Source organism: Euphorbia lathyris, chromosome 8 (assembly GCF_963576675.1).
Source record: "Euphorbia lathyris chromosome 8, ddEupLath1.1, whole genome shotgun sequence".
NCBI lineage: Eukaryota > Viridiplantae > Streptophyta > Magnoliopsida > Malpighiales > Euphorbiaceae > Euphorbia > Euphorbia lathyris.
In genome coordinates, this window is record NC_088917.1 from 69,815,824 (window position 1) to 69,960,002 (window position 144,179).

The 144,179-nt window shown below is 37.6% G+C and overlaps 4 protein-coding genes across 14 annotated transcripts; 1 reads left to right on the forward strand and 3 right to left on the reverse strand.

The window, feature by feature from the left end:
* Positions 1-11,889: 11,889 nt before the first annotated feature.
* LOC136202446 (extra-large guanine nucleotide-binding protein 3-like) lies at positions 11,890-36,689 on the reverse strand. Its single transcript, XM_065993069.1, has 9 exons — positions 36,109-36,689; positions 35,883-36,020; positions 28,034-28,138; positions 27,768-27,926; positions 27,102-27,365; positions 21,842-22,019; positions 14,560-14,792; positions 13,002-13,171; positions 11,890-12,923 (listed from the first exon to the last, which is right to left on the reverse strand). The coding sequence occupies exons 1-9, from the start codon at positions 36,541-36,543 to the stop codon at positions 12,338-12,340; spliced, it is 2,268 nt and encodes a 755-aa protein (XP_065849141.1). The 5' UTR covers positions 36,544-36,689; the 3' UTR covers positions 11,890-12,337.
* Positions 36,690-42,185: 5,496 nt separating this feature from the next.
* Positions 42,186-65,478, reverse strand: LOC136201939 (extra-large guanine nucleotide-binding protein 3-like). Of its 3 annotated transcripts, XM_065992330.1 has the most exons (8): positions 64,776-65,478; positions 64,550-64,687; positions 52,317-52,421; positions 52,063-52,206; positions 46,917-47,094; positions 45,014-45,246; positions 43,276-43,445; positions 42,186-43,189 (listed from the first exon to the last, which is right to left on the reverse strand). In XM_065992330.1, the coding sequence occupies exons 1-8, from the start codon at positions 65,208-65,210 to the stop codon at positions 42,604-42,606; spliced, it is 1,989 nt and encodes a 662-aa protein (XP_065848402.1). In that variant the 5' UTR covers positions 65,211-65,478; the 3' UTR covers positions 42,186-42,603. The 3 variants fall into 3 exon arrangements, 2 of the variants coding, with proteins under 2 accessions (XP_065848402.1, XP_065848403.1); XM_065992331.1 differs by lacking the exons at positions 52,063-52,206; positions 52,317-52,421; XR_010674213.1 differs by lacking the exons at positions 42,186-43,189; positions 43,276-43,445; positions 45,014-45,246; ... (1 more) ...; positions 52,063-52,206; positions 64,776-65,478 and adding an exon at positions 52,534-57,331 and having other exon boundaries at positions 52,330-52,421; positions 64,550-64,627.
* Positions 65,479-67,424: 1,946 nt separating this feature from the next.
* LOC136202224 (extra-large guanine nucleotide-binding protein 3-like) lies at positions 67,425-77,229 on the reverse strand. Of its 2 annotated transcripts, XM_065992727.1 has the most exons (9): positions 76,100-77,229; positions 75,871-76,008; positions 73,145-73,249; positions 72,851-73,039; positions 72,088-72,265; positions 70,049-70,281; positions 68,428-68,597; positions 68,272-68,341; positions 68,034-68,176 (listed from the first exon to the last, which is right to left on the reverse strand). In XM_065992727.1, the coding sequence occupies exons 1-9, from the start codon at positions 77,096-77,098 to the stop codon at positions 68,165-68,167; spliced, it is 2,094 nt and encodes a 697-aa protein (XP_065848799.1). In that variant the 5' UTR covers positions 77,099-77,229; the 3' UTR covers positions 68,034-68,164. The 2 variants fall into 2 exon arrangements, with proteins under 2 accessions (XP_065848798.1, XP_065848799.1); XM_065992726.1 differs by having other exon boundaries at positions 67,425-68,341.
* A 53,765-nt stretch (positions 77,230-130,994) lies between these two features.
* LOC136202673 (protein ILITYHIA-like) lies at positions 130,995-135,015 on the forward strand. 8 transcript variants are annotated; one of them, XM_065993437.1, is made up of 11 exons: positions 130,995-131,295; positions 131,395-131,457; positions 131,668-131,786; positions 131,874-131,987; positions 132,896-132,966; positions 133,857-133,963; positions 134,034-134,085; positions 134,172-134,278; positions 134,363-134,422; positions 134,515-134,629; positions 134,769-135,015. In XM_065993437.1, exons 6-11 carry the CDS (start codon positions 133,920-133,922, stop codon positions 134,868-134,870), a joined length of 480 nt encoding a protein of 159 aa, XP_065849509.1. In that variant the 5' UTR covers positions 130,995-131,295; positions 131,395-131,457; positions 131,668-131,786; positions 131,874-131,987; positions 132,896-132,966; positions 133,857-133,919; the 3' UTR covers positions 134,871-135,015. The 8 variants fall into 8 exon arrangements, with proteins under 8 accessions (XP_065849509.1, XP_065849505.1, XP_065849506.1 ...); XM_065993433.1 differs by having other exon boundaries at positions 130,995-131,457; XM_065993434.1 differs by having other exon boundaries at positions 130,995-131,457; positions 131,668-131,987.
* The last annotated feature ends 9,164 nt before the right edge of the window (positions 135,016-144,179 follow it).

Below are 144,179 nucleotides of genomic sequence, written 5' to 3' on the forward strand. Positions count from 1 at the left end.
GCAGTAAATCTGCTCAGGATGATCCAATTTTAGGGTCTTGGCTTGGAAACTCTCCAAAAACCCCTTCAAGAATCCGCCTGTTACAACAATCACGCCCGATCCCGTAAATCACAGACCTAGTGGGTTTGAGGGATATTGAGCCGATATACGGACACATGTTCACTTATTAACATGTGACACATAATATTCCCTGCTCCTAAACTTATGATCGTCTTCTACAGCTCGATCAGAATATAGATAGAGTAAGGTATTTCTCAAGATACAGTACTCCAATCATTCATTAGGTTTATATTACAATTTTGATTTACTGTTGTGATCATCCTTAAATCTTCCTACACATCTGATTTAAACATCGGAACAAGTTAGTTGGATTTCGGGACTCCCATTAACCTTGTTTCTGAAACGGACTTCCAAGATTCAACCGCATCAGAAAATAATAGTTGTAATTTTAAATTACCTTTATTAATTAAAAATATATATAAAAACATGAAAGAATATAGGCTTAATACATCATTTGCTCCCTGAACTTGTCCAAAATGGTTGATTGGCTCCCTGAACTTTCAAAGGGTCTCGATAGCCTCCTAAACTTGCATAAAATGTTCAATTAGCCCCTTGAACTTGCGTAAAATATAATCAATTAATCACTCGGTTGTAAAAAAATAAGTTAAATGCGGAAAATATGTTGCACACATCTTAAAAAGGTAAAACGACTAAGATCGGGGTATGCGATTATAATATTAGAGAAGAAAATGTTTTATAGTTGAATAAGTAAGAAATTCTTTTTTAACATGTTTTAATCTATTGTGAAGTATGTAATAATATTCTAAGACACGTGTAACATATGTTCCGCATTTGACTTACTTTTTTACAACCGAATGATTAATTGATTACATTTTACGCAAGTTCAGGGCGCTAACTGAATATTTTATGCAAGTTCAGGGAGCTATCGAGACACCTTAAAAGTTCAGGAGGGCAATCAACCATTTTGGACAAGTTCAAGAGGCAAATGATGTATTAAGCCAAGAATATAATAATAATTTTAAATATTGAAATTAATACTAATTTAAATTTAGAAATTTACGTGTGTGAATCTTAAAATGATCCATTACTTAATAAGGTAAATCCAACCACTATATTGACCGTAACGTATAATTAGGCTTGTGCAATTTTTCCATTCTAATTAATTTTGATTCCAACCGTGTGCACTCCTTTCAAAAGGAAAGGTTATTTAACACAACTGCATTTCTATATATATAAAATAGATATTTCGTTTATGTCTAAAATTAATAATTTAATATTATATTAAATTTATTAATAAAATATTAAAATATTAGTATGACGAGAGGGCATGAAAGAGAGATTTCTAGGGCGATTTCTGGGGTGACGGGAGGCGCGGCTGGCGGATTGTCGTCGGCGGTGGGGGATCGGGTGGCGGGAAAGGTGTGGGCTGGCGATCCGGATCGTGTTGGGGTGGTTGATGGGGGCGACGGAGTTGCGGCGGGTTTCTCCCGTGATCGCCGAAGGAGCGGGGAAAGGGTAAGGGACCAATCAGTGGATCGGATTCGGCCGGCCAGTAGGGTTGGGGAGGGGCCGGATTTGGGGCTGGGCGATGGTGGTAAAGGTGAGGGGGTGTCGGAGTGGGTTAGGGTTAGGGCAGCGGCGGGGATCGGGGAGATAGGGATTGGGATTTCTGTGCTGGACAGGGGGCTGGGGAGTGCCGCGGGTGAGCCAGCTCGGGAGGGCGCTCTGCGGGCCGGCGATGGTGCGGATGTGGCCCGCGTCCCGGAGCTGTCGGCGCCTGCCCCTTCTTCGCAGCAGGATGTGCTGGCCGCTCTTGGCGAGCTGACGGCTTCTACATTGCTGGCCGCGCCGGCCACTCGGACCCCGCAGGACACGCAAACCAAAGCTGTTTTACAGGCCGTGATTCCTGCACAAACGATGCATTCCGCGGGAAATCCTATTTCGGGTCCTGCGCCCGGGGAATTGAGCATTATGCACCCAGGGCATATTAGGGAGGGGGCTTTGTCCCCAGGCACTAATGCTATCCAGGGCCAGCATAACCAAGTTTTTCAGAAGGATGGGGGAATTTCCTCCTGGAGGGATAAGGTGTTAGGGGTGGTTGAGGAGGAACCTATGATGAAGGAGGATACTATTGAGGATGCTTCTGAGGACTTCCTGTCCGACTCCGATACTGAGGATGGAGAGCCAGAGAACCCGTTGTGTCCTAGGATCCGTCTTTCCTCGGAAGACAAGCGTGTCCTAAGATCTAAGTGGAAATTGGCGTTAATTGTCACTGTACTGGGGAAAAGGATTAGTTTCAATTACTTTGCCCAGAGGATCCAGGCTCAATGGGCAAAGAAAGGAAAGGTTACCATCACAGACCTTGAAAATGACTATTATGTCATCAAATTTACAAGGGCTGAGGATTTCAATGCTGTTGTTAATGGTGGACCTTATATTATATCCAATCATGTTTTGGCACTGAGACCTTGGGTCCCAAATTTTGATCCCCATGATTGCTCTGTAAACAGGATCCTTACTTGGGTTAGGTTCCCAGGCCTACCTCTTGAATACTACAGTGATAGATTCTTGAATAAGATTGGTAGCCTTGTTGGGAAAGTCCACCATGTTGATAAGACTACCGTTGGGGCAGTAAGGGGCAAGTTTGCCAGGGTCTGTATTGACATTGATCTCGCTAAGCCTCTTCTTTCTCAATTCTGTATTTAGAATAAGGTCTTTCATATTGAATATGAAGGTATACACAATATCTGCTATGAATGTGGTATGTTTGGCCATACCTTTGATGGATGTCCTAGGAAGAGGAAGGAGGTGGAGGAGATGGTGCAACCTATCATAGGTGGAGCTGAGAAGAGTCAGGGGGAAGAAAGGAGTTTTGGCCCATGGATGCTTGCCAAGAGGTCAGTGAGAAGGAAGCCACGTGCTAATGCTACTTCAAGTCATTCGCCGGATATCAGTAAAAAGAAGACAACTCTCCAGATTGCTCCTGAGATCAAGGTCAGGCCCCCGGATATCAAGAAGGGGAGTGAGGCTGGTGTGGATTCAGCATCTGGCTCGGGGTCAAGGTTCGGTGTTTTGTCTATGGAGGAAGGACAGGACTCGGATCCTTCCAATGAGCAGATTGATTTAAGCATGCCTAGTCTGGAATCGGCCGAGCCTGCCTCCAGTCTGGGTAACTCTATTAATCCTCTCTTTGTCTCTAATGCTAATGCCAAAGGGAGCTCCCAGTCACTCCTCTCTGCAGGGAAAGGGTTGAGTAATAAGGTTAGTATTCTGAATCCTCTTGTTGATGCTCCTATTGGAAAAGCTATAGGAGTGAATAAGTTAAACATGAAGAAACCCAAAGCGAAACCTAAAAAGAACCTTAATGGGTTGGAATCTTGGGATAAAAGGGGACCTTCTGGTACCTCCTCTAGGCTCTCCGGAGCCCCGAATAAATACTTGATCTAGGGTATGGGCTTGTGTCAGTAGTCTTCCTTTCTGATGGACTTCTTTGTTTGGAATGTTAGAGGTGCGGCGAGCAAGGCAACCCGCATTCATGTTAATGATCTCATTAAACAATTTAACCCTTCCTGCTTTGTTCTTCTGGAGACCAAGGTTAGTGGATCCAAAGCAGATGAGGTGGTTAGAAAGTTTAAGAATTGGAATTGTGTCAGATCGGATGCTACTGGCCGGGCAGGGGGGATTTGGCTCTTTTGGAAGCCAGGTCAAGTTAATATTGATATTGTTAGTATGGACAGTCAATTCATCCATAGTAAGGTGTGTTACCCTGGTAATAAACCTTTCTTTGTTACCTTTGTTTATGCCGATCCTGTTTTGACTAACCGAAGAAGGCTGTGGGAGATCCTTCATTCTATTAGCTCTAACATGGTGGATGCTTGGTTGGTGGCCGGGGATTTTAATGACATAGCCCTTTTGAGTGATCAGAGAGGAGGGGGTAATCATTATGTGAACCGGTGTCTAAATCACAAGCATAGTATGGATCTTTGCGGGCTCTCGGACCTGGGAGCTGCCGGTCACAAGTTTACCTAGAAAAGGAATAGTGTGTTTGTTAGGTTGGATAAGGTGTACGCTAATGTTGTTGCGATCTGTAGGTTTCCTGAGATCAATGTGCTTAATCTTCCTTTCCGTCACTCTGACCATTGCCCTATCCTCATTAAGATGGTCAAAGGTAACCGGCTGAAAGGTAATAGACCTTTTAGGTATCTTGTGGCTTGGGATTCTCACCCCGAGTTTAAGAACTTCGTTAAAAACAATTGGCAACCTCACTCGAATGTCCTCCTTGCTGCTGATGAGTCCAGGAGGAATGTGGCAGGATGGAATAAAAACATCTTTGGCCACATTATCAGAAGGAAAAACAAACTTTTGAGAAGGATGGAAGGCATTCAACGTTGTTTGGAGGTCCGCTTCGACCATAGCCTGAATGGTCACCTAAGATCTCTCCAAAACGAGTTGGAAGCAGTGCTTAGATAGGAAGAGCTTCTTTGGTTCCAGAAATCTAGGAAGGCTTGGATAAAAGACGGGGACCGGAACACCAGGTTTTTCCACCTCTCAACGATCATTAGGAGACAGAGGAATAGGATCGATGCTATCAAAGATGCCAATGGTGATTGGATTTTTGAGGAGGAGGACATTCGTCGCCTTGCCCTTGATTTCTATAAAGACCTGTTTAAAGAGGAAGCGGTGGACTTGGAGAGTGCCCACTCCGGTACTTCCTTTCCTAGGTTGGGGGAGGAGGCTATTAAGGATGCTTTCCATCCTATTGACCTAAAAGAAATTGATCTGGCTTTCTCCAGCATCGGTTCTACTAAGGCTCCTGGGATTGATGGTATCCCCACTAGTTTCTATCATAAACACTGGGACACTGTGAAAGAGGGCATTTACAGCTTTGTGTTAGGTGTTTTTGGTGGGTCTAACGATATCAGGTTGGTTAATAAAACCCTCCTCGTCCTGATTCCTAAGGTGGAAAAGCCTTCTTCCTTTCTTCAGATGAGACCCATCAGTCTTTGCAATGTGTTGTATAAAGCTATTACTAAGATTGTGGCTAATAGAATCCGGAGGATCCTTCCGGATATTATAAGCCAGAATCAAGGGAGCTTTGTTCCTGGCAAACAAATGATGGATAATGTTGTAATTGCCCAGGAGGTAGTCCATTCCATGAAGATTAGGAAAGGTAAGAAAGGGATCGTGGCTCTCAAATTGGATCTGGAGAAAGCTTATGATAGACTAAACTGGAGCTTTCTTCTGGATAGTTTGGAGAAAGCTGGTATCCCGGAGAACTGGAGGAATTTGATTGAGAAGTGCATATCCTCTCCTGTTTTCCAGATTATGATCAATGGAGACATGTCTGAAGAGTTCTCTCCCTCCAGGGGAATTCGACAAGGGGATCCTATGAGCCCCTTCCTTTTTGTTATTGCTATGGAAAGACTGGCTCACCTGATCCAAGAGGCGGTGAGCAAGGGGACTCTGCACCCTGTTTCTATCAACAAACATTGCCCTCCTATTACCCATTTGTTCTTTGCTGATGATGTGATGCTTTTCGTGGAGGGTAATGAAGAGCAAATTAATGTGGTGATGGATATCCTCAATTGCTTTTGTGATGCTTCTGGCCAGAAGATTAACATCCAAAAATCCCGTATGCTTTGTTCTAAGAACATGGACAACGGCTTGTGCAGAAGACTTAGTGAGCTCTCTGGCATCCCCCTGACTCACTCGTTGGGAAAGTATCTTGGGGTCCCTCTTCACAGTGACAGGGTCTCCAAAGCCTCCTTTAAAGATATTTTGGACAAAACTAACGGTTTGTGTGCTAGCTGGAAAGCTAATTCTCTTTCCCTTGCAGGTCGCCTTACTTTAGTCCAATCTGTCAACTGCGCGGCTCCAAACCACATCATGCAAGCCTGTAAGCTCCCTGAGCCGGTTCTTAACGACCTTGATAAGATTAATCGGCGTTTCCTGTGGGGAGAGTCTGGAGATGGGAGAAAGATTCACCTGGTCCCTTGGAAGGATGTCTGCCAGCCTAAAAACAGGGGGGTCTTGGTATAAGGCAAGCTAAGGACAACAATAAAGTCCTTTTAATGAAGATTCTTTGGAGAATGTGGCAATGCCCTTCTTCTCTTTGGGTCCGTCTTCTCTGCGGCAAGTATCGGAAAGACAAAATTTTTGGTGGCCCTAAGGAGAGGGTTGTCAGCTGTTCCTTCCTCTGGAAAGGGCTTAGCGCTGTATTTGCTGAGTTCTGCACGGTGATTGGCCTGGAGGTGGGTAATGGTAAATCCATTAGTTTTTGGTATGACACCTGGATTGGTGATAAACCGCTGATAGAAGTGTGTAGCTCCCCCCCCCCCCCCCCCCCCCCCCCGCATAGTGATATCCGTCGGAAAGTTGCTGATGTGGTGGACTCGGAGGGAGCCTGAATCTGGTCTAAATTTGACACCTTCTTTAGCCTGGAGACCCTCCTTAAAATTAGAGGAGTGAAGATTAGTAATCAATATGTAGATAAGGACAGGCACTGCTGAGCCTTGACTAATAATGGTGCTTATTCTTGTAAGTCGGCCTATGAAGCTTTTACCCCTAATAGGGATGATCCTCCCTCGGAGATTTGGAAGACCATTTGGGCCCTTAAAATCCCTTACCGCATTAGGAGTTTCTTGTGGCTGGGAGTCAAGAACAGGCTGCTCACTAACGCGGATAGGCACAGAAGGCACTTGGCAGAGTCTGGAGCCTGTAGTAGATGCAGAGGACATGTGGAAACCTTGTGCCATGCTCTGAGGGATTGCCCTAAAAGTAAAAAGATTTGGGAGGGGATTCTCCCTCACCACACTCTTCCTTCTTTCATGGCTCATTCTGAGGTTGACTGGTTCTCTGATGGAGCCAGTGGGAAGTTATTGGCCAATATGGAGCACGGTGACATTTTATTCGCTATTATCTGTCACCAAATTTGGAAGTGGAGGAATGAGGAGTTATTTGCTGAGAAGACTGTCCTTATTCCTGACCTACTTGATTACTTCTTGAAAAAGCTCTCTTTGATTACAAAAAGCTTTGAAGGAGATCCCCTTGTTAGACCGTCCCTGGAAAAAGAGGTCCAATTAGTTGGTTGGAGTAAGCCTAGAGAAGGGATAGTGAAGTTGAATACGGATGGCTCCTGCCTTAGCAATGGCAGAATTGCTGCTGGAGGAGTTCTTCGGGATGCAGGTGGCGCTTGGCTGGCTGGGTTTACCCATAACCTGGGGATGGGCTCTTCCTTTTCTGCGGAGCTTTGGGGTATTCTCTCGGGTATAAAGCTTGCCATTCGCCTGGGAGTTAAGAGGCTTTCTGTGGAATCGGATAATTTGGAGGCAATCAACAGGATTTCTGATAGTCGGGCTTTTTGTCTTAATAGCCAGAATCTTATTAAAGCTATTTTGAGGCTTCGTCCTGCCTTTGAGGTTTTAAGTTTCTGCCATATATACAGGGAACAAAACCGGGTGGCGGATCGCTTGGCAGCTGCTGGGCATGGGGGGATGTTAGGTGTTTCTACCCTTTCTGTTCCTCCTACTTTTATTTTGTCTACTCTCCTAGAAGATATGATTGGGGTCAGCCTTCCTAGACTGATCCCAGGTTAGTTTTTTGTCTGTTTGTTTTCCTTTCCTGTTTCTACCAAAAAAAATACTTATATTTTTAGTGCATTACACTATTAGTTACGTGACATTAAATAAATTTCTTGGCTTGAAGAAAGTAAAGTTTCCCAAACTGAAATTATAAAACAAATAATTTACAAAATTTAAAACAAAACGAGTACAAAGTGTGTGAGAGTACGTAGCAGCTAAAAATCAGGAACACATAAACTAACAACGAAAAATAGTTAGGAAAAATAATAATTTATTTGATTAAAATAATAGAGCGTAAAAAGTAAACAGAAAGGGTTAAGGTGCAAAAATACCCCTAACGTTTTGGGTCAGGAGCAATTTTACTCCTAACGTCTAAAATGGTGCAATTTTACCCCTAGCGTTTGTAGACAAAAGCAATTTTACCCTTAACGTTAATAAATTGGGTCAATTTCAGACACAATTATAAAATACAGTATTTTTTACTTTATTTTGCACCAATTGAATATTAATTCGTTCTAAAAAAATGATATCATGTTTTTTTTTTGTAATTTAATAATAAAAGTGGAGATTAATATTTATAAATTCGGTGAATTTTTTTAATTTTTTTATCTAATTCGTACAAAAGACGGTATATTATTTTTTTATTTTTTTTCAGATTCCAACATATGTTTGTGATTTGTTATTGATAAAATAACATATGTGTGAAGTGTAGATGACAAGATTCATGACCGAGAAGACAATTTGATGAATTATTTCTTAAATTGATCCAATTTATCAACGTTAGAGGTAAAATTGCTCTTGGTTTCCAACGTTAGGGGTAAAATTGCTCCTGATCCAAAACGTTACGGGTATTTTTGCACCTTAACCCAAACAGAAATTAAGAAAATTAATTTTCAGTAGATTATTTCAAACTCGATTTTCTCCTTTTCTATTTTTGCGATTTGTAGCATTATAATCATCGAATCGATCTTCTCATTTTTCCAAACTGGATGGAAAAATTAAATAAGAGCTTAATCTATACCAGAATCAATGATCAAGGGTAGAAAAATAACTGGTCACGGGTTTGATCATTAAAATAGGTAGAGTTCAGGAACTTAATTATACTTTTTATCTTTATTAATTAAAATTTTAATGTAATATTAAATTATTAATTTTACACAAACAAAATTTATGTTCTCTGGCTATCATGTGACTAATTTTGTTTCGAAAAAAAAAAAGTTAAGGATAAGGTGCAAAAATTACTTCTGATATTTACAGTCAAGAGCATTTTTACATTTAACGTTTAAAATGGTACAATTTTACCTCCTAACGTTGACTTTAAGAGTAGTTTTGCCAATAACGTTGGCAAATTGAGTCAATTTCAGACATTATTATAAAACACAGATATTATGTTTCTTATTCTATACCAAATGCATATTAGTTGGTTGTAACAAAAAATTATATTTTTTGTGATTTAATAATAGAATTTGATATTAATATTTATAAATTCGGCGAAATATTTTAAAAAATTTATCCAACTCATACAAAAGTCGGTATATTTTTTATTTTGTTTTTAAAAAAATTCACGTCTAATCATATGTTTGTGATCTGCTACTAATAAGTGATAAATTGATGCACGTGTGAAGTGTAAATGATAAGATTCATGACCGAGAAGACAGTTTGATGAATTATTTTTCAAATTGATCCAACTTATCACTGTTAGGGGGTAAAATTGCTCTTAGATGCCAACATTAGAGATAAAATTGCATCATTTTAGACATTATAAGTAAAATTGCTCCTGATTGTAAACGTTAGGAGCATTTTTTTATTTATTAATATATTAAGTTTTTCATAACGAGAAAGTCAACATTTAACATAAAACTCGATTAATTTGACATTATTTAGTTCACATGCGCTTGTAAATTACAGTTTTAACAATTCGAAAACAATCTTTTTAGACATGTATATGTTTACAAATAAATTGTAAAAAGCTTATTTCGAATTTTAAAATATGTTTATAAATAAACTGTAAAAAGCTCATTTCAGACTTTAAAATATATAATTTTATACATAAATAAAATGACTATTTCGGTTATTGAATTTTATGTTTACAACTAACTAATTTGATGGAGTTTAACGTGGTCAAAAATAAAAGATGAATGATTTAACATATTAAAATGAAAAAATAATAAGCTCAATGTATCAAAATTGGAGTCATTAGAGGTTTTAGGATAGTTTTTACTAAAAAAATAATTGACCAGCTAATATTGTTATTAACTTTATTCCTATTATACGGAAATTTCGAAAAGACTGATTTACCATACTTTAACTCAATATTTGATTATTGTATCAGATCTTCTAAATATCAATTATGTCTAGAATGTTTATTGTGTTACAAACATTTACAGAAAAAAAAAACTGCTAAAATATCAAAAATTAAGCCTGTAATATATAAATTAATCATACAAAAAAAAATTGCATAAAATATTTATTACGCAATTAAATGAAGTTACAAACCAGAAAAAATGCTTTCAATTTATCGACGAACTTATTTGGAAAGTTCGAGGTGAAAGTCGGATAATGATCAAATTAATCTCTTCAAATTTTCTGTCAAATGTGGCTAAATTTTTTCTTACTTGGAAAAGTTACGTGCAAAATTTTACCGTTTCATATGGTAGGGTAAATTTGCACTCCCTCGGGACGTTAGCAGCAATTTTAGATTGTATACCAAAAATTTGAAAGCAATTACCAATTTTGAAGTCCATATGCAAAATTTTGTTTTCACTATGTCTCTTCCCTTCTCATTTTCAAGATTTAAAATAGGGTAATTAATTTATTAGTCTCTATATTTTGACAAAACACACTGTTTAGTCTTTGTATTCACAAAAGCACACGGTAAGGTTCCTAACCTTTTTCTCAGTGAACTATTTAGTCATTCCATCTGTTTGAAGATTTTTTTAACGTTTATGAATTCGGAAATGACAAAATTACCTGTTGGATATGGCTCATAATATCAAAGGGGTTTATCACGGAGTGGAAAATACATGTAAAAACTGTATCTCTTTTACACGATCAATAAGAAAACCGCTCATCGCTCCCGGAGACGTAGGCAATTCAAAACTGTCGAACTTCGTTAATAAATCCTTGGGTTCGATATTTACTTGATTAATTCTGTTTTATTTAGCATCGTTCTTCAACATTACCTTTTACTATTTATCAGTAAAAAACAATTCACACCTCTATGTCTTTAATGGAGAAAGGATTGAATCCCTAACCCATAATCGAACCACTCATGCCCACTCTTCCTGTTTGAATTGAAGGTAGAAATCGACTCAAATCTCTCTCGCTTACTCTTCCTGTTAGAATTGAAGGTGGAAATCCTCTTACTCTCAATGGCAAGTTTAATTTCCTCCATATTCTCAAAAGAGTCTAACGGCAGAGACTAAAAAGTTCATCAAGAAAAACGTTAGGGACTAAACAGTTCATTGAGAAAAATGTTAGGGATCTTATCGTGTGTTTTTGAAAATACAGGGACTAAACAGTGTGTTTTGTCAAAATATAGAGACTAATAAATTAATTACCCTTTAAAATAACACGTCTTTAAATTTATATTTTTTAATTTTTTAATTTTAAAATTTATGTATAAAGTGGTCCAAATTTATTATTTCGCCAAAAGTTGGAACCCGGCTGATAGTTGTTATTGTTCATTTTGGATCTAGAGTTGAGCTTTAGTCATTTTCTTGTGTTTCAATATATTGAACCTACAACTCTTGTATCTTTACAAGGGTTTTAAGAAGGAATCTAAGGAAGTGATTTTCATTTTTGAAACATGTTTGTTAATAACCATGCTCCCCATGAGTAGAGTCATGCATTATTTGGTTATAACCCCATTACCAAACCAATTCAATTCGATTTTCGATTTTTTTTTTTTTTCTTTACATTTTGGTTCACTGTCAAGTATATAGTTTTATGAGTATTTTTGTATTCGATTAAAATCAAACCAAATCGAATATTTCAATTTTACATATTAACATATCGTTCAATTCAGTGTCGGTATCGATTATTTTAATAAGTTCAGTTTTTCAAATTGGTTTTTTGAACCGATGCATAATTTCAAAATAAGAAATTTTTATGGAATGAATGCTTAGACTTTACTAATTTGAATGCAGAAATTAACCATTTGATGACCAAATCCAGCATATAAAATCAAGAGTTTTCAGCTAATTTATTTTTAATTAATTATACATCATTATCAGATATATAACTAAAAAGTTGCAATTTCAAACAATTTATATACAACTCTACAAACTATAAAAACAGTTAGGATGAGTGATTTCTAACAATACAAAACATCTCCCAAAAATTTACATAATAAATTGATTACAAAAGCTGGTTTTATTCTTGGTGTACACACTATGCTCTATACAGATGGATAATTTACCTAAATCTCCAACATTCAAAGCTTTTTTTTTTCTTTAAAAGGAAAATTGAAAAACAAAAAAATCCCTCCAAATTAGATTAAGCATATTTAAATATCATCCCAAAATCCTAGCCACCAAACAAGATTAGATGCACCAAATTCCAACAAGTTTTCATTATCATGTTAGTATAAACTCCACTAAATCCCCAGTAACCAGACGAGATTCTTGTCGAACCTCCACAACCCGAAAAGCATTAGGAGGAGAATTATCATTCTTGACTTACATATATATGGGGTGTGTTAGATATAAATATAAATTGAGCCTTTAACTATTAGCTTAAACTCTTATTTCAATTGGTTCCATGACAGAACTCGCTTCTGTACTGTAAAATGAACCTTCAGAGATTCCATAAACATTACCATCCTTTTCTTCATCCCACTTAAGAACCTCCCTTATGTACTTGAATGCCTCATCGACGGAGGCACGTTCCCGTGCTCTGGCCTGCCACACAAACAACTTCTCGCCGGTAATTGAAGAGTATAAATCCTTGAACTTTTTTGCAACATAGTAGTAAGCTTGGTGAGCCAGGGTTTCATTGTTGTGGTCAGCTTTTAAAGGGCTAAAATCTCTAAACCACTCACAAGTGGATAGATGAACTCGGTTGATCTTGTCTTCGAATGCGTCGTATTTATTCAGCAAAAGCACAAAAGGAGTGTCCCTAAAACACGGGTGCCTGACTAAGCTCTCAAACAGGTCCCTGCAAGCCAGCATTTTATTAGTAAGAAAACCTGGCCCAGAGGCCCATACCTGATCATAGTCGCTCAGTGCAACGCAGAAGATTATTGCTCTCACATCTTCAAACAATTGCAACCATTTGCAACCCTCATGCAATCCTTTGGAACTTATCCGGATTAGTTGGTATCTGGGCATATAATAAAGTTCCATTATGAAAGAGCTGAACTGCAAGTAAAAATCGAATGAAAAGAACAAAGATCTTTACTTGGTAAAGGAAGGTTGACGGTCGAAGTCTTCATTGTATATTTCAGACATGGGGCTTCTGTCATCAAAACAGAAATCCATGAAAGTGAGCCCATTGCTCTGGGTGACCCCTTCAGCATATAATATGTCCCTTTCCGAAGGTTCATACTCATTGCTTGATATTTCAACAGCCTGCGTTAAAGGAAAAACAATAAACATCAGCATATGCACGCTTGACTATTGAATGGATAATTCTACAATTTAACCCAAAGAAAAAATAAAATGCCACTTCAACAAGTTTCTGCCATTAATCTGTAATGTAAGAGGGTTTGCATTTCGAGCTAATTTATATACTTAAGAAAAAGGATAAAAATAGAATACCAAAAATGAAAATAACTGTTCTAAATAATTCAAAACTAATCGAAATAAGGGTGGTTTTCTATTAGCCCCCTAACTTTAGGTCAAAATTACTATTCCATCCTTGCATCAAAAGAATGAATTAGTTAATTCTAATTGTTTGATTTCATCAACTTAATAGACCTCCTTACATCCATCAAAAGGATCTCTCATAACTATCGTATGAGTTTCACATGTGGTTTCCCTGCTCCCTCATGACTTCTGTCCATGCCTTCTGTACAACATTATAGCATAAAGGTTATCTCAGTGCCAAAGATGACCACAAAAATACCAACTTGTCTACGAGGCATCTCTGAGTTTGTCCTAGACGTCACAAGGATTAAAGGAAAAAAATCATTTTCTGAGACATCCATGGTCATTAAGTCTTCATGCCACTCTTTTCTAACAATGAGAAGAACTCGTCAGAAGAAATCTACCCTTTTCTTGTTTTACTAGAGTTTCTCTTCAAAGAAATTGTCCTTTCAAAAAGCTAGAAGAGGAATTAAATTGAGAAAATAAATCTTCATGCTATGGTATCATCTGCTTTTGGAACTAGGGTTTCTATGGATGGCATCCACCATATGGAAAAAAGGAATTAAGATCTCGTTCCATGAAAAGGTGTTATAATACTGCAACAAAGGTTTAGGTCTTTTAGCTAAAGTTTAAGGATTTATTCTATTTAATGTTTTCAAATTATTTAGGAAGTTACATTATTTAAAGAGTTCAAGTGGAAGTTATATTGTTTAGGAAGGAGTCTTATTATTTAAGTTATGAGCTCTTCTAAACAAAAATTCCTTGTGTAACTGGAATCCTATTCAATAAAATTAATAATGAATTCTCAGTCAAACAAAGAATTGAGGGAGTTTGGGTGATCTCTTATAAATCACCCTTGAGTTGAGCTTCAAAGAACAGAAAAACAAGGGAAATCAAGGATGTTGTTGCAAGAAAAAAAAAAAAAACCTTTGGCTTGGAGAGTTAAACTTTACAGGAAAGCGAAAAATATAATATCTAACACACAATCAGTAGATACAGACTTCGAAATTCCGTAAGTATGACAAATGTGACTGCAAATAAAATTTATATTCAAGGAAGGTAGCTCTTAGAAAAACAAGAACCAAATAGGTAGGGTAATAATAATTGCTTTGTTTTAAACAATGATAAAAGTAAAGAGCCTTGAGGCATACCTGATCTAGAAAATACTTGGCAACATCAGGAAGATTCAATTCCTCCCTTCTCTTGTACGTTTCCTGAATAGCGTCATCCTTCCAGACCTCATCAACTATAGGAGCATACTCTCTTGTTGCAGGAGGGAAAAAGTTATCCAAGTCTCCAGAAACCATGATATCAAGTAACCAGTCAGAAAAATGCTTCAACTTCTGGTTTATGGAGTAGATACACCGCTGACTTGCTTCAACTCCTGTTTGCCCAAGAATTAATCAATCCAACCACTTAACAGCTTCCTCTCTCTCTCTCTCTCTCCCTCTCTCCCTCTCATATATGCCTATAGACTCACAGACACGTGTGCTAATCTATTTACATTTTTAAGATGAAATGCCCTTTTCAAAGGAGAAAGTCCAATTATAGCACATATGGAAAAACAAACTCTGAAATAAAAAATAGTACAGAACTAATTAGAGAATTTTCTTTCAATTATTATGGCAGAGTAATATATTTACAAATGAAACTTAGCAACTCCAGCTTTACTGATTGATTCCAAAGAAATCTAGAGCAGACATCAACTGAATATCAGATAATATACAACAACAACAACAACAAAGCCTTAGTCCCGAAATGATTCGGGGTCGGCTAACATGAACCATCATATAAAACCGTGAAAATCAAGTCGTGTCAGCGACACAGATTCGCTCCCTCCACTCCGTCCTATCCACTACCATATTTTCCTCAATTCCCAATAAACTCATATCACTCTCGATCACCCTCCTCCAAGTTTGCTTAGGTCTTCCCCTACCCCTCACCACTACATCCCTTTGCCACTCTTCGGTTCTCCTAACCGGCGCATCAAGCGCTCTACGTCTCACATGGCCAAACCACCTTAGTCGGTTTTCTCTCATTTTATTCTCAATAGATGTGACCCCTACTTTTGTCCTAATTATTTCATTACGCACCCGGTCCTTTCTCGTGTGACCACACATCCATCTCAACGTAATATATTTCAAGTAAAATTTCACAATTAGAATGAAGCGGAGTTAGCATGAACGACGTCATATATACTTGGGAAGAGATCTCAAACAAAAGATGATCATCAAGCAGCTGCTGTTCTCAAAATTTACTGAGTCAGTTTGCCGCTTTCATATGGTCTTGCCAAACCTACTATTTAGTGAAAAAGTCTCTTGTTTGATGCCAAATTTCATTTGGTATAATAAAAATGAAGAAAAAATAAATTCTATAAGAAGTTGATTCTTCTTTACAAAATGATTCCGGTTGTGAAGATTCTTCCCCACTCTAGATGAGTTTTTTGTTACTCTTGTTCTTTCTTGTGAGTTCAGAAATAAGGGACATGAAGCTGAATGCATGGAGGAGTCTCACTATAAAACTAGATATATATATATATATATATATATATATATATATATATATATATATATGTGGAATGAAACTCCATCAGTTCTTTTGCGGTTGTCACAGGGATACATGCCTCAACCATGAACTAGTATGACTTTTTTTGTTTCTCCTCTCTCCACCATGACTAGCTACTTCCTGTACTCTTTTTCCAATTGTAGTTTCTCCTTTCTTTTCTTCTTTTTAATTTCTATTCTAGGGCCTATTGATCTTCTTTCTCATTTCTTTCCTTTTCTAAAACAGCAGCAGCTAGCTATGCTGCCGTTGAATTATTGTCAGATTAGGTGGATTTGTGCAGCTTGTTTTCTTTTTTAAACAGAAAATAGATATTCTTGAGTAGATCTATATGAGTTGTATGCTTGGCATGCATCAAATTTTACACCTAGTTAAGATGATCAAGTATCATGTTTCTTCCCCTTTATAATTTTCTAACTTCAAATAGTATATACTCTTAGCATAAATTGTATGATGATAATCAGAACAGAGGCCGGTTGTAGCATTACCTGAAGTAAGTCTATGTCTAATCAAGCTAGGATAAAAGTATGTGTAAAGTGTATCTACTCATATCAAATAATACAAATGATTTTGTTGTGCGGAATTAATGAAAGATAAAATAATAAACAATCGAAAAACACAGATTTACGTGGTTCACCAACGTTGTGTTGGCTAGTCCACGGGCAGAAGGAGAATAGTATTATTAGGAGGCGAAAATCAGATTACCTGATTAGGTGCATATAATGGGGTATTTATAATACCCAATCTAACCTAATCCCACTAGGAACCCATGATCCCAATCCCACTAGGAACCCATGATCCCAATCCCACTAGGAATCCGAAACCCAATACTACTCCGAATAGGAAACAGGATATACTGATTCAAGGCATTACGACAAATCTCCACCTTGACTTGAATTCTCCTGAAAACATAACAGATGCACCCATGACAATGCCAGATGAACAGACTTCTCCCTCTGCCTCAGAATCGCCCCCACAGGGCAACTAATAATCTCTGACGTTTAGCAAGTCCAAACAGTGTTGAAACTTGCTGTGTGGAACAGGCTTGGTAAACATGTCAGCTGGATTGTCAGCAGTGCCTACCTTCTTCACCTTGACCCTCTTCTCACTTCTCAGAAAATGATACCTGACATCTATATGCTTGGTCCTCTCGTGATGAACCTGATCCTTGGCTAAACAGGTTGCACTCAAGTTGTCACAATACACTGTAGCCTGATCATGATGTAGACCAAGATCACTGACCAGTCCTTTAAGCCAAATCCCCTCCTTAGCAGCTTCAGTCAGTACCATATACTCTGCTTCCGTAGGCTGCAAAGTAGCTTTCCAACTGACAACTGAACCGCCAAGAGTGAAAACATAACCAGTCATAGATCTTCTACTGTCAACATCTCCAGCATAATCAGAGTCTGAAAAACCTGTCACCAAACACTCTGTATCACCTCCATAAATGAGACCAACGTCAGATGTACCTTTTAGGTACCGAAAGATCCTCTTCACAGCTTGCCAATGCTCCTTGCCAGGTTCACCCATAAACCTGCTCACGACACTAACAGACTGTGCAAGATCAGGTCTAGTGCAGACCATTGCATACATCAAGCTTCCTACTGCACTAGCATAGGGAACTCGAGACATGTACTCCTTCTCTTCAGCAGACATAGGTGCAAAAGCAATAGACAGATGTGCACTTGCAGCACTAGGAGTATCTATGGGCTTTGCGGTAGACATGCCAAATCTTGACAAAATCTTCTGAATATAGCCCTTATGTGACAGAAAAAGTTTCCTTTTGCTTCTATCCCTGTAAATCTCTATTCCCAGAATTTTCCGAGCTGCACCCAAATCCTTCATCTCGAACTCTGCGCTGAGAAGACCCTTCAACTTCTGAATGTCGTGCTTCTTTCTTTGCAGCTATCAACATGTCATCTACATATAACACCAGATAGATAAATGACTCATCTTCTAGTTTATTGTAATAGACACAACAATAATATGGGCTCCTGGTGTAGCCCAGCTGCATCATGTAGCTGTCAAACCTTTTATACCACTGCCTAGGAGACTGCTTAAGTCCATACAAGGACTTCTTCAACTTGTAAACATAATTCTCCTTCCCAGGAATCTGGAAACCATCTGGTTGGGTCATGTAGATATCTTCCTCCAAATCTCCATGCAGAAAGGCTGTCTTTACATCAAGTTGCTCAAGCTCCAAATCCTGATGTGTAACTATAGCTAGCAACACTCTAATAGAGGTGTGTCTGACTACTGGTGAGAATATCTCATTATAATCCACTCCCTCTCTTTGATTGAAACCTCTAGCAACAACTCTAGCCTTATACTTGATTCCCTCTGCAGGTGATATCCCTTCCTTCATCTTGAGAACCCACTTGCAAGTAATAATCTTTCTCCCTGGAGGCGGTATGACTAAATCCCATGTTAGATTCTTATGAAGGGATTCCATCTCATCTCCCATAGCAGCAAGCCATTTCTCAGAATCGGTGCCTGAAACAGCTTCTTGGTAAGTTGATGGTTCATGAGTGTCCACCTCTTCAGCAACCTATAGTGCATAGCCTACCATGTCCTCATACCTCTTAGGTGGCCTAACTCCAACCCTCCTTGGTCGATCTTGAGCTAAGCTACGATGTGTAGCTTCAGATGGTTGAGAAGCTGATGGTGTAGACTCTGGTAGCTCTATTTCTGCATCTAACTCTTGTTCCTTCAAGTCACTCTCACTCTGTATGACCTGAAACTCCACCTGTTTATCAATGCTATCAGTTTCTGTTGCAGCTGTAGGCTTCACAATGGGTCTAAGCACAGATTTTTCGTCAAAGACTACATTTCTGCTCAAAATGACCCTTTTCTCTGATGGAGACCAGATCCTGAAGCCTTTAACTCCATCTCCATAGCCTACGAACACTCCCTTCTTGGCTCTTGCTTACCCTCATTAACATGATAGTAAACTGTGCACCCAAAAGCTTTCAAATTTGAGTAATCAGCAACCTTTCCTGACCACATTTCTGTAGGCGTCTTGAGCTGTATGCTGGTGTGTGGTCCGCGGTTAATCAGATAACATGCTGTGTTCGCCGCTTCAGCTCAGAATCTTCTATCTAACCAGCGTTAGAGAGCATGCACCTCACCCTCTCCAGTAATGTCTGGTTCATTCGTTCAGCTACACCATTCTGTTGCGGTGTATTCATGACTGTGTGATGCCGAGCAATCTCTTCATCCTTACAGAACTGATCAAACTGACGAGCAGAATTCCAGACCATTATCAGTTCGCAGCCTCTTTATCTTCTTTCCTGTTTGGTTTTCCACCAATGCTTTCCACTGCTTGAAATTCTTGAAAGCTTCACTTTTATGCTTCATGATGATGACCCAAGTCATCCTTGAATAATCATCAATCAGAGACATAAAATATCTGTGACCTCCCAAAGACTCAACTCGAGATGGACCCCAACAGTCAGAGTGGATGTAATCAAGTGTGTCTTTTGTTATGTGAATAGCTTTGGGAAACTTGCTGCGATGTAGTTTCCCAAAGACACAGTGTTCAAAAAGCTCCAGACTTTTGACCTTATGACCATCAAGAAGATCATCATTTGATAGAATTTGCATCCCTCTTTCGCCCATATGACCAAGTCTCATATGCCATATCTTTGTCATATCCTCCTGGTCAATCTCAGACGATGCAGCATTAGCTGAACTTGTAACAGTGGAACCTTGCAGGAAATACAAAGTACCATGCTTCACACCTTTCAGAATCACATCAGAACCTTTACAGACATGTAGAACTCCATCTTTTCCTGACCAGCTGAGACCCCTGCTGTCTAACAGACTCAGAGATATCAGATTCTTCGTCATCAGCGGAACATGTCTGACTTCGTTCAACGTGCAAAACTTACCATCATGTGTCCTTAACTTGATCGAGCCTATTCCAACTGCTTTGCAGACATGACTATTAGCCATTGAAATGCTACCTCCATCTACCAGCTTATAAGTTGAAAACCACTCTCTCCTTAGACAAATATGATAAGATGCTCCTGAATCAAGAACCCACACATCAGAGTGATGAGTGTGTGTCCATCAGCAACAAGAGCAATATCGTTTTCATAGCTGCTGTCGCCATTTGCTACAGCAGCAGAACCTGGTTGATTTTCTGATTTCTTATTCTTTGGACAACCAGTTTTCCAATGTCCTTTCTCCTTACAGTAATTACAGGTGTCGTCTGGCTTGGGACCCTTTGAGAACGGCTTCTTAGACTTCTTCTTTCCACCGTTTCCCTTTCCCTTACTGCCGCTGGCAAACAGTCCAGAGGCCTGATTATCTGCACCTGTATTGCTCGCCTTATGGCGCAACTCCCTGCTATGAAGAGATGACCGAACTTCTTCCAGAGTCACAGAATCTTTACCAACAATAAATGATTGAACAAAATTCTCATATGAAAGCGGTAAAGACACCTACAGGATCAAAGCAGCATCTTCATCTTCAATTTTCACATCAATATTACATAATTCTAGTAATAATGTGTTCAATTGATCTAAATGATCCCTGAGTTGCGTACCTTCCTGCATTCGCAGGCCAAACAGACGTCGTTTCAGAAGAAGTTTGTTCGTTAGAGATTTCGTCATGTATAAGCTCTCTAACTTCATCCACAGACCGACAGCAGTCTCTTCGTCTGAGACCTCAGTGATGACGTCATCTGCGAGGCACAACATAATTGTTGGATATGCCTTTTCTTCCAGAATCGTCATCTCAGCAGTGACTTCTCCCGTTGCCTTCTTCAACAGCGTCCACAGACCTTGTTGTTTTAACAAAGCCCGCATCTTGATCTGCCATAGACTGAAACTATTTCTCCCAGTAAACTTTTCGATTTTCACGTTCATCGCAGACATCTTTCTCTCCAGAAAACAAAACCCGATCGGAAACCGAAAGCTCTGATACCAGTTTGTCGTGCGGAATTAATGAAAGATAAAATAATAAACAATCGAAAAACACAGATTTACGTGGTTCACCAACGTTGTGTTGGCTAGTCCACGGGAAGAAGGAGAATAGTATTATTAGAAGGCGAAAATCAGATTACCTGATTAGGTTTACATAATAGGGTATTTATAATACCCAATCTAACCTAATCCCACTAGGAACCCATGATCCCCATCCCACTAGGAACCCATGATCCCAATCCAACTAGGAATCCGAAACCCAATACTACTCCAAATAGGAAACAAGATATACTGATTCAAGGCATTACGACAGATTTGATATGTAACTTTCGTGAGAAAGTTCTAAAGAGAGGAACTTAAAGCAACATATTGATCGAGGGAGCTAGAACAACAAAACTGTGTAGCCTATGTATCTGAAGGAATTCAAGAATTCACTAAAAAGAAGTATTAAAAGCCTCAGCTATTACGCAGCACAATCATGTTCCTTGTTTTGACGATGTAGATGCTTATGGAATTGATGAATAAAAAAAAAAAAAAAAGGGCGGCCCGGTCGCATTACGCGTCCCCGCTGAGCGAGGGTCCGGGGAGGGGTCCCACCACAAGGGTGTATTGGGGGCAAGCCTTCCCTTGCCAATTTAATTGACAAGAGGCCGCTCCTAAGACTCGAACCCGTGACCTCAGGTCACACGGCAACAACGTTTTACCGTTGCGCCAAGGCTCGCCCTCGAATTGATGAATAAATAAAATAAAATAAAAGAAGAAGATTAAGGGACATGTATTTTATATAGTTGTTTCGGTATCTTCAATTTTATTTTGGTTATTATAAATTGTACCACTGAGAGGAAAATTACTGTATTCTCCATTCTCTATTTCTCTTTCTTATTCAAAAATTATTTTCCAAAACCAAAAGAAAAAAGCTGAAATAAACTAGTAGTTCTCACACCTGAAACAGATGCTTCATCATTCATGGAAGCAGTTTCATTTTCCATCAAAGTTTCCTCTTCAAAGCTCTCCCGTCCTTCAAGTAATATACTTAGGTATTTGCACAAATTACTTTGAATCATAATCTTCATGTTCTGCAAGTCTTCTGAAGTGAATCTATTCCCATACAGAAATTTTGCCTGATCCATTGAAAGAAATATATCAATAAATATGATAGAAACAATTCCAAACAGAGAGAAATAACAAAAGAGGGTATGAAATAAAGAAAATACTGAGATGAGCTTTATTAAATCGATTAAGGAAGGAGGAAGAACAACCAGGAAGGAGAACCTTCCCTCTCTCAATGAGAGCCCTGCAGAAGCAGAATACAAATACAACATTGCCTACCTTCTCATATCAAACTAACCTCTATATAACAGCTCACTCTTCCCTAGGAATAACTAACCTTTTCCCTATGTACCCCTGGGAGTAACTAACTTGCCAGCTAACTAATTGGGCCCCTTGGCCATCTGTTTGTTTCTGCGGACATATACCCTTAGCTCCTTAGGCCCATTTGTGTTGTCTTGAAGGTTTGCATCATTGTTAGAATTATCTCTATCATTACCTCTTCCCCTTAAAAAGGAGTCTTGTCCTCAAGACTTAGGTGAGGGAATTTGCTGAATAAAATAAACTAGTCCTCCCAAGTAGCGTCATCATCACCTTAGATGGCCACTGAACCAAAGAAACAGAATCTCCCTATTGTTGAATAATGCGGGAAGCTAGTACCTTATCCGGAACTAGAGTAAAGGAAGAATCCAATTCGAACTAAGGGGGTAGAGTAGAAGAGCGTGAAAGTTTACCAATCGCCTTTTCAGAAAAGAAACATGGAAGACGTTGTGGATTTTGGAGGAGGCGAGTAACGGCAGACGGTAAGCGACAGTCCCAATCCGCGCCTCAATCAAATAAGGCCCATATTGTTGTCGATGGGGTTTGAGTTTCAAGAGCCTCGTCACGATCAAGCAAATCCCTAGCCACTGCCTCCACTTGAATTTCCTTTGGAACATACTGAAGCACACAAGGAGGTTTTCTACCATAAACTGTTTCAAAAGGAGAAGTACCTGTGGATACATGAAAAGAAGTGTTGAAGCAAAACTCAGCCCATGGAAGCCACTAATACCAGAAACGGGGATGATGTGATGGAAAGCAACAAAGATAAGATTCAAGGCAGCCATTGACCACTTCGGTTTGCCCATCCGTTTCAGGATGATATGAGGAACTATACTTCAATTGTGTGCCTTGTAATTTAAATATCTCCTGCCAAAATTTGCTCATAAAGATCGGATCCCTGTCATTGATAATCGATTTTGGGAAACCATGAAGGCGAACGAATTCTCGCACAAACAATTCAGCAATCAAACAAGCCGTATAAGAGTGTTTCAAGGCAATGAAATGACTTAATTTGGACAAGCGATCAACTATCACCATGACTGAATCATAACCCTTGGATTTTGGGAGACCGACAATGAAATCCATGGATATATATTCCCCACAGCTTGTGGAATGGAGAGGGGTTGCAACAGTCCCCCAGGAGAAAGAGTAGAGGACTTGTACTATTGGCAGGTTGAGCATTGTTTCACGTAGTCCTTGATGCATTGGACCATCCCACGCCAATAGAAATGAGATACTATTTGGCGGTAAGTGTGGTAGTAACCTGAGTGCCTACCAGAAACTAATCATGAAACTCCGATAGAATGGCAGGAATCCATTTGGAAGAAGAAGATATAACTAAAATTCCCTTACGATACAACACTCCTTTTTCACCTTATATCGAGGTCGAGAAAAAGGATCAAGATGTAAAGCATCCAGTATTGTCATGACATGGGCATACCGCTTCACCTCCTTGATCAACTGCTTACCATCAGACCAATTGGGAGGAGAAATCATTGCATGCAACGAAGGAACTTTCGGCTGCCCCGTTCTGTTTCCCTAGCTTATAATGAACCTTGAAGGTATGGCCCATAAGTTTAGCGAGCCAATTCTGTTGATCCATTGTAGTAATTTGTTGTTGCAGGAGGTGTCTGAGACTTTTCTGATCGAAGAAAAACAAAAAACTTCCTTCCCAATAGATAAGGCCGCTAATGTTGCATTGCAAGGGCTAAGGCCATTAATTCCTTTTCATAGGCACATTTTGCTAAATTAGCAACAAATATAGCTTTGCTGTAACAAGCAATTGGTCGCCCTTCCAGCATCAAAACAGCCCCTAGTCCTCATCCGAAGTCATCACACTCAATACAAAAAGATTTAGAGAAATCAGTTAAGGCTAGTATTGTACTTAACTGGGATTTTAGAGTAGAAAAAGCCTTATGAGGCTTAGGATTCCATGAAAAATTGTTCTTCTGTCAATGGCTTAGCAATTCAACCGTACCCCTCGATGAACTTGCGGTACTAACTGGTAAGTCCCAAAAACCCTTTAACCCCCTTAACATTCTGTGGCTGAGGCCAATTTTGCACTACTTCAACTTTGGATGTGTCAACTCGAACGCCAAATTTTGTAAAGCATGCCCCAAGTAGTCAATTGAAGTTCGACCGGAACAACATTTTTTTCGATTCACCTTGAACTTATTGTCTGCCAAGATTTGCGAAACCATAGATAAATGTGAATATGATCAGACCAAGTTTTTGCTGTGGACCAAGATGTCATCGAAAAATATGGTTCATCATGCTTTGAAATATGGATGGAGCATTAGTGAGCCCGAAGGGCATGACTAAGAATTAGTAGTGGCCCTCATGAGTACGAAAGGCTGTTTTAGACTCGTCTCCTTCGCGCATCCAAATTTGATGGAAACCAAATGTCAAATCCAGTTTAAAAAAATATTTTGCGCCATTTAATTCGTGCAACAGCTCGTCTACCAAGGTCCACGGGGATGGGAAACTTATCCGCAACTGTGACTTTATTTAGGGCCCTAAAATCAATAAAAAAAGACGCCAGGAGTCGTCCTTTTTCACCAAAAGGACTGGACTAGAGTAAATACTCTGATTATGCCTCTGAATCTCTTCTTTTTGTATGTGCGGATATCGGTATGCCCTCGCACTAACTGTGTCATGTCCCGAAAGGAGATTAATTGAACGATCGTGTGATCTTCGTAGAGGCAGCCATGTTAGAGGCTCAAAGACAACAGAGAATTGTTGAAGCAATTGGTCTAGCTCAATCACTTGAGATTGGGACAACAGTCTCTGCATCGAGTTTAGATTCAAGAGCTATTGTATCCCCCACACATTAGCTTCAAGGTGTCACCTTCCAACCAGTGGTGAAGAGTTGATAGTTCATTCTGAGCCCCCCTAATTCCATATAACTCAACTTGCTGCCCAGCAAACTGAAATTTCATCCACTGTTTTTCCCAATTGTGAATCACCTCCCCAACTGTACTCAACAAGCCATACCAAGAACCATATCCAACAGGCCCAAATGGAGCACCACTCCAACTTAAACTGTCATTCCCCAAACTGAATATCAATAGGAGAACAATACTCCTGGACAGAGATTTTATACCCATCTCCGAATTTAATTTTAATCGGCGAAATAGAGTTCACCTCAAGGCCGTAAGAACGAACCAATTTACTAGAGATAAAATTGTGGTCGGCACCCGAATCAACCAACAAGACGATCCGAATCCCACGTAAGGCCCCCTACAATTTCAGTGTCTGGGGTGGTGGTGTAATGTCGCTGCTCATAGGCGAAAGCTCAATGGAATTACATTCCCCTTCTTGCAGTGGTTCGTTTTGAATGGTTCCGCTACTGGGATCGACTCGAACTTCCTCGGCTTCTAGATGGAAATCATTTTCCTCCACCATTAAACATAACTCTCCCACGTTGCACCAATGTTGTGGATTGTAAGGCAACACACATTTAAAACAAAGTCTATTTCTCTTACACTCCTCAAATTCCTTCAAGGAAAGATGTCTAATTCCTATGTTTCGATTAGGGTTTGCTAGATTAGATTGGGGGATGTTTGGTGCAAGTAAAGCACAAATTGGAGGAGCGTTAATTGGTTGGATTCGATGCCCATATCACTGTCTTTGCGGGCAGGTTTACCCGAATCTTTAGGATGTGGAGTCTGCCTCCAAGTATAAGAGGTCATGTGAGCAGCACCCATGTGATTCCCTATCTCCTTCATTCCAGATTTCACACCTAGAGGTGTAAATGTTCTTTCAGCGTTTCTAGCAAGTTCCATGCTACCTCACAAGTTTGTGGTTTAAAAAAACCTACCCAACCCCTGATTTTCTCACTCAATCCACCAACAAAAAAACCCACAAACAGTTCCAAGTCCTCAATATAAGAGTCCACCATACCTGTTCGGAACATCACCCACAGCTCCTCGTAAGGATTCTGGCACCGGTTACCGGAAAATCGATGGACGAGCTTAACTTTGAATTGTTCCCAGGAAATTGTTGGGTCGACTCAGAGGATACGCGCGAACCAAGTGACAACGGCACCTTACACATACGGGCTAAGGCAACCTTCATACGGGCTTGTGTTTGGTGAACCTCAAAATACATCTCGGCCTTGGTGATCCATTCTCGAGTCAGGACCCGTGAATTCCGGCAGCTTCACCTTGCGCAAGACTATCATTCCTCTCCATTGAAATGATTAAGTCGAATAAAACCATCTAACTTGGGATGTTAGGAATCACTGTGCTCGGTATTTTGCAGCGACGAAATCTGGTGAATGGTTGGTTCTTCATGAGATTGTTTATTTGGTCGATTTTTGTTGTTTGCTTCCAGTCGATCTACCTTAACAACCACTTTCGCAAGTTAGAGAGATTGTTGAATAGACCCACGACATTTTTCAACCCTCCCACTTCTTCGTCTTGCTCTGTAACTCGAGTTTGCAGATCTATCTATGACTGCAATCTCGTTTGAAGCTGCGGATCGTTCCCCATTGTCAGCAACAGAGAATGAGAGAAATTATTCCCACCGACGGCGCCAAATGATAGACGGCGCCAAATGATAGAAACAATTCTAAACAGAGAGAAATAACAAAAGAGAACGAAATACTGAGATGGGCTTTATTAAATCGATTAAGGAACGAGGAAGAACAACCAGGAAGGAGAACCTTCCCTCTCTCAATGAGAGCCCTGCATAAGCAGAATACAAATGCAAAAATGCCTACCTTCTTATATCAAACTAACCTCTATATAACAACTCACTCTTCCCTATGAATAACTAACCTTTTCCCTATGTACCCTGGGAATAACTAACTTGCCAGCTAGCTAATTGGGTACCTTGGCTATCTGTTTATTTCTGCGGACATATACCCTTAGCTCCCTAGGCCCATTTGTGTTGTCTTGAAGGATTGCATCATTGCTAGCATTATCTCTATCAAAATGACTCTGCCATGCTAAAAGATTGAAGGTATCAGCAAACTGTCTCCAACTAATATAACCCATCTGTTTGTTTCTGCGGACATATACCCTTAGCTCCCTAGGCCCATTTGTGTTGTCTTGAAGGATTGCATCATTGTTAGCATTATCTCTATCAAAATGACTCTGCCATGCTAAAAGATTGAAGGTATCAGCGAACTGTCTCCAAACTAATATAACAATTAAAAGTATAAACATTTGTTAACGAATACTTGACAGTATCAATTGATTGTCCTATACACAGCAGCTATCACATACGGAGATAAATTACTATGAAAAATTTAATTTTACCAACAGCCAACCTATGTGGCTCTCATTAATAACTTGGTAAATTACACATGACCCAAAGTTTGCAACAAGGTAACAGGATCCAAAAGCAAAAAACGAAATATGCACATTGCAAAGAACACCAAAAGATCATCTTACGTATTCCAAAACACTAGCAGGCAAACAAAATAATAAATTGCTCTAAAATTTACTACGTTAGTGGAAGAAAATCAAGTTCAAAACTATGAAACATGAGCCCACCTGCTTGAAGATCGTACTGGTTCCAGATCCTTCCAACCCTAATAACAGAAGTTTCTGGACCCTTCCTCCCTCAAAGGTAGTTGGATCTTCATTTGGGCCTAAAGGATTAGTAGATGGTACAGGCAGCGAATATAACCAACCAATGAAACGAGTAGACACCTGCCTACCAAAAATTAAATGTCAACTGAATTAAATTCAAACAAATTGGTTTAATCTAAGATTTCAATACAGTTAAATGCAAATATTATTCACAGATTACAAGAAACCTTTCCCCATATGTTCCCTTTTATATTCCGTTGGCCTTCCTCTGCATAAGAGCCATCATCATACACCCAAAAATGTGTATCCCGGGGGCACTGCACCTTGGCCAGCTGAAATGAATGCCAATGAGAACAAATATAAAGTTGAGTGTTCCTAAACCCATCAGCCCAACCAGATTATCACGATCAAATGATGCAACCACCACATTAAAAACAAAGTTATCCAACCCTTTTTGCAAGTAGAACAACAAAGACCAAAATGAATGAAATTTACAAAGCCTTAAATTTTAGCCAACATGTCAATCGCTTTATGCATTAAAAATAGAAAAATTAAGTGCCAAACTGTGCCCTTAGAGGCTGCGAAATAATTTAAAAGACGTACAGGCCTTCGTTCGAGTTCATATTATGTCTTCTTAATTGTATCTTACTTTTCTTAATTCATACTGTCCTCATTCTCAAGGAGGAAATAAGCTCTAATAAACTACTCTTGATCCCAATCTAGTTACAGTCAGCATGGTACTAGAAGAGAAAATGACAAATATTGAAAAAAAAAAAAGCAAGCTTCAAGCACATCTAGTTTAAAATTTCAATGCATTTGTAGAAATGTCAGCAATTGCATCTCTCCCCCTCTCTCTTCAAGGTGATCTATGACTCAATATGATGAAATGATAAGCTTTCAAATTAAAGCTTTTGCTCTATGAGATTAACAATTAAAGCAAAACCACCTCACAGAATTAAGAACCTGCTCAAAAATTGTATGAAAGAAAAATGCATCTGAAATTTATTACTGAATATCTTCTGCCTAAGCAACTGTATAAGAGGCGTGATCTAGTTCCTGGCATAGTTCTAAGCAATTCAGTGGTTACTTCAAAGGCTCAATTCAGTTATTCGGTGTTTCAGCATTCAACTCCTAATGACCAGAAGATACACAATTGTAATAATGTTGATGGTGCTGGTGATAATTATAATTATGATAACAATCATCATCAAAGCTGTTGATGGTGCCAATATCGCCTAATCACAATCCTTCTTGACTTTGGAGTTGACTACCAGGCAATAGTTTGATTTTCCTTGTTCTAAGTATATGGATCGACTACCAATATTACTCATATACTCCTCCAAAAGGTCAGTGCATAACACTTCCAATTTTCAAAATGCCAAAATAAAAGAGCCTTAGCGATTATTTGACAAAGAAAACCTACAAAGGCTATAACAAATTACAAAAATTCATTCTTCACTAGAAAACAATAGACAAATGAGTTGTATAATCCTTAGAATAGGGGAACACCTTTGGATTAAACTCCAGATGAAACAATATAAGTACTTCGAGCTATATTCAGTGTGGACTAAGATGGAGCATAGTATAAAGGAAGCAGCGAAGAAAGTTCTAGGGGAATCCAAAGGTAGCATGCCACCGGGTAAGGACACATCTTGGTGGAGGAGCGAAGAAGTACGACAAGCAATAAAGAGTAAGTGAGAATACTATAAATATTGGGGAAATGCAGGAGTTATGAGAACTACGAAAAGTATAAAGAGGCTAAAAGGGAAGCAAAGAACGTCATACGAGATGCCAGAGCAAAGGTGAATCGGGATCTGTATACAAGATTGGATACGAATGAAGGGGAAAGAGACATATATAGAATTGTCCATATGAGAGATAGGAAAACGCGAGTTCTCGGAAAAGTTAAATGTGTGAAGGATGTGGACCAAAGAGTCATGGTTGGAGATAAGGATATCAAGGAATGATGGAGGTCATATTTTGATGACTTGTTTAATGGAGATCGCGGACAAGATGTTGGAGATATAAGTATCCCTCACGATATGATAAATCGTGACTGCATGCGGAGAATTAAAAAAGGTGAAGTCAAAATGGCATTAAAAAAGATGAGATTGAAGAAAGCAGGAGGACCTGATGGAATGGTTGACGACTTTCTTCAACAAGATTTGGAGAAGCAATAAGATGCTATCGGAATGGAGGAAAAGTACCCTAATCCCTTTGTATAAGAACAAAGGTGATGTCCAAGATTGTGACAACTATCGAGGAATCAAACTAATGAGTCACACTATGAAACTTTGGGAGCGAGTGATCGAACAAAGGCTAAGGAAGAGGGTGAAGATCTCGGAAAACCAATTTGGGTTTATGCCGGACTATGGAGGTCATTCATCTAATGAGACAATTAATGGAGCACTATCAAAATAAGAAGAAAGATTTGCTTATGGTTTTCATGGGCTTGGAGAAGGCATATGATAGGGTACCAAGGGACTTTGGTGGGCCTTAATAAGGAAAGACATTTCGCGGAAATATATTGACATCATAAAGGACATGTATGAGGGAGCGTGCACGAGTGTACGTACCAGTGTTGGGAAGACTGAAGAGCTCCCTAATACGATTGGAGTGCATCAAGGTTCCACACTTGGCCTTTTTCTTTTTGCTGTCGTTATGGATGAATTAACGAGTTCACTTCAAGACGGTATATCATGGTGCATGTTGTTTGCAGATGATATTATGTTGGTTGATGAGAAGAAAGAAGGCATGAAGAGGAAGTTGGAATTCTAGAGACATACTTTGGAATCTAGAGGCTTTAAGTTGAGCCAAAGTAAGACGAAATATTTGGAGTGTAAGTTTACCTGCGACAGAAGTAGGGAGGTAGGGACGATCACCATGGATGGGACGGTTGTCCAGGGCTCGGATTGCTTCCGTTATTTAGGGTATATTATTCAAACGGATGGAGATGTTGCTCATAGGATTAAATCTGGTTGGTCGAACTAGAAGAGTGCTATGGGTTTCCTTTGCGATCCCGACATGCCTAATAGATTGAAGGGAAAATTTTACCGCACGGTAATTATATGGTACGGAATGTTGGGCAGTGAAACACTGTCACATTCATAACATGTCGGTGGCGGAGATGCGTACGTTGCGATGGATGTGTGGTCATATGAGAAAGGATCGGGTGAGTAATGAAATAATTAGGACAAAAGTAGGGGTTACATCTATTGAGAATAAAATGAGGGAAAACCGACTAAGGTGGTTTGGCCATGTAAGACGAAGAGCGCTTGATGCGCTGGTTAGAAGGATTGAAAAGTGGAAAAGGGATGCAATGGTGAGGGATATGGGAAGGTCTAAGAAAACTTGGAAGAGGGTGATTGAGAGTGATATGAGTTTATTGGGGATTGAGGAAAATATGGTAGTGGATAGGACGGAGTGGAGAGAGAATTTATGTCGCTTACACGACTTGACTTCACGGTTTCGTATGATAGTTCACCCTGAATCATTTCGAGATTAAGGCTTTGTTGTTGTTGTTGTTGTTGTTATAGTCCTTTTCCAATTTTCATTTCTTTCACCCATATACTGGTGTGCCACATATTATCTCCTCAATCAATTAATACTGGAGTTCCCCGATTTGACCCTATTATTTAATTTAGGCTTAATACCTTCCCAGCCTCCTCAAGTTGTTCCAATACTGCAACTGACCCCGAACTTAGACTTGTGACAACTAACCCCCTTAACTTGTTTAATTGGAATAAATAACTCCTCGAATAGGATAATATTTGTGATTTCGGGAGTTTTTTTTTTTTTTGCCCTTTAGTTAATGTATCACTAGATTAGTTAGATATAACAACCGATATTTTGGAAATCTTTTATTTCTAATGCAATATTATGTTGAATGTTTTTTTGGGTTCAGGAGTTATTTGTTCCAAATAAGCGACTTGAGGAGTTATTTGTTCCAAATAAGCAAGTTGAGGGGGTTAGTTGTCACAAGTCTAAGTTCGGGGGGTCAGTTGTAGAAGGGACTCACAGACCTCTGTCCAAAAGCAGAAGGTCCTCAAAACAAACAAACTACCAGCTACTTTAACCACAGTACATGCCCCTTATTTAATAGTCTCACTACAAACACTCTCGTACTGACCTAACCAATACTAACTGATATCGGAATATCTTCTAATTATGGACAATGAGCTTCTGATCACATGAGAATGAAGAAAACCGTCAGACAGGGGCCGGAGACTAGCAAACCCTTTCTGATGCCTAAATTAGTATGTAAAATATGTAATCTAGGAAGGATTTAGTAAAGTAATTGTTAAGAGAACTGTGTACCTGCCTTCTATATTTCCGTGTTATTTATAGATGTTAGAGTTTGTACCTTTGTACACGTGTCAACTTCTTATTGGTCCGGAACCTATCTTTCCGCAATATAGCTAGTTGAGCGTGATGTCTGGAATCCGAAACTTCCTCCTTCTGCTTAATTCCAAAAAGACCCTTTGTAGCTTTTTAGGCAGGCCCAATATATAAAGTTATGAAATAGTGGACCTGGGCTTGTATGTCTAGGCCCATTCTCATATTTCATACCATATCAGGAGCCCCCCAAGGCCTTTGATAACGTCTTTTAAGACTTTTTCGGATACTGGAATGTCATCATTATTACTTCTAATAATGATGTCATCAGCTAAGTCCCTTCACCTGACGTGCCGTTTTTCTTTTCGGATCATTTATTATTCATTTTGTTAATGAATACTTTTTAAACCAAAAGAAAGACGCTTCATAAATCATAGGCGAATTCTGCTTCCTTCCTCTCTTACCACTTTTCTAGCAAGAAACCTGTAAGTTCCTCATACCTTTTACCTCTTCATCTTCATCTTCAATTCTTTCTTCCTTATGGCTCCTAAAGCCACGACTAAGAAAATTCGCCAAGCCAAAGTTCAAAATCCCCCTTTGGAGGATGAAAAGGTTGTTAAGAAACCTAAGAAGGTAAACCCTATGATCCCGAACCAAACATCTTCACTAAATGAGGATGACTTGATAGAACTTAAAGAACAGTATGATTGGTTGGAGACAATGACAGTCTCCCTTCTCCAACCGAACGAAAGGGCTCATAATACCCCTTTCGAGCTCAAATTAGGCGTCTTTACCCAATATTTGGAATGGGAAATGAGCTTTCCCCTCCAAGGCAGCATTGTTTCGGTTCTTCAAGAATTCAACATCTGCCCCTGTTAAATTACCCCCAATGCCTAGCTAGAACTATTGAGTTTCAACGAAGTGTGCACAGACCTTCATATTGACTTTACGGGCCCCTTGTTTCGGCACTATTGGCGTCCGACAAAGAAGGATGATGAAGACATGATTTACTGGACCAAATGTACCGGACGAAAGCCCTTCATAAAAGAAAAAATCCAAAGCCATAAGGATTTTACACCGAAGTGGTTTTGGATTGAACCAAATGGTGTCAACCCAAATAATCCTTATGCCCTAGGTGGCTTTCCCTTTCCCACCAAATGGAACGCCGACCCAAAATCTTCTGATACCTGAAGCCGAAACGAGCTTTGGCCCCGATTGAAGAGGTTGCACGAACCAGAATTGATGCTTACCATCATAAATGGGAATATAAAGACATGCTTGAAGTTCTCCAAACCTTAGGCCGAATCTGCTTCTATTCCCGAAAGCATGGCATTATATATCCAGGAACTGACTTATTTGCCGAATCCGAAGGTGATTTCTTCGTTTCAATTTTAATTTACTTTTGATTTTCCTTACTTTGCAGGTAATCTGACCATGTCTATTCATGCTGCCATCATAGCTTGCTTGAAAGAGATGAAAAGGGAGCACGAAGCTGCCCTCAAAAATCAAGAACCAAATTCCGCGCATCGCCCCATGGTGATTGACGAAGATGGGACATCCCGAACTCCCGCTACTCAAAAACCGAAACCAACTAACACAACCTTACAAACCTCAACATCTATTACACCTCCAAGTCCAGCTCCACGAGGTGAGTATTCTCAAGAAGCTTTTCTTACTCCTCCCCCCGTAATTGGGGTGCGAATGACCACTCCACCCTCTTTGGGTGCCTTCGGAGCTACTCCAGTCATTCCAGAAACAAAGTCATCCACGAGGTTCAAGCTATTGACTTGAGCTCTTCTTCTAACGTATATGCTTCCTTACCAACTCCGAATGAAGTTGCTGGAGAAACCACTCGTTCGGCCCCTCAAGGGAACGAAGGTGCCTCCACCTCCAAAAAACCAACTGCTGAGGGAAGCAATCTTTCCCTATCAAACACAGATTCTGATATATCGGATACTGAAAGATTGCTTCGATTTGAACAATTTACAGAGAGAGAAATGGAGCAAAGTAAGAGTCTGAAGCAAGTGGTGGTGCCTCTTCCCTCCAACTGTGCTATTACCATAAAACGTCTGAATAGAGGAATTACCATATCTTCCGGAGAGCCAATTGCAAAAGGAAGGTTGAAAAAGAAGAGAGGACAAAGGAGAAGGTAGATGGACGAAGCCAACTTCCTCACGGAGTGAATCCCAGAACCGTCTATCAGGTGATAGACTCTGTTAGCCTAAATGTATCCCCTCAAATTTCCAGTGATTCCAATGCATAGCCATAAAGGCAAACTTATGACGGTAGTGATAGAACATTTTCTAAAAATATTAGCACAGCCGAAAAGTTCTGGACGAGTCTATACATTATGAAAAGTATCTCAAAGTAGTCAACTAACTCAAACTAAAACTGCCTCTTTCCTTTCTTCTCTTCTTTTTCTAACTATTTTGTGTGATTTTGCAAGCCTTCTCTTTTGTGGATCTACGTTAAGGAGGAAGAAGGAAGTTCCTTCTTCCTCCTCTCGCCGGGTTAGATTTACTGTATTGTTTTTTATTGTATTTTTTTAGTTTGTGTGTATATATTTTGTTAGATTTCTTTATTCGTTTGAATTGTATCTACTCTCTATTATTCTGTTTATACCTTTTTCGGATTTAGCAAGAGCGGAAACGATTTACTTTATACGTGGATCAATATATCTGCGTGGTTGCAACAGAAGAAAGGACTCGGATCCAAATATTCGGAAGGGCCTAAATAATGAAGATTTGATTGCAGTTGCTTTTCTGCGGACTATGATTTCAATGAAGTATATGTGTTATTGTTTTTGTGTATGTTTTATAGTACCTTTAATGGATTTTATTGCTCTTTGTAGTCGTTTTCGTCCCATTGTGGATTTTGTAAGGTTTTTTACCTTTTTCGTTTCTTGTTGTACTTGTTCTTTTCGTATCTAATGAAGATAGAGACATTTTCATCAAAAAAAAAAAACATTATTTTCCAATTTCTCCAAATAGTTAAAGGCATGTTTAAATGTAAAAATACGATAAGAAATTCTCTTGTATGCCAAACAAGAGAATGGAGTTAAATTCAATAATACAGTTTACTTTGATCTCCACTACATCAAATGCATGGCCCTAAATACAAACTTAAAAAGGGAGGATTACAGAAATAATTTCTAAAACTATTAGCAAAGCCGAAAAGTTTCGAAAGAGGCTATCATCTATCACTAAAAGCATCTCCATATAGTCAACTACAATGATTTTACAAAATTTCTGAATTGTTAAGATCTCTAGTTTCAGACTTAACTATATGAAGAACGACATTCCTTCATCAATTGAACTTCATGCTCAGTATTCAGAAGGAAGAATATCAACATATATGCTTATTTGGATAACGGATATTCTCCTCTAAGCAGTAATGCTTTCTAGAAATAAACATATCGCAGCAGCCTAATTTTGGTTAGCCAAAAAAGTACAGGCACTAAACTTTTTTATTTTTTTTGGTCTAGACCAAAGGTATCCTTCACAGAACCATGATCGGGCCTTAGTCACAGCTAAGGCTCCTCAGTCTTCTCTGTGAATGTATTTAGGGGCGAATGTATTTAGGGGAATCGAACATGATATCACTTCCCACAAACTCAGTGTGAGCTACAACCAGTAGGTTGTCACTAAACTTAATTGACAGACAAAATTCTTTTTAATTTTGGATGATCATTGACAGGCAAATTTGGCTAAGTGATAAGAATGGAAAAAGCGATTAAAATACCTTCAAGATTCGGAGCTCAATCTTGGTGATTTCTCGGCCATTTATGTGAACATTTGTGTTCCCATTGCTTGCATCCACTCGTAGCTTACCACCAATATTTAGGTCGGGGCTAATTATCCTATCAGGCTTCTCTCCCTCCTGAAATTTACACAAAAAATAAGTATAACAAAGAAGAAAGTCATTTCTGTATCAATTAAACACTTTTTTTCATTTATTTTGTTTTCACCTTTCCCCATAGTCCTGAATCCTTATCATACCAATGCTTTCCAGGCTTCAAATTCTGAGGGGGGATACCACACCCTAAAACATCAGCTAATTCCTCTTGCATGAGTAACCTCCCATTCACGATCAGTTGCCCGGGTCTCAGCTGATTGGCAGCGCAGTCTTTCTCCGCCTTCATAATCTGTTTAATCTCCAAAGGACTGCAAACTTTTGCCAAAATCCTCGAACACTTGCCCAAAGTAGACCTCTTGGATTCATCTATGGAAAACCTAATGCAACTGAGACACTTCCTCCCTTCAGGCATCGATCCCATTGCCTTAAGCAAGCAATTGCTAGAGTACCTCGCATCACAAACCAAACACGCCTCTCTCTCCTTAATCCTACTCTTTTTTCCACATCTACTGCAAACTCTTTTCTCCTTATATCCCCTTGGAACCATCGAAGATACTGGACCTACAGCATCATTAGGAGCACTCGACTGTGCCGATGAATATCCATCATCCTCTGTTTCCGAACCCCTAGGACTGGGACTATTGAATTTCCCTACATTAACATGCTTTCCTTCATTTTCCCCAATCGCCTTTTCATTACTTCAATCAGCGTCAACACTCGTGGATTCTTTAAGAATCAAACTGACACTACCGTTAGGGATGCCAATTGCTACCGTAGCCGCCAGTCGGACCGTAGGTATATTATCAGTAGTACACCCGGCAAAGTGACACACGACCCGATGACATGACACGAACACGACATGCTTTTTTTAGTGTTAGTGTTTAGGGTTTTATTGACACGACACGAAAATTGACACGACACGAAATGACACGTTAATTTTCGTGTCATTTTCGTGTCAACCCGAAAATACGAAACTGACATGGATATTGAAAATTATTATTATATTCTCTCGTGTTTTTTATATCACTTTATTAATACAGATAATAAAATTATAATTATTAATGGCAAATATTGATTTGAATTTCCTAAATTGTTATAAACACATTACATGACCCTCTAACATGATATTATCGAACTTTTCGATAATTATTGTTAACATACTAATCTAAAAATGATATAAAATGTTTAAAAACAGTATCATATCTTCTTATATTTTTTAAGAGTTATTATTAATATATATGCATAACAAAATTACATGTAACCCGAAAATACGACACGAAATCGACACTAACCCAAACAGGTTAACACGACTTTGACACGAAAGTTTTTGGGTTGGGTTTGGGTTTACTCTTTTTTGACACGAACCCGAAATGACACGACACGAACACGACTCGAACACGATAATTGCCAGGTCTAATCAGTAGTAACTTTTTTTTTATAAAATAAACGTTCTGGTTTAGACCATTTAAAAAACAAAAAAGGGTTAACACATATATTGCCCTATATTATCAGGGATAAATAAATATTTCCTTACATCAAATAAATCTATAAATATATCCTCATATATTTTAAATAACAGCAAAAATATCATATTCTAATAAAATAGTGAGATGACACTAACACTGCAACCTAATTTTATAAGAAGCTGTGCACCTTCCATACAAAATGTGACAGTTGTATATCACTTAATCCACGTTTCAGCCCCTTCCTTCTTCATTTTTATCCACATCTTTCACCGGTCTTCTCCAGCCGCTTTTCTCCGTCTCATCTCCGACGTTGTTCCTTGCGGCCGACCTCAAAATTGTAGCACCAAAGCTTGGAGAAATTTCTTTCATATATATAATTTACTTGAGCTGTCTAGATTTCTGAAAACTTTTCTAGTATTGCGATTCCTATTCAGTATAGGATTATGAAAGCGAAAAGCTTTCTATTTGACTCAAACTTACTTTTATTTAAACAAGTTACCCACTGATTTCTCCTATAAATTATTGACTCTTGATCTAGCTTGAGAGAGTTTGAATCTCTTCAATCTCTTTTTGTCGTTTAGACATAGCAAGACAGATATGTCCTTTTTTTGTTTATCATTGATGATCAGATTCTGAACTTATGAATTGAATTGATAATCTGATCGAAGTTCTTCGTTTTTGTTCTTTGTTGTTGACTGTTTATTAGTTGTCAGTATCAATTATTTTAATAAATTCAGTTTTTCAAATTGGTTTTTTTGAACCGATGCACACTCCTTATTGTCACGACTGTTAAGGAGTTATTTTAGATATTAATTAGGAGTTAATTGTCTTATTATTTGCTTGTTATTGCTTATTTAGTAGTTATTTCCTATTAGGAGTTTGTTACACAACAACTGTAAAATAGCACATCTGTGTGCTATGGTAACTGCTGCCACGTCAGCATAGCTTTTCCTATTTAGTCTCTTTCTTGGGAACTTATCGATTATGATATGAAAATTAATGAAACCTTACTTTCTCTTCCTTATTCATCTCTTCTCTAAACCCAGCGATTCCTTCTTCTAATCTCGGTTCTTCTCTTTTCTTCTATCCTTCTCTTCCCTATTTCAATTCTGCCCTAATTACTACTACCAGGAATCCCTAACCGTTACATTGGTATCAGAGACCGTCTTTTCTCCGGCCATGGAAGATTTTGAACAGCAAATGGAACGTTACTGCAGGGAGACGAGCGAGCGACAACAAAGGTTTGACGAACAATGGGAACTACTTCGCAAGAAGCAACAAGAAAATTATGAACAAATCTGTAAATCCTTCTCAAACTTGATTCAATCGATTCAAGAATTTGAAGGAGTTTCAGATCCTTCTTCAGTTGCACCCCAAGTGTTTGATGAAAAGTCTGAGCAGAAATTGTCATCAGTTGCACCCCAAGTGTTTGATGAAAAGTCTGAACAGAAATTGGAGCTGACAGATTTCAAATTACACGGAGAAACTATAGAGATCGTTTAGCAGAAACAGACTTCTACTATGGAGAAGGTAAACCTAGAAAATATTGACTCTTGTTTCATTAAGAGGTTGAAACTTGAATATCAGTTTGAATCAAGGTCATACCCATCCATAGATCTTTTTAAGCAAGTTACCTTTCAGGACATCCCTCTCAATGATGTTATTAAGGCTCCTAAGCCCAATCCTACATTTCGATCTCCCTTTGCTCCAAAGCAATGGCCCCAAGCTCACCTTTCACATACCAAAACCTGTGTCAGAGTCAACCTAACACCTATAACAACTCAGAAACCTAACCCAACATCCAGATCTTCATTAACTACTTCATCTTGTACCCAAAATGCTCCAAATAAACTGGATATTTTGCCTGAAACAAATCTGCTGCCAATGTTCAGCCAGAAAACACTGAACAATTTGCCTTTTGGTACAAATGGTAGGAACTCATCTGTTGGCCAAGCTATTGGGTCACCCTTCTCTTATAATCATGCTGTTATTATTGGTTCTTCCTTGTCAAGGAGTACCACCCCTAATCCTCAACTTGTTACTAAGGCTCTAAGTCCTTGCCTTACTTCCATTAGACAAAGGAGACCTTTTGCATCTAAAAAGGGAGGCGTTAATGATTCAAGATCATTCATTGGTGTTCTCTTCGGGGTTAGGAGAAAGGAATTCTGGTTTCTTTCTACTGTTGACACAGTCTTGAAGGAGTTCATTCCAAGGCTCTCACATGATGCAAGTGCCTTTAGCTTTCAAGGTTGGGATGATTCCTATGATACTAGCACCCATGAAGGGCTTCTAAAGTGGAGGTATGCTAATATGAACTCAATTGACTTTCTATTTGAGATGGGTATTGATGATTGTCATTTATTGTATCCGTTTGAAAGAGGGAAAAAGAAGTTGATGGAAAACTTTAAAGGATTAATTGTAGCATCAAATAAAACAAATATGCAGGGTAAAGGATTTGGTTTAGATGTTTTTCGGGTTAATGTTACTAGTGCCCCAAGCACTTTCAGTCATGGTTCTGCACCAGATTATTGTGATGCTTTGGGTGAAGTATACAAATGGGATGAGGTCATATATGATAACTCTTTTAAGGTTGAGGATGACAAGAATGCCAATTATTTATACACTAGACTTGATGTGCTTCTCCCTAAGCCATTAGAATCTAATGCAGTTTTAGAATCTAATCTTTATGTTGATGGGAGGCTTTCGTGCTTGGTAGAGAATAAGCCTTTTGGAGAATCTATTGAAGAAATTGCATATCATGTGGCCGCTTTAACATCCAGGAATGAAGTCTACACATGGGGAACGGGTGCCAATGGGAGATTAGGCCATGGACACATCGAGGACCGGAAAGCACCAATTCTAGTTGAAGGATTAAAGGACTGATGTGTGAAGTTTATTGCTTGTGGTGCAAACTATAGGCAAGCATCTGGGTTCACTCGAAATAGGCATAATTACTATAATTGTGGACTTCTGCGTTACCTTTCATGCAGTTCAAGAAAAACAACTCGAGCTGCCTTAGCTCCTAAAAATGTGAACGTAACTCTTGGAGTGGACAATCAGTGGGTCAATGGAGGACAAGTTGAGATTAATAATGATAGATGGCATGAAATTGGAGTTTTATCTCCAAATCAATTGCAAATGGAAGAACTGAATGCGGGTGCAGTGAGTAACCTTTCTGTTTCAATAAGATCAGTAACAAATGCTAGGGTGGGTGACATTGTTACTCATTATAGTAGAAAGGCAGAAAACTCGCTATCTGGATATAAGGAAGCCATTCCTCCTAGGGTGTTATGTAGCTTGTTTCCTTCTATACTCATGGTTTACATCCAAGGTCCACCTGCAGGTGTTGATTTAATGGTTGAGGGAGTTCAAATTTTCCTAGTAGACCAAGAGGCGAGGTTCAACCATCGGACTCGAAAGTGTGATGTAACCATTAAATTTTCTGGTGTTGATTCTGGTTTGCTTGTTAAAGTACAACAAACAACAAACGGTTTCCCATTTGGTTCATGCATGAGTAGAACTGACATAGATAATGAAGAAATTGAAGCATTTGTTGGTGCCTTGGCAATAGACAAGAGGGCAACTATGCAAGGATTAGTGAGTCTTCCTCTTTGTGTTGACAGTGATGATGAGAAAAACGGAAGTGCGAGAGGTTTCCGATTGAGCTACTCATCCTATGGAAGTGCAAACAATAGTGATGGCTTGGATAAGGCTGATGATGAAACATACGTTGCCATTGGCGCAAGCTATTCTATGTCCAGAGCCTTGTTGACGAATAAAGCACAAACTGTTTTGTTGCAAATACTAAGGAGCACTAAAGATAAGCTTAAGGATGTAGCAATCTCAACAGTTGACAATTTCCAAGATCGAGAGAAGGAAACCATTCTGGTTGTGGTTCATGTAGTATTGGAGCTTAATGTGACAACAATGGGCAATCCTGTGAAGTTTCAGTGTGTGTGGCAAGTTCAGTTCACTGCTTTCATACATTCTTGGGGACAAGAATGCTCTAAAGGGGAGGCTATTGTCACGACTATTAAGGAGTTATTTTAGATATTAATTAGGAGTTAGTTGTCTTATTATTTGCTTGTTATTGCTTATTTAGTAGTTATTTCCTATTAGGAGTTTGTTACACAACAACTATAAAATAGCACATCTGTGTGCTATGGTAACTGCTGTCACGTCAGCATAGCTTTTCCTATTTAGTCTCTTTCTTGGGAACTTATCGATTATGATATGAAAATTAATGAAACCTTACTTTCTCTTCCTTATTCATCTCTTCTCTAAACCCAACGATTCCTTCTTCTAATCTCGGTTCTTCTCTTTTCTTCTATCCTTCTCTTCCTTATTTCAATTCTGCCCTAATTACTACTACCAGGAATCCCTAACCGTTAGGTGAAATGTGAACAAAATATTTACCTTTTGCAAACGGGTATTTGGTGTTATGTATGATGGGTGGACCCATCTGCATATACTAGGTTTATAAAATAATCAGCATAGACCATCAGTATATGATCCATAATTTCAAAATAAGAAATTTCTATAGAATGAATGCTTAGACTTTACTAGTTTGAATGCAGAAATTAACCATTTGATGACCAAATCAAGCATATAAAATCAAGAGTTTTCAGCTAATTTATTTTTAAATAATTATACATCATTATCTGATATATCACTAAAAAGTTGCAATTTCAATCAATTTATATACAACTCTGCAAACAATAAAAACAATACAAAACATCTCCCAAAAATTTACATAATAAATTGATTACAAAAGCTGGCTTTAATCTTGGTGTACACACTATGCTCTATACAGATGGATAAATTACTTAAATCTCCACAATCCAAAGCTTTTTTTTTCTTTAAAAAGGAAAAATGAAAAACAAAAAATCCCCCAAAATTAGATTAAGCATATTTAAATATCATCCCAAAATCCTAGCCACCAAACAAGATTAGATGCACCAAATTCCAACAATTTTTCATTATCATGTTAGTATAAACTCCACTAAATCCCCAGTAACCAGACAAGATTCTTGTCGAACCTCCGCAACCCGAAAAGCATTAGGAGGAGAATTATCATTCTTGACTTACATATATATGGGGTGTGTTAGATATAAATATAAATTGAGCCTTTAACTATTAGCCTAAACTCTTATTTCAATTGGTTCCATGACAGAACTCGCTTCTGTACTGTAAAATGAATCTTCAGGGATTCCATAAACATTACCATCCTTTTCTTCATCCCACTTAAGAACCTCCCTTATGTACTTGAATGCCTCATCGACGGAGGCACGTTCCCGTGCTCTGGCCTGCCACACAAACAACTTCTCGCCGGTAATTGAAGAGTATAAATCCTTGAACTTTTTTGCAACATAGTAGTAAGCTTGGTGAGCCAGGGTTTCATTGTTGTGGTCAGCTTTTAAAGGGCTAAAATCTCTAAACCACTCACAAGTGGATAGATGAACTCGGTTGATCTTGTCTTCGAATGCGTCGTATTTATTCAGCAAAAGCACAAAAGGAGTGTCCCTAAAACATGGGTGCCTGACTAAGTTCTCAAACAGGTCCCTGCAAGCCAGCATTTTATTAGTAAGAAAACCTGACCCAGAGGCCCATACCTGATCATAGTCGCTCAGTGCAACGCAGAAGATTATTGCTCTCACATCTTCAAACATTTGCAACCATTTGCAACCCTCATGCAATCCTTTGGAACTTGTCCGAATTAGTTGGTATCTGGGCATATAAAGTTCCATTATGAAATGTTTAACATCGAGCTGAACTGCAAGTAAAAATCGAATGAAAAGAACAAAGATCTTTACTTGGTAAAGGAAGGTTGACGGTCGAAGTCTTCATTGTATATTTCGGACATGGGGCTTATGTCATCAAAACAGAAATCCATGAAAGTGAGCCCATTGCTCTGGGTGACCCCTTCAGCATATAATATGTCCCTTTCCGAAGGTTCATACTCATTGCTTGATATTTCAACAGCCTGCGTTAAAGGAAAAACAATAAACATCAGCATATGCAAGTTTGACTATTGAATGGATAATTCTACAATTTGACCCACAGCAAAAATAAAATGGCACTTCAAGAAGTTTCTGCCATCAATATGTAAGAGGGTTTGCATTTCGAGCTAATTTATATACTTTAGAAAAAGGATAAAAATAGAAGACCAAAAACGAAAATAACTGTTCTAAAGCAGATCAAGGAAATTGCCAGCCAAATGTGGCATGCTTGGGAATTTATATGATGTTAGTTATTATTAAGCATTATATTAAAATATCTTTCCAAATAATTCAAAACTAATCGAAATTACTAGTCCATCCTTGCATCTAAAGAATGAATTATTTAATCCTAATTGTTTGATTTCATCAACTTAATAGACCACCTTACATCCATCAAAAGATTATATGGCTATGCGCTCGATCTCTCACGACTATCTTATGAGTTTCACATGTGGTTTCCCTTCTCCCTCATGGCTTTGAAAATAAAGGGGATATAGTAGTAGAGACCAAACCGGAATAAAAGGTAAATATGGCAAAACTTGAAAAGATTGAAACAAACCTCTAGAAATAACATGATTATGCTCGTATAATTATTTTCTGCATTGGGGTTTTCTTGTTTCCTTTCTTATTTTCATCTTAAGTTCGATTTTTGACTTCTTGCCATGCCTTCGGTACAACATTATAGCATAAAGGTTCACTTATATCTCACTTATCTACAAGGCATCTCTGAATTTGTCCTAGACGTCACAAGGTTTAAAGCAGCAAAATCATTTTCTGAGACATCCATGCTCATTATCTTTCATGCCTCTCTTTTCTAACAATGACAAGAATTCGTCAGAAGAAATTTACCCTTTTCTTGTTTTACTAGAGTTTCTCTTCAAAGAAATTGTCCTTTCAAACAGCTAGAAGAGGAATTAAATTGAGAAAATAAATCTTCATGCTATGGTATCATCTGCTTTTGGAACTAGAAATTCTATGGATGGCATCCACCATATAGGAACACCATATGGGAAAAAGGAAAGAAGATCTCGTTCCATGAAAAGGTGTTATCATACTGCAACAAACGTTTAGGTCTTTTAGCTAAAGTTTAAGGATTTATTCTATTTAATGTTTTCAAATTATTTGGGAAGTTACATTATTCAAAGAGTTTAACTGGAAGTTATATTGTTTAGGAAGGAGTCTTATTATTTAAGTTATGAGCCCTTCTAAATAAAAATTCCTTGTGTAACTGGGATCCTATTCAATAAAACTAATCATGAATTCTCAGTCAAACAAAAAATTAAGGGAGTTTGGGTGATCTCTTATAAATCACCCTTGAGTTGAGCTTCAAAGAACAGAAAAACAAGGGAAATCAAGGATGTTGTTGCAAAAAAAAAAACCTGTGGCGAGGAGAGTTAAACTTTACAGGAAAGCGGAAAATATAATATCTAACACACAATCATTAGATACAAACTTCGAAATTCCGTAAGTATGACAAATGTGACTGCAAATAAAATTTATAATAACTGCTTTGTTTTAAACAATGATAAAAGTAAAGAGCCTTAAGGCATACCTGATCTAGAAAATACTTGGCAACATCAGGAAGATTCAATTCCTCCCTTCTCTTGTATGTTTCCTGAATAGCGTCATCCTTCCAGACCTCATCAACTATAGAAGCATACTCTCTTGTTGCAGCAGGGAAAAAGTTATCCAAGTCTCCAGAAGCCATGATATCAAGTAACCAGTCAGAAAAATGCTTCAACTTCTGGTTTATGGAGTAGATACACCGCTGACTTGCTTCAACTCCTGTTTGCCCAAGAATTAATCACTCCAACCACTTAACAGCTTCCTCTCTCTCTCTCTCTCATATATGCCTATAGACTCACAGACACGTGTGCTAATCTATTTACATTTTTAAGATGAAATGCCCTTTTCAAAGGAGAAATTCCAATTATAGCACATATGGAAAAACAAACTCTGAAATAAAAAACAGTAAAGAACTAATTAGAGAATTTTCTTTCAATTATTATGGCAGAGTAATATATTTACAAATGAAACTTAGCAACTCCAGCTTTACTGATTGATTCCAAAGAAATCTAGAGCAGACATCAACTGAATAGCAGATAATATATTTCAAGTAAAATTTCACAATTAGAATGAAGCAGAGTTAGCATGAACGACGTCATATATACTTGGGAAGAGATCTCAAACAAAAGATGATCATCAAGCAGCTGCTGTTCTCAAAATTTACTGAGTCAGTTTGCCGCTTTCATATGGTCTTGCCAAACCTACTATTTAGTGAAAAAGTCTCTTGTTTGATGCCAAATTTCATTTGGTATAATAAAAATGAAGAAAAAATAAATTCTATAAGAAGTTGGTGCTTCTTTACAAAATGATTCCGATTGTGAAAATTCTTCCCCACTCTAGATGAGTTTTTTGTTACTCTTGTTCTTTCTTGTGACTTCAGAAATAAGGGGCATGAAGCTGAATGCATGGAGGAATCTCACTATAAACTATATATATATATATATATATATGGAATGAACTAGTATGACTTTTTTGCGGTTGTCATAGGGATATATGCCTCAACCATGAACTAGTATGATTTTTCTGTTTCTCTTCTCTCCACCATGACTAGCTACTTCCTGTACTCTTTTTCCAATTGTAGTTTCTCCTTTCTTTTCTTCTTTTTAATTTCTAATCTATGCTGCTGTTGAATTATTGTCAGATTAGGTGGATTTGTGCAGCTTGTTTTCTTTTTCAAACAGAAAATAAATATTCTTGAGTTGATCTATATGAGTTGTAAGCTTGGCATGCATCAAATATTACACCTAGTTAAGATGGTCAAGTATCATGTTTCTTCCCCTTTATAAATTTCTAACTTCAAATAGTATATACTCTTTAGCATAAATTGTATGATGATAATCAGAACAGAGGCTAGTTGTAGAATTATCTGAAGTACGTCTCTATCTAATCAAGCTAGGATAAAAGTATGTGTATCTACTCATATCAAATAATACAAATGATTTGATATGCAACTTTAGTGAGAAAGTTCTAAAGAGAGGAACTTAACGTGGTAAGCAACATATTGATCGAGGGAGCTAGAACACCAAAATTGTGTAGCCCATGTATCTGAAGGAATTCAAGAATTCATTAGAAAGAAGTATTAAAAGCCTCAGCTATTACGCAGCACAACCATGTTCCTTGTTTTGAGGATGTAGATGCTTATGGAATTGATGAATAAATAAATAAAATAAACTAAAATAAAAGAAGAAGATTAAGGGAATAAGCACTAGCTCTGTTAACATGTATTTTATCTAGTTGTTTAGGTATCTTCAATTTTATTTTGGTTATTATAAATTGTACCACTGAGAGGAAAATGACTGTATTCTCCACTCTCTACTTCTCTTTCTTATTAAAAAATTATTTTCCAAAACCAAAAGAAAAAAGCTGAAATAAACTAGTAGTTCTCACACCTGAAAGAGATTCTCCATCATTCATGGAAGCAGTTTCATTTTCCATCAAAGTTTCTTCTTCAAAGCTCTCCCGTCCTTCAAGTAATATACTTAGGTATTTGTACAAATTACTTTGAATCATAATCTTGATGTTCTGCAAGTCTTCTGAAGTGAATCTATTCCCATACAGAAATTTTGCCTGATCCACTGAAAGAAAATATATCAATAAATCTGAGAGAAAAAATTCTAAACACAGAGAAGAGAAATAATAAAAGAGACAGGGTATGAAATAAATGAAATATGGAGATGAGCTTTATTAAATCGATTAAGGAAGGAGGAAGAACAACCAGGAAGGAGAACATTCCCTCTCTCAATGAGAGCCCTGCCGAAGCAGAATACAAAATTGCCTACGTTCTCATAACAAACTAACCTCTATATAACAGCTAACTCTTCCCTAGGAATAAGTAACCTTTTCCCTATGTACCCTGGGAATAACTAACTTGCCAGCTAGCTAATTGGGCCCCTTGGCCATCTATTTATTTCTGCAGACATATACCCTTAGCTCCCTTGGCCCATTTGTGTTGTATTGAAGGATTGCACCATTGTTAGAAACTACTCTGACTATGTCTGATGATTCCCATTTGTAACATCTCCTCAATCTGCCTCTGAATCTCTTCTATGTGCGTATATCGGTAAGGCCTCACACTAACTGTGTCATGTCCCGGAAGGAGATTAATTGCATGATCGTGTGATCTTCGTGGAGGCAGCCCTGTTAGAGGCTCAAAAACAACATAGAATTGCTGAAGCAATTTATCTAGCTCAATCACTTGAGCTTGGGACAAATCAATCTCTGCACTGAGGTTAGATTCAAGAGCTATTGTATCCCCACGCATTAGCTTCAGGGTGTCACCTTCCAACCAGTGGTGAAGAGTTGATAGTTCATTCTGAGACACCCTAGTTCCCTGTAACTCAACTGGCTGCCCAGCAAACTGAAATTTCATCCACTATTTTTCCCAGTTGTGAATCACCTCCTCAAGTGTACTCAACCAAGCCATACCAAGAACCATATCCAACGGACCCAAATCGAGCACCAATGCCTCCAACTTAAACTCTCATTCCCCAAACTGAATATCAATAGGAGAAAAACACTCCTGGACAGAAATCAACAAGACGATCGGAATCCCACATAAGGCCCCCTGCAATTTCAGTGTCTGTGGTGGTGGTGTAACATCGCTGCTCATAGGCAAAAGCTCAATGGAATTGCATTACCCTTCTTGGAGTTGTTCGTCTTCAATGGTTCCCCCACTATGATCGACCCAAACTACCTCGACTTCTAGATGCATTCTCTTCCACCATTAAACGTAACTCTCCCACGTTGCACCAATGTTGTGGATTATAGGGCCACACACATTTAAAATATAGTCCTTTTCACTAACGCTCCTCAAGTTCCTTCAAGGAAAGATGTCTAATTCCTCTGTTTCAATTAGGTTTTGCTGGATTAGATGGGGGAATGCTTGGAGCAAGTAAAGCGCAAATTGGTGGAGCATTAATGGGTGGATTCAACCCTGGCCCATATCACTGTCGTTGCGGGCGGGTTAACCCAAATCTTTAGGACGTCGAGCCTGCCTCCAAGTATAAGACATCACGTGAGCAGCACCCATGTGATTCCCTATCTCCTTCATTCCAGATTTCACACCTAGAGGTGTAAATGTTCTTTTAGCGTTTCTAGCAAGTTCCATGGCTGCCTCGTAAGGATTTGGCACCGGTTACCAGAAAATCGCTGGACGAGCTTAACTTTGAATTGTTCTCAGGAAATTGGTGGGTCGTCCCGGAGGATACGAGCGAACCAAGTGACAGTGGCACCTGACATATACATACGGGGCTGTGTTTGGTGAACCTCAAAATACATCTCAGCCTTGGTGATCCATTCTCGAGGATCAGGACACATGAACTCCGGAAGCTTCACCTTGGGCAAGACGATCATTCCGCCATTGTAATGATTAGGTCGAATAAAACCATCTAACATGGGATGTTGGGGTTCGTTGTGCCCTGTATTTTGCGGTGATGAAATCTGGTGAGTGGTTGGTTCTTCTTCATGAGATTGTTTATCTGGTCGATTTTTGTTGTTCGCTTCCCGTCGATCAACCTTAACAACCACCATTTCCATGGTATTTTTTAACCCTCCCATTTCTTCTTCTTGCTTTGTAACTCAAGTCTGCAGATCTATCTGTGACTACAATATCGTTCGAATAATGCAAATCGTTCCCCATTGACGGCAACGGAGAATGAGAGAAAATATTCCCAAATACTGAGATGAGCTTTATTAAATTGATTAAGGAAGGAGGAAGAAACAACCATGAAGGAGAACCTTCCCTCTCTCAATGAGAGACCTGCAAAAGCAGAATACAAATACAAAATTGCCTACCTTCTCATAACAAACTAACCTCTATATAACAGCTCACTCTTCCCTAGGAATAACTAACATTTTCCCTATGTACCCCTGGAAATAACTAACTTGCCAGCTAGCTAATTGGGCCCCTTGGCCATCTGTTTGTTTCAGCAAACATATACCCTTAGCTCGCTTGGCCCATTTGTGTTGTCTTGAAGGATTGCATCATTGTATTATCTCTATCAAAATGATTCTGGCATGCTAACAAATTGAAGGTATCAGCAAACTGTCTCCAAACTAATATAACAATTAAAAACATAAATGTTTGTTAACGAATACTTGACAGTATCAATGGATTGTCCTATACTCAACTGCTATCACATTCGGAGATAAATTACTATGGAAATTTTAATTTTACCAACATCCAACCTATGTAACTCTCATTAATAACGTGGTAAATTACACATGACCGAAAGTTTCCAGCAAGGTAACAGGATCCCTGATAGAAACAGAAATAGAAACACAGAACAAGTAAAGAAATAGAGAATTGTATTGATGAATTTGTATGAAATAAACAGAAAAGGAAAGATAGAATAAGCTGAGAGTGACCTCAAACTCCTTCAGGAAGTTGAACTTCCCTCTCTCCTTAGAGTCAAACACACAAATGCTGCTTACTAACATAATTCTTTTCATCCCCTTCTTACCCTCCATATTACTATATTTATACTAAATACAACTCTCTCTTCACTAACCAGACCCTAAACGATGTGTCCCTCAATTCCAATATTACCCTTTATGCCTATTAGCATATTCTCTATCATTATCCACTCCTTCAAAACAGTCTTGTCCTCAAGACTGTAGCTATATATTTCTCTCTGATCGCAACCAGCGTTGAGATGGGATAGAGTGCACCCAAGATCCTCCATGAAGCTTGAATTTGTCCTTCTGTCATCAATAACACCCCAATTTGCTTCTTGATTGCACTCATGGCAAGATAAGGAAGAAATTTAGCTTCCAGGTCAATTAGTAGCTTGTAGTCCTCATAGGATTGGGTCATCCACACAGCAACATGAACAACTAATTCATACCATGCAAAGGTAAACAGTACTGAAAGCTTGGCAATTTTAACAAGTAGTCCTCTTCAATACATCAAACATGACTTCTAAAACAACACTTCTAACTTTATTCTTTGTAGCAGATGTCAAACCTCCCATTAACAAAGTAAGCAAAAATTGCTCGATCATCATCACATTGGTGTTCTTCATCTCACTATGAATATCCTTGAATGCATCAATATAGGAGCAATCCTTTGTCAATTGATCCTTCCTTAAAAAAGTGAGACCACGGGCTCCCAACTGATATTGGAAGACCAAATATTATTGGCAAGCTCCTTGTCATCTCAAACTTTCTAAATTGATTGGATCAATCTACAATTTCTATTGATTCTTCGTGTTTGGGTATTAAGAGAAGGACAATCCAGTAAATAGGAGAACTGCCCTATGGAAATATTTTCAGCAGTGAAATAAAATTTGGATTGAATTTTCTCGAAGAGGTTTTGGGTTGGGTTGGGTTGTCTTGAAACATGTTATTAAGAATAGAGCTCCACATGGAGATGCATGTAGTGCATATGGGTCCCAATTTATGTTCATGCAACACTTTTTCCCCTGGTTGAATACCACTCTGCCAACATGTTAGTCCCACTATCTAAAAAAGTAGTATAGGCTTACCTTGAGTGGTCATTTCCAACACAATTAACTCTCTAATTTCACGATCCAGAATTTTTCCTTTGATTTCGCCAACCACCACATTGTAGAACGCAACATCTTCCACCCCATAGGCATTTTAATTCTTGGACACCAGAGATACACAATTTGATACCATAAACCATTCGGTCTTGTACCTCCTAAAATGATAATACCTAATTGAATCATGTGTCTGACCTGTGTCATCAAAGATTGGTGTAGGAGCTATTACAGACACGTAATTGGCAATCACATGAAGGAAGAAGCAGTGCAAAGTATTCCGTCTGTACCAATTGACGTCCACCCTTTTGTTGTAACATCACTAGCCACTGATTGACGCTTGGGTAGTTCAATGACTCCACTTATTTTCTCTTTAGACACATAATACCCAATAGAACCAGGCGAATCGGGGCTACTTGATTCTGCGGAAAACTGGGCTTGACCCGTATCCATATAAAATGGGTTCCATGTGTCTATGTAAGCAAACTGCAAAACACCTTTGTGTTGAATCCCTGAGAACAACAATCTCACTTCCTGGCATAATAATATAATACCGTCTCCGGGGAGCGAATCATATGTGAACAAAAATCTGAAGGCATTTCAAAGGTGCGAAAACCAGTTGCAGTTTTATTAAAGCCACCGCCTATTTCTTTCATAGGAGAAAAGACAGTTGCGACCTCAAACTCCCTCAGGAAGATGAACTTCACTCCCTGTTCAACCAAACACACAAATGGTGCTTACTAACATAATTCTTTTCATTCCCTTCTTACCCTCCATACTACTATACTTATACTAAATATAACTCTCTCCTCACTAACCAGACCCTAAACGATGTGCCCCTCAATTGCCATATTACCCTTGATGTCTATTAGCATATTCTCTATCAATCCCAAAGCACAAAAAAAAAAAAAAAAAAAAAAAACCGAAATACGCGCATTGCATAGAACACCAAAAGATCATCTTATGTATTCCAAAACACTAGCAGGAAACAAAATAATAAGAAAATCAAGTTCAAAACTATGAAACATGAGCCCACCTGCTTGAAGATCGTACTGGTTCCAGATCCTTCTAACCCTAATAACAGAAGTTTCTGGACCCTTCCTCCCTCAAAGGTAGTTGGATCTTCATTTGGGCCTGGTACAGGCAGCGAAAATAACGAACAAATGAAACGAGTAGATGCCTGCCTACCAAAAATTAAATGGCAACTGAATTAAATTTAAAAAAAAAAATGTTTAATCTAAGATTTGAATATAGTTATATGCAAATATTGTTCACAGATTACGAGAGAACCTTTCTCCATATGTTTCCTTTTATGTTATTTTGGCCTTCTTCTTCATAAGAGCCATCATCATACACCCAAAAATGTGTATCCCGGGGGCACTGCACCTTGGCCAGCTGAAATGAATGCCAATGAAAACAAAAATAAAGTTAAATGTTCCTGAGCCCATCAGCCCAACCAGATTATCACGATTAAATGATGCAACCACCACATTAAAAACAAAGTTACCCAAAGCTTTTTGCAAGTAGATGTTACAACCTAGGGTTTTGAGAACAGAATTTAGGAAGAAGAAGAAAATAGAGAGAATAGAAGTTGTATTAATTCTTTGATAAAATGCTAATACAGAAAAGTGACCTTTATATAGGAACATAATTGCTCAAGTTACTTAACAACTAAGAAATGACTAATACTTAACAACTAAGGAATTGACTAATACTTAGCAACTAAGGAATTGACCCATAATAACTGAAACAGAACCCTTCTCAACAATGCGAGTATTGAGAACCTTAGCAGGAAAGATATTCCACTCAGCATCTGTAATCGGTGGAAGAGTGGTAAAAGTAGGAATAGATGGATCCAAACGCTTCTTAAGAAGTGAAACATGAAAAATTGGATGAATTTTGCTGTTAGGAGGGAGTTGAAGCTTATAAGCCACTGAACCAATACGCTCCAGGATGAAGAAAGGACCATAATACTTAGCAAAGAGCTTTAAACAAATGCGAGTAGCAATGGTAGTCTGGCGATAAGGCTGTAGTTTAAGAAATACCATATCACCAACCTGAAACTGCCTATCAGTGCGCTTTTTGTCAGCAACTTGCTTCATGCGGTTCTGAGAAGAAGTGAGACATTCCTTTAAGAAAGTACTCATGTTCCCGAGCTTGAAGAAATTCTTCAACAGCAGCCACAGGGGAATTAGTATTAGGAACCACTGGTAATTGAGGCACCACTCCATCTAGAGCCTGATAAGGACTCATCTTAATGGCAGAATGATAACTGGAATTATATCAGTATTCAGCAAGACTAAGCCAGCTATACCACTTCTTAGGAGAAACAAAACACATACTGCGCAAATAATGCTCCAAGCATTGATTCAAACGCTCAGTCTGGCCATCACTCTGAGGATGATAGGCACTACTGAACCTAAGCTGAATACCCAGCAACTTCATTAACTCCTTCCAAAAACCACCAGTAAACACCTTATCTCTGTCAGAAACAATTGACTTAGGCAAGCCATGTAACTTGAAAACCTGATCCAGAAATGCCTTAGCAACAATAGAAGCATTGAAAGGATGAAGGAGAGGAATAAAATGACCAGACTTAGTAAAACGATCCACAACCACCAGAATAGTATCATACCCCCCAGATTTAGGTAATTTCTCCACAAAATCCATGGAAATGTCTTGCCAAGCACCCTGAGGGATAGTGAGGGGTTGCAAAAGACCAGGATAGGCTGAGTGGTCAGGCTTACACCTTAAACAAGTATCACAGGCAGCCACAAACATAGTAACATCCACCTTCATCTTAGGCCAGTAAAAATGCTGCTGAAGCCTAGTGAAAGTACATTTAACTCCAGAATGACCACCAATAGCTGAGCTGTGACACATAGCCACAAGTCTGGACCTAAGATCAGTACTGGAGCCAATATAAATCCTGTGTTTAACCCTTAGAATACCCTGTTGCAGAGTAAACTTAGAGTCAGTAGATGGCTGTATAGAGAGTTGTTGAATAAGGGTTGTTGCCTCTGCATCACCAGCATAGGAATGAGTTACTTCCTCCAACCAAGTAGGAATAACCACGGAAATAGCTCTGAGGGACATGGAGTCCTCCATTTGTCTAGAAAGAGCATCAGCAACTCTATTGTCTACACCCTTCTTATACTGAATGGTATATTCTAAGCCCAACAACTTAGATATGCCTTTGTGTTGCAAATAAGTATGGAGCTTCTGTTCTAACAGATGTTTTATACTTTCATGATCAGTCTTTATTATGAAGGATGTACCTTCCAAATAATGCCTCCACACAGTGCAAGCATGTAAAATAGCCAAGAGCTCTCTCTCATAGGCTGATAATGTCTGATTCCTAGGACTGAGGGTCTTAGACAAAAAAACAAATAGGTTTTCCTGCCTGCATAAGCACTGCACCAATACCAGAACCACTAGCATCGCATTCCAACACAAATGACTTGGTGAAATCAGGCATAGCTAAGACTGGAGCTTGAGTCATAGCATGTTTAAGCTGCAAAAATGCCTGATTAGCTTCTGTATTCCAGCAAAACTTATCCTTCTTTAATAACTCATTCAAAGGTCTACTAAGAACTCCATAATTCTGAATGAATCTCCTATAATATCCAGTTAAACCAAGAAACCCTCTCAATCCTTTCAAAGTAGAAGGAACTGGCCAATTCAACATGACTGAAATCTTACTAGGATCAGTAGCAACCCCTTCAGCTGATATAACATGACCTAAATAAGTGACAGCTGGAACAGCAATGTCACATTTAGATCCTTTAGCATACAACTGATTGGCAGATAGGAGTTGAAAGACTGAATCTAAATGCTGCAAATGTGTTTCCTCAGAAGCACTATAGATCAGAATGTCATCAAAAAATACTAACACAAACTTTCTGAGATAGGGCTGAAACACTGTATTCATCAAAGATTGAAATGTAGCTGGAGCATTGGTTAACCCAAATGGCATTACTAGAAACTCATAGTGACCAGAATGGGTCTTGAATGCAGTCTTTGGTATATCTGCTACTTTCATCCGAATTTGATGATATCCAGACCTCAGATCTAATTTGCTAAACACTTTTGCTCCTCTTAATTCATCAATCAGTTCCTGAATAACAGGAATAGGAAATTTGTCTTTCACAGTAACCTTGTTCAATTCCCTGAAATCAACACAAAAACGCCAAGTACCTTCCTTCTTCTTAACCAACAACACAGGAGAAGCATATGGACTAGTACTAGGCTGAATAATTCCACTTTCTAACATCTCAGCCACCATCTTCTCTATTTCATTCTTCTGATGAAATGAATATCTATAAGGCCTCACATTCACTGGTTCTTCTGTTTTAAGAGGTATGGCATGATCATGACCTCTATGGGGTGGTAAAGAACTAGGAGGAACAAATAGATGCTGGTATTTGGTAAGTAAAGGAAGATAAGGGGCTGGTGCTGGTGGTAAGTGTGAAAGAACATGGTTTGGAGGTTCAGGAGTAGGCTCTTGAACCGATATCAAAAATAGGGTAGAAGAAACCCCTTTCCAGCCTTTAGAGATCAACTTACCCATGGATTTAAGGGTAATTTGCTTCAATTTCACTTCCTTATCAAGCATGCCTTTGAGCTCCACTACCTTCCCTGCCTTATGCACTATAAGCATATTCTTGTCAAAATCAAAAGTGACTGGAGTATGCTTTCTCATCCAATCAGTTCCTAAAATCAAGTCATAGTCTCCCAACTCTAAGACTCTGAAATTGAAGGAAAATTCAGTTTGATTCATAGACCAAGCACAATCATTGCACTTAGATTTCACCAATAACTGTCTTCCATCAGCCACTGTGACTGTTGCAGGCTTCACTTTGACCAGAGGAAGCTTAACAGAGAGTGCAAAATTTGTATCAACAAAACTATGAGTACTACCACTATCAATTAAGATCTGTACTGGCCTCTTCTGCATTATGCCTTTCAACTTAATAGTACCACTAGCAACACCTCCTTCTAGAGCATGAATAGAAACTGAAATCTGCTCATTTTGTTCCTGCTCTACTTCCTCCTGAATTTCTTCCTCCACAACTTGTTCAGACTCTAACAGTTCATCTTCTACACTAACTTCAGCATTAATCAAGTTTAACTTCTTAGTGCTACATACATGACCACGAAAATATTTCTCATTACATTTCCAGCATAGTCCTGGGGTGCGTTTGGCTGTTTGTGAGTCATTAGTGGTATGTGGATGTGATTCAGGTGGTTTAGAGTTATAGGGGGTAAAATTTGTGGATTTTTGAGTACTGATGGGAGATCTGAATGTAGGTTTAGGTTTGAGCACTTCTATCATAGCATTAAACTGAGTTTCCTGAAATTTAGCTTGCTTAATTGCAGAATAAAGATCTACAGGTTGAAAAGATCTTACCGCAGAGCGTAATTCCGGCTTAAGTCCGGCGATAAATCCGTTCGTATAAAAAGCTTCAGTAATGGTTGGATAAAGCTTTTCCAACCGGAGTTTTACTTCCTCATATTTATCCTGGAATGCATCGACGGTAGAATTCTGCCGGAGATGTAGCAATTGCTCCACTGCATCTTGAATCGTGGTATCAGGAAAGCGCCGAACAATTTCTTCCACAAATTCCGGCCAAGTAACTCCAGAATGTGACGGACTCCAGTTTTTGTACCACTTCTCGGCCTTGCTTTGTAAAAACAAGCCGGCGAGATCAACTTTCCGATCATCCTGTACTTCGAAGATCTGGAAGTATTTTTCACATTTTCCGATCCAATTTTCCACTTCCGATCCGTCAAAGGACGGCAGCTCACATTTCGGCAACATCTGATTGAAGTACGGCGGTTTAGAAGCGTTGATTTCAGCTGTTTGAAAATTGGCGGGAGAACTGCCTAAAATTCCTTTTCCAGGATTCGAACTCGACGCGATTGTTGGCGACGGAGAAGGATTAGGCTCAGGATTTGGTTGAACGATTTTGGCGAGCATCGCCAAAGAATTCTGAAACAATTCCTCCAAGGCCTGATGCGAATTGATCTGATCTTTCCGAATTTGATGCTGATCTTTCATGAGCATCTCTGTTCGCGCCTGCTGAGCCAATTGCATTTCCTGGATCTGAACTTGCATTTGCTCCAATTTCTCAGCTGTATTCTCCAATCGCTCAAAGAATTTCGCCGTCAAATCCTTGATCTGTGTTTCCAATTGATCCATGGCTTCTCGGTTCCGTTGTTGTGCTGCTCTGGTTTTAACGAACGAATCGGTTACCATTCACCGGTTGGCCGGAGAATCGAATCTCTGATACCAATGTTACAACCTAGGGTTTTGAGAACAGAATTTAGGAAGAAGAAGAAAATAGAGAGAATAGAAGTTGTATTAATTCTTTGATAAAATGCTAATACAGAAAAGTGACCTTTATATAGGAACATAATTGCTCAAGTTACTTAACAACTAAGAAATGACTAATACTTAACAACTAAGGAATTGACTAATACTTAGCAACTAAGGAATTGACCCATAATAGAATTACTTATTACTTTCCCACCTTATTCCTCCTTTGATATGTAACAGTAGAACAACAACGCCAAAATGAATGAAATTTACAAAGCCTTAATTTTAGCCAACATGGCAATCGCTTTATGCATTAAATATAGAAAAATTAAGTGCCAATTGCCAAACTATGCCATTAGAGGGTGCAAAATAATTTAAAAGACGTACAGGCCTGAGTTCATATTATGTCTTCTTAATTGTATCTTACTTTTCTTAATTCATATTGTCCTCATTCTCAAGTAAGGAGCAAATAAGCTCTAATAAACTGATCTTGATCCCAATCTAGTTACACTCAGCATGGTACTAGAAGAAAAAATGACAAATATTGAAAAAAAAAAAAATCAAGCACATCTAGTTTAAAATTTCAATGCATCTGTAAAAATGTGTCAGGTATTAGATTGACTGGAGATTTAGAAAAGAATAGGGTTAAGAAATAGAGAAAGAGGGAGAAGAATAGAGTTAGAAAAGGAAAGAGAGTAGGAGAGTATTCATTGATAATCATCTGTGGCTTACAATAATAGGGTACACCTCCTATTAATAGCTGTACCAGCTATGAGGTGGCGGCAGTTACACTAAAGGACAAACTAGTACTATAGCCATAGTTATTAAAGGCGCATGGCGCACTAAGGCGCAAGGGGTCCTGGAGCCATGGCGCATGGCGTGCGCCATAGCGAGACAAGGCACACTTAAAAAAATAAAAATTAAAAAAATATAAAACTAAATCATGAAAATATCTTAAGCATAAATAAATTTTAAAATGCAAAATAAACCCCATATTAGAAAACTTCAAAGTTAGAATACTAATTCCTAAGTTCTACTCCTAATCAAAACTCTCCAAATCCATCACTCCTCATCATCACTGTCACACTCCTCGTCTAAGGCATCATCAAACTATTGATCATCAAACTCTTGAAGTTGAATTCCCTTTAGCTTCTTTCTTTCTGTTGTTTGAATCCGTTTGATGTGTTTTCTTTCTACAAAACTTCTTCCTCTTTTAATGACTCTCTCTTACTCTTCAAATGACTCTGTCTCTTCCTCTTCAAAGAGTCTCATCGTCTTCTACTTAGTTTAAAACCTATAATCTCTCTCCTTTTTAATACTTTTTGTTAATATAACATGTGTTCCATTCCAGATATATAAAGTAACTACCAAAAAACTGCCCATAACTGCCTCTAACTGCCAAGGCGCGCATTGGTGCGCCTTTGGCGCAAAATGGCGCACCAGGCGCGCGCCATGGCGATTGCGCCTCGCCATGGGGCTGCCATGGCGCTAAGGCCTGCGCCTGGTGCGCCATGCGCCATAGGCGCGTCTTTAATAACTATGACTATAGCTGAGTCACTAATGACAGCTACAACTGTAGGGAATACAAAAAGAATGATAACTATAAGGCCACCTATTTAGATAAGACAATAACAGAAATGAACATAAATAGAATTAGCTAGTCACTTATCTGCCCTCTACGTTTATACGTAGCAAAATGTCAGCAATTGCATCTCCCTCCCTCTCTCTTCAACGCGATCTATGACTTAATATGATCAAACGATAAGCTTTCAAGTTAAAGCTTTTGCTCTATGAGATTAAAATTAAAGCAAAACCACCTCACAGAATTAATAACCTACTCAAAAATTGCATGAAAGAAAAATGCATCAGATATTTATTACTGAATATCCTCTGCCTAAGCAACAGTATAAGAGGCGTGATCTAGTTCCTGGCTTAGTTCTAAGCAATTCAGTTAGTCGGTGTTTCAGCATTCAACCCCTAATGGCCAGAAGATACACAATTGTAATAATGTTGATGGTGCTGGTGATAATTATAAATATTATAATAATCATCATCAAAGTTCTTATGCCAAGATCGCATAATCACAATTCTTCTTGACTTTGGAGTTGACTACCAGGCAATAGTTTGATTTTACTTGTTTTAAGTATATGTATCGACTACCAATATTACTCATATACTCCTCCAAAAGGTCAGTGCAGCACTGGAAAATAACACTTCCAATTTTCAAAATGCTAAAGTAAAAAAGCCTGAGCAATTATTTGACAAAGAAAACCTACAAAGGCTATAACAAATTACGAAAGACTCATTCTTCACAAGAAAACAATAGACAAATGAATTGCATAATCTTTAGGATAGGGCGAATTGTATAATCTTTAGAATAGGGGAACGCCTTTTGGATTAAAATCCATATTGAACAATATAAGTACTTCGAGCTAGCACTACTAGGCGAGAAATTGCAGCACATGTAATAAACTTGTCATGAATTTATCTGGCAGTCTGCATGATCCCATTAAAAAAGTTAATAAACTTGTCAACAATAGTTCTTTTCCAATTTTCATTTCTTTCACCCATATACTGGTGGGCCAAATATAATCTCCTCAATCAATTAAAATTGGAGTTCCCCATTTGACCCTATTATTTAATTTATCATTTATCAAATAGGCTATGTTTGGTTTTCTCCAAAAATGGAGTTGAGACCAAATATGTCTCTTATACAAAAGTGCGAGTTAAAGTCATTTTCAAGACTTGGAAATATGATAGAAAAATCAAGAAAAGACAGTAAAACTAGACAAGATGAAAGAATATGACAATGAAGTTATTGATGAATGAGCACTAAAAATAAAGAATCACAACAATGTAACGCCCACCCAGGGGACTCCCGGTCCAAAAGCAGAAGGTCCTCATAACAAACAAAATACCGGCTACCTTAACTACAGTACCCTGCCCCTTATTTAATAGCCCCACTACAAACACTCTCGTACTGACCTAACCGATACTAACCAGCCACATGGTCACCCCGTTTGCCCTTTTTCCTTCTCTCATAAACCCTCCAAACTCTAGTCCCAGCCCTTTTAGGATTGTCCACTGCCTTTTTGTTAACAATGCCGCCCTCATAAAATTCTGTTTTGTCCTCAAGACTGAGACTCGGGAACTGGGCTTTGATATTGATCTCATCTTCCTAAGTAACTTCCTCAACACTGTGATGCTCCCATTTAATAAGCCACTGACTGATGTCCTCTCCATCTCGAGGTTCGTTGGCTAGTTTCAGCATCGACACTCTGCTGAACCTTGGATTTCTCAGGAAGCTGCAGCTCATAAGCAACAAGGCCGATGTGACACTTAACTTGAAAGGGACGGTAGAATCGACCTACAAGTTTCTGATTCACTCTATAAACCACATATTGTTGTTTATGCGGCCCCAATTTCAAAAAGACCCAATCTCCTTCCTCAAACATTAAGTCTTGTCTGTGTTTGTCAGCATTGCTTCTTGAGCTTTAGTCAAATTGAACTTTAATTGTGCCAAGGCCTCCTTCCGATCAATTAATTCTCTAGCTACACATTCCAATCACCTGGAATAAACTGAAACGGTGTCGGGGGGTTTCTTCCATAGACCACTTCAAAGGGGGACATACCGGTGGAATTGTGGAAGTATTGAACCCATATCCAGCCCAAGGAAGTATTGAACCCATATCCCAACAGCAAAGCATCTCAAATATGCTTCTAAACATCAATTGGTGACCTCCGTTTGCCCGTCCATCTCATTTGATAAGCGGATGACATCTTCAGGAATGTTCCCTGAAGCCTAAATAGCTCTATCCAGAATTTACTCATGAATATGGGGTCTGGTCACTGACAATCGCCTCAGGAATACCATGAAGACGTACCACCTCCTTGATAAAGGAGGCAATGCATTTAGCGGAATATGGGTGTTTAAGGAGTATGAAGTCAGCATATTTGCTCAGCCTATCAACCACTGCAAAGATCGGATCAAAGCCTTTCGATCTAGGGAGACCCGTGATGAAATAAGTAGACAACTCTTGTCAAACCACGTCTAGAATGTTAAGGGGTTATAACCCCACCAGCTGGTGCTAAGGTAGATGCCTTGAAACGTTGGCAAACGTTGTAATTTTTCACAAATCTCCTGAACAGACCTACTCATTCCTACGCAATAGATATTGGCTGCCAATCGACGATAGGTTCTGCAGAAACCCGAGTGACTGGGGCTGATGTCATCAATCTATTCTTGTAAAAGAGTACCCCATCCTTAGGCTGAAACCAAGGACGAGATTGTGGGTCGTTTTGTAAGTCAGTTTTTTTGACTTTGCACAAGTGTGTGTCCACCTCAACTTTGCTGATCAGTTTCGCCCTGTCTTCCCATAGCAGGTAAGAAACTATCAGTTGGGGACCATATTCAGTTTGCCCGCTTATAGAAGACTTCGAATTCGTAACCCAATTGTTTCGCGACCCAATTTTGTTGATCACAAGTGGTGATGCGCCGACTAAGAAGGTGCTTCAGACTTTTCCGGTTGGTAAAACGCTAGACTTTCTTCCTTGGAGGTATGTCCGCCAATGTTGGATTGCTAGAGCCAACCCCATGATCTCCTTATCGTAATGCGATTTGCCTAGAATTTTGCATCAAGATAGCCCCAACTCCCCTCCCAGAGGCGTCATATTCAATGTCAAAAATCTCCACAAAATTAGGCAAGGAAAAAACCAAAGAAGTAGTGCGCGCCACCTTTATTGCCTCGAACACTTGTTGGGAAATTTTGGTCCACCAGAATCGATCTTTCTTGGTCAATTCTGTCAAAGGCCTTGCAATTTCGTCGTAATCAGCGATAAATTTCCGATAGTATCCAATAAGACCGAGGAACCCTCTTGCTCCTTTTACGTTTTGCGGGACTGGCCACGATTTTACCGCTTCCACCTTTGCAAGATCCAAGGCAACACCCTCGCCGAAAATTATGCGGCTTAGATGCTCCACTGATCTACCCGCGAAGTGACATTTGCTAAAATTAGCCTCAAATTGATGGTTCTTTATAATGCCCAAGGTTACTTCTAGCTGCCTTCGATGAGTGTCCTAATCAGTCCTGAATATCCGAATATCATCGAAAAACACAAGGATGAATTTTCGTAAGTAGAGCCTGAAAACTTCATTCACTATGGCTGGAAACATTGCCGGAGCATTTGTCAAACCAAATCACATTATCAAGTATTTGTATTGACCATTGTGTGTCCGGAAAGCGGTTTCTTCAACATCTTCTTCCTTCATCAAAATCTGATGCAATCTTGATTTCAAGTCAACCTTAGAGAAATATTGTGACCCACGAAGCTCGTCAATGAGTTCATTCACAATTGAGATCAAGTATTTATCCGGTATGTTTACTTTATTTAAGGCTCGACAATGACACATAATGGCCATGAATCATCCCTCTTCTTAACCAATAGCATTGGGCTCGAATTGGCACTATAGCGGTATGGTCGGACGCAAATAGGGCCACTTCCTGGAATTGATGTGATGGCGTGGAAAATCTTTTTCACCGGTGGTAACCCTCTTGTTCTTGAAATACCATTTTATATTTCCTCTAGGTCCGTTTCAGATTCCCTTGTTGCTCTTCATCAAGTTCATGGCTCTTCTGAGGAAGATTATCCCCCCCCCCCCCAACTTGCACCCTGTTCCCGTCAACTTCTAACATACATTGGAGCAAAGATATTGTTTTGCTTCCCTTCTTCAAGTCCCCTACCGACTCGATCAACTGCCCCTTTTGCCAAAATTTCATTCTTCTTCACCCCCAATTCATGAGAAACCTCTCCCAAAGTTTGTAGCCATTCTATTCCCAAAATCAAATCTAGCTTCCCCAAATAAAAAATCAAGGCCCTAATTTGGCATTGTAAGGACCCCATACAGAAATCAATCAACGGATAGTGCTCTGCGATCTTAACTGTGTAAACTTGCCATAATTTTCCCGTTTTCGATTGTAGCCCCAGAGATCGCACCAAAGTTTTGGAAATAAAGTTATAGGTGGCTCCACCGTCATGTTTGGGAAGGGGACGAGGGTCGTTTGAGTAATAGACTTCTCGGCCTGCGTCCCTGTCTTCTCGGACTTCTCTTCTTGGCTCTCCCTCATGGGAATGACAGGGGATGAGACCCTCGGCCCTTCGGCTCCGAGGTCTTTCTAATGAAGCTTTGCCCAATGACCATCAGCTCTTGGAAGGATATTGGGGGATTTGTGTAGCATTTATGTTATCTCCACATTTAAATGTGACGAAGAAAAGTTTTGGATTCCTAATATGCCAAATAAGAGAGTCGAGATATATTCAATGATATAATCCCCTTAAATTTCCAGTGATTCAAATGCATAGCCTTAAAGGCAAACTTATGACGGTAGTGATAGAACATTTTCTAAAAGTATTAGCACAACCGAAAAGCTCTGGACGAGTCTATACATTATTAAAAGTATGTTTAAATGTAAAAAATGCGATAAGAAATCTCTTGTATGCCAAACAAGCTAATGGAGTTAAATTCAATAATACAATTTACTTTGATCTCCACTACATCAAATGCATGGCCCTAAATACAAACTTATAAAGGGAGGATTACAGAAATAATTTCTAAAACTATTAGCAAAGCCGAAAAGTTTCGAAAGAGGTTATCATCTATCCCTAAAAGCATCTCTTTGTAGTCAACTACAATGATTTTACAATATTTCTGAATTGTTTTTTTTTTTTTTTTTTTTTGATAACCTATATTTCTGAATTGTTAAGATCTCTAGTTTCACACTTAAATATATGAAGAACAACATTCCTTCATCGATTGAACTTCATGCTCAGTATTCAGAAGGAAAAATATCAACGTATATGCTTATTTGGATTACGGATATTCTCCTCTAAGCAGTAATGCTTTCTAGAAATAAACATATTGCAGCAGCCTAATTTTGGTTAGCCAAAAAATTATAGTCACTAAACTTTTGCTTTTCTTTGGTCTAGACCAAAGGTATCCTTCACATAATCATGATCCGGCCTTAGTCACAGCTAAGGCTCCTCACTCTTCTCTGAGGATGTATTAAGGGGCAAATGTATTTAGGGGAATCGAACATGATATCACTTCCCACAAACTCAATGTGAGCTACAACCAGTAGGTTATCACTAAACTTAATTGACAGACAAAAAAATTTAAAAATTTTGATGGAAAAAGCAATTAAAATACCTTCAAAATTAGGAGCTCAATATTGGTGATTTCTCGGCCATTTATGTGGACATCTGTCTTCCCTTTGCTTGCATTCCCTCTTAGCTTACCACCAATATTTAGTTTGGAACTAATTATCCTATCAGGCTTCTCTCCCTCCTGAAATTTAAACAAAAAATAAGTATAACAAAGAAGGAAGTCATTTCTGTATCGATTAAACACTTTTTTTCATTTATTTTGTTTTCACCTTTCCCCATAGTCCTGAATCCTTATCATACCAATACTTTCCAGGCTTCAAATTCTGAGGGGGGATACGACACCCTAAAACCTCAGCTAATTCCTCTTGCATGAGTGACCTCCCATTCATGATCAGTTGCCCGGGTCTCAGCTGATTGGCAGCGCACTCTTTCTCCGCCTTCATAATCTGTTTAATCTCAAAAGGACTGCAAACTTTTGCCAAAATCCTCGAACACTTGCCCAAAGTAGACCTCTTGGATTCATCTATGGAAAACCTAATGCAACTGAGACACTTCCTCCCTTCAGGCATCGATCCCATTGCCTTAAGCAAGCAATTGCTACAGTACCTCGCATCACAAACCAAACACGCCTCTCTCTCCTTAATCCTACTCTTTTTTCCACATCTACTGCAAACTCTTTTCTCCTTATATCCCCTTGGAACCATCGAAGATACTGGACCTACAGCATCATTAGGAGCACTCGACTGTGCCGATGAATATCCATCATCCTCTGTTTCAGAATCCCTGGGACTAGGAGTATTGGATTTCACTACATTAACATGCTTTCCTTCATTTTCCCCAATCGCCTTTTCATTACTTCAATCTGCGTCGACACTCGTCGATTCTTTAAGAATAAAACTGACACTACCGTTAGGGATGCCAATTGCTACCGTAGCCGCTGTGGGGCCATAGGTATATTGTCCGTCCTAATTTGTTACATAAAGAACACAGATAAATTTTAGTGGTTTGATTTTTAAAAATAAGTTAATGGTTAAAAGTTTGTAAACTTATTCTGTTAATAAATACAGAATAAATTGACTAACGATTAAAAAAAAGTTTAAAGAGAAAAAAAGTTAATTTTTTTCTTATATTTGTTTATTAATGTATGAAACTATTTCGATCTTCACCGGCATTGTTGACGCATAAGAAGATTTGCAATTTAAATGGAACAAAGCTCAGAAATAACGACGGAAATGAGAGGATTTTCGAAATGGGAGTTTTCTCTAGGTTTGCTTGTGTCCCATCATCTCTAAGAGTTGCCCCCTACTACTACAGGAAATGCTTTCTTATTGATTATATACTAATAAGATCATCTGTGTATTATTCACTATCATGTCCCTTTTGTAGATTGTATGTGAATATAATGGTTTGCCCCTATGATTGTGTTGTATATGTACCCCATATATCTCTGATATATGACTTATAAGGTGAATTATCTCTCTTGATTGCCTTACTTTCATAGGGTCAAGTGAGTGCCACACGGGTCTATCGGGTTGGCCCTATGACATTTGATAGGGGGTTTTAAGATTTGAGTGAAGTGGGTACTCAAGCACCCTCTAGATCCGTCTCTGAAAGCGGAAATAGGTTCTTTATTAATAGAGATGATAAAAAGACTCTTAGTGATTTGACTTTCCATCCTCAAATCTTAACTTAAAAACCAAACTAATAGGTCGTTAGAAATACTATTAGTCAAATGGGATTCGCATGAGTTGGTTCATGGGAAAGTGTACTAAGGTGCATGAGGATTATGGGATTGGGAATGCTTTGCATGACAAAGAAGGGGATGAGTTACTGGAATTATTATTTTGTGAAGGTAAGGATATGGGTGTTGGCATGTAGGCACTAAACTTTGGAGGAAATGGAATTTCGAGTATTGCTCATTAAACTTGAGTACTCATTGAGTAGTCACATCACCAAAACATTTGGGACTAAGAAACACATGTTCCTCAAATAAAACATTACCTGACATTCCTTAAACAACAATTTGCAACCAACCAAATATGGATACCCTAGTGGCAAGAGCATGCGCATCATTTTTTATAGGCTAAATTTTAAATAAAACTCTCTGTGGTTTCACTAATTTTTAGATAAAGGACTGTGGTTTACTTTTTTTTTTTTTTTTGTCAAAATGAGAATTGAGGTTTTAAACTTTTAATAAAACAATGACCTTTTGAATTAATGCTATTAAAACCATCTTTAACGACTTGAAAATGAAAATTTTCAAGAATTAAAGTTGTTTAATATCATATTTGCTATGAAACTACATTTTTTATTTTCGAAAATCATATTTTTTAGAACTTTCTCTCTTTACCAAACATCATCTAAATAATCTCAAAATAAAAAAGTTGAAAAATTAAAATTGCTTAAAATATTAGCACTTCTTAAAATATGTCATTTTTAAAGTCGTCAATGGTGATTTTAATTGTATCAATCGAAAAAGTCCTTATTTTGCTAAAGTCGAAAACCTCAATTCTTACTTTTAAAAAAAAGTAAACCACAGTCATTTATCTGAAAATTAGTGAAACCACATGAATTTTATTTGAAATTTACCCTTTTTTTTATACTACAAGACCCAAGCAAACGCCCCAAGTATATAGCATATATCTAGTGGTAGAATTTTTATCAACAATATTGCTCGTCCAGCCAACATCATTAAACCCGTGAAGAACAGTGAAAAATGTTGGAGAAAAAAGATGACATTATATCGTGTCATTTGACGACCAAATCAAGCATATAAAATCAAAAAAAATTCAGTTAATTTAATTTTTAAATAATTATACATCATTATCTGATATATCAGTAAAAAGTTACAATTTCAATCAATTTATATACGAACTCTACAAAGAAGAAAAACAGTTTGGTAGGTAAGATGAGTGATCTCTAACAATACAAAACATCTCCCAAAAATTTACATAAGCTGGTTTTATTCTCAAGTATACACGTTATGCTCTATACAGGAATAAATTACCTAAATCTCCACCATCCAAAGCTTTTTTTTCTTTAAAAAGGAAAAATGAAAAACGAAAAATCCCCCCAAATTAGATTAAGCATATTTAAATATCATTCCGAAAACCCTAGCCACCTCACAGGATTAGTGAACCAAATTCCAACAATTTGTCATTATCATGTTAGTATAAACCCCACTGAATCTCCAGGCCAATCCCCAGATTTGAATGTCGGCACTGCCCAACCCGAAAAAGATTAGGAGAATTATCATTCTTGTCTTACATATGGGGAGGAACTCATTTCTGTACTGTAAAATGAATCTTCAGCAGGGATTCCATAAACGTTACCATCCTTTTCTTCATCCCACTTAAGAACCTCTCTTATGTACTTGAATGCCTCATCGACTGAAGCACGTTCCCGTGCTCTGGCCTGCCACACGAACAACTTCTCGCCGGTAATTGAGGAGTATAGCTCCTTGAATTTTTTTGCAACATAGTAGTAAGCTTGGTGAGCCAGGGTTTGATTGTTGTGGTGAGCCCTTAAAGGGCTAAAATCTCTAAACCACTCACAAGTGGATAGATGAGCTTGGTTGATCTTGTCTTCGAATGCATCGTATTTATTCAGCAAAAGCACAAAAGGAGTGTCCCGAAAACACGGGTGCCTGACTAAGCTCTCAAACAGGTCCCTGCAAGCCAGCATTTTATTAGTAAGAAGACCTGACCCTGAGGCCCATACCTGATCATAGTCACTCAGTGCAACGCAGAAGATTATTGCTCTCACATCTTCAAACATTTCCAACCATTTGCAACCGTCATGCAATCCTTTGGAACTTATCCGAATTAGTTGGTATCTGGGCATATAAAGTTCCATTATTAAATGTTCAACATCGAGCTGAACTGCAAGTAAAAATGGAATGAAAAGAACAAAGATCTTTACTTGGTAAAGGAAGGTTGACAGTCGAAGTCTTCATTATATATCTCGGACATGGGGCTTCTGTCATCGAAACAGAAATCCATGAAAGTGAGCCCATTGCTCTGGGTAACCCCTTCAGCATATAATATGTCCCTTTCTGAAGGTTCATACTCATTGCTTGATATTTCAACAGCCTGCATTAAAGGAAAAACAATAAACATCAACATATGCAAGTTTGACTATTGAATGGATAATTCTACACTTTGACCCAAAGCAAAAATAAAATGGCACTTCAACAAGTTTCTGCCATCAATATGTAAGAGGATTTGCATTTCAAGCTAATTTCTACACTTGAGAGAAAAAACAATAGATTAAAACAATGAATTAGTTAATCCCAATTGTTTGATTTCATTAGCTTAATAGACCTTCCATCCACCAGCGTGTGTTTATCGGGTCCGAGCTCGACCTCTCAATTATCTTATGAGTTTCACTTGTGGTTTCCTTTCTCCCTCGTGGCTTTGAAAATAAAGGGGCTATAGTAATGGAGGCCTAACCTTCTCGAACCTGAATAAAAGGTAAATTGGAGACCAAAACTTGAAAAGATTGAAACAAGCCTCTAAAAGAACATGATTATGCTCGTATAATTATTGTTCTACATCGGCTTTTTCTTGTTTCCTTTCTTATTTTCATCTTAAAGTTCTATTTTTGACTTCTTGCTATGCCTTCGGTACAACATTTATAGCATAAAGGTTCACTTATATCTCAGTGCCAAGGATAGATGACCACAAAAATACCTACTTGTCTGCGAGGCATCTCTGAGTTTGTCCTACACGTCACAATGATTAAAGGATCATTTTCTGAGATATCCATGCTCATTAAGTCTTTCATGCCTCTCTTTTCTAAGAATGAGAAGAGCTCGTCAAGAGAAATTTATCCCTTTTCTTGTTTTACTAGAGTTTCTCTTGAAAGAATTTGTCCTTTCTTGTTTTACTAGATTTATTAAATTGAGAAAATAAATCTTCATGCTATGGTATCATCTGCTTTTGGAACTAGGGTTTCTATGGATGGCATTCACCCTATAGGAACACCATATGGAAAAAAGGAAAGAAGATCCCTTTTCATGAAAAGGTGTTAGAATACTGCAACAAAGGTTTACGGTCTTTTAGCTAAAGTTAAAGGATTTATTCTATTCAATGTTTTCAAATTAGTTAGGAATATCATTTAGGAAGGAGTCCTATTATTTAAGTTATGAGCTCTTCTAAATAAAAATTCTGTGTGTAATTGGGATCCTTATCTATTTAAAGGAGCGGATCCTATTCAATAAAATTAATCATGAATTTTCAGTCAAAAAAAGAATTCAGGGAGTTTGGGTGATCTCTTATAGATCATCCTTGAGCTTCAAAGAACAGGAAAAACAAGGGAAATCAAGGATGTTGTTGTAAAAGCCCTGTGACGAGGAGAGTTAAACTTTACAGGAAAGAGAAAAATATAATATCTAACACGCAATCATTAGATACAGACTTCGAGATTCCAATTTGACAAAAAATAAAATTTATATTCAAGGAAGGTAGCTCTTAGAAGATCAGAAGAACCAATAACTACTTTGTTTCAAACAATGATAAAAGTAAAGATCCTTAAGGCATACCTGATCTAGAAAATACTTGGCAACATCAGGAAGATTCAATTCCTCCCTTCTCTTGTATGTTTCCTGGATAGCATCATCCTTCCAGACCTCATCAACTATAGGAGCATACTCTCTTGTTGCCGCAGGGAAAAAGTTATCCAAGTCTCCAGAAGCCATTATATCAAGTAACCAGTCAGAAAAATGCTTCGACCTCTGGTTTATGGAGTAGATACACTGCTGACTTGCTTCAACTCCTGTTTGCCCAAGAATTAATCACTTCAACCACTTGCTTCTCTCTCTCTCATATATGCATATAGAGTCACAGACACATGTGCTAATGTATTTAAATTATTAACATGAAATGCCCTTTTCAAAGGCGAAATTCCAATTATAGCACAGATGGAAAAACAAACTCTGGGAAAAAAAAAATAGTACAGAACTAATTAGAGAATTTTCTTTCAATTATTATGGCAGAGTAATATATTTACAAATGAAACTTAGCAACTCCAGCTTTACCAATTGATTCCAAAGAAATCTAGAGTAGACATCAACTGAATAGCAGATAATATATTTCAAGTAAAATTTCACAATAAGAATGAAGCAGAATTGGCATGAACGAGCTGAGCTCTAAATACTTGGGAAGTGATCTCAAACAAAAGATGATCATCGAGCAGTTGCTGTTCTCAAAATTTAGAGTCAGTTTGCTGCTTTCTTATGGTCTTGCCAAACCTACTATTGAAAGAACAAGTCTCCTAGTTTGATGCCAAATGTCATTTGGTATAATAAAAATGAAGAAAAAAATAAATTCTATAAGAAGTTGATGCTTCTTTACAAAATGATTCCGATTGTGAAGATTCTTCTCCACTCTAGATGAGTTTTTTGTTACTCTTGTTCTTTCTTGTGACTTCAGAAATAAGGGACATGAAGCTGAATGCATGGAGGAATCTCACTATAAAACTAGATATATACATATGGAATGAAACTCCATCAGTTCTTTTGCGGTTGTCACAGGGACAATGAATTTTGTCCATGATATAGAATATGCCTCAACCATGAACTACTATGACTTTTTTGTTTCTCTTCTCTCAACCATAACTAGCTACTTCCTGTACTCTTTTTCCAATTGCAGTTTCTCCTTTTTTTCTTCTTTTTAATTTCTATTCTAGGGCCTATTCAGCTTCCTCCCCACTTCTTTCCTTTTCTAAAACAGCAGCAGCTAGCTATGCTGCAGTTGAATTATTACCAGATTAGGTGGATTTGTGCAGATTGCTTTCTTTTTCAAACAGAAAAAGAATATTCTTGAGTTGATCTATATGAGTTGTACGCTTGGCATGCATCAAATTTGCACCTAGTTAAGATGATCAAGCATCATGTTTCTTCCCCTTTATAATTTTCGAACTTCTAATAGTATATACTTTTTAGCATAAATTGTATGATGATAATCAGAACAGAGGCTGGTTGTAGCATTACTTGAAGTAATTCTGTCTGATCAAGCTAAAAGGACCTAGGATAAAAGTATGTGTCGTATCAAATAATACAAATGATGTGATATGTAAGTTTAGTGAGAAAGTTCTAAATGGAGGAACTTAACGTGCTAAGCAACATATTGTTCGAGGGAGCTAGAGCACCAAAACTGTGTAGTCCATGTTTCTGAAGGAATTCAAGAATTCATTAAAAAGAATGTATTAAAAGCCTCAGCTATTACGCAGCACAATCATGTTTCCTGGTTTTGAGGATGTAGATGCTTATGTGGTTTTGAGGATGTAGATGCTTATGTAATTAGTGAATAAATAAATAAAAATAAAAGAATAAGAAGATCAAGGGAATAAGCACTAGCTCTGTTAACATGTATTCTATTCCTAATGCAGAAAAGGTGAAGCAACCATCATCAATGAGGCATGTATTTTATATAGTTGTTTCGGTATCTTCAATTTTATTTTGGTTATTATAAACTGAAAGGAAAATGACTGTATTCTCGACTCTCTACTTCTCTTTCTTATTCAAAAATTATTTTCCAAAACCAAAAGAAAAAAGCTGAAATAAACTAGTAGTTCTCACACCTGAAACAGATTCTTCATCATTCATGGAAGCGGTTTCATTTTCCATCAAAGTTTCCTCTTCAAATCTCTCCCGTCCTTCAAGTAATATACTTAGGTATTTGTACAAATTACTTTGAATCATAATCTTGATGTTCTGCAAGTCTTCTGAAGTGAACCTATTCCCATACAGAAATTTTGCCTGATCCATTAAAAGAAAATATATCAATAAATGACTCTGCCATGCTAAAAAATTGAAGGTATCAGCAAACTGTCTCCAAACTAATATAAATATCATCCAATTAAAAGTATAATCATTTGTTATCAAATACTTGCCAGTATCAATGGATTATCCTATACTCAACAGCTATCACAAATGGAGATAAATTATTATGAAAAGAAGAAAATACATTTATATATAAGAAACAATAGACATCATGAATACAGAAACATTTCTCAGAAAGGGAACAATGCGGACTATATAAACACTTCTTCAGGGGAAAAAAAGCTTTGGCGAATCAGTATTTCCATAAACATTTAACTTTACCAACAGCCAACCTATGTAACTCTCATTAATAACTTGGTAATTTACACATGACCGAAAGTTTTCAGCAAGGTAACAAGATCCCAAAGCAAAAAAAAATGAAATATGCACATTGCAGAGAACACCAAAAGATCATCTTATGTAGTCCAAAACACTAGCATGCAAACAAAACAGTAAATTGCTCTAAAATTTATGACGTGAGTGGAAGAAAATCAAGTTCAAAACTCTGAAACATAAGCCCACCTGCTTGAAGATCGTACTGGTTCCAGATCCTTCCAATCCTAATAACATAAGTTTCTGGACCCTTCCTCCCTCTTCCAAGTACTTAGACACTGACCTACCAGAAAAGGTAGTTGGATCTTCATTTGGGCCTAAAGGATTAGTAGATGGTACAGGCAGCGAAAATAACGAACAAATGAAACGAGTAGATGCCTGCCTACCAAAAATTAAATGCTTGAATTAAATTCAAAAAAAATTGTTTAATCTAAGATTTCAATACAGTTATATGCAAATATTATTCACAGATTACGAGAGAACCTTTCCCCATATGTTTCCTTTTATCTTATTTTGGCCTTCTTCTTCATAAGACCCATCGTCATACACCCAAAAATGTGTATCCCGGGGGCACTGCACCTTGGCCAGCTGAAATGAATGCCAATGAGAACAAAAATAAAGTTGAATTTTCCTGAGCCCATCAGCCCAACCAGATTATCACGATCAAATGATGCAACCACCATATTAAAACATAAGTTATCCAAGGCTTTTGGCAAGTAGAACAATGAAGGTATCAAAATGAATGAAATTTACAAAGCCTTAATATTATCCAACATGTCAATTGCTTTATGCATTAAATATAGAAAAATTAAGTGCCAAACTATGCCATTAGAGGGTGCAAAATAATTTAAAACACCTAACAGGCCTTCATTCGAGTTTATATTATGTCTTCTTAATTGTATCTTACTTTTCTTAATTCATACTGTCCTCATTCTCAAGTAAGGAGGAAATAAGCTCTGATAAACTGCTCTTGATCCCAATCTAGTTACAATCAGCATGGTGCTAGAAGAGAAAATGACAAATGTTGAAAAAAAAAAAAAGCAAGCTTTAAAGTAAAAATGTCGATGCATCTGTAAAAATGTCAGCCTTTGCATCTCTCTCTCTCTTCAAGGTGATCTATGCTCAATACAAACGATAAGCTTTAAAGTAAAAGCTTTTGCTTTATGAGATTAAAAATTAAAGTCATACAAAACCACCTCACAGAATGAAGAACCTACTCAAAAATTGCATGAAACAGAAAACGCATCAGAAATTTATTACTGAATATCTTCTGCCTAAGCAACGGTACAAGAGGCATGATCTAGCTCCTGGAGTAGTTCTAAGCAATTCAGTATCTAGTGGTTACTTCAGAAGCTCAATTCAGTTATTCGGTGTTTCAGCATTCAACCGCTAATGACCAGAAGATACACAATTGTAATAATGTTGATGATGCTGGTGATAATTATAATTATAATAATAATAATCATCAAAGTTCTTATGCCAAGATAGCATAATCACAATTCTTCTTGATTTTGGAGTGCCAGGCAATAGTTTGATTTTCCTTGTTCTAAGTATATGTATCAACTACCAATATTACTCATATACTCCTCCAAAAGGTCAGTGCAAACACTAGAAAAAATAACACTTCCAATTTTCAAAATGCCAAAGTAAAAAACCCTTTGCAATTAATTGACAAAGAAAACCTACAAAAGCTATAACAAATTACGAAAAACTCATTCTTCACTAGAAAACAATAGACAAATGAATTGTATAATCTTTAGAATAGGGAACGCCTTTGGATTAAACTCCATATTAAACAATATATGTACTTTGAGCTAGCACTACTAGGCTAACTATGGCAGCACAAGTAATAAACTTGTCATGAATTTATCTGGCAGTCTGCATGATCCCATTAAATTTTTAGTCAACATAGTCCTTTTCCAATTTTCATTTCTTTCACTCATAAACTGGTGTGCCAAATATTATCTCCTCAATCAATTAATATTGGAGTTCCCCCATTTGGCCCTATTATTTAATTTATCATTCATACAAATAGGCTATGTTTGCTTTTCTCCAAAAATGGAGTTGAGACCAAATATATGTCTCCTATACAAAAGTGCGAGTTAAAGTGTATTTTCAAGACTTGGAAATATGATAGAAAATCAAGTAAAGACAGTATAAAAGTAGACAAGATGAAGGAATATGATAATGAAGTTTATTGATAAATGAATTGAGCACACTAATAATAGAAAATCACAACAGTGTCACACCCACCGTAGGGACTATGTCCCCTCACAGACCTCTGTCCAAAAGCAGAAGGTCCTCAAACCAAACAAAATACCAGTTACCTTAGCTACAGTACCCTACCCCTTATTTAATAGCCTACACACACTCTCATACTGACCTAATCAATACTAACCAGCCACATGGTCACCCTGTTTGCCCTTCTTCTTTCTCTCATAACCCTCCAAACTCTAGGCCCAGCTCTTTTAGGATTGTCCACTGCCTTTGGGTAAATTACATCCATGGCCACTGGGCTTTGCCCATTTTCAGGGTATGGTCATTGAACTTCAAAACATAACATAAAAGCTTTGATTTCCACTGCATCATGCACCATAAATACAAACTTATAAAGGGATGATTACAGAAATAATTTCTATAACTATTAGCAAAGCCGAAAAGTTTGGAAAGAGGCTATCATCTATCACCAGAAGCATCTCCATGTAGTCAACTAATGATTTTACAAAAATTCTGATTTGTTAAGATCTCTAGTTTCACACTTGAATATATGAAGAACCACATTCCTTCATCCATTGAATTTCATGCGCAGTATTCAGAAGGAAGAATATCAAAATTTATGCTTATTTGGATTACGGATATTCTCCTCTAAGCAGTAATGCTTTCTAGAAATGAACATATTGCAGCAGCCTAATTTTGGTTAGACAAATAATTACTGTCACTATTTTTTCTTTGGTCTAGACCAAAGGTATCCTTCACACAATCATGATCCGGCCTTGTGATCCGGCTTTAGTCACGGCTAAGGCTCCTCACTCTTCTCTGACGATGTATCTAGGGGAATAACATGATATCACTTCCCACAAACTCAGTGTGAGCTACAACCCCTAGGTTGTCACTAAACTTAATTGACAGACAAAATTCTTTTTAATTTTTGATGAACATTGACAGGCAAATTTGGCTAAGTGATAAGAATGGAAAAAGCAATTAAATACCTTCAACATTCGGAGCTCAATCTTGGTGATTTCTCGGCCATTCATGTAAACCTTTGTGTTCCCATTGCTTGCATCCACTCGTAGCTTACCACCAATATTTAGTTTGGAACTAATTATCCTATCAGGCTTATCTCCCTCCTGAAATTTGAAAAAAAAAAAATAAGTGAAACAAAGAAGGAAGTCATTTCTGTATCAATTAAACACTTTTTTTCATTTATTTTGTTTTCACCTTTCCCCATAGTCCTGAATCCTTATCGTACCAATACTTTCCAGGCTTCAAATTCTGAGGGGGGATACGACACCCTAAAACCTCAGCTAATTCCTCTTGCATGAGTGGCCTCCCATTCACGATCAGTTGCTCGGGTCTCAGCTGATTGGCAACGCACTCTTTCTCCGCCTTCATAATCTGTTTAATCTCCAAAGGACTGCAAACTTTTGCCAAAATCCTTGAACACTTGCCCAAACTAGACCTCTTTGATTCATCAATTGGAAACCTAATGCAACTGACACATTTCCTGCCTTCAGGCATCGATCCCATTGTCTTAAGCAAGCAATTGCTACAATACCTGGCATCACAAACCAAACACGCCTCTCTCTCCTTAATCCTACTCTTTTTTCCACATCTACTGCAAATTCTTTTCTTCCTATATCCTCTTCGAACCATCGAAGATACCGGACCTACAGCATCAGTAGGAGCACTCGACTGCGCTGATGAATATCCATCCTCCTCTGTTTCCGAATCCCTTGGACTAGGAGTATTGAATTTCACTACACGTTTCCCTTCATTTTCCCCGGCCTTTTCATCATCATCATCCTCTCTACCATTAGCAACTTCAGATTCACCGTTCTCTTCTCTTCCTTGTTCCTTACTTTCACCATTAACTCCCGTCGACGAACTCGTCGATTCTTTAAGAATAAAACTGGCACTCCCGTTCCTATAACGGCTGAATTTGGCAATCTTGGGAGCACTGATCGGGGCAACCACAGGGATAGAACTGTCTTTGTCATCGGAAACGGAAACGATAGAAGGAGAACGAATTGAAAGCGAATCAACGTTTACTGGATCAACACGGGGGACATCGTAAGGAACGGGAGGACCTTGGTACTCAACGGCGATGGAATAATCGAGGTGATCTTCATCTGGTAATGGAGCACCAGCGGGTAACATCTTTCTCAAAACTTCTTCCCATGTGTTACCTTCTGGTTGCCCAGTTTTCAGAGCTGCCATAATCCAAAATGATTACTGGTTTTCCGAAACGAAGAAGGAAAAGAATCTGAGGAATATAGATATTCAAGAAGAGTGGGAGCTAGAGAGACAGAGAGATGGAAGAAACTAGACGGAGTGTTGAGTAACGGAAAAGTCAGTTTGATTAGTAGAAGTGGTAGTACAAAAATGACTGTCAGTTTCCGTTAGATTTGACGTGGCGGTGTTTGGCAGGAGTTTTTAAAGATTTGAGCGAGTTAAAGTTTGGCATTGCGGTGGGGTTGGTGATGGAATATTAAGATACTTTGTGGAGGTAATATTTATGGGCTAATTACAAATTTGGGTCTTTTTGAAAGCTAATTTACATATTAAGTCTAGTTCTTTTACTTCTTATAAATTTACACACTTTCATTTTATTTGGATAAAAATACATTCATCTTCCTCATTTTCCTTTTCTCCACAGACAGATCGAAACAGCAAGTCCTTTCCTTTTATTTTTTCTTTTCATTTTTTTTTTTTTGCAACAATTGAGACAACAATCAAGTAAACAATACAATCCAAGAGCTATAAGTTTTGTTCACCCAACAATTCAAATTCATGGAAGTCTTGTGTTGATTTTGAAATGCATAAAACAAAACTATTTTAATTTGAATTTGACAAATGCATCATCTTACACATCTGATATTGTATTAAAATTGAGATTAAATATAGATAAAACCTAATACAAGATTTCCATGAAATTGGATTGGATTGGTGGAGGAATAAAGTTTTAGCTCTCAGATTGTACTGTTCACTTGATTGTTAAAAATGAAAAGAATAGAATGAGAAGAAGAATGAAAGAAGTTGCTCATTCGATGTGTCCGGGGAAAAGAGAAGGAGGAATATAATGGTATTTTTATAAAAAATTAGAGAACGAGGTTTAATAGGTAAATGAGCTTTCAAAAGGTCAAATTTGTAATTAACCCTAATATTTATGCTTTACTTTAGCAAAATGTATTTTTTCAACCCTTACTTTTTATGATTATTCTATATTATCATCATATTGTTATTTTTAAAAAATTAAGCCTTTTTAAAGTTTCGTTTAATTTTTTTTTGAAACAAACAACAACTTTTATTAACTTAAATCAGAAGATAACACATCAATAATAAACGGTGGTGGACAGGCCCACTCACCACGAACAGAACTAGAAGTAACAGCTTTAGCTAGGCTATGGATTGCTAAATTCGCTGATCGTTTAATAAAAGAGATCGAACAGGAGTTCAAATCTCGCAACAAATCACAACACTCACGTATCACATCAGATAAATAAGATAATTGACTTTTTTGGAGCTGAATAGCCCGTACCACCATCAGGCAGTCGGACTGAACTTCAACATGGCTTAAGTTATAATTCTTGATCCATGATAGCGCTTCGCGGATTGCCATTGCCTCAGCCAAAGGTGGATCCGTTATCTCAGCAAGGTAACTCATGCTTGCCGCAAAGTATCGCCCCTGATAGTCGCGTAAAAGGAAACCAAAAGAGTAGAAATTATTTAACTCATTTACCCCTGCATCGACGTTACAGATGTAGCAGCCTGCAACCGGTTTCTTCCATTTACACAAAGCACTCGTGTATTGATTTTGTTGATCAGGGTGATGTCTTTGCGATGCCTCCCAAGCCGTCAGTTCAGCAGTGGCGGTTTGAAATATTTCCTCAGGCGTTAGAATTTTATCATTCCAAACTTTTTCGTTTCATGCCCTCCATAGTTGCCAACAGATTATCGCAATAAGGTTACAATCCATCATCACATCACCAAGGATATTTGTAAACCAATGGATAAAATTCGTGATTAGATCCAACCGATTGTCTTTGAACAATAATTTCCATACCTGAGCAGCTCGAGGACACCCTATGAACACGTGAAACTCATTTTTCCCGAAAGTTCCGAACACCGTACAGCAGTTAGGTAGCGAGCTATGACGAATTGCAAGATTATTCAAAGTTGGCAGACAGTTGGTAAAAATTCGCCATAAATAGTTCTTGACTTTCGGGGCAACCTTCAAATTCCATATCAGCTTCCAATTTATTCCGTTCGGATTTATTTGATTCGACGGTGTGAGTCCCCTTGCCCGGAAATATCCGCTCCTAACTGTATAAGCACCAGATTTATCAGATGGCCATAACCAACCATCTTCAATACGCGTACGCCTGGCCGATATGGAATAAATGAGTTTGGCATCCCGTGGGCAAAACGAGCTGTTAATAACCTCCTGCTTCCAATTTCCTTGATCATCCATAAGGTCTTTGACAAGTCCTGAGGGCAAAGTCGTTACAGCCGAGCTTATTGGGAAAGGGTTCTGATCGTCCGGTAGCCAAGGACTGTTCCAAATGGAACTGGATTCTCCATTGCCTATTTTCCTCCTTAATCCATTGATCAAGATCCCTCGACCCGCAATGATGCTACGCCACACGAAGGAAGGGTTATGCCCCAGGGTAGCCTATAAAAAATCAACATTAGGAAAATACCTTGCTTTTAGAGTTCTTGCTATCAGAGAATCCGGATTCGTAACAAGGCGCCAACTTTGTTTTGCTAGAAGAGCGAGATTAAATTTATGGATGTCACGGAAGCCCAATCCTCTGTTAGCTTTCGGCCAACAAAGTTTATCCCATGCCTTCCAGTGGATTCCATTTGATGTTGAGGAGGATGAATTCCACCAGAACCTATTTAGCATATTGTTAATATCATTACAGAACTCCATAGGCATGAGGAATATGCTCATGACATAAGTTGGAATAGATTGCAACACAGCTTTGATGAGGATTTCCTTCCCTGCACGGGATAAATATTTCTCCTTCCAATTATTGATCCGCTTCCAAATTCTATCTTTTAAGAAACTGAATGCTTGCATCTTACTTCTTCCAACAACAATTGGTGCCCCCAAATAGAATCCCATATCCTCAACTTCAGCAACCCCAAGTTCGTTGCATACATCTGACCGGTCTTCTATTGACGAATTGCCGCTAAAAAATACCGAAGACTTTTGGAAATTCACACACTGACCCGAAGCTTGTTCATAGCACCTTAAACAGTCTTGAACCACCCTTACCTCTCTCTTATTGGCTCGAAAAAACATATAGCTGTCATCTGCAAAGAATAAGTGAGAGATTTTTTGGGCATTTCTAGCTACCTGAGCACCATGAATTAAACCAGCCTGTTCCTTAGCTGATAATAATGCAGATAATCCTTCAGCACAAATTAAGAATAAGAAAGGAGATAAAGGGTCTCCTTGCCTCAGTCCCCATTTAGGGATAATAGGTCCAATCTCCCTGCCTTCCTGCACGATTTTATATGAGACAGTAGTTAACATCATCATAATCCATTGTATCCATCTTCCGTTAAACCCCATCTTGATAAGCATATTCTCCAGAAAGCCCCATTCAATCTGATCATATGCTTTACTCATGTCTAACTTCATAGCAGCGGTCCCGTGTTTCCCTTGTCTTAGCCCTCTTAACTTATGGATTGTTTCATATGCCACTATAATGTTGTCGGATATAGATCTTCCTGCAATAAATGCATTTTGAGTTGTAGAAATTATAGATCGGAGGATTACCTTGAGACGGTTAGCCAGCATTTTTGACAGAATCTTAAATAATACATTGCAAAGTGCAATGGGGCGTAGATCAGAGACAAATTCAGGCTTGCTAATTTTTGGAATGAGCACGATCAGAGTGTCGTTAAGCGTTGGTGGAAGCCTATTAGCTCGGAGAATAGAGAAGCATGCTTCACATACATCATGTCCCACAATGTTCCAAAAGTGCTGAAAAAAGGCCGGATTGAGCCCGTCAGGTCCCGGACTTTTGTCTGGATGCATTGAAAAGCATGCACTTTTAACTTCTTCCCTAGAAAACACATGAGACAGTAATTCGTTTTCCTCCGAAGAGACCCTTGATCGAACATACGGCAGTAAAGCAGAATCATTGTTGCCCGTACTGGTGAAAATTCCATTGAAATACTCAGACAGTATATCGTCCATCCCATTACATTTTGTGCACCATATCCCGTTAGAGTCCTTCAGTGCCGAGAAACTGTTTCTTTTCCTTCTGTCAGATGCGTATGCATGAAAATACTGAGAATTTGCGTCACCGTCTCTCATCCAGAGCAACTTAGCTCTTTGCTTCCAAAAGTCATCCTGTTTTTTTAAAGTTGATAAATATGCATGTGAAGCTTGCTTATATCTCTCCATACCATATACATCCCTCCTACCTTTATAGCCTTGCATCTGGGTCCTATAAATATCCAGGGATTGCTTGAAATTCGATTCCAGCAAAGAGCTCCACCCCTTAAGAGCCTCAGTACATATCGCAATTTTATCAGATATCGAACTACTCGACTCAGACATCCACGCTTGATGTACAACTGCTGCGCAATTAGACTCCCGAAGCCAGGCATTCTCGAATCGGAAGCGTTTAATCCCAAAACAATAAAGCCACATTTTACACTCTAGAAAGATAGCTAGGTGATCAGAAGACATAGTTGCAAGGTTCCGGGTTCTAGAGTCAGCAAACAATTCTTTCCACTTTGCGTTGACAAGGGCACGATCGAGAGTTTCTTCAATCCATCTATCCGTGTCGCGCCCGACTTCCCAGGTGAAAGGATGACCGTCCATAAGGATTGGACCTAAACCACTCGCTTCTACTGCTTCCTTAAATCCCTCAACAAGCCAATTAGGTTGACTTCTTCTCCCTCGTTTCTCACGCAAACTCAGCACATCGTTAAAATCCCCGATACAGCACCAGGCTAAACCGTCTTGGTCTTTGAGGGATCTTCGCAAATCCCAAGAAGCCCTCCGTCGCTATCTTTCCGGGAATCCATAGAATCCAGTAACACGGCAAACTGGTATGTTTGGAAAAGTGATAAAAGCATTAATATGATTAAAAGATGAAGATTGTATGGTGACCGAAATATTCTCTTTCCATAGTAAAGCAAGACCACCCCCATGACTAGGCCCATCGATAATAAAGTATCCACTATAACCAAGTTTTTTAGAAATCGTTATCACTTTCTCTTCTTTAATCATAGTTCCCATTAAAAAAGTAACCATAGGCCTATGAACCCTAACCAGGTCCACAAGAACATTAACTGTACGTGTGTTGCCTAGCCCACGACAGTTCCAGCTTAGGATACTCATTGGAATAGGCGGGCCTGTGTACCAGGTCCCGCCCCAAAAACTTAAAACTTCTCACAGAGAGAAGACCAAAAACCACTCCACGCGGAGAGACAATTTCAGCTAACTGATTCCAAAACATTAAATTACGCAAATCAGAGGAAGCACCGCCTCTTCTAACATCGTAGGAGCCCATTAATTTTAACCATAACAAGAGTTTAACATACAACAAACCTTCATGTAATGAAATAAGCTAAAACCGATCAAACAGTAAATACTAATTCAGAATATTATAGATCCAAAAAAACAAGCAATCAGATCCACCAATCAGTGATTAGGAGCATATTCAGATCCTAATCAAATCACAGTTAATCATCAGCATATTTACCCTACATGGTTGGATTAGAAGAAGAAGTTTCGTTTAATTTAATCTTTGAACCATATAATTTCTTTTCCATCTCCATCTCTAGTCTCTAGATTTGTCCACGGTCCGGATACTCGTATGGCCCATGTTCCTTAGGACGGGCTTAGACAATGAAGACTTATTTTAGGTCAAGACTCGTTAAAGCACATCTAATTTATGGACGGAATTGAGATTACTAAAAATAGCACAGACCGGCCCTGGCCGATTTTCTTATTAATATTAATTAATATATTTATATATTTAATATTTAATTTTAAGTATAAATTTTATTTTTTATAATTATATATATAGAGAGAGAAGAGATCTGGTGTGACAGATTTCTTATGTTGAGACAAGTCTTATGATATGACAATGACCAATTTTGTAATTAAGTAGGGGAGGTGATAAATTTGTAAATAAAAATAAAGAGAAAATTCTTTTATTTCTTTTTTTTAAAATGCATTTTTCCGACTTTCCCAACTTCGTATTTCAAAAAATTTTATATTGTTGGACTCGTCTTAATTAGACGGTCATTTTCAGATCCCGGAAGCTCAGGTAAAAAAATTTCCGGTGAACGGAATCCAACGATCTGTTTTTCTGTGAGAAAAAACCATACCCAGAAAATTTTCAAAAACTTCCAAAAAATGTAAAACATCATTCTGAGAAACTTTAATTCTTGACTCAAAGTGAGATTCCTTATGGTTTAGTCCTAAATCAACAGAATCCGACGATTAGGTGGGCGTTTTCTGGCGAGAAAACAAAATGTTCAGAAAATTCTCAAAAAATTTCAGAAAATGTAAAACATTATTCTGAGAAACTTTAATTCTTGGATCGAAATGAGATTTCTTACGATTTAGTCCTAATAAATTACTGAAATATGTAAAATGGATAAAATTAAGGAAAATGATTTATTGATTTTTAAGGGTAATTTTTTATTTTCAATAAATTTTAAGGATTAAATTTTTTTTCTAAATAAAACAACTAATATAAATTTGAAGATACTATATTAAATACTAAAAAACAAAAATGAAATTGAAGACGATAGATAATAAAATTGATTTGGAACAATTGGTAAACTGATTTATTATATTGGAACAATATAAGTATTATGATGGAACAATATAACTATTTTATTGGAACAATTGATATACTGATTTATTCTGTTGGAACAATATAAGTATTATGCTATAACAAATGATACACTGATTTGGAATAATTTCGTATATTGTCGGAACACTATAAGTATTCTGTTGGAATAATATAATTATTTTATTAGAACAATTGATACACTAATTTGAAACAATTGGTACATTAATTAGAACAATTTGTTGAAGCGTGTAAAATAGATAAAATTAAGGAAAAAGTTTTGTTGGGACTAAACCGTAAGAAATCCTACTTCGATCCAAGAATTAAAGTTTCTCAGAATAACGTTTTACATTTTCTGGAATTTGTTTAGAATTTTCTGGGTACTTTTTTTCTCACCGGAAAACGCCCACCTAATCGTCGGATTCAGTTCGCCGGAAATTTTTTTACCTGAGCTTCAGGGATCTCAAAATGACCGTCTAATTTAGACGAGTCTAACAGTATAAAAAATTTCGAAAAACGAGGTTAGAAAGGTCGGAAAAATGTATTTTAAAGAAAATAAATAAAACAATTTTCTCTCCCCTCTGTTTCCTTTTATTTACAAATTTGTCATCTTGCCATTTTCAATTATCATCAAAACTACGTAGTTTTATTCTGTTACACCATAAGCTCCTTGTCACACCACAACCCCTTGTCACACCATAATTCCAAGTTTATCCTTTGTTCACATTCTTTATCAATCTCAAATACAATTAAACAATCTAAAAGGCATCTGTGCAATTTCAACTTGGTGTGATTATCGGTCGGTTCGGTATGAAAACTTAATAATCACAATTGTATTGCATAACAATTTTCGATATAAAACAACTTGTGTGTATAGTCAACATCCAACATATTGACGATTTGGCATATGAAAATGTTATTTCACAACAAAATATGAAAATTAATTGTATAGACAACCATATTACATTACATCCATAAATTATTTAAATTGGTTGAAATAACTAATAGAGAAATACAATAAAATAAATAAAACTAAACTAGAAATTTCTTCACACATCAGCCATAAAAGGCTCTGCTATCAAAGCCAAATTTATGCATCAGCAAGAAGAAACAAAATCAAATAGTAAAATTGATTCAAAACCTTTGTTCTTCCATGAATCACTTCTCCTGGGATGAAGTTCTACTATGCTCTGTACAGATAATAATCACAATTGCATTGCATAACAATTTCCAACATAAAACAACTTGTATGTATATACAACATCCAACATGTTGACGATTTGGCATATGATAATGTTATTTCACAACAAAAGATGAAGATTAATCGTATGGACAACCATATTGCATTACATCCAGAAATTATTTAAATTGGTTGAGGTAGTAATAGAGAAATGCAATAAAATGAATAAAACTAAACTAGAAATTCCTTCATAAAGCAGCCATAAGAGGCTCTGCTATCAAAGCCAAATATAAGAATGAGTAAGAAGAAAGAAAAAATAAAATAGTAAAATAAATGCAAAGTCTTTGTTTTCCGTGAATCACTTCTCCTGAAACGCAATGCTCTTATACTCGGTACATATAATAATAACAATTATATTGCATAACAATTTCTGACATAAAACAAGTTGTATGTAAAGACAACATCCAAAATGTTGACGACTTGGCATAAGAGAATGTTATTTTACAACAAAAGATGGTGATGAATTGTATAGACAACCATATTACATTATATCCAGAAATTATTTAAATTGGTTGAGGTAACTAATAGAGAAATGCAATAAAATGAATAAAACTAAACTAGAAATTCCTTCACACATCAGCCATAAGAAGCACTGCTATCAAAGCCAAATATAACCATCAGCAAGAAGAAAGAAAATCAAATAATAAAATTGATGCAAAACTTTTGTTCTTCTATGAATCACTTCTCCTGGAATGAAATTCTACTATGCTCTGTACAGATAATAATCACAATTACATTTCATAACAATTTCAGACAATAAACAACTTGTATGTATATACAACATCCAACATGTTGATGATTTTGGCATAGGAGAATGTTATTTCACAACAAAAAATGAAGATGAATTGTATAGACAATCATATTACATTATATCCATAAATTATTTAAATTGGTTGAGGTAACAAATATAGAAATGCAATAAAATGAATAAAACTAAAGTATAAATTACTTCACACATCAGGCCATAAGAGACTTAGCTATCAAAGCCAACTATAAGCATCAACAAGAATAAAAAAAATCAAATAGTAAAATTGATGCAAAGCCTTTTTTTTCCATGAATCACTTCTCATGGAATACAATTTTACTATGCTCTGTACATATAATAATCACAATTGCATTGCATAACAATTTCCGACAAAAAATAACTTGTATGTATAAGGCATCTTCAATTTTGGCCATGAGACTTTTTGCTCTTATTGATGGATGCGTCCAGGTTAGTTAAACTTCTTTGATACTAGGGAGTCTTATTTATACCTTGATGTCTTAAGTTTCTTGCTCTACCATTCCGATGTGGGATTGCGTCTTTAATTTTCTTTCTTCGATATGCGATTCTCTTTCCGCCCAGCTCAAGCGCACCGTTGTGTTATGGAGCAAACAGATACAGAGCCTTCTTATTTTCTATTTTATAAGCCTATAAAACCATAATTCCAAGTTTATCATTTGTTCACATTCTTTACCAATCTCGAATATAATTAAACAATCTAAAATGCATCTGTGCAATTTCAACTTGGTGTGATTATCGGTGGATTCAGTATGAAAATCTAATAATCACAATTGTATTGCATAACAATTTCTGACAAAAAAACAACTTGTATATATAGACAACATCCAACATGTTGAAGATTTGACATATAAGAATGTTATTTCACAACAAAAGATGACGATGAATTGTATAGACAACCATATTACATTACATCCAGAAATTTTTTAAATTGGTTGAGGTAAGTAACATAGAAATGCAATAAAATGAATAAAACTAAACTATAAATTACTTCACACATCAGCCATAAGAGACTCAGCTATCAAAGCCAAATATAAGCATCAACAAGAATAAAGAAAATCAAATAGTAAAATTAATGCAAAGACTTTGTTCTTCCATGAATCACTTCTCATAGAATGCAATTCTACTATGCTCTGTACATATAATAATCACAATTGCATTGCATAACAATTTCCGATAAAAAATAACTTGTATGTATAAGACATCTTAAATTTTGGATATGAGACTTTTTGCTCTTGTTGATGGATGCGTCCAGGTTAGTTAAACTTCTTTGATACTAGGGAGTCTTATTTATACATTGCTGTCTTAAGTTTCTTGCTCTACCATTCCGTTGTGGGATTGTGTCTTTAATTTTCTTTCTAAGATATGCGATTCTCTTTCCGCCCAGCTCAAGCGCACCGTTATGTTATGGAGCAAACAGATACAGAGCCTTTTTATTTTCTATTTTATAAGCCTATAAAACCATAATTCCAAGTTTATCCTTTGTTCACATTCTTTACCAATCCCGAATATAATTAAACAATCTAAAATGCATCTTTGCAATTTCAACTTGGTGTGATTATCGGTCGGTTCAGCATGAAAATCTAATAATCACAATTGTATTGCATAACAATTTCCGACAAAAAACAACTTGTATATAAAGACAACATCCAACATGTTGACGATTTGGCATAGGAGAATGTTATTTCACAACAAAAGATGAAGATGAATTGTATAGACAACCATATTACATTACATCCAAAAATTATTTAAATGGGTTGAGGTAAGTAATATAGAAATGCAATAAAATGAATAAAACTAAACTATAAATTACTTAACACATCAGCCATAAGAGACGCAGATATCAAAGACAAATAAATATAAAGCATCAACAAGAATAAAGAAAATCAAATAGTAAAATTGATGCAAAGCTTTTGTTCTTCCATGAATCACTTCTCATAGAATGCAATTCTACTATGCTCTGTACATATAATAATCACAATTGCATTGCATAACAATTTCCGATAAAAAATAACTTGTATGTATAAGGCATCTTCAATTTTGGACATGAGACTTTTTGCTCTTGTTGATGGATGCGTCTAGGTTAGTTAAACTTCTTTGATACTAGGGAGTCTTATTTATACATTGTTGTCTTCAGTTTCTTGCTCTACCATTCCGTTGTGGGATTGTGTCTTTAATTTTCTTTTTCCGATATGCGATTCTCTTTCCGCCCAGCTCAAACGCACCGTTGTGTTGTGGAGCAAACAGATACAGAGCCTTCTCATTTTCTATTTTATAAGCCTATAAAACCATAATTCCAAGTTTATCATTTGTTCACATTCTTTACCAATCTCGAATATAATTAAACAATCTAAAATGCATTTGTGCAATTTCAACTTGGTGTGATTATCGGTCGGTTCAGCATGAAAATCTAATAATCACAATATTATTGCATAACAATTTCTGACAAAAAACAACTTGTATATATAGACAACATCCTACATGTTGACAATTTGACATAGGAGAATGTTATTTCATAACAAAAGATGAAGATAAATTGTATAGACAACCATATTGCATTACATCCAGAAATTGTTTAAATTGTTTGAGGTAAGTAATATAGAAATACAATAAAATGAATAAAACTAAACTATAAATTACTTCACCCATCAGGCATAAGAGACTCAGATATCAAAGACAAATAAATATAAGCATCAACAAGAAGAAAGAAAATCAAATAGTAAAATTGATGCAAAGCCTTTGTTCTTCCATGAATCACTTCTCATAGAATGCAATTCTACTATGCTCTGTACATATAATAATCACAATTGCATTGCATAACAATTTTCGACAAAAAATAACTTGTATGTATAAGGCATCTTCAATTTTGGACATGAGACTTTTTGCTCTTGTTGATGGATGCCTCCAGGTTAGTTAAACTTCTTTGATACTAGGGAGTCTTATTTATACCTCGCTGTCTTCAGTTTCTTGCTCTACCATTCCGTTGTGGGATTGTGTCTTTAATTTTCTTTCTCCGATATGCGATTCTCTTTCCGCCCAGCTCAAACGCACAGTTGTGTTGTGGAGCAAACAGATACAAAGCCTTCTTATTTTTTATTTTATAAGTCTATAAAACCATAATTCCAAGTTTATCATTTGTTCACATTCTTTACCAATCTCGAATATAATTAAACAATCTAAAATGCATCTGTGCAATTTCAACTTGGTGTGATTATCGGTCGATTCAGTATGAAAATCTAATAATCACAATTGTATTGCATTACAATTTCCGACAAAAAACAACTTGTATATATAGACAACATCCAACATGTTGACGATTTGGCATAGGAGAATGTTATTTCACAACAAAAGATGAAGATGAATTGTATAGACAACCATATTACATTACATTACATCTAGAAATTATTTAAAGGGACAATTACAAAACTAGCACCTTTTAAGGGGCTAGTTTTCTTTTCTAACTCAATTTGAGAAACTCACCAAAACTAACACATTTCATTAACAAAATTCCAACCTTGCCCTCCTCTCTATCCTTTTATAACGTTGTCTTTCCCCCCATTTTCCTCTTTTTTCTCGCGCCCTCTCTCTCTCTCTAAAGTACAAATCAATTTACAGACAACGAACAACAATCAATCCAACCCACAGTTTGTGCTTCAAGATTTTATACACAATCATGTAAGTTTTTCATTTATTTACAATATTTAAAGCTTCGTCATATTCATGGTTAAGATGTAGCATTTTGTTTCTCTAAAACCCAATGTATATTGTTGCTGTTGCATTTTCATGTTTTTCCTGTTCGTGCGAATCCCTAAAAACAATGACATTGTTGTAGGAAGATGCATTTCGTTTGGAACTTCACTCAGCGATTTTTTACCAAAAAGGTCGATAACCGTCGATATCTTATTAATATCGACAGACATATCGGCATCGATAGATGAAGAATATCGACGTATATCGACCTCGGTTAAATGAGATTTTCCATTCTAAATCATAATATTCAAACACAAAACACATAAAACATAGATGAGAACAATATTTTTATATTAAAATAAAGAAAAAAATACACAAAACGGAAAAAAAAACACAATAAAACATAATAGACAAACACAAAACACATAAAGAAAAGAGAAACAAACACAAAACAACAAAAGTAAATAAACATTAAAGACAAAAAATACATAAACTAAACATTCAGGTACTCAGGACCCAAAAGGGCATCAGCGTAGTCCATCTTGGACTTCTCTAACTGCCTTTTGAGGCGCCTAATTGTCCTCCTGAGCCGCCTGTTTTTTTCCATAACTGACTCTAGATGTTCAGCCATGGCCTCAGCAGCGAAAGACATGGTGTGCGCCATGCCCCTCATGAATCGGACTATTTCGTCTGTGTCACCTTCACGGAAGGATTCGCCGAATGTAGCTATTAATGCTTCGAATTTAGGCAGAGGAGGTGGTGGTGGTGGCGCTTCCATTTTTGGATAAACTAGAGTGTTTGAGAGTTTACTAGAATGAATATACTATGAACAGACAAAGCATCTATTTATAGGAGAAAGAACCATATTGTTCATGGGGAATCTCAACAGACAAGCCTCATATTTAATGCTTAGAGTGATATTCGAAGAAGAGTGAAAGTCAAAGTGATCATTACCTGCATTTAATGCTCATTAATAGATCATTCTAGAAAAAACATCTTTTGATCTTCCGTCGATATCAGTCGATATATGATCACTATCGACAGCTATATCGAGAATGCATCGTAGATATATGTCAAATATCGACAGAGTAGCCAGTTTTATGTGTCGATATGTGCCGATAGGTGTCGATATTCATGTTGTATCGACATATATCGACGTATCTTATAGTTTGAAATGTGTATACCATGATATGCTTCAGTAGCTTTCTTCGTTAAGTTACAAATAATATATAATTTACTTCTGTTTTTATGATAATGCAGAAATATGTCCACCCTGAATACTTGTCTGTGTATGCTTTCGTGGGATGGAGAATGGAAAAAATAGGGGCCCATGGACACAATGATATACGTTGGTGGTCAATCGAAGGTGCTCCATTTTTCAACGCCAACTGATTATCAAATTTTGAGAGATAGAATTCACGCTTCGTTGAATGTTGATGCAACATGTTTTGACATACAAATGGCAATGCACACAACATACGGTCCAAATAAACTTTTTGGAAGATTAGCACACATAGTGGATGACAGTGATATTGCTGGATTCGTTGAGTTTTGTCGATGGAATAAACCCGATGTGATGCCATTATATGTTACCATGACTCCTCGAACAAGTGTTGCGGAAGTAAGGTGACCAATGGTTACTGAAGTACGGTGATCAAGTGTTGCGGAAGTAAGACGACCAATTGTTGCCGAAGTAAGACGACCAATTGTTGTTGAATTATGGCCACAAAATGTTGTTGAAGTAGAGGCAACCAGAATAAGTTCTTGTGTTCCCAACATAGCAATATACACCAAATTGAATGATGCGTCGATATGGTTGATATATCGATGCATCCTAGTGAACAATATACACCAAAACATACAAAGTGAGCAGTATCTTACTTGGCTGTCTATGTACTTTCCAGTTAACTCTGCATCTTCAAACCACGATACAGTTTGTCCCCATTCGGTTCCACCTAACTGCCTCAACAGATCACGAGGGGTATTCTTCTTCCAGTCATCATAGGCCTGTAGGAGGTGTCCTTTTATACGATCGTGACCATCGTGTTGTTCCACGGGGTACTGATCATCATCATCAGCAAAATGACAATTCATCCGAGGATCAGTGAATGGTGACTGAACGTCTTTCCCATGTTTCTTTTCTCGCTTGGGTCTCCCTTTCACTTCAAGTTCCTCCTTGATGTTTCCATCCCATCCTCTCCCTCTTCTTCCTCCTCTTGCCCCTTTTCCTCCTCTTCCATCCCTTCCTTCTGCATCCCTTACTCCCCATCTTCTTCCTCTTCCACCTCCTCTTCCTCCTCTTTTTCCTTTCCCTTCCTCCTCATGTTTAACCTCGATAGTCAAATCTTCTATTTCTCCTTTGTCTTCACGCGTAGGTAAAGATGATTGGACAACTTGGTTAACCAGAAGAGTAAGCTGTCCATGATCTATGTCAGCATCATGGCCATCATGGCTCTCATCCTGTTAAAACACCAAGTAGAAACATAGATTATGTCATTATTCTATGTTAAAAGACCGGATTAAACATTAAAAACAAACTTACATCAATCATTATAACAATTTCCCTCTCCTTATGCTCTTTCTTCTCCATATCCTCCTGCTCTATATTCTCCCTCTCCTCATGATCTTTCTTCTCCCTATCCTCATTATCTCTCTTCTCCCTCTCCTCCTGCTCTTTCTTCTCCCTCTCCTCATGCTCTCTCTTCTCCCTCTCCTCATGCTCTTTCTTTTCCCTAGCCTCCTGCTCTCTCTTCTCCCTCGCCTCATGCTCTTTCTTCTCCCTCTCCTCCTGCTCTTTCTTCTCCCTATCTTCCTGCTCTTTCTTCTCATTCTCCTCCATCTCTTTTCCTCCAATCTCCATCTCATACATATGAACCTCCCCCTCATACATCCCACGTTCCACATCCCGTTGTGACTTCAGTTCATGCACATCACGTTCTACAACGGACAATCTATTTACAAAGGCATTCATTTTCCTCTCTTGCTGACCAAAATGTTCAGTTATCATCTTCTCTTGCTCAGCAAACTTGTCATTCATTTTCTTCTCGTGCTCAGCAAACATCCTCCTCAATAGTCGTTCCAGACCAGATTGTTTCTTCTTCTGGACAGGTACTCTAGGAGAGACAATGAAGGCATTTTCATCATTATCAGTCTCAGATTCACTGTCATCCTCTACATCAACATCTCCCCCTTCATATGTACCCAAATCCCTCATGTTCCTCCTTTTCCATGCCTTCATCCTCTTGCTCCCCTTTCCCCTCTTCTTCCACCTCTTTCCCCTTTGCAACCTCTTGCCCCTTTTCCTCCTCTTTCCCTTTTTCCTTCTCTTGCCCCTTTTCCTCCTCTTGCCCCTTTTCCAAATCGGTAAACACTTGGTCATAATTACACGGCAGACCATCCACATGGTTTACTAGATGTTCATACCATGAGCTTTCTTTCTCCATATCTTCAGCTTTAAGTTGTGTGACATTTGGTTTTATACCCGACTAAAAATACAAATGTACAAATAAACAAGTCAGTGAGATGTATAGCACAATAGTGACACATATAGGCACAATGATTGGTCAACTTACTTCAAAAATGGCTAGAACTTTAGGCAATTTAGTGATACCGGTCTTTTTCCATCGTAGCCATCGTGGGATGCGAGTGCCTTTCTTCTCATACCATGCGTGGGTGGCATCCCATACTTCCAACAACCAAGCCTGCAACAAAGTTCCAATTCATTATTTATGCATATTACCAACATTTCTAGTATATAGAATATACACACATCATACCTGAAATATGTGTGCAAAACCATATAGGTTGTATGAGACACGGTTAGTCCTAAAATTCTCCCTATAGGCGACCAATTGATCAATTCGGTCTTTTCCACCAATTATCCCATTAACAAGAGACATGTAGGTCACATCCCAGGCACAAACACCCCACGGGAACTCGTTAAACAATCTTGGAAATTCAGCAAGTTCCAACACCCAAGGAAGAGATTTTTTCGCGGCAGTGTTATCCAACACACAGCCAATGGCAAAATACAACATGGCAAATGAAACTGCATCCTAATTAGACTCATCATTCCAAACAGTTTGCAGCATAATTGTTTCCACGTCTTTAAAGGTTGGTGTAGGGATGCCTGGAAAAAACTTATTCCTAAATCTATATGGCTTATTTATCGCACTAAACCTTTCGGTAAATGCTTTCATGTCTCCAAACCGTAACCCACTTAGGAGTCCAAACTCCCAATCCCCAAATCTTAACTCAACACCTCTAACTTTAAAGCAAAGCTCCCTGGGTTTGAGGTCTTCACGTATGATCTCCCTTCTTAAAAGGGTATGACAGAGGACTCCTGCAAATACTGTATTGGTCATATCCAAATACTGCCCGAAGCAACTCTTCCTAAATAGATTTACTTGGTTTGGTGTTAAACAATCCTTTATATGTTTTCCTGCTTCTGGGTTACACCTAACTGTGATGACGCTTTCCGTTCCAAATGCTTTTTTGTATTTATATTCAGATTTCTTCTTGGCTTTCTTCTTCGAATGAGAGCCATGCTCATCTCTCTTCCTCTTGTCTACACGATCATGCTGAAAAATGTTGTAGACATATCATCAGGGAACATACAATTAAGCTAATTATAACGTTGAGCTAGAATGAGCTAGTGTATGCTAAAATAAGAGAGTTATCGACAATTAGCTCGACGATATGAATGTTCTATCGGCAATAGATCATCGATATGAATGTTCTATCGGCAATAGATCATCGATATGAATGTTCTATCGGCAATTAGCTCGACGATATGAATGTTCTATCGGTAATATATCGTCGATATGGATGTTCTATCGGCCATTAGTCTGTCTATATCTATGTATTATCTACAATTAGGTTGCCGATGAACATACACATCGACGAATTTCAACCAAACCGAATGACTTCCTAACACCAAACGAACCCAGATAAACCCTAACACCAGAAGAAGTAAACGAAACGAAACGAAATATTCCTTCTCAAACACAACAAATGTACATACAATACAAGAGAGAAACGCAAATGTAAAGTCAAGTTATTTACCCTCTTTTTGTCATTCCTTCTGAATTCGATTCGTTGTCTGAGCTTCGTGTTCTCGCCATGTCCACTCGAAGTAACAGAGATTCGGCGGATGAAATGTACAGAATCGGGCAATGAATCGCCGGAAAGTTAGAGAGATAAATAGCGGGGTGTTAGGTTAGAGAGATGGAAGTTCGAATGTTAAAGAGCGGGAGCGGAGTGTTAGAGAGGAGGGCAAGGTTGAAATTTTGTTAATGAAATGTGTTAGTTTTGGTGAGTTTCTCAAAATGAGTTAGAAAAGAAAACTAGCCCCTTAAAAGGTGCTAGTTTTGTAATTGTCCCTTATTTAAATTGGTTGAGGTAAGTAATATAGAAATGCAATAAAATGAATAAAACTAAACTATAAATTACTTAACACATCAGCCATAAGAGACTCAAATATCAAAGACAAATAAATATAAGCATCAACAAGAATAAAGAAAATCAAATAATAAAATTGATGCAAAGTCTTTGTTCTTCCATGAATCACTTCTCATAAAATGCAATTCTACTATGCTCTGTACATATAATAATCACAATTGCATTGCATAACAATTTCCGACAAAAAATAACTTGTATGTATAAGGCATCTTCAATTTTAGACATGAGACTTTTTGCTCTTGTTAATAGATGCCTCCAGGTTAGTTAAACTTCTTTGATACTAGGGAGTCTTATTTATACCTTACTGTCTTCAGTTTCTTGCTCTACCATTCCATTGTGGGATTGTGTCTTTAATTTTCTTTCTCCGATATGCGATTCTCTTTACGCCTAGCTCAAACGCACCGTTGTGTTGTGGAGCAAACAGATATAGAGCCTTCTTATTTTTTATTTTATAAGCCTATAAAACCATAATTCCAAATTTATCATTTGTACACATTCTTTACCAATCTCGAATATAATTAAACAATCTAAAATGCATCTGTGCAATTTCAACTTGGTGTGATTATCGGTCGGTTCAGCATGAAAATCTAATAATCACAATTGTATTGCATAACAATTTTTGACAAAAAAACAACTTGTATATATAGACAACATCCAACATGTTGACGATTTGACATAGAAGAATGTTATTTCACAACAAAAGATTAAGCTGAATTGTATAGACAACCATATTACATTATATCCAGAATTTTTTTAAATTGGTTGAGGTAAGTAATATAGAAATACAATAAAATGAATAAAACTAAACTATAAATTACTTCACACATCAACCATAAGAGACTCAGATATCAAAGCCAAATATAAGCATCAATAAGAATAAAGAAAATCAAATAGTAAAATTGATGCAAAGCCTTTGTTCTTCCATGAATCACTTCTCATAAAATGCAATTCTACTATGCTCTGTACATATAATAATCACAATTGCATTGCATAACAATTTCCGATAAAAAATAACTTGTATGTATAAGGCATCTTCAATTTTGGACATGAGACGTTTTGCTCTTGTTGATGGATGCCTCCAGGTTAGTTAAACTTCCTTAATACTAGGGAGTCTTATTTATACCTTGTTGACTTTAGTTTCTTGCTTTACCATTCCGTTGTGGGATTGTGTCTTTAATTTGCTTTTTCCGATATGCGATTCTCTTTCCGCCCAGCTCAAACGCACCGTTGTGTTGTGGAGCAAACAGATACAAAGCCTTCTCATTTTCTATTTTATAAGCCTATAAAACCATAATTCCAAGTTTATCCTTTGTTCACATTCTTTACCAATTTCGAATATAATTAAATAATCTAAAATGAATCTGTGCAATTTCAACTTGGTATGATTATCGGTCGGTTCAGTATGAAAATCTAATAATCACAATTATATTGCATAACAATTGCCGATAACAAAACTTGTATATATAGACAACATTCTATATGTTGACGATTTGGCATAGAAGAGTGTTATTTCACAACAAAAGATAAAGATAAATTGTATAACCAACCATATTACATTACATCCATAAATTATTTAAATTGGTTGAGATAAATAATATAGAAATACAATAAATTGAATAAAACTAAACTATAAATTACTTCACACATCAACCATAAGAGACTCAGATATCAAAGACAAATAAATATAAGGATCAATAAGAATAAAGAAAATCAAATAGTAAAATTGATGCAAAGCCTTTGTTCTTCCACGAATCACTTCTCATAAAATGCAATTCTACTATGCCATATGCATATAATAATCACAATTGCATTGCATAACAATTTCCGATAAAAAATAACTTGTATGTATAAGGCATCTTCAATTTTGGACATGAGACTTTTTGCTCTTGTTGATGGATGCCTCCAGGTTAGTTAAACTTCCTTGATACTAGGGAGTCTTATTTATACCTTGTTGACTTTAGTTTCTTTCTCTACCATTCCGTTGTGGGATTGTGTCTTTAATTTGCTTTTTCTGATATGCGATTCTCTTTCCGCCCAGCTCAAACGCACCGTTGTGTTGTGGAGCAAACAGATACAGAGCCTTCTCATTTTCTATTTTATAAGCCTATAAAACCATAATTCCAAGTTTATCCTTTGTTCACATTCTTTACCAATTTCGAATATAATTAAATAATCTAAAATGAATCTGTGCAATTTCAACTTGGTATGATTATCGGTCGGTTCAGTATGAAAATCTAATAATCACAATTATATTGCATAACAATTTCCGATAAAAAAAACTTGTATATATAGACAACATTCTACATGTTGACGATTTGGCATAGAAGAGTGTTATTTCACAACAAAAGATAAAAATAAATTGTATAAACAACCATATTACATTACATCTATAAATTATTTAAATTGGTTGAGATAAGTAATATAGAAATACAATAAATTGAATAAAACTAAATTATAAATTACTTCACACATCAACCATAAGAGACTCAGATATCAAAGACAAATAAATATAAGGATCAATAAGAATAAAGAAAATCAAATAGTAAAATTGATGCAAAGCCTTTATTCTTCCACGAATCACTTCTCATAAAATGCAATTCTACTATGCCCTATGCATATAATAATCACAATTGCATTGCATAACAATTTCCGACAAAAAATAACTTGTATGTATAAGCCATCTTCAATTTTGGACATTAGACTTTTTGCTCTTGTTGATGGATGCCTACAGGTTAGTTAAACTTCTTTGATACTAGGGAGTCTTATTTATACCTTGATGTCTTAAGTTTCTTGCTCTACCATTCCGTTGTAGGATTGTATCTTTAATTTTCTTTTTCCGATATGCGATTCTCTTCCCGCCCAACTAAAGCGCACCGTTGTGTTGTGGAGCAAATAGATACAGAGCCTTCATATTTTCTATTTTATAAGCCTATAAAACCATAATTCCAAATTTATCCTTTGTTCATATTCTTTACCAATCTCGAATATAATTAAACAATCTAAAATCAATCTATGCAATTTCAACTTAGTGTGATTATCGGTCGGTAAAGCATGAAAATCTAATAATCACAATTGTATTGCATAACAATTTCCGACAAAAAAACAACTTGTATATAGACAACATCCAACATATTGACGATTAGGCATAGGAGAATGTTCTTTCACAATAAAAGATGAAGATGAGTTGTATAGACAACCATATTACATTACATCCAGAAATTATTTAAATTGGTTGAGGTAAGTAATATAGAAATGCAATAAAATGAATAAAACTAAACTATAAATTACTTAACACACCAGCCATAAGAGACTCAGATATCAAAGACAAATAAATATAAGCATCAACAAGAATAAAGAAAATCAAATAGTAAAATTGATGCAAAGCCTTTGTTCTTCCATGAATTACTTCTCGTAGAATGCAATTCTACTATGCTCTGTACATATAATAATCACAATTGCATTGCATAACAATTTCCGACAAAAAATAACTTGTATGTATAAGGCATCTTCAATTTTGGAAAATGGACTTTTTTGCTCTTGTTGATGGATGCCTCTAGGTTAGTTATACTTCATTGATACTAGGGAGTCTTATTTATACCTTGATGTCTTCAGTTTCTTGCTCTACCATTCCGTTGTGGGATTGTGTCTTTAATTTTCTTTCCCCGATATGCGATTCTCTTTCCGCCCAGCTCAAACGCACCGTTGTGTTGTGTAGCAAACAGATACAAATCCTTCTTATTTTTTATTTTATAAGCCTATAAAAACATAATTCCAAATTTATTATTTGTTCACATTCTTTACCAACCTTGAATATAATTAAACAATCTAAAATGCATCTGTGCAATTTTAACTTGGTGTGATTATCGGTCGGTTCAGTATGAAAATCTAATAATCACAATTGTATTGCATAACAATTTTCGAAAAAACAACAACTTGTATATATAGACAACATCCAACATGTTGACGATTTGGCATAGAAGAATATTATTTCACAACAAAAGATGAAGATGAATTGTATAGACAACCATATTACATTACATCCAGAAATTATTTAAATTGGTTGAGGTAAGTAATATAGAAATGCAATAAAATGAATAAAACTAAACTATAAATTACTTAACACACCAGCTATAAGAGACTCAGATATTAAAGACAAATAAATATAAGTATCAACTCTAAAGCCGCCGATCGAAATCTGAAGGTGCAAGAACTTGGGAGTTTTTTCTTTAAAGTTTGTAAATAACAAAAAGGAGAGGCGGCTGCAATCTCTTCCTTTTTGTTTGGGATACACAGTTAAAATAGTTTTGAGTGTCTTAGGGATATAATGGGTAAAAGTTATTAGGTTATAAAAGGCATCATATTTAAATAATAATAAAAAAAAACCTTTATATAAAAAAAAAATTAAACAATAATTATATTTATATACTTATAAGTTAACCAAAATTAAGGTTATTACATTCTTCCCCCCTAAAGAAAATTCGGTCCCCGAATTTAAGTTGTAGGATACCAACCTGAAGCGTGGAATAAATGAGGATATCTGATTCGCATTTCGGATTCAGTTTCCCAAGTGGCTTCACTACTAGAGTGGTTTTGCCAAAGAACTTTAACTAAAGGGATTTCTTTTGAACGCAGCTTCCGAACTTGACTGTCTAATATCTTTATAGGTTGCTCCTCATAAGACAAATCATCTCTAACTTGTATAGTTTGAGGTTGCAAGACATGGGAAGCATCAGGAATGTATTTCCTAAGCATCGATATATGGAATACCGGATGAACCTTAGAGAAATCAGGTGGAAGAGCTAAACGATATGCAACTGCACCAATCCTTTCAAGAATCTCAAACGGGCCTATATAACGAGGACTCAATTTTCCTTTCTTGCCAAAACGCATGATTCCTTTCATCGGAGAGACTTTCAAAAACACATGATCACCGATTTGAAATTCTACATTCTTGCGCCTCGGATCAACATAACTCTTTTGCCTACTCTGAGCTGATAAGAGTCTATCACGAATAACAAGAACTTTATCTGAAGTCAACTGTATCAACTCAGGTCTAGTGAGTCTCCTTTCTCCAACCTCATCCCAACAAATCGGCGATCGACACTTACGACCATACAAAGCTTCATAAGGTGCCATCTCAATGCTAGCTTGATAGCTGTTGTTATAGGCAAACTCCACCAAAGGTAAATAATGATCCCAATTTTGACCAAAATCAAAGATACAAGCTCAAAGCATATCCTCTAAAGTCTGAATAGTCCTCTCTGACTGACCGTCAGTCTGAGGATGAAACGCTGTGCTAAATTGAAGTTTTGTACCTAGTGCTTCTTGAAATTTCCTCCAAAATCGAGAAGTGAATTGAGCACCGCGATCCGACACAATAGAAACCGAGACTCCATGAACTCTAACAATCTCATCAATGTATAACTAAGCAAGCTTAGAAAAATCATAAGTTATCTTCACATGAAGAAAATGAGCAGACTTAGTTAAACGATCGACTATCACCCAAATGGAATCGTACCCTCCTCTAGTGCGAGGCAATCCTACCACGAAGTCCATAGCAATATTCTCCCACTTCCACTCAGGAATGGGTAATGGTTGGAGCAACCCAGACGGTCTCTGATGTTCTGCCTTGACTTGTTGACAAGTAAGGCATTTAGCAACAAAGTCTGCAACATCTCTCTTTATTCCACTCCACCAGTATAATTCCCTTAAATCTCTATACGTCTTAGTGGAACCAGGATGAACTGTATAAGCTGAACAGTGTGCTTCCTCCAAAATTTCCCTTTTTAAATCATCAACACTAGGAGCACACAGTCTAGTCCCATAACGAAGAACTCCATCGTCACCAATCACGAAGTCTTGAACCTTACCCCGACAAACATCATCCCTAACTTTGCACAACTGAGGATCTACTTGTTGGGCTGCCTTGATTCTATATAATAGAATAGGTCTAACACAAAAATGAGCTACCAACGCTTCAGATGTTGCCTCAAATTCTACTCCTTGATCAATCAATTCATGAATATCACCAATCAAAGGTCTCCTCATTACAGAAAGATGAGCTAAGCTACCCAGAGATTTCCTACTTAAAGCATCTGCTACAACGTTTGCTTTCCCTGGATGGTACTGAATTGTGCAATCATAATCCTTGAGAAACTCCACCCATCTTCTCTGCCTCAAATTCAAATCACGCTGATCAAAGATGTATTTGAGACTTTTATGGTCAGTGAAAATCTCACATGTCTCCCCATACAAGTAATGTCTCCATATCTTCACCGCAAAGATCACTGCTGCCATTTCCAAATCATGAGTTGGATAATTCTTTTCATGCTGCTTTAATTGGCGAGAAGCATATGCAATCACATGACCATGTTGCATCAATACACAACCCAGACCAACCCTTGAAGCATCACAAAACACTGTGTAGCCCCCCGATCCAGATGGAAGAGCTAACACTGGTGCTGAAGTCAAATGAACTTTCAATTCTTGAAAACTCTTCTCACATGCTTCTGACCACTGAAACTTCACATTCTTCTGGGTTAACTTGGTTAAAGGAGAAGCTATTCGAGAAAAGACTTGCACAAAACGTCGATAATAACCCGTTAACCCAAGAAAACTTCGAATCTCCGACACTGAACTAGGCCTTGGCCAATGAAGAACAGTATCAACCTTCTTCTGATCAACACTCACCCCATCCTATGTTTAAGCAGCAGTTTTCTTTTATAATTCTCTTACGAAAATCTTTTTCAATTTTGAGGTTTTAATTTTGTAAAAACTAGGTTTCATTTTGTACTCTTTTCCATAAATCATATTTGACAGCCATCACCTCCTGGAAAGAGCTTTCACAGATGGCATTGAGCTTTCTCACAAATGAAAAAAAAGGGTAATTTATTTATTAATTATTGTTCATACATATATATATATATTCATGGTGTTAGAAAATTATATTTTCTCTATATATCATAGTTTTCATTAAACTCGTATTTTAATACCATTTAAATTCATTTATTTCGATTCCCCAATAGTTTAGTTTGACTCAATTTTATTTAGGTTGTAGATTTTATTAAGTATGATAGAAAATTTTGGAGTAATTTTAGTTGGATTGATTGAATAGGAAATTTGACGGTGTTCAGATGGATTGGAAAAAGATTGATAGCTAAGATTTGGATTTGGCTATTATTTGGAGTTCGAGGTGAGTGGTAATTATGGTTCATGACACCATTTGTTTGATTTTGAAATCTCTGGCATGAAATCTGTTTGATAAAGGTATTTCGTTTAAAACATCTTTCTGTATTTCGTTTAAAACATCTTCTGTCCTTTAGTGATTAATATCAAAATGTTTGATAAATATAGTTCGATCCGATTTGAAATTTATCTCCTATTTTCGTTCCTGTAAAACAATTGTGATGAATTTTCCTAAAAATGTTATTTGTTCAAAATAGCCATTGTTTAGTTAGATGATAAACATTTTCTTGAGCTTAAACTTATTTGTCAAATATTCTCTGCATTAGAGCTTAGGCTTCTGGGAACAGGCCTTTTATACTTTTAGTTTTTTTTATATTATTTATTTTATTTGGAAAGGTAAAAACTATTTTGAGGTTATATTTAATTCTGTTAAACGATTGATTTATCTGTTTCCGTTTGTATTGAAAATCTGAAATTTTATTTGAATTCTATCATCTAAATATTTAAGTTATTTGAAAAATATTATGAGATATAATTTACACACTTTGAAACCGGTACATGTGCTCAGTATTATCTGTATCTGTTTTCATGTCTCACTGACCTTCATATTAGGCCTGCATTATTTGTTATTGTTTTATCTGTGTATCTGTTTGTCTTGTGTCGGTTGTATTAGAATCATGCATAAGGTCGGTGAAGACATTCTGTATCTGAATCTGGTAGCGCTACCATCTATATCTGTTATCTGGCCTTTGGCAATGTGGAATATCATTATTCTGATGTTACTGTACCGTGGTTTTGATCATATCTGTAATTTAATTATTATTATTCGATTTACTTGATTTGAGCAAATATCGCAATATTATTTGATATCTCTGCACCATCGTGTTTTGGCAAATTCTGAAAACAAATTTGAAACTTATCTGCATATCTGTCTGTTTCCCGTTTGTTGTGCTATGATTATCACTCACTGAGATTTTTGCTCGCATAGACGGAAATCTCATACCACGTTGATTTTATATTTTTCAGATTAAGATCTCTATAGGTGCGCAGACATTTGGGTTCGATGTTGAAGGATGATATTATTAGTTAGATATTGCTATTGTACTGATTTGGAGACTTTTGGATAAATTTATGGTATATACTTCTTCACAGTTTAAGTTGTATCATCAGGCTAGAAGCCTTTATTAGTTAAACAAGTATTAATTTGCACTTTGAATTTGAGGCTAGCATAGGTTAAGGTAGTCTTAATTTATGCGCCGGTCATGGCCAGGTTCGGGTCGTGACAAAGGTGGTATCAGAGCGCTAGGTTACCTCTTAGGCCAAAGGTGTGGCTAAAGCTATATTTTGGAGTTTTATCAATGATTTTAAGGTCACCTATTTTATGGATTGTTGGGTCTGGTGCATTTGATAAAAGATGATTTGGAGTTATGGCCCAGTAGAGTACATTGAATGATTAGAATATTTTGGTGTTTGTATATGTAACATTAATTTTTAGTTTAGTGAATCAAAAGTTTAGTTATTGTAAGGTTCTTAGTATAGTTATAGATTTTAGAAGTTTTTAATGTGGATATTTCGAATTCCAGTTTGTCTATCAAAGTTTAAAGTGGATATCATAATCAATGCATTTTGAAGATCTTTATTATATGGGTTAGTGATTAAGTGGAAGTATATTCGAAGTAGTTAAGTTCAATATAGGAAAATTGAATACTTATAGAATTTTTAGGCTAGTGTATAGCTTAAGTTATTATTTGGAGTTTTGGTCAACGATTTTAAATATCATTATTAAGGCTTGCTGTTTATACGGGTTGGCTGGTGCATTAGCTTAAAGATGAGTTGGAATTATTGGTTCATAAAGGTACAATGGTTAGAAAAATTTAGTTGTTTATATGGCTGATCTTAATTTTGGGTTTCTTGAATCAAAGATTTAGTTATTATAAGGTCCTTGATAGTTGTGGAAGAAAATCTGCTGTCCCAGACTCCCTATCCCCTTCCCTGTCTACCTTTTATTTTTTAACATGTGTCATTAATCCTAATTAACTTAATAATTACTAAAGTTTGTTAACTATGAGTTAACTCTAATTTAGTTAACTTCCCTGAAGTCCATATCTTTTACGTCTGTCTCTTTCTCTTTCTCTTTCTCTCTTTACACTGTCTCTGTCAAACATCGTGAAAGAACCAAAATCTACTTACCGAAGGAGCAACAATTAGATGAACTAAAATCTAGCATCCTTGTTCACAAACTTGTTATCAGTCAAATATGAATATGCAGGATCAATTTCTTACAGAAGATTGAAGAATGAAGAAGTACAGTATAAAATACTCTCAAACAATTGCAGAAGAGAAGAATTGAAAAAGAAAAAGTTAGAAATCTTGTTAATTGGATTCATCTCCTTTCCAATAACTAAAGACAAACAAATGGCAATCTAGCTAATTAAGTATCATACACTTCCCTAAGCTATGATTTGAGATAAATGGATAAAATTTTAAAAAAGTTATTCTCCATTAACTCTCCTCCAAAATCCAAATCGATTTTTATGACATATTGTTATCCTCTCTCATAATGAATCATATTACAACAATTGGATTTGAATTACATATTACCCAGTAGAAAGTTTACTAAAATAATTATAGAGTTCATCTTCAAATCCAGAATGCCTCTTCATCGTGAATTCCTTGAGTCTACAAAAAAAACACTTCGTTCAAGACCTCAACCTTTTGCCTCTGTCTTCGTCTCAAACTCACAAAAAAAACGCATTGCTCTGCTACTGCAACTCTCTATATCTCCCGACCAAAAACCCACACATAACCAGTACAAAAGAAAACAAAATGGGAGTTCTTCGTGGCGATTTAATCCCTTAAGAAACACCAGCCATGAGAATCAGTTAGCTTAAAATACGAAAGGACAGAAAAAAAGCAGAGTCCATTTCCATGGAAAAGGGAAAAAGAATTTTGATTTGAATGACATTGGAAGGAGTTAATATCAGCAAAATTGGAAGATAAAGAAATATGAACAATAACAGTAACAAAATTGAAAGAGAAAGAAATGGTTTTTTTTGAAGAAAAAGAAATTGGAAGAGGGAGAAGTAGGTTAATCGTTCTTTCAAAAAAAATGTTGTTAATCGCAAGAGAGAGAGAGAGTGGTTGAAAGAGAAAGACTTGAAAGACTTAGACTTCAGGTGAAAGAAGTTAACTTAATTAGAGTTAACTCATGGTTAACAAACCTTAGTAATTATTAAGTTGATAAGGATTAATGACACATGTTAAAAAATAAAAGGGAGACAGGGAAGGGGATAGGGAGTCTGGGACAGCAGATTTTCTTCCGATAGTTGTAGATTTACATGCCCTTAATATTGATATTATAATTTGGAGTTGGTTTGTTAAAGCTTTAAGTTCAAACTATTATTTGGAGATCTTGTTATACGATTTGGAGAATTAAGTGGAAGTTCATTTGAGGTTCTCAATGCTCTATTGATTAAGTATGTAAAATTGAGTATGTAAAATTGAATAGTAATAAATATATAAGCTTTGAGAGTGGAGTTATTCCATTGAGTTTGTCTTATTAAGGTTTGAGATATTGATTTTTTTTAGGCCCTCAAATTTCGATCAAGGTAATTAGGAGTTAAAAAAAAAAATTCATAGTTGAGTTTTTGAACATCAGGTAGTCTACTCATGAATTTGAGATGTGAAATTGAAATATGTTTGATGTTTAGTGAATATTTTTTTTGGAGAGAATAAATAAGTTTGGTGTTAGTTTAGGATACTTACAAAGCCTTTGTATATATCCGGTATTGGTGGAGAAAGTATCTCATTGGAGTTTGTGTGATAAAAAAAAACCATTATGACCATTATAGGAATAGAGTTACTGCTTCCTATATGTTGCACAGGTCCAAGGACCTGAATGGGTATAGAATTTTTTGTTTAGCCTTAGTGTGGTCTTAGAAATAATTAGGAGTTGGTATGATTAAAGTTTTAGTTATCATGAATATTTTGTGTATTGATTTTATGGCTTGGAAAAATAAATTGAATTGATGTTTATCGGGTGTTATAGTGCTCCACAGAGTCTTCATTATTTAGTAAGGGTTTATATGCTTAAGGTTTATAGTGACCGCGCTTAGAGATATTTAGAGAACCGAATTAGCTTATAGATATTCGGAGAGCCGGATTGAAAGGGTTTTATAAATTAAAGGCGAAAATTAATAAGGCTATAATTTTCTAAGCTAATAGTATAGGATTAGTTATCTCATAGAGTTGTTTGTGGAAAGCTTGGGGTTATAAGGAGTATAATATGCATTGCTTACCCATCAAAAAAAAAATATGCATTGCTTATATTTGTCATTGATCTTTAGAATAGTTTAATTTAAGTATAGTTGGAATATTTACGGTTTTCAATAGATTGAAATAGCAAATAGAAGGACATTAAGTTGGATGCGATTCTCCTATACTGCAACTGCAACTTGTTATTTTTCTCCGAATGACAAGTACATTCTATATGTAGGTTTCCAAAGAAGTGTTATTAGAGTAAGGCTGATGCATATAATTTCGATGGTATATCGTTTGAGAACAACACAGTGAAGTATGTTGTAAGATAGTTGACGTTTAGTTTTTGGTAATATATAGGTTAAATTCAAGGGAAGTGTGATATGGTATTGAATGATTCAGGTTCATTAATCTAGGCTTTTCGATAGAAAACTGACAATATTTTAAATTTCGAGGACGAAATTTAATTAAGGGGGAGAGAATGTAATATCCCGTATTTTATATTTAAGAGATATATTTGTACAAAAAAAACAAAAAAAAAGAGATTATTTGAGTTATTATATATATATATATATATATATATATATATATATATATAATGGTGGTAATTGTCAACATTTGTATTTTTATTAGTTTATAAATATTGGTTGTTTATGAAAATTGTAGATAATTACGAAAGTGAAAAAAATAGTTTGTAAAGCTATTTTTCTATTTATTTTATTATATTTTATTTTAAAAAAATCCATCAAATCTTAATTATCTCCTATGTTTAAGCAGCAGTTTTCTTTTATAATTCTTTTACGAAAATCTTTTTCAATTTTGAGGTTTTAATTTTGTAAAAACTAGGTTTCATTTTGTACTCTTTTCCATAAATCATATTTGACAGCCATCACCTCCTGGAAAGAGCTTTCACAGATGGCATTGAGCTTTCTCACAAATGAAAAAAAAGGGTAATTTACTTATTAATTATTGTTCATACATATATATATATTCATGGTGTTAGAAAATTATATTTTCTCCATATATCATAGTTTTCATTAAACTCGTATTTTAATACCATTTAAATTCATTTATTTCGATTCCCCAATAGTTTAGTGTCACGACCCAACCCAGGCCATGACCGGCGCATAAATTAAATTAACTTTAATCTATGCTAGCCTTAATTCTGACTAATAGAAATTCCAAAATTTACTAACAGAATATCAAACTCGTCTCAATTACATCAATAAACTTTAACAGAATCAAAAGTGTCTAAACCTCAATAATCAAAATTCTCTAACAGATAAAATAAAGCTAAATCCTTAAGCAGTCTCCTTCAACAACAATCCAAGGGTTACCTCACGAACATGGACCTTAATCTGAAAAAGAAATATTCAACGTGGTATGAGATTTTCGTCTATAAGAGCGAAAACCTCAGTGAGCAGTAGCTATAGCACACAACAGAAAGGGAACAGGCAGGCAAGCTGATACTTTTAAATCATGACCAATATAGTTCAAAATATAGTATTTCGAAATCAGTTAAACTAAAGGGGCAATATAAGATAATCAATTCCAAAACACTGACAATCAAATGTCAAACATAACACTGAAATCTTTCAAGATATCAAATATTAGTATAATCAGAAAATAAGACAAAAGCTTTAAAACCATGGTACAGTGTAACAGAGTGGTGATACTGCACACCACCAGGGCCAGATAAATGGTAAGCGCTACCCATAACAGATACAGATAACAGACAATCGCCTTCACCGATCTTATGCATGATTCTAATGATGACACAACTGACGACAAACTGACAATTGACAACCTGACTCAAAGACAAATGCAAGGACCTAATGTTATGAAGATCGGTGAGAGGCCAGATAACAGATACAGATATACTGAGCACTTGTACCAGTTTGAAAACATATAGTATACATATATAATTTAGAAAATCATAACTGATTAAACGAATTATAAGATTTCTAAACAAAGGTAATAACTGCGATAAATCGCGTATCAGAAACTACAAATCATATCAAATCAAATTTTTAATAAATCCATTGTACCTGATAATAAAACAAATCAATATAAAGGTCTGTTCCCAGAATATACGCTGTAATACTAAGGATATTTAGTAAACACAAGGTTTAAGCTATACGTTTTTAGGAACGAAAATATACTGTCAAACGCTAATTTTTGATAAACAGTTTTTCAATCTAATATTTCAATCAAATAGGATCATGTACTATAATTACCACTCACCTGAAATTTAGACAGAAGTTAGAACCGAAAAGCTCGTCTCTCAATCCAGTGAAGGAATATCAGAATTTCCTATCGGGTTCAATAAAAAGGGTGAATGAATTAATTAATATTACTAATGTCTAAACTGAGGGGAACGAACTAACATTAGAGGGGAGAAGTAATTAAATCCTTACAAATCAATAAATTAAGAACTTTTGAAACCTTAAATTTAACTACTTCCAGATTAGAATGAAATAAATTTGAAATTAATTCCAAAAATGCAAACCACTGCTAAACCTTTCATTTTAAATAAAATACGAAAAGAAGAGTAAAGAGATTTGAAAACCCAAAATCAAATTCATCAACAATCTAATATATAAAGAGATAAGGTCAAAATTGCAAGCACTAGCACAAAATTATATTACTTTAATATAATATTGAAGTTCCAGAACATTGAAGATGAATTAATATCCTGTGGCAAAACCAATGCAAAACATTTTAGTGATGATTATTCAACTATTCTGATAACACTGGAGAAACTTCTTGATCGGATCCCGTCCCTGTGAGGCGCCGCTGGGATCGTCCGGGGACACTCCGATGCCAAAGTCAGTAGAATATATGAAAGGGTAAATCGTATTGACAAAGCTTAGAGAATGTAAAAGTAAGTGTACCTCGATAGCCTAGAAAGGTTGGCTATATATAGTTGAGGAATTCGTAACCCCTAGGTAACTAGAAAGCCTCCATTAATGCTCATTTAATGGCGATTACAAGTTACTCTTAATTTGGCGGTTAGATACTATTTAATGATTCATTTAATAATCATTTATGGCCGAGACGGCGGCCAGCCGTTATCTAGGTGAATGGAGAGATTCGCCTAAGAGATCCGCCAGCGGATCTCTTAGAGCTGATCTAGGGTGATCCGCCAGGAGGCTTCCTTTGCTACGTGGCATATCCTAAGGTAATTATCTCTTTTGGTCCTCATGATAATATCCTAATGTTATCAGAAGCCCCCCCCAAAATGCCCTTAAAGTCCTTTAGGGCTTTTGGACTTCTGCGCGCCGTCTTATGCTTCCGCATTTAATGTGCACTCTGTCCAACGTCCTTTGATGGCCACACGTGTAATAGCACACTGCCCTAGAAACGTTTCAAAAACCATCTTCATCTTTCGGAGTTTCTCTTTCTTTCTCATTTTCCATCCTTTCCCGTTTTCGAAGCCTTTCCTCAGAAACTTCAAAGATCCTACCCAGGCTTCTGCATTTCCATGTAAGTGCTTTTTATTTTACTCTGAATGTTTAGAAGTTCATCTTCATCCTCTAGGTCAACTTCCGAACTCTTTAATTTGTCGTCTTCTCCTAAGATTGAAGTAGATTTTAGTTGGACCACATCCTCGTCGGAAAATTCCCAATCTTCTGTTGGCGAGATTAATTCTGGTCCAACTGAGTTCAATAACTCGGCGCGTAACCCTTACCAGACTCGTTCCACCGGAAACCCTTCTTTCTTTTCCGGTTTTACTCCAGCCGGTGCCCGTAACCGGTTTCTGGGTTTAATGGCCTCTTCTTCGGTTCCTGTTAGAAAAAAGAATCCTCGAGCGGAGTCTACTTCGTCTCGTATGAGTGCCGTGGATTTGGCGAGTCTATCGGATCGCTTTCCGTGGATCAAAAATTATGAAACCCAACTCCCAGCTTCTCATCAACGCCCCTCCAATCCGCCAAAGGGCTTTTTTACTGTATTTTGTAGTCATATTGAGAGAGGGTTTTGCCTTCCTCTTCCCCAGATGTTGGCGGATATCCTCTCGTATTTTGACATCGCTGTCAGCCAGCTACACCCCAACGGCTGGCTTGACATGGCGTTAGATTGCTATCTTGCGTCAAATTTAGGCGTAGTGTATAATGGCTGAATCTTTAGAGCCTTTCACAAACCCTCCAGGAGGAAGTCGGAGTCTTATCTTACATTCGCCAAATTTGGTGTTTATTCGCCCTTTTACGACAAAATGTCCAACGTTCATTGCTGGGATGAGAGTTTCTTCTACGTGAAGATAAAGGAGGATGAACCATTAGGTTTTCCTTCTGTTTGGAACTCTCATCCGCTACATATGGCGGGTGACATACGAATCTTAACACACAGTGATGAAGAGGTGGCGGATCTCATGAAGCAGATTAAGGCGGATGCATGGACGTATGCGGATGCCTTAGCCTTCATGATGAGCGACATTCCTCTGATCCGCCGAGTGGAGGATCAATTCATTTATTCAAAAATTACTCAGTTTGATCAAGGTACTTTGTATAATTCAGGAGCTTTAATTATTCTGATATCTTCTTTGGCAGGGGTGTGTCTAAGGCAAATCGTGCTCTTGCAGAGACGCGCAGGATGTTTCAAGAAGAGGAAGCCCGCAAGAAGAGTCAGGCGGCTAACCCTCAACCTGATACGGGCAAACGCCCTATGGAGATGGCTGTCGATCCACCGCTGAAGAAGAGGCGGCCCAATACTGTTGGGAGTACCAAGATAATGGCGGACGCGATTAAATCCGCCAAACCTACTGAGAAAGTGGTTCAGGTAATTCGTCTATTGATTTTGTTTCCTGCTCATCTGATTTTAAAGCGGCGTATGGTTTTTCCTGTTCGCACAGATGGCGAAGCCCGATATCGGTGGATATTGGTCCGCCAAGTTTGGGGTTCAAGGAACTTTTGAGAATGAATCTCTCTTGAATGACCTGGACGAAGCTTTAGGGCAGGTGGGAGAAGTACAAAAGGATTACGACCAAATCCCCGAATCGATCCACGTCCATAAGGGAAAGTCTGAGCTTCTTTCGGTGAGTATTAAAAGAATATGATGATTTGCTTCATTCTCAGACTAAATCCTTTTGTTTTCCTCAGCTGTATGCCCGCTTGCGCACTTTGGAGAATGGAGTCCTTCAGAATGTGGCGAATAGGGCGACTATTGAAAAGTTAGAGAAAGAGATAGCGAATGCCAATGCCACTATTGCCACTGCCAATGCGAACCTAGCATCCGCCACAGCTGCCTTAGTTCTCCGAGACGGGGAGATACAAAATCTGAAGGCAAAAATAGCTTCTGATGCTAAAAGCCATGAAGATGCTCTCGGGGAAGCGGAATACACGGCGGGCGAACAGGCATTCTTTTATGGAGAGATGCTTATGGCGTACTTCTCTTTAGCCCATCCTAAAATTGATTTCACAGATCCTGAGTTCGCTGTCCCCGAACCGGAAGATGTGGCAAGGTTCAAGAAGATGCCCAATGCCAAGGAGTACCTTCGCGACTATGTGCGAAAATGGATGAAGGGAACCTTGCCGGATGCCAAACCTTCTGCCACAGTTGTGATGGATGACCTCCAGGAGATGCCGTCCAAAGCTGATCCTGAACAAAAAGAGGATAAGGAAATATCTCTTGAAGGCGGATCCCTGACTGTGGAGAAGAAGGACCCTCAAGCGAGCGTCGGGGGCGAAGGAAGCACAAAAGAAGATGCTCCTATTATCATTTAGTTAGCAATTTTTGTAAAAACTTTTCAAGTATAATTCCAAACATTGCTATGTATAAACATTATTTTACTTTTACCCTTGCGCATTGGAGTTTTTTCAATGTGAGTATGTTTAGGATTTTTGTTTGAAGTAGGTGGCCAGCCATACTTCATTGTATGAACCTCTGTGAAGGTTTGAAGCTGTTCTATTCCTTCTTTAGAGGAAGTAAAGCTGCCCAGGGGTTCAATTTGCTACCTATCTTTGAGGTGAAATGACCCACCCGTAGGACTTGTGAATTCCTTTTTGAAAAGGATAAGAGAGTGTAAAGACCTTGCGTCCAAGGATCGATCGTTTTAACTCTTATTGGAGATTGGGATCCGCCCATAAGATTGATCTTCTTATGTGCTTTAGGATAGCGATATATTACGAATGTGGAGAGCGTTGGGTGCCTCCCCTTCTTTTTAAGACTGGAATATTGATATTGCAGCAGTAAACTATAAAAAGAACATGAATAATAAAACCAACGATATTTATTAATGGGATGAACACCTTATTACAGCGGACAGGTCTTTATAGATGAGCCTCATCAAAACCTTTAACAAGAAAAACCCCATGGGAAAAAGCTTGTTTAAAGGAAAAAGAGTACTCAAGACCATTCTTTATTTTCTAACAAAGTATTTGCGGAGATTTTGGAGATTCCACGTGCGTGGCAGCGTGTTACCCTCCATATCTTGTATTTTGAATGTGGCTGGTCCCACCTTCTCCACTATCTAGTATGGACCTATCCAATTGATCCCCAACTTGCCTTTGCCTTCTCGAGATTGGACTTTATCAGCCTTGCGAAGCACAAGATCTCCCATCTTTAGATCCACAATCTTGGCATTTTTATCATGATAGGATGCAATCCGCTGTTTATATGCTGCCATGCGTACATAGGATTGATCCCTGCGATCCTCAACCTGATCCAGACGTTCCCTCAGTCGTTTATCGTTGTCTTCTTCACAATAAAAGGCCACTCGATCACTGGGGACTCGTATTTCTACGGGGATTACGGCCTCCACTCCATGAGAAAGGGCGAACGGCGTTTCTCCCGTAGCGGTTCTTGGGGTTGTGCGATAAGCCCATAAAACACTTGTAAGTTGATCCGCCCATTTTTTATCATGTTCTCCCAACCTCTTTTTTATCCCCTTTACAATCGTCCGATTGGTCACTTCGGTCATTCCATTGGACTGAGGATAATAAACGGAGGCGAATCTGTTCATGATGCCCAATCCCTCACAAAAAGCCTTGAATTTGCCACAGTTAAACTGTGTCCCGTTGTCAGTGATGATGGTGTGTGGAATGCCGTATCTTCCCACGATGTTGTCTCTGACAAACTCCACTATCTTCTCTGCTGTAATGGAGGAAACAGCCTCGACTTCCACCCATTTGGTGAAATGGTCCACCGCTACTATTACGTACTTCTTTTGCCGGCGAGTTGGAGGAAATGGTCCAACGATGTCTATTCCCCAAAGGGCGAACGGACGGCCTTCAATGATTGGCCTTTGAATGTGCTTGGTAGTGTGTGACTCATTTGCGTGAATCTGGCAACTATGACAAGATTCTACCAAACTCTGGGCATCTAACTCGGCTGTGGGCCAGTAGAACCCTGCTATCCTTGATTTCTTCAAGATCGCGGCGGATGCCTCATGTGACCCGCAAGACCCCTCATGCAGCTCTTTGAGGATCTGTTGCCCTTCTTCTGGTAGAATGCATTTCATCCAAGGATGACTAAAAGACCTTCTATAAAGACCATTATTGATCAAGGAGAAGTAAGCCGATCTCCTGACAATCTTCCTCGCCTCTTCCATGTCTTCAGGTAATGTTCCATTCAGTAGGTATTGGCGAATGACTGTTCTCCAATCATCCTCCATTGTTGTAAGTACGGACACTTCTTCAGCAGCAAATGATGGAGCCATTTTTACTTCGAATGGACAATCAGGATCCGCCCAGTTTGCTTCACTAGAAGCCATTTTGGCCAATTGATCAGCCTCCGTATTGGATTCCCTTGGTATGTGAACCAATTCCCACTTAGTTTCTTTAGCTTCAAGGTTATCCAGAATCTTTTTGACTTCTGCTACATACTTGGCCAGAACCTCGTCCTTCACCTCGTAATTCTTGATTACTTGGTTCACCATTAGTTTAGAATCGCTGTAGATCACGATCTGCTCCGGGGTGATTTCTTGAAGTAGACGTAAGCCCAGTATCAGAGCTTCGTACTCAGCAGCGTTATTAGTAGCATGGAAATTTAACTTTGCTGCGTATCGCAGTCTTATGTAGTGGGGACCTTTGATCACAACTCCCACACCAGCTCCATCTGCGGAGGAAGCTCCATCTGTATACATTGACCATTCTTCTAATGGAGGCTTGGGACGAGATATCCCTTCGTCAGTGAATTCATTCACGAAGTCCGCCAGGACCTGACTTTTTAAAGATGACCTGCTCTCGTATCTTACATCAAATTCACCCAAGCGAATCGCCCATTCCATCAACCTTCCCGAAGTGTCCGGCTTCTGCAATACCTTTCTCATCGGTATATGGGTTCGAACTATCACGGTATGCGTCTGAAAGTATGGCCTAAGGCGGATTGCCGTGGTCACGACAACCAGTGCCATTTTGTCCAACTTCGAATATCTGGTTTCAGCATCTTTCAAAACTTTGCTCACGTAATAAATGGGGAATTGTTGGCCATTTTCTTCTCGCACCATGACTGTGCATACGGCTTTATCCGTAACTGATACATACATGTATAGATCCTCCCCCTTCATAGGTCGACTCATCATGGGTGGCTCTGTAAGGAACCGCTTGATTCCTTCGAATGCATTTTGGCAATCTTCATTCCACTCAAACGCCTTTTGTCCCTTGATAACTTCGAAAAAAGGCTGACATCTACGAGATGAGCAAGAGATAAACCTGCCTAAGGCTATGATGCGCCCATTGAGGCGTTGTACTTCTCTGATATTCCGAGGAGGTTGCATTTCTATGACTGCTTTGACTTTGTCAGGATTTGGGCTAATTCCTCTTTCACTAATCATGAATCCTAGAAATTGGCCATATGTTGCTCCGAAAGTACATTTCTCTGGATTTAGCTTGATGTTGTGATGGCGAAGTATTTCCAGTACCTCCTTTACATCTTCTGCATGCTTTTCTGCAGTTGCGCTTTTAATGATCATATCATCTACATAGACAGAATAATTGTCATTCTTACTGTTCGAGAATATCTTGTTCATCATCCTCTGATAGGTAGCACCTACGTTCTTGAGCCCGAAGGGCATAACTTTAAAACAATAAGTAGCTTGATGTGTCACGAACGAGGTCTTGATTCTATCTGAGGGCTCCATAGGGATTTGATGATAACTTGATTTCACGTCAGTAAAGGAATACATTGCATGACCGGCAGTTCCATGTACAAGCATGTCTATGCATGGCAAAGGATAGTTATCCTTGGGGCAAGCTTTATTAAGATCTGTGAAGTCAATGCACATGCGGTAGGATCTGCCAGCTTTCTTGACTAGCACGACGTTCGCCAACCACTGAGTATAAAGTACTTCCTCAATGGCATCCGCCTTCTGGAGCTTGGCAATTTCCTCCTCTATCACTTTTTGTCTTTCTGGACCATGATTCCTCCGCTTCTGGGCCACAGGAACCGCATCTTTATCAATGTTGAGTTTGTGGGTGATTATGTCTGGACTAATTCCAGGCAGAATTTCATCCTTCCATGCGAAGACATCTTCGGCCTCACAGAGTACCTTGGAGATTGCATCTCTGATATTGCCCTATAGTCCTTTAGCTATCCGCACCTGCTTTTCTTCTGCCATCAGGTACATTTCGGTTTTGCCTAAAGCCATTGTGACGCGTTCTTCTTCATCTTCCTCCTTAGATTGAGGGCGAATCATTAAGAAAGCCGAATATGTCTCTTGGGCTACTTTTTGACAACCTCTAACCATCACGCCCCCTTGACCGTGGGGATGTAAAGCGTTAAATGGCGAATAGATATAAGAGCTGCAGCTTCGGAGATGAAAGGTCGCCCGAGGATAATATTGTAGGCTAATTGTCCATCCAAGACCGAAAACTCCAAATCTCCTTGCCAAACTTGATCATCATCAGTAAGCTCGCAATTCAGAGTAACTTGGCCTTTCGTCCGGATGGTATGACCTGTCACTCCCAAAATGTCCACCACAGTTGGTTCTACCTGGACAGGATCGATCTTGAGTTTGGCGAATGCTCCTCGGGTAATGACATTACATGAACTTCCTGTATCAATCATTACCCTCTTCATCTCCCAACCCTCAACCATCATAGTGACGACCAATGCGTCCGCATGGGGTGGAATTTCAGGACCTGTGTCTGAGAAAGGGCGATTTAGTGATGTCCTGTCAAGGGTGGTCGTCTTCGCCTTTTTCAATGTTGGCTGATAGCCAGGCCCACCTGCTATGACGTTGATGGTACCCTTTCCTTTCTTCTTCAGGTCCTTTTTGGATTTATCATCTTCCTTTCCTTCCGTTTGGATGAACCGATCCAACTTTCCTCTCTCAATGAGTCGCTCAATTTCTCGAGCCAACTCCCAGCAAGCATCCGTATCATGACCATTCTTCCTGTGATACTTGCAATAATTTTTAGGATTCTTTCCTTTGTTGGTGTACTCTCCCCCTTTTGGCTCGGGGTATGAAATGCTCCGTTTGTGCTGGCTGTTCTCGATCCACATAAGAACTTCACTTTTAGAAGCATTGAGAGGTGTGAAGGAGGTGACAAACGTTGATTTGTTCCTAGAATCCCTTCGTTTGTTTCGAGAAGAAGAATCTTGACGTTTGTCTCTGTCCCGGTCCCGAGGGCGGGATTCGCCTCTATCCTTCTTTGGCGATGATGGGGTACCTCGGCGAATATCATCAACCTCTATAAAGTCTTTACAGCGCTCCATCAACTCTGCCATGCTGGTGGGTTTTTTACGAATGAGGTCTTCTTGCAAACTTTTACAAGTAGTGTTTCTTACAAAGCACTCCACAGCTACGGAGATATCCACATCAACGATTTGTATACACAACTGGTTGAAAGTGTCTACATAATCTCGAAGTGGTTCATTCGCCTTCTGTTTTAGCTCAAAAAGCTTTCCAGATTTCACCACTGCAGGGATGCAGCCAGCAAATTTTGCACAAAATTCCCTGCTTAATTGATCGAAGCTATTTATAGAGCCCGGAGGTAGAGATTGGAACCATAAATACGCTGGACCTCCCAAAGTAGTGACAAACATCTTGCAAAGTACAGGTTCGGTGGCTCGATTGAGTCTGGCCAAGATTCTATATTTTCGAACATGAGCCTCCGGGTTGTCTTTGCCTGTGTAAATTGCAAGATTAGGGATTTTAAACGCCCTTTCAGTTTCTTCTGCTTCGATCCAGGCCGCAAAAGGCGAATCTCTATTGGCGAATGGATTATGCCTAGCATTTTCCTCATTCATTTGGAGCACTAGGGCCCTTACTCTATCATCAAAATTCTCCGGATCTGCCCTGGGATGATCTCTTCGTGGCGATCTGCTTGGAGAGGAAGAAGAACTTGATTCTGACGATGAATCCGATGGCGAATGCCTGCCTCGTCCGCCTCCCCTTCCTCCTCCGCCGCCTCCTCCTCCACTTCCTCGATTTGGAGGAATTGGACCGTTTCCTCCTTGCTGGCCTTCCGACAGAGTGTGTCCAACAGTTCCTGAAGATGGATGGGGTGGTGGTCCACCTATATGAGACGTTTTTTCCGGTCTTTTGCTCCTTTTATGGTCGGTAGATGGAGCCGATCTGCCACGGTGTGGAGATTTCGTTCGCCTTGGCGAAGGGGATCTTGCCTGCTTATCTTTGTTCTTTTTACGCTTTTTACGAATGGGCTCTTTAAATCCGCCATGGGACGAATTCGTCCGCGGGCGCCTGGGTACATTCGGCCCATCACGATTAAACCCAGGAGGGACCGAATTGTTCCCGTGGCTTCCTTCACCAGGAAACAGCTCCCTGATAACCGGTCGCGCTCCACCCGGTGCCGTGGTAGTTACCGTAGAGTCAACGTTGTGAGCTTGAAGGAATGAAGAGTTACGAGCCCCAGGTCCCAGACCGAAGTTTAACGGAGGTAGAGATGAGACAACTGATGTAGGTACCGTACTCCTATGAGGAGGAATAGTCATGAATGCCCGAAGGCGGTTTCCAATTTCAAGCCCATATCGCGCTTCGATATCCTGAGCACACATATCAAGGAAGGATGCCGTGGGCATATTTCCATCAATATTCATCGTAAGGGCTATTGTGCTTGTGCATCCAATGCTAGATGGTGTAATTATTGGCGATTCGATCCCTGAGGAGGGATTTTGTATCTCATCATTCATGATGCTTCAACGTGAACGAAAAATCCTTTATTTGGTCAAGGACTCCACCTTCACCGCACCAATTGATAACACTAGAGAAACTTCTTGATCGGATCCCGTCCCTGTGAGGCGCCGCTGGGATCGGCCGGGGACACTCCGATGCCAAAGTCAGTAGAATATATGAAAGGGTAAATCGTATTGACAAAGCTTAGAGAATGTAAAAGTAAGTGTACCTCGATAGCCTAGAAAGGTTGGCTATATATAGTTGAGGAATTCGTAACCCCTAGGTAACTAGAAAGCCTCCATTAATGCTCATTTAATGGCGGTTACAAGTTACTCTTAATTTGGCGGTTAGAGACTATTTAATGATTCATTTAATAATCATTTATGGCCGAGACGGCGGCCAGCCGTTATCTAGGTGAATGGAGAGATTCGCCTAAGAGATCCGCCAGCGGATCTCTTAGAGCTGATCTAGGGTGATCCGCCAGGACGCTTCCTTTGCTACGTGGCATATCCTAAGGTAATTATCTCTTTTGGTCCTCATGATAATATCCTAATGTTATCATATTCTTTTTCCTAAAATTTAATAATATTATATAGACTAGTGTTACCGCAATCCAAGATTTTGGTGCGCAACAGACGAAATTCAGACTTAATTTTTAAATGAAGAAATCTGTAGGAGCTGAGTTCGAATAAAACAAAACATAAAAAGATTAGGAACTTACGTTTTTCAACTCTAAAGCCGCCGATCGAAATCTGAAGGTGCAAGAACTTGAGAGTTTTTTCTTTAAAGTTTGTAAATAACAAAAAGGAGAGGCGGCTGCAATCTCTTCCTTTTTGTTTGGGATACACAGTTAAAATAGTTTTGAGTGTCTTAGGGATATAATGGGTAAAAGTTATTAGGTTATAAAAGGCATCATATTTAAATAATAATAAAATAAAAACCTTTATATATAAAAAAAATTAAACAATAATTATATTTATATACTTATAAGTTAACCAAAATTAAGGTTATTACATTCTCCCCCCTAAAGAAAATTCGGTCCCCGAATTTAAGTTGTAGGATACCAACCTGAAGCGTGGAATAAATGAGGATATCTGATTCGCATTTCGGATTCAGTTTCCCAAGTGGCTTCACTACTAGAGTGGTTTTGCCAAAGAACTTTAACTAAAGGGATTTCTTTTGAACGCAGCTTCCGAACTTGACTGTCTAATATCTTTATAGGTTGCTCCTCATAAGACAGATCATCTCTAACTTCTATAGTTTGAGGTTGCAAGACATGGGAAGCATCAGGAATGTATTTCCTAAGCATCGATATATGGAATACCGGATGAACCTTAGAGAAATCAGGTGGAAGAGCTAAACGATATGCAACTGCACCAATCCTTTCAAGAATCTCAAACGGGCCTATATAACGCGGACTCAATTTTCCTTTCTTGCCAAAACGCATGATTCCTTTCATCGGAGAGAGTTTCAAAAACACATGATCACCGATTTGAAATTCTACATTCTTGCGCCTCGGATCAACATAACTCTTTTGCCTACTCTGAGCTGATAAGAGTCTATCACGAATAACACGAACTTTATCTGAAGTCAACTGTATCAACTCAGGTCTAGTGAGTCTCCTTTCTCCAACCTCATCCCAACAAATCGGCGATCGACACTTACGACCATACAAAGCTTCATAAGGTGCCATCTCAATGCTAGCTTGATAGCTGTTGTTATAGGCAAACTCCACCAAAGGTAAATGATGATCCCAATTTTGACCAAAATCAAAGATACAAGCTCGAAGCATATCCTCTAAAGTCTGAATAGTCCTCTCTGACTGACCGTCAGTCTGAGGATGAAATGCTGTGCTAAATTGAAGTTTTGTACCTAGTGCTTCTTGAAATTTCCTCCAGAATCGAGAAGTGAATTGAGCACCGCGATCCGACACAATAGAGACCGGGACTCCATGAAGTCTAACAATCTCATCAATGTATAACTGAGCAAGCTTAGAAAAATCATAAGTTATCTTCACATGAAGAAAATGAGCAGACTTAGTTAAACGGTCGACTATCACCCAAATGGAATCGTACCCTCCTCTAGTGCGAGGCAATCCTACCACGAAGTCCATAGCAATATTCTCCCACTTCCACTCAGGAATGGGTAATGGTTGGAGCAACCCAGACGGTCTCTGATGTTCTGCCTTGACTTGTTGACAAGTAAGGCATTTAGCAACAAAGTCTGCAACATCTCTCTTTATTCCACTCCACCAGTATAATTCCCTTAAATCTCTATACATCTTAGTGGAACCAGGATGAACTGTATAAGCTGAACAGTGTGCTTCCTCCAAAATTTCCCTTTTTAAATCATCAACACTAGGAACACACAGTCTAGTCCCATAACGAAGAACTCCATCGTCACCAATCACGAAGTCTTGAACCTTACCCCGACAAACATCATCCCTAACTTTACACAACTGAGGATCTACTTGTTGGGCTGCCTTGATTCTATATAATAGAATAGGTCTAACACGAAAATGAGCTACCAACGCTTCAGATGTTGCCTCAAATTTTACTCCTTGATCAATCAATTCATGAATATCACCAATCAAAGGTCTCCTCATTACAGAAAGATGAGCTAAGCTACCCAGAGATTTCCTACTTAAAGCATCTGCTACAACGTTTGCTTTCCCTGGATGGTACTGAATTGTGCAATCATAATCCTTGAGAAACTCCACCCATCTTCTCTGCCTCAAATTCAAATCACGCTGATCAAAGATGTATTTGAGACTTTTATGGTCAGTGAAAATCTCACATGTCTCCCCATACAAGTAATGTCTCCATATCTTCAGCGCAAAGATCACTGCTGCCATTTCCAAATCATGAGTTGGATAATTCTTTTCATGCTGCTTTAATTGGCGAGAAGCATATGCAATCACATGACCATGTTGCATCAATACACAACCCAGACCAACCCTTGAAGCATCACAAAACACTGTGTAGCCCCCCGATCCAGATGGAAGAGCTAACACTGGTGCTGAAGTCAAACGAACTTTCAATTCTTGAAAACTCTTCTCACATGCTTCTGACCACTGAAACTTCACATTCTTCTGGGTTAACTTGGTTAAAGGAGAAGCTATTCGAGAAAAGTATTGCACAAAACGTCGATACTAACCCGCTAACCCAAGAAAACTTCGAATCTCCGACACTGAACTAGGCCTTGGCCAATGAAGAACAGTATCAACCTTCTTCTGATCAACACTCACCCCATCTTTGGATACAACGTGCCCTAAGAATGCGACACTATCTAACCAAAATTCACATTTTGAGAACTTGGCATACAGCTGGTTCTCTCTTAGGGTCTGAAGAACAAGCCTCAGATGTTGCTCATGTTCTTCTTTACTTTTAGAATACACCAGAATGTCATCTATGAACACTATCACAAAATGATCAAGGAAGGGCTTAAACACCCTATTCATTAGATCCATAAAAGCTGCAGGAGCATTAGTGAGACCAAAAGGCATCACCAGAAATTCATAGTGACCATACCTAGTCCTGAAAGCTGTCTTAGGTATGTCAACATTTTTAACCCTCAACTGATGATAACCGGACCTCAGATCGATCTTAGAAAAGTACTTTGCACCCTAGAGCTGATAAAAAAGATCATCAATTCGAGGAAGAGGGTATTTGTTACGTATTGTGACCTTGTTCAATTGTCGATAATCAATGCACAATCTCATTGATCCATCCTTCTTCTTCACAAATAACACAGGAGCACCCCAAGGAGAGACACTAGGGCGGATGAACCCCTTGTCAAGCAAGTCTTGCAGTTGTTCCTTCAACTCCTTTAGTTCAGCAGGAGCCATTCGGTAAGGAGGCATAGATATGGGTCTTGTTTCGGGTGCTAAGTCAACACAGAAATCAATTACTCTTTCAGGTGGCAAACCTGCCAAGTCTTCAGGAAAAACATCAGCAAACTCATTCACCACATCAACATTCTCCAACTCGACACCCTTTGCTTGAGTATCCTTAACATAAGCTAGGAACCCTTCACAGTTCTTATACAACAATCTTCTTGCAGCAATAGCAGAAATAAGACTATGAGGAGCCATGCTACGATCTCCTTGAAATTGAAATTCTATATCCCCAGGAATTTTGAAAGTTACTAACTTGCTATAACAGTTTAAAGAGGCATGATATGAGGCTAACCAATCCATTCCCAAAAGCACATCAAAATCTAACATTTCAAGTAATACAAGATCAGCTAAGAGTTCCCTTTCCCCTACTTTTACTAAGCAATTCTTAAAAGTTAGATTTATGTCAAGGACATCTCCTATAGGCGTTGCCACGGATAACGGGCAATCTAACATAGTGGGTGGTACACCAAATTTCATAGAAAAACAAGGAGAAACAAAGGAATGTGTAGCACCAGGATCAATCAAAACTCTAACATCAAATGAACATACAGAAATGGTACCTGTCACCACTGCATTAGATGCCTGAGCATCCTGCTGTGTCAGAGCAAAGGCTCTAGACTGACCTCGACCTGCTGTTGCATGATTATGAGCTGAAATAGGACCTCGACCACCCTGACCTCGACCTCCTGAACTCTGGCCTCTACCACCATACTGAGAAGATGGCTGGGTACCGATAAAAGGAGCAGAAACTGTATCCTGACTCACAGCTAGTGTTGTGTTACTGCTTGGGCAATCCTTTCTTCTATGTCCCACCTGACCACAACCAAAACAAGCCCCAGTTGCTCGATGGCATGGAGAGTTACCATGGAATTTACCGCAAAGCTGGCAAGTAGGGAATGTTGATCTAGAGGAACTTTGACTATTCTGAGTACCAGTGGACTGAGCTCTCTGACCATATCTCTGATTATTCTTGGAGTATTGCCCTCCTTGACCAGGTAAGGAATGGGACCCATGCGATACTGAATAGTTACTTCCCCTACTATGCTGACCACTCTAATTGTCATATCGAGCACGTTTGTTCTGATCACGAGCCCTACGCTGATCATCAAACATCTCCATCTGCCTGGATCGATCCACCACCTCCTCAAAGCTAGACAATCGCAGAGGAGCAATTCGGTCTAACAGTCTGTCCCGAAGTCCCCTTTCAAACCTCCTTGCCTTCCTCTCCTCAGTTGGAATAAGATGCTCACCGAAATGAGCAAGTCGAGTGAATTTCATTTCATATTCACTCACAGTCATACCACCCTGTTTCAGCACTTCAAACTCTAAAGCTTTAGCTTCCTTAACACTAGGAGGAAGGAACCTCTCTAAGAAAGAATCACGGAACTGTGGCCAAAGGAAAGCGTTATCAAGTCCATTCCCTCTCTTGGAAAGATACCAACTACGCGCCACTCCTTGTAACTGATTCCCTGCTAACAATACCATCCTAGCACTAGTGCATCCCAAGACCTCATAGCATCTGTCCATAGCATCCAGAAAATCCATAGGATCTGTTACAGAATCCTCACCCGAAAACTTTGGAGGTTGTAACCTCAAGAAGTCACTGAGATCCTGTAATTGAGCTCTATCATTAGGTATAGCAGATCCTGTAGTTCTTGGTTGTCTGTTTTCACCTACCACATTTGTTAGCCTTTCAACTGCTTAAAAGACCCCGCAATCCAGCAGCCAAATCAGTGTTAGATATTTGAGTAGGCTGAGAAGTTGAAGCTGTATGCATGGGCTGAGATGACCCTCCAGCTGGTTGCAATATTGGTTCAGATGCTGGAGCTGGTCCTCCAATAGGATGTGAAGCTCCCCCATCAAGTTGGGATGAATTCTCAACAGTCACCCTACTCCTAGTACTAACATTAACCATATTCTTGCCTCTTTTTCTTCCTTTAGGAGGCATGATTACCTATCCAAGGAGCAGAGCTAGACACTTTAGCAAATGAGATATTGAAAGTGAGTAAATAGGAAGACCCAGATAGATATGCAAGGTAAGGGATACGAACAGAACACGTGAATCCTATACAGTAAGTCTACAAGAATCTAAACCTAGGCTCTGATACCACCTTTTGTCACGACCCAACCCAGGCCATGACCGGCGCATAAATTAAATTAACTTTAATCTATGCTAGCCTTAATTCTGACTAATAGAAATTCCAAAATTTACTAACAGAATATCAAACTCGTCTCAATTACATCAATAAACTTTAACAGAATCAAAAGTGTCTAAACCTCAATAATCAAAATTCTCTAACAGATAAAATAAAGCTAAATCCTTAAGCAGTCTCCTTCAACAACAATCCAAGGGTTACCTCACGAACAGGGACCTTAATCTGAAAAAGAAATATTCAACGTGGTATGAGATTTTCGTCTATACGAGCGAAAACCTCAGTGAGCAGTAGCTATAGCACACAACAGAAAGGGAACAGGCTGGCAAGCTGATACTTTTAAATCATGACCAATATAGTTCAAAATATAGTATTTCGAAATCAGTTAAACTAAAGGGGCAATATAAGACAATCAATTCCAAAACGCTGACAATCAAATGTCAAACATAACACTGAAACCTTTCAAGATATCAAATATTAGTATAATCAGAAAATAAGACAAAAGCTTTAAAACCATGGTACAGTGTAACAGAGTGGTGATACTGCACACCACCAAGGCTAGATAAATGGTAAGCGCTACCCATAACAGATACAGATAACAGACAATCGCCTTCACCGATCTTATGCATGATTCTAATGATGACACAACTGACGACAAACTTACAATTGACAACCTGACTCAAAGACAAATGCAAGGACCTAATGTTATGAAGATCGGTGAGAGGCCAGATAACAGATACAGATATACTGAGCACTTGTACCAGTTTGAAAACATATAGTATACATATATAATTTAGAAAATCATAACTGATTGAACGAATTATCAGATTTCTAAACAAAGGTAATAACTGCGATAAATCGCGTATCAGAAACTACAAATCATATCAAATTTTTAATAAATCCATTGTACCTAATAATAAAACAAATCAATATAAAGGCCTGTTCCCAGAATATACGCTCTAATACTAAGGATATTTAGTAAACACAAGGTTTAAGCTATACGTTTTTAGGAACGAAAATATACTGTCAAACGCTAATTTTTGATAAACAGTTTTTCAATCTAATATTTCAATCAAATAGGATCATGTACTATAATTACCACTCACCTGAAATTTGACAGAAGTTAGAACCGAAAAGCTCGTCTCTCAATCCAGTGAAGGAATATCAGAATTTCCTATCGGGTTCAATAAAAAGGGTGAATGAATTAATTAATATTACTAATGTCTAAACTGAGGGGAACGAACTAACATTAGAGGGGAGAAGTAATTAAACCCTTACAAATCAATAAATTAAGAACTTTTGAAACCTTAAATTTAACTACTTCCAGATTAGAATGAAATAAATTTGAAATAAATTCCAAAAATGCAAACCACTGCTAAACCTTTCATTTTAAATAAAATACGAAAAGAAGAGTAAAGAGATTTGAAAACCCAAAATCAAATTCATCAACAATCTAATATATAAAGAGATAAGGTCAAAATTGCAAGCACTAGCACAAAATTATATTACTTTAATATAATATTGAAGTTCCAGAACATTGAAGATGAATTAATATCCTGTGGCAAGACCAATGCAAAACACTTTAGTGATGATTATTCAACTATTCTTTTTCCTAAAATTTAATAATATTATATAGACTAGTGTTACCGCAATCCAAGATTTTGGTGCGCAATAGACGAAATTCAGACTTAATTTTTAAATGAAGAAATCTGTAGGAGGTGAGTTCGAATAAAACAAAACATAAAAAGATTAGGAACTTACGTTTTTCAACTCTAAAGCATCTGAAGGTGCAAGAACTTGGGAGTTTTTTCTTTAAAGTTTGTAAATAACAAAAAGGAGAGGCGGCTGCAATCTCTTCCTTTTTGTTTGGGATACACAGTTAAAATAGTTTTGAGTGTCTTAGGGATATAATGGGTAAAAGTTATTAGGTTATAAAAGGCATCATATTTAAATAATAATAAAATAAAAACCTTTATATATAAAAAAAATTAAACAATAATTATATTTATATACTTATAAGTTAACCAAAATTAAGGTTATTACATTCTTCCCCCCTGAAGAAAATTCGGTCCCCGAATTTAAGTTGTAGGATACCAACCTGAAGCGTGGAATAAATGAGGATATCTGATTCGCATTTCGGATTCAGTTTCCCAAGTGGCTTCACTACTAGAGTGGTTTTGCCAAAGAACTTTAACTAAAGGGATTTCTTTTGAACGCAGCTTCCGAACTTGACTGTCTAATATCTTTATAGGTTGCTCCTCATAAGACAGATCATCTCTAACTTGTATAGTTTGAGGTTGCAAGACATGGGAAGCATCAGGAATGTATTTCCTAAGCATCAATATATAGAATACCGGATGAACCTTAGAGAAATCAGGTGGAAGAGCTAAACGATATGCAACTGCACCAATCCTTTCAAGAATCTCAAACGGGCCTATATAACGCGGACTCAATTTTCCTTTCTTGCCAAAACGCATGATTCCTTTCATCGGAGAGACTTTCAAAAACACATGATCACCGATTTGAAATTCTACATTCTTGCGCCTCGGATCAACATAACTCTTTTGCCTACTCTGAGCTGATAAGAGTCTATCACGAATAACACGAACTTTATCTGAAGTCAACTGTATCAACTCAGGTCTAGTGAGTCTCCTTTCTCCAACCTCATCCCAACAAATCGGCGATCGACACTTACGACCATACAAAGCTTCATAAGGTGCCATCTCAATGCTAGCTTGATAGCTGTTGTTATAGGCAAACTCCACCAAAGGTAAATGATGATCCCAATTTTGACCAAAATCAAAGATACAAGCTCGAAGCATATCCTCTAAAGTCTGAATAGTCCTCTCTGACTGACCGTCAGTCTGAGGATGAAACGATGTGCTAAATTGAAGTTTTGTACCTAGTGCTTCTTGAAATTTCCTCCAGAATCGAGAAGTGAATTGAGCACCGCGATCCGACACAATAGAGACCGGGACTCCATGAAGTCTAACAATCTCATCAATGTATAACTGAGCAAGCTTAGAAAAATCACAAGTTATCTTCACATGAAGAAAATGAGCAGACTTAGTTAAACGGTCGACTATCACCCAAATGGAATCGTACCCTCCTCTAGTGCGAGGCAATCCTACCACGAAGTCCATAGCAATATTCTCCCACTTCCACTCAGGAATGGGTAATGGTTGGAGCAACCCAGACGGTCTCTGATGTTCTGCCTTGACTTGTTGACAAGTAAGGCATTTAGCAACAAAGTCTGCAACATCTCTCTTTATTCCACTCCACCAGTATAATTCCCTTAAATCTCTATACATCTTAGTAGAACCAGGATGAACTGTATAAGCTGAACAGTGTGCTTCCTCCAAAATTTCCCTTTTTAAATCATCAACACTAGGAACACACAGTCTAGTCCCATAACGAAGAACTCCATCGTCACCAATCACGAAGTCTTGAACCTTACCCCGACAAACATCATCCCTAACTTTACACAACTGAGGATCTACTTGTTGGGCTGCCTTGATTCTATATAATAGAATAGGTCTAACACGAAAATGAGCTACCAACGCTTCAGATGTTGCCTCAAATTCTACTCCTTGATCAATCAATTCATGAATATCACCAATAAAAGGTCTCCTCATTACAGAAAGATGAGCTAAGCTACCCAGAGATTTCCTACTTAAAGCATCTGCTACAACGTTTGCTTTCCCTGGATGGTACTGAATAGTGCAATCATAATCCTTGAGAAACTCCACCCATCTTCTCTGCCTCAAATTCAAATCACGCTGATCAAAGATGTATTTGAGACTTTTATGGTCAGTGAAAATCTCACATGTCTCCCCATACAAGTAATGTCTCCATATCTTCAGCGCAAAGATCACTGCTGCCATTTCCAAATCATGAGTTGGATAATTCTTTTCATGCTGCTTTAATTGGCGAGAAGCATATGCAATCACATGACCATGTTGCATCAATACACAACCCAGACCAACCCTTGAAGCATCACAAAACACTGTGTAGCCCCCCGATCCAGATGGAAGAGCTAACACTGGTGCTGAAGTCAAACGAACTTTCAATTCTTGAAAACTCTTCTCACATGCTTCTGACCACTGAAACTTCACAATCTTCTGGGTTAACTTGGTTAAAGGAGAAGCTATTCGAGAAAAGTCTTGCACAAAACGTCGATAATAACCCGCTAACCCAAGAAAACTTCGAATCTCCGACACTGAACTAGGCCTTGGCCAATGAAGAATAATATCAACCTTCTTCTGATCAACACTCACCCCATCCTATGTTTAAGCAACAGTTTTCTTTTATAATTCTCTTACGAAAATCTTTTTCAATTTTGAGGTTTTAATTTTGTAACAACTAGGTTTCATTTTGTACTCTTTTCCATAAATCATATTTGACAGCCATCACCTCCTGGAAATAGCTTTCACAGATGGCATTGAGCTTTCTCACAAATGAAAAAAAAGGGTAATTTACTTATTAATTATTGTTCATACATATATATATATTCATGGTGTTAGAAAATTATATTTTCTCTATATATCATAGTTTTCATTAAACTCGTATTTTAATACCATTTAAATTCATTTATTTCGATTCCCCAATAGTTTAGTTTGACTCAATTTTATTTAGGTTGTAGATTTTATTAAGTATGATAGAAAATTTTGGAGTAATTTTAGTTGGATTGATTGAATAGGAAATTTGACGGTGTTCAGATGGATTGGAAAAAGATTGATAGCTAAGATTTGGATTTGGCTATTATTTGGAGTTCGAGGTGAGTGGTAATTATGGTTCATGACATCATTTGTTTGATTTTGAAATCTCTGGCATGAAATCTGTTTGATAAAGGTATTTCGTTTAAAACATCTTTCTGTATTTCGTTTAAAACATCTTCTGTCCTTTAGTGATTTATATCAAAACGTTTGATAAATATAGTTCGATCCGATTTGAAATTTATCTCCTATTTTCGTTCCTGTAAAACAATTGTGATGAATTTTCCTAAAAATGTTATTTGTTCAAAATAGCCATTGTTTAGTTAGATGATAAACATTTTCTTGAGCTTAAACTTATTTGTCAAATATTCTCTGCATTAGAGCTTAGGCTTCTGGGAACAGGTCTTTTATACTTTTAGTTTTTTTTTTATCATTTATTTTATTTGGAAAGGTAAAAACTATTTTGAGGTTATATTTAATTCTGTTAAACGATTGATTTATCTGTTTCCGTTTGTATTGAAAATCTGAAATTTTATTTGAATTCTATCATCTAAATATTTAAGTTATTTGAAAAATATTATGAGATATAATTTACACACTTTGAAACCGGTACATGTGCTCAGTATTATCTGTATCTGTTTTCATGTCTCACTGACCTTCATATTAGGCTTGCATTATTTGTTATTGTTTTATCTGTGTATCTGTTTGTCTTGTGTCGGTTGTATTAGAATCATGCATAAGGTCGGTGAAGACATTCTGTATCTGAATCTGGTAGCACTACCATCTATATCTGTTATCTGGCCTTTGGCAATGTGGAATATCATTATTCTGATGTTACTGTACCGTGGTTTTGATCATATCTGTAATTTAATTATTATTATTCGATTTACTTGATTTGAGCAAATATCGCAATATTATTTGATATCTCTGCACCATCGTGTTTTGGCAAATTCTGAAAACAAATTTGAAACTTATCTGCATATCTGTCTGTTCCCCGTCTGTTGTGCTATGATTATCACTCACTGAGATTTTCGCTCGCATAGACGGAAATCTCATACCACGTTGATTTTATATTTTTCAGATTAAGATCTCTATAGGTGCGCAGACATTTGGGTTCGATGTTGAAGGATGATATTATTAGTTAGATATTGCTATTGTACTGATTTGGAGACTTTTGGATAAATTTATGGTATATACTTCTTCACAGTTTAAGTTGTATCATCAGGCTAGAAGCCTTTATTAGTTAAACAAGTATTAATTTGCACTTTGAATTTGAGGCTAGCATAGGTTAAGGTAGTCTTAATTTATGCGCCGATCATAGCCAGGTTCGGGTCGTGACAAGCGTGCATCACAAACGAGTTACTTCTTGTATCGCCTGTCTTGCAGTGCGACACAAGAGTAAGCTTGTGATGTGCCTTTACCAAAACGACACAAGGAGTGTGTTATCTTTGTGACACACTTTTATAAACGCGACACAAGTAGTGTTTTATCTTTGTGTCGCTCCTTTTTAAAAGTGCGACACAACTAATACGAACTATTATTTGAATATAAATATTTTTTCTTCATACTTTTGAAAATACTAAAAAATTAAAAAAGGATGAAAATCAAATATCATGTATATATATATAAATTTAAAAACTTATCCCAAATAAATTAATTAAAAATAAAATAAACTGAAAAATATATATTTAAAATGTAAAAATAGAGGATCAAATCTAACCTGTCGAAACAGAACCATTGCATTTCTTGTCAAGCATTCACTAATTATAACAAATATAAAATATTTAAATATAAGAATTTTACGTAATTAATAAAACCAGAACTCTTTTATCGTATGCTTTCTCTGCTTCCTTATTTCTAGGTTTTATTTTCTCCACCCAGTCAACTCCATAGCCGCCAACCTCCATCTTGCACACCTCCATCTCCACCTTGCGCCGCCACCTCGACCTTGCACCGCTACCTCGCACACCGCTGTTCGTATCTCCATTCATTCCACTTCTCAAGGCGCCGAAAACAGGGAGCGGCTTCTCCACCGCCGCCTCCACTTCCTCCACCTCTCGATCTCCACCTCTTCTACACAAAATCTAAAGGTTTAAATCTTATAAACAGAGATGCAGATCAAAATCTAAAGGTTTGATGTGCTCATGAGGGATGTCGGATCGGAGGAACACCTAATTTCCAATCCGTTGAGGATTTTAGAGATTTGATTGATTGAGAATTACTGTTTCAGGATCTAGGGTTTTGTCTTCACGGTGGGATTGCTGATTCTAAACGAGGCATTGCATCTGGGAGGGTAATGAATTACTAATTAATCATCTCTTAAACCCAATTTCAATTATACCAAATTTTATGTCTCTTTTAAATTCTTGTAAGCACTTGTTTGTTACTGATGTGAGCCTATCCGTTCGTCAGGTAGTTACTGGTTGATTTGTTTTTCTGGCTTTTAATTATGCATTCACATATATTTGGTACATAAAAATGCGATTCTCCAACATCTGTTTAGGCTGCCTTGCATGTATGGAAAACTATTGTCGCAAATACTCCTAAAACACTCAAGGAAATAATGCCAGTCTTGATGAACACTCTGATATCTTCTCTTGCATCACCGTCTTCTGAAAGGCGGTAGGTTTGTTCTTCCAATTCTCTGTTGTGGGATCAGCTAATTGTTTGTTCATTAAATCCAAGGAATAAAAATTGGGTGTCATATAGGTTGCTGGGCGTGCACTTGGTGAACTTGTTCAGAAGCTTGGTGAAAGAGTTCTTCCTTTGATTATCCCAATCTTATCCAAGGGGCTGAAGAACCCTGATGCTGGCAGAAGACATGTAATAAGCATTATGGAGCTGTGCTGTTTATAATCAAATTTTGTATGTTTGAATCATAGTTATTAAAGGCGCGCCTGAGGCGCGCCTATGGCGCACCAGGCGCAGGCCTTAGCGCCATGGCAGCCCCATGGCGAGGCGCAATCGCCATGGCGCGCGCCTGGTGCGCCATTTTGCGCCAAATGCAATTGCCAAAGGCGCACCAAGGCGCGCCTTGGCAGTTAGAGGCAGTTATGGGCAGTTTTTTTATATATCTGGGATGAAGCACATGTTCTATTAACAAAAAGTATTAAAGAGGAGAGAGATTATACGTTTTAAACTAATTAGAAGACGAAGAGACAGAGTCATGAAGAGTTGAAGATGAAACTCTAACATGAGGTTTAGTTGGTAAGGCTGCTGGAGTTGAAGAGATTGCATATAACACTAGAAGAGTAGGAAAAAAGGCTAAAGTATCATCTTCCAAGGATCGAGGAAAAGCCCATGTAGTTGTTCGAGATGAGGAGGAAGAAGAAACTGAGTTTGTTGATGAGGATGAAGAGGATCAGTTTGATGATGACGCTTTAGATGAGGAGTGTGATAGTGATGATGAGGAGTGATGGATTTGGAGAGTTTTGATTAGGAGTAGAACTTAGGAATTAGTATTCAACTTTAAAGTTTGCTAATATGGGGTTTATTTTGCATTTTAAATTTATTTATGCTTAAGATATTTTCATGATTTAGTATTCATTGCATTTTTATGTTAGTTTTATAGTTTTATAATTTTTATTTTTGTCGGTGCGCCTTGTCTCGCTATGGCGCGCGCCATCGCCGTGCGCCATGCGCCAAGGCTCCAGGACCCTTTGCGCCTTAGTGCGCCATGCGCCTTTAATAACTATGGTTTGAATTTAATTTATCATTTCAACTTTTGCTAGGCCTGATGAGCAGAAGTTAATCGAAAAAGTTGTCAATGTCATTACAAGAGAATGAAGTCATATGCCTTCAGGCGAGTTTAGTTTAGATTTCTAACTTGTTTTTTTTTTCGAATTTAGCTCAAATTGACAAATTTCACCAATGTGAATATAACTCTACCACCTAGGTTTATTGTCTCTTGTATAGCTAGCTGAAATATTGGATAAATATAACCCAGAATCAGGGTCTTGGATAATTCAAATATGCGTTCAAATTATACAGTTGAATTAGATGTGGAAGATATTATCTACTTCTATCACAGTAAGCTTCCATATTCATAATAAAAGTGTCTTGTTGAATATCACTATCGCCCTTTCCTTCACCAGCCTATTCACCATTTCCATACCTCACAATCTTGTGTCCCTATCACCAACTTAAACGTCTCTACATGCCATAAGAAGGGTATGATTTTCTGATAGCTTGTTAATGGCTGGTTTAGAGAGAACCCTTCGATCTCTTGAAGTTAAGGGCTCGTTAGAGAGAACCCAAAAAGCCATTAGGAGCAAGGATTAGGGATTTGATGAGCAGAATGACTCTGGATTGTTGGTATTGTTATTACAAGCTGGATTTTCTTATGAGGCATAATTGGTTCTTCACTTGAGAGTATGGATTCTTTTTTATCTATAATTCATACGAAGCAACTGAATTAGGAATTTGCATTGGCAGAAAATGTCATCTGAATCTCCCATTGGAATCAATTTAATTGCCCTGTAATTTTCAGGCTGTACCTCATTCACGTAGGGAAAATTAATAACTCGCTCAATGACAAAAATGTAAATTCTTTTTTTTTAATTAATAACTCGCTCAATAACATTATTCCTTTGGGATCCTTTTTTTTAATCAAGAGTGTTCCTAACATTGAATAAACTGTAAATTCTTTACATATGTATATGTGTAAATCTGATATGTCATGGTGTTTAATAGGGTGTATGCATAAGCTTGAGTGAAGTAATGGCAAGTGCTGGAAAAAGCTAGCTGTTGAGTTCCATGGACGAGCTGATCCCCACTATTAGGACTGCTCTTTGTGATAGGTAATAGAAGTTGGTGCTTATCTATAATATTTTGATGGAAGTTTTCAATTTTCATAGTTTATGTCAACAGTACGCTTGAGGTTCGAGAATCTGTAGGCTTAGCATTCAGCACTCTGTACAAGGTGCTCCTTTACCATCCACTGCATTGGAAGATTATTTGTTTAAATATGAATTGTAAGATGAAAACACTTAAGTTGTTATTTTTTAGAGTGCTGGTTTGCAAGCAATAGATGAGATAGTTCCCACTCTCCTGCATGCTCTTGAGGATTATGAAACCTCTGATACTGCTCTTGATGGCCTCAAACAAATCTTGAGGTAGAACTTTTGTGGAGGATATGTACTGTTATCTTCTGAAGTTGTTGCAATGTATGTAATTTGATCCTTCTATATTAATTTCAGTGTCAGGACTGCAGCTGTGTTGCCTCATATTTTGCCCAAGTTGGCCCACCTGCCCCTCTCGTATGTGTTACTTCCTCTGATTTGAAATTTTGTATCACACAAAAAAAGTTTTTGGTTGTTCATCTTGTTTTGTATCTTGGACATGGATGCAGTGCCTTCAATGCACATGCACCAGGAGCGTTAGCAGAGGTTGCAAGACCTGGGCTTAATGTTCATCTTGGTACAGTTCTTCTTGCGTTACTCTCTGCAATGAGTGATGAGGACAAGGTACACTGCTTGCTTTGTGAATAATTGTTGCTTTGTTTTTCTAAATTCAGACTGTTCATTTGCTTGAGGATTAGTTCTTTGTCCTGTACAAAATAACCATCTTGTTCACTGGTTTTCCTACTATTTGTGGATCCTATAGGAAGTTCAAACTTTGGCAAAGGAGGCTGCAGAAACAGTGGTGTTAGTCATAGATGAGGGTATTGGATATGGACTCGTTTCAAGTCTAATTCCATTTATGTAACTTGCAATCTTTGATTCCATTTGCGTAATTATGCAACAGTCAAGAAACAGAAATAAGCAAATATAGAACAAAAACTATTTCTTGAAGAAATTAAGTTGTGATTATATTTTGAATATGTATGTATTTATGCAATGTGGTACTTGTAGTTTTATGTGCATATTCTATAATATCATGTAGAATCAAGTAAATTTTGATTATAAAATTTTATGCTAGATACTAGAAAATTTTGTAATTTTTTTTTAAAAAATATTAATATTTTGCGTCGCGCGTGAGGAAGGAGCGATACAAAGTGTACCAGATTAATCAGGGAGCTTGTGTCGCGCACTCTAGAAGTGCGTCACAAGAGTTATCGCTCTATTGTATCGCGCATGTGACAAGTGCGACACAACAGATAAGTAGCTTGTGTCGCTCTCAAGAGCGATGCAAAGTTCTTGTGCCGCACCCCTGTTGTATCGCACAAAAGTGCGACACAACAACCTGAAAAAGTGCGACACAAGTAAGCATTTTTGTAGTAGTGATTGGTTGAGGTAAGTAATATAGAAATGTAATAAAATGAATAAAATTAAACTATAAATTACTTCACACATCAGTCATAAGAGACTCAGCTATCAAAGCCAAATATAAGCTTCAATAAGAATAAAGAAAATCAAATAGTAAAATTGATGCAAAGCCTTTGTTCTTCGATGAATCACTTCTCATAGAATGCAATTCTACTATGCTCTCTACATATAATAATCACAATTGCATTGCATAACAATTTCCGACAAAAAAATAACTTGTATGTATAAGGCATCTTCAATTTTGGACATGAGACTTTTTGCTCTTATTGATGGATGTGTCCAGGTTAGTTAAACTTCTTTGATACTAGGGAGTCTTATTTATACCTTGATGTCTTCAGTTTCTTGCTCTACCATTCCGTTGTGGGATTGTGTGTCACGGCCCAACCCAGGCCATGACCGGCGCATAAATTAAATTAACTTTAATCTATGCTAACCTTAATTCTGAACTAATAGAAATTCCAAAATTTACTAACAGAATATCAAACTCGTCTCAATTACATCAATAAACCTTAAAAGAATCAAATGTGCAAGTCTAAATCTCAATAATCAAAATTCTCTAACGGATAGAATAAAGCTAAATCCTTAAGCAGTCTCCTTCAACAACAATCAAAGGGTTACCTCACGAACCGGGACCTTAATCTGAAAAAAAAAATATTCAACGTGGTATGAGATTTTCGTCTATATGAGCGAAAACCTCAGTGAGCAGTAGCTATAGCACACAACAGAAAAGGGACAGGCTGACAGGCTGATACTTTTAAATCATGACAAGTATAGTTCAAAGTATAGTATTTCAAAATCAGTTAATACTAGATAATCAATTCAAATATTGGTAATCAATTGTCAAACACAATACTGAAGCCTTTCAAGATATCAAAGAATAGAATAATCAGAAAATAAGGCAAAAGCTTTAAAACACATGGTACAATATAACAGAGTGGTGATACTGCACACCACCAGGGCCAAATAAATGGTAAGCGCGCTACCAATAACAGATACAGATAACAGATAATTGCCTTCACCGATCTTATGCATGATTCTAATGCTGACACAACTGACGACAAACAGACAACTGACAACCTGACTCAAAGACAAATGCAAGGACCTAATGTTATGAAGATCGGTGAGAGGCCAGATAACAGATACAGATATACTGAGCACTTGTACCAGTTTGAAAACATATATTATACAAATATAAATCAGAAAATCATAACTGATTGGACAAATTATCCGATTTCCAAAATAAAAGTAATAACTGCGACGAATCGCGTATCAGAAAGTACTAATCATATTAAATCAATTTTAATAACTTCTTTGAAACTGATAATAAAACAAATCAAATATAAAGGCATGTTCCCAGAATATACGCTCTAATACTAAGGATATTTAGTAAACCTAAGGTTCAAAATATATGCTTTAATGAAAGAAAATATACAGTTAAATGTCAATTTTTGATAAACAGTTTTTCAGTCCGATATTTCAAATCAATAGAGTCATGTACTATAATTACCACTCACCTGAATTATGAAAGAACGCTTGGTCTACTATCACAACTGCCTGTCAGTTAAGCGTTCGGGGGAAATTCCGAAGTTCCTAGATCAAGAATGACAGGAGCCAAATAAATTATTCTAACTCATTTTAACTAAATTGAGAAAAGAGAAACTAATTTAAGAAAAGAAGGTTTAAGTTCCAAATAGGGGGTTTCCTGGTTAAAAGAAAGCAAAGAAAATAAATAGCACTAGAATTAATTCATGGCATGATTAATTAATTGAAGGTATGAAATTTGGGGGAATAATTAATTCATAACAATTGATATTGATGATGGCGTAAATTGAATATAATAGAGTTTCTCTTTTCTTGTTTGTTTTGTTCAAAAAGTGGAATTTCAGAACCATTAAATTCAAAGACAGAACCTTTTTTTGACATTGGTTGAAGAGATTAAAAATTAAATAAATAAAAACAAAACTTACCCAGCAACCATGATTAAACTAGGAAGAGCACCTTCATTATTACTGCAAAGGTTCTGTGAAAGTTTATTGAAAAGACAGCTTTCAAAACCCAATAGAGTCCTAATTAATTGTAGGTAAAAAAAACGGAGCAGGTACAATAGAAAGGCTAACCTGGTGATTTGATCAAGAGGAACCCGAGATGAAAAGCAGATGAAGGTATGACAATGAAAAGACGACGACTCTTTGAACCAAAAGGATGAGCAGATTATTTTATTTTATCTTTTAGGGTTAGTTATGGAAAGTGTGTAGTTTTAAAAGCCTGACTCAAATTTTAGGTAAAATAAAATAAAATTGGGTAGTTTTTTTATAAAATAATAATAATAATAAATTGTAAAATTAAGGGTTATTATATTCTTCCCCCCTAAAAGAAATTCGGTCTCCGAATTTAAATTACTAGGACACTAACCTGGTCTGTCAAATAAATGAGGATATCTAACTCGCATCTCGGATTCAGTCTTCTAAATGGCTTTGCCAAAGAACCTTAACTAAAGGAATTTCTTTAGAACGTAGCTTCCGAACTTGGTTGTCTAAGATGCCAATGGGTTGCTCTTCATAGGCCAGATCATCTCTAACTTGTATAGTTTGAGGTTGCAAAATATGGGAAGCATCAGAAATGTATTTTCTAAGCATCGATATATGGAATACCGGATGAACCTTAGAGAAATCAGGTGGAAGAGCTAATCGATATTTCTAACAATCTCATCAATGTATAACTGAGCAAGCTTAGAGAAATCATAAGTTATCTTCACATGAAGAAAATGAGCTGACTTAGTTAAACGGTCGACTATCACCCAAATAGAATCATACCCTCCCCTAGTACGAGGCAATCCTACCACGAAGTCCATAGCTATATTCTCCCACTTCCACTCAGGAATAGGTAACGGTTGGAGCAACCCAGACGGTCTCTAGTGTTCTGCCTTGACTTGCTGACAAGTAAGGCATTTAGCAACAAAGTCTGCAACATCTCTCTTTATTCCACTCCACCAGTATAACTCCCTTAAATCTCTATACATCTTAGTGGAGCCAGGATGAACTGTATAAGCTGAACAGTGTGCTTCCTCCAAAATTTCCCTTTTTAAATCATCAACATCAGGAACACACAGTCTAGTCCTATAACGAAGAACTCCATCGTCACCAATCACGAAGTCTTGAACCTTACCCTGACAACCACCATCCCCAACTTTACACAATTGAGGATCTTCTTGTTGGGCTGCCTTGATTCTATCTAATAGAATAGGTCTAACACGAAAATGAGCTACCAACGCTTCAGATGTTGCCTCAAATTCTACTCCTTGATCAATCAATTCATAAATATCACCAATCAAAGGTCTCCTCACTACGGAAAGATGAGCTAAGCTACCCAGAGATTTCCTACTTAAAGCATCTGCTACAACGTTTGCTTTCCCTGGATGGTACTGAATTGTGCAGTCATAATCCTTGAGAAACTCCACCCATCTTCTCTGCCTCAAATTCAAATCACGCTGATCAAAGATGTATTTGAGACTTTTATGGTCAATGAAAATCTCACATATCTCCCCAAACAAGTAATGTCTCCATATCTTTAGGGCAAAGATCACTGCTGCCATTTCCAAATCATGAGTTGGATAATTTTGTTCATGTTGCTTTAATTGGCGAGAAGCATACGCAATCACATGACCATGTTGCATCAATACACAACCCAGACCAACCCTTAAAGCATCACAAAATACGGTGTAGCCCCCCGTTCCAGATGGAAGGGCTAACACAGGTGCTGAAGTCAAACGAACTTTCAATTCTTCAAAACTCTTCTCACATGCTTCTGACCACTGAAACTTCACATTCTTCTGGGTTAACTTGGTTAAAGGAGAAGCTATTCGAGAAAAGTCTTGCACAAAACGTCGATAGTAACCCGCTAACCCAAGAAAACTTCGAATCTCTGACACTGAACTAGGCCTTGGCTAATGAAGAACAACATCAACCTTCTTCTGATCAACACTCACCCCATCTTTGGATACTATGTGCCCTAAGAATGCGACACTATCCAACCAGAATTCACATTTTGAGAACTTGGCATACAACTGGTTCTCTCTTAGGGTCTGAAGAACAAGCCTCAGATGTTGCTCATGTTCTTCTTTACTTTTAGAATACACCAGAATGTCATCTATGAACACTATCATAAAACGATCAAGGAAGGGCTTAAACACCATATTCATTAGATCCATAAAAGCTGCAGGAGCATTAGTGAGACCAAAAGGCATCACCAGAAATTCCTAGTGACCATACCTAGTCCTGAAAGCTGTCTTAGGTATGTCGACATTTTTAACCCTCAACTGATGATAACCGGACCTCAGATCGATCTTAGAAAAGTACTTTGCACCCTGGAGCTGATCAAATAGATCATCAATTCGAGGAAGAGGGTATTTGTTACGTATTGTGACCTTGTTCAACTGTCGATAATCAATGCACAATCTTATTGATCCATCCTTCTTCTTCACAAACAACACAGGAGCACCCCAAGGAGAGACACTAGGGCGGATGAACCCCTTGTCAAGCAAGTCTTGCAGTTGTTCCTTCAACTCCTTTAGTTCAGCAAGAGCCATTCGGTAAGGAGGCATATTACATTACATCTAGAAATTATTTAAATTGGTTGAGGTAAGTAATATAGAAATGCAATAAAATGAATAAAACTAAACTATAAATTACTTCACACATCAACCATAAGAGACTCGGCTATCAAAGCCAAATATAAGCATCAATAAGAATAAAGAAAATCAAATAGTAAAATTGATGTAAATCTTTTGTTCTTCTATGAATCACTTCTCATAGAATGCAATTCTACCATGCTCTGTACATATAATAATCACAATTGCATTGCATAACAATTTTCGACAAAAAATAACTTGTATGTATAAGGCATCTTCAATTTTGGACATGAGACTTTTTGCTCTTGTTGATTGATGCGTCCAGGTTAGTTAAACTTCTTTGATACTAGGGAGTCTTATTTATACCTTGCTGTCTTCAGTTTCTTGCTCTACTATTCTGTTGTGGGATTGTGTCTTTAATTTTCTTTCTCCGATATGTGATTCTCTTTCCGCCCAGCTCAAGCGCACCGTTGTGTTGTGGAGCAAACAGATGCAGAGCCTTCTTATTTTTTTATTTTATAAGCCTATAAAACCATAATTCCAAGTTTATCCTTTGGTCACATTCTTTACCAATCTCGAATATAATTAAACAATCTAAAATGCATCTGTGCAATTTCAACTTGGTGTGATTATCGGTCGGTTCAGTATGAAAATCTAATAATCACAATTGTATTGCATAACAATTTCTGAAAAAAAACAACTTGTATATATAGACAACATCCAACATGTTGGCGATTTGGCATAGGCGAATGTTCTTTCACAACAAAAGATGAAGATGAATTGTATAGACAACCATATTACATTACATCCAGAAATTATTTAAATTGGTTGAGGTAAGTAATATAGAAATACAATAAAATGAATAAAACTAAACTATAAATTACTTCACACATCAGCCATAAGAGACTCAGCTATCAAAGCCAAATATAAGCATCAACACGCATAAAGAAAATCAAATAGTAAAATTGATGCAAAACCTTTGTTCTTCCATGAATCACTTCTCATAGAATGCAATTCTACTATGCTCTGTACATATAATAGTCACAATTGCATTGCATAACAATTTTTGACAAAAAATAACTTGTATGTATAAGGCATCTTCAATTTTGCACATGAGACTTTTTGCTCTTGTTGATGGATGCGTCCAGTTTAGTTAAACTTCTTTGATACTAGGGAGTCTTATTTATACCTTGCTGTCTTTAGTTTCTTGCTCTACTATTCCGTTGTGGGATTGTGTCTTTAATTTTCTTTCTCCGATATGTGATTCTCTTTCCGCCCAGCTCAAGCGCACCATTGTGGTTTGGAGCAAACAGATACATAGCCTTCTTATTTTCTATTTTATAAGCCTATAAAACCATAATTCCAAGTTTATCCTTTGGTCACATTCTTTACCAATCTCGAATATAATTAAACAATCTAAAATGCATCTGTGCAATTTCAACTTGGTGTGATTATCGGTCGGTTCAGTATGAAAATCTAATAATCACAATTGTATTGCATAACAATTTCCGACAAAAAACAACTTGTATATATAGACAACATCCAACATGTTGACGATTTGGCATAGGAGAATGTTATTTCATAACAAAAGATGAAGATGAATTGTATAGACAACCATATTACATTACATCCAGAAATTATTTAAATTGGTTGAGGTAAGTAATATAGAAATGCAATAAAATGAATAAAACTAAACTATAAATTACTTCACACATCAGTCATAAGAGACTCAGCTATCAAAGCCAAATATAAGCTTCAACAAAAATAAAGAAAATCAAGTTTGCTTAGGTCCTCCAAGTTTGCTTAGGTCTTCCCCTACCCCTCACCACTACATCCCTTTGCCACTCTTAGGTTCTCCTAACCGGCGCATCAAGCGCTCTACGTCTCACATGGCCAAACCACCTTAGTCGGTTTTCTCTCATTTTATTCTCAATAGATGTGACCCCTACTTTTGTCCTAATTATTTCATTACTCACCCGATCCTTTCTCGTATGACCACACAACCATCTCAACATGCGCATCTCCGCCACCGACATCTTATGGATGTGGCAGTGTTTCACTGCCCAACACTTCGTAATATATAACAATGCTGGTCTAATTGCCGTCCAGTAGAATTTTCCCTTCAATCTATTAGGCATGCCGTGGTCACAAAGGAAACCCGTAGCACTCTTCCACTTCGACCAACCAGCTTTAATCCTATGAGCAACATCTCCATCTACTTCTCCATCCGTTTGAATAATCGATCCTAAATACCGGAAGCAATCCAAGTCATGAACAACTCTCCCATCTAGGGTGATTATCCCTGCCTCCCTACTCCCATGGCCGCTAAACTTACACTCCAAATATTCTGTCTTACTTCGGCTCAACTTAAAGCCTCTAGATTCTAGAGTTTGTCTCCATAGTTCCAACTTCCTCTCCACTCCTTCTTTCGTCTCATCAACCAACACAATATCATCTGCAAACAGCATGCACCATGGTATACCATCTTGAAGTGAACTTGTTAGTTCATCCATAACAATGGCAAAAAGAAATGGGCTTAGTGCGGAACCTTGATGCACTCCAATCGTAATAGGGAACTCTTCAGTCTTCCCAACACTAGTACGTACACTCGTGCATGCTCCCTCATACATGTCCTTTATGATGTCAATATATTTCCGCGAAATGCCTTTCCTTATCAAGGCCCACCAAACTACTTCCCTTGGTACCTTATCATATGCTTTCTCCAAGTCAATGAAAACCATATGCAAGTCTTTCTTCTTATTTCGATAGTGCTCCATTAATTGTCTCATGAGATGGATGACTTCCATAGTTGATCTTCCCAGTATAAAGCCAAACTGGTTTTCTGAGATCTTCACCGTCCTCCTTAGCCTTTGTTCGATCACTCGCTCCCAAAGTTTCATAGTGTGACTCATTAATTTGATTCCCCGATAGTTGGCACAATCTTGGACATCGCCTTTGTTCTTATACAAAGGGATTAAGATACTTTTCCTTCATTCTGATGGCATCTTATTGTTTCTCCTAATTTTGTTGAAGAACGTCGTCAACCATTCGATTCCTCTTTCTCCCAAACATCTCCAAATCTCAATAGGGATGCCATCCGGTCCTACTGCTTTCTTCAACTTCATCTTACTTAATGCCATTTTGACTTCACCCTTTTGAATTCTCCGCAGGCATTCATGACTTATCATATCGTGATGGATACTTATATCTCCAACATCTTGTCTGCGATCTCCATTAAATAAGTCATCAAAATAGGACCTCCATCGTTCCTTGATATCCTTATCTCCAACTAGGACTTTCTGGTCCACATCCTTCACACATTTAACTTTTCCGAGATCTCACGTCTTCTTATCTCTCATCCGAGCAATTCTATATATGTCTCTTTCCCCTTCTTTCGTATCCAATCTTGTATACAGATCCCGATTCACCTTTGCTCTAGCATCTCGTATGACCTTCTTTACTTCTCTTTTAGCCTCTTTGTATTTTTCGTAGTTCTCGTCACTCCTACATTTCCCCAATATTTTATAGGATTCACGCTTACTCTTTACTGCTTGTCGTACTTCTTCTGTCCACCAAGATATGTCCTTACCCGGTGGCATACTACCTTTGGATTCCCCTAGAACTTCCTTCGCTACTTCCCTTATACTATGCTCCATCTTAGTCCATATCGAATCTATATCTAAATCCATATTACAAGTCCAAACATCTTTTTTGGTCATCTCATCCACAAATTTTTGTTGATTCTCCCCTTGCAATTTCCACCACTTAATCTTAGTCTCTACTTGTGGTGTTTGTTTTCTTATACATTTCCTACTTCAAAAATCAAGCACCACTACTCTATGTTGGGTTATCGTACTCTCACCAGGGATCACCTTACAATCAATATAACTCTTTCTCCAAGCACTCCTTACTAAGAAGAAGTCAATTTGGCTCGCATTACCTCCACTCCGATAAGTCACTAAGTGGGGTGTTCTCTTCATAAACCATGTGTTCATGATACTCAAGTCATAGGCTGATGTGAATTCCAAAATATCATTTCCTGCTTCATTCTTATCTCCAAAACCATACCCTCCATGAACACTCTCAAACCCATCTCGCCTAGAACCCACGTGTCCATTGAGA

Excerpts from the sequence above, each read along its gene's own strand:
- LOC136202673 (XM_065993434.1), top strand. The coding sequence starts at position 133,920 with ATGGACGAGCTGATCCCCACTATTAGGACTGCTCTTTGTGATAG. Across the intron at positions 134,086-134,171 it reads CATTCAGCACTCTGTACAAG|AGTGCTGGTTTGCAAGCAAT; the intron begins GTGCTCCTTTAC and ends GTTATTTTTTAG. Across the intron at positions 134,630-134,768 it reads CAATGAGTGATGAGGACAAG|GAAGTTCAAACTTTGGCAAA; the intron begins GTACACTGCTTG and ends TGGATCCTATAG.
- LOC136202446 (XM_065993069.1), bottom strand. The coding sequence starts at position 36,543 with ATGGTTCCAAGGGGATATAAGGAGAAAAGAGTTTGCAGTAGATGTGGA. Across the intron at positions 27,366-27,767 it reads CCAGTACGATCTTCAAGCAG|AGTCATTTTGATAGAGATAA; the intron begins GTGGGCTCATGT and ends TTAGCATGGCAG. Across the intron at positions 13,172-14,559 it reads CCAAGTATTTTCTAGATCAG|GCTGTTGAAATATCAAGCAA; the intron begins GTATGCCTCAAG and ends CCTTTAACGCAG.
- LOC136202224 (XM_065992726.1), bottom strand. The coding sequence starts at position 77,098 with ATGGCAGCTCTGAAAACTGGGCAACCAGAAGGTAACACATGGGAAGAA. Across the intron at positions 73,040-73,144 it reads AAGGAAACATATGGGGAAAG|GCATCTACTCGTTTCATTTG; the intron begins GTTCTCTCGTAA and ends TTTGGTAGGCAG. Across the intron at positions 72,266-72,850 it reads CCAGTACGATCTTCAAGCAG|GCAAAATTTCTGTATGGGAA; the intron begins GTGGGCTTATGT and ends TTAATGGATCAG.
- LOC136201939 (XM_065992330.1), bottom strand. The coding sequence starts at position 65,210 with ATGGTTCCAAGGGGATATAAGGAGAAAAGAGTTTGCAGTAGATGTGGA. Across the intron at positions 52,422-64,549 it reads TTGAGCTCCTAATTTTGAAG|CTGGCCAAGGTGCAGTGCCC; the intron begins GTATTTTAATTG and ends CATTCATTTCAG. Across the intron at positions 47,095-52,062 it reads CCAGTACGATCTTCAAGCAG|GCAAAATTTCTGTATGGGAA; the intron begins GTGGGCTCATGT and ends TCAGTGGATCAG.